The sequence below is a fragment of the Salvelinus namaycush genome, chromosome 5 (assembly GCF_016432855.1).
Source record: "Salvelinus namaycush isolate Seneca chromosome 5, SaNama_1.0, whole genome shotgun sequence".
Taxonomy (NCBI): Eukaryota; Metazoa; Chordata; class Actinopteri; order Salmoniformes; family Salmonidae; genus Salvelinus; species Salvelinus namaycush.
Window position 1 is genome coordinate 50,181,309 of NC_052311.1, and position 124,890 is coordinate 50,306,198.

Consider the following 124,890-nt stretch of genomic DNA (forward strand, 5'->3'; position numbering starts at 1 on the left):
TGGCATCTTCCTAATTAAGTTGCCTAATTTTGTTTGGCCCTAGGTCTAAGTAGCCAATCACTCGCAGCCCACCTCTTCCAATGCATTGTGGAAAAATGTGCATCGAATTCTACTAGATGAGCTGAAATGAGTAACATTCAAACCATACTTGATTTTTAAAAATTGCATACTATAAAACGTTGGTTTCCCATACTGAGAATGCGTCATGCACAATTGCATTGTTTCATGTTATTTGGTAATTTTGGTAGCACATCCCCATATCTGGTTGTCAAAGCTGAAATAAGGATGACATCTGGCTATTTAAAGAATACTTGATTTTCAAAATGTTGCATACTATAAAACTTATTTTTGCATACTCAAAATATTTAGGATGCAAGTATGGGTATTCGGACATGGCCAGAGTCAAATTACTAATATTTCATCACAGAATGTGGAAAGAAGTGAAGGGCACTCAACCAACTTGAGTCAAGGTGCAACCCTACACAATGCAACTGCTTTTTCATATTCATGTCTGGACAAAATTGCTTTAAGGGAGAGAATGTGCCCCTTTTGTCAAATTGTGTAAATGAATAAAGACTAGTATTTAGACTTCACCAGATGAATCCTTAGTTATTTTCCAAAGCCTGTTTCCAGTAGTCATTAATTGTTGCCATTGCTCATGAATTTCAGGGATTGACACATTCATCGCTGACACTCATATCGACCTGTAGTTTTGAAGGATTAGTCCAACGTAGCCAATGTATTTTACACAGCAGCAGTCATCCATGAAACCCCTGACCTGTTGCTCATTTTAAGCCGGCAAGCTCTAGACGTCTCAACCTTATCCACAAACCTAGTTTGTTGGTGCTATTCGATTTATTCAATCAGCTAGTTGCACCAACTACTCTGCATCAGTACATCTTGATCAACCACATTTTATACGAACAGTTGCCACATACCATTGGTCGTATCCTACTTGTGTCCATGACTCATGACCACAAATGTGCCATATAGACATTATCTTGATGTACCTCTAACTATTGAACCACAAAGAGTTTGCATTTTACAGTCTGCAGTAGTCATTGTTGCCATTGTTCATGGAAAGAAGTTTGTTACAGGGCGTGTTTAACACATGAGTGAAGCATCCTGACTTAGGTCACAGATGCCAGTTAAGTTGTCAGACTGCAGTGTTCTGTTGCTGCCAACGCATCGTCACACAGAATCTAAAGCAGTTTCTCTTTTGCAAGTTGGATTTTAGCAAGCCTCGCATGTCATTAAGATTGTCTGTCTGGCTGTCTGTGTCTGCATTCTAATCAGTTTCACCAGTCTGCATCGTGGGAACTTGGAAATTGGTTCAGAACTGTTTGGCTAAACAAACAGAAAGGGATAGTTCAGTGCAAATCCTTCACTATAATGTTGGGTGCAGTTTACCATGTTTTTGCATAGGTAGCAGACCAGGGGCCATATGAAGAGTCTCAGTACAAGTGCTCTTCTAGGAGCAAGTCCCTACTGTCCATGTAATCTTAATGTGATCTAAAAGGCAAAACGGATCCTAAATCATGCTCCTGAGAATTGATTCATACGGCCCCAGATTTCACATGCAAAAGACATGTACCGGTAATGTGCATTCAAGTCCACAATGAGCTGAGTAACATATTTAGACAGCAATCACCTTTATTGATCTGAGTAGAATGTTAACTACTAGTGCAATGAGAGTGATCGTACACCGAAACTGGTCAGTCCATTGCAGGATTCTCTACAGCGGCAATCATTTTACAACAGTCAAGAGCCTTTGTTAGAAATCACCATTATGTGACAACATTGAAACCTTTGCCGGTTTCTGTCAAAAAGTATAAAAAAATTCAAGCACACATGTTTGTTTTATTAACAAGGAATATTGAGTAGAACGCCAAGGTCACAGACTGTTTCCAAACTCATTCATTCAGGCTCTCTACAAAGAACTCGTTACAGGCCACGGTCAGCGCAGCAACCAAGATGACAAACTCCTGAAAGTCCACTTCGCCATCTTTGTTTTCATCCAGATCACTCATGATCTTCTCTACTACCATAGGGTCCTTACTTGCCTGAGGGAGAGTAGGAAAGGTTAATGAAATGTAGGTCCAGATCAGAAGCAGCCGCATGACTCTTGGAACAGTTGTAGATAGGAAACAATTGGAATAGGCAATATTCAGAAAATTGCACAAATACAATCAGATGGAAAGAGCTCTCATGCCATATTGTTATACCCATCAAATAATTTCAGATTTGAGAAATGTCTAGGTGATAAGCGTTGTTTCTAGGCAATGCCATAGTATTATTTAAATTATTCTAGTAGAATATGTCTTGAAGGTGATGGGTCCCACAACTGTTCAATAAATCAAGACTTCTCCAATACTTGTTTGTATGACTTGTTTTGGGACAGTTCATTTTGTTAATGTCCATAAAAATGTAATTGATCAGAATGTCATACTGAAACCACACATATCCCTCCCCTTGACAGCATTAGGAATCAAACTCACCGCCAGGAAGTCACTCAGTTCGCCCTGCAACAGATTCTTCAGCTCAACTTTGCTCAGCTTGTACTTGTCCCCTTCTTTTGAGGAGTATGAGTGGAACACTCGAATTAGCCCCTCCATTGCACTCTCGAGTTTGGAACCCATTTTACAGCGCTGTGAATACCTTAAAAAAAAGGGATAGGTCAATCCATGACAGTGTATAAGCTGTATGGACAATTATATTTTACATTAGAAGTCAATTTGCATGAAGTGAACCCCTTACTGGTTCCTGTTTATTTTAACACATTTGTCTGTGTAGACTATTGTAAACTGTATGCAAAACCTACTGGGGCAAGTTTTTTTCTTTGCATTTCATCCAGTTCCAAATGATCATGTGGGTTAAAATCTAGCCGCCTTTCAAATTTGCTCTTTGAAAAACAAAGTACACGCTAAATTATGATCTAGATACAGGCAGCCGATAACTAGCAACCCATGAATTGAAATATTTAAATAATATTGACTCCAGCAGCAACTAGAATTGAAAAATATTGATCCAAAGGAGAATGAGACATTGCTATTGGTTGCCCAGGTGAGCACACGTCACCAATACAGCCCTGGTGGGCCTACACAGAGGAAACCGTCAGACCTTGCTGTTCTCAGGGGTCCAGTATAAACCGCAAAACGATCAGGTATCTCAGTAACTTTATAGATGGTTGCCCAAGCTATTGATTGTTATCCCCAGAGATGCATAAATAATGTAGCCCAGTCTTGTGTGTGGTGGGGGAGTGATGAGTGCAGCTATCCTAGTAATTCAAGCGCTGAAGGGGGGCGGGGGGTAGGCCTAATTTGATTTTATCTTTACTTAACTAGGCAAGTCAGTTAAGAACACATTTTTATTGTCAATGACGGCCTAGGAACAGTGGGTTAACTGCCTTGTTCAGGGGCAGAACGACAGATTTTTACCTTGTCAGCTCGGGGATTCGATCTTGCAACCTTTCGGTTACTAGTCCAACACTAACCACTAGGCTACTTGCCACCCCTAATGTTTGATACCCCTGAATCAAGCAATATGATACATTTAGATTGTGTGGTTCTGTTCCTTACAAATGTGATATAGGCTGTGTGAAAACACCCTCAAGGACATGTGATTACATCAACTCCAAGGGCTGTTGAGGCAATTTGACTGAAAGTACACCGAGTGAACAAAACATAAGGAACACCTGCTCTTTCCATGACAGACTAACCAGGTGAAAGCTATGATCCCTTAATGATGTCACTTGTTAAATACAAGTCAGTGTAGATGAAGGGGAGGAGACAAGTTAAAATAAGAATTGAGACATGGATTGTGTATTTTTATTTAACTAGGGAAGTCAGTTAAGAAAAAAAATCTTATTTACAATGACAGCCTAGGAACAGTGGGTTAACTGCCTTGTTCAGGGGCAGAACGACAGATTAACCTTACGGTTACTGACCCAACACTAACTACTACCTGCCATTCAGAGGGTGAGTCGGTAGACAAAAGATTTGTGCCTTTGAACAGGGTATTGTAGTATGTGCCAGGGGCACCAGTTTGAGTGTGTCAAGAACTGCAACACTGCTGGGTTTTTCCACTCACAACAGTTTCCCGTTTGTATCAAGAATGGTCCACCACCCAAAGGGCATCAAGCCAACTTTACACAATTGTGGGAAGCATTGGCTTCAACATGGGCAAGCATCCCTGTGGAACACTTGACACCTTGCAGAGTCCATGCCCCAACAAATTGCCATAACAAATTGAGGCTATTCTTAGGGTAAAAAGTGTACCTAAAGTTTTGTACACTGTATAGTTAACATAAACCTAATTAAGCCAATTATAAAAAAAGATTGAAAAATGTGCAATAATAAAAAGAGAATCACTATAAAATAAACTCAATGTTACCCCCACCCACAAAAAAAAGAAATAAGATTTCTCTCACCATGTAGCCTATAGGCTGCATGGCACAGAAATGTACATATGCTCAACAAGAAATAGGAATGCAGGTTATGTTAAAAATCTATTGACCACAAACAAGTTCGCTACTCACCTCAACGCCGATGACAAACGAAGCAGAAGTGGCGTCGATCCTCATCTTACCTGTTTTATGCATCTCACCTGTGAGAAATTTAAAATCAGGCGCCTCCCACCGGTGAAACCTGCAACATCACGGATACAAATGGCACAGGTGGACCTAATTCATTTGACCATGTAAGGTTACATTTGGCGGTGCAACTACTAATTACAATTATTATACAGAATGTATTAGCCTACCGCATAAACAATAGAGTATCAGTATACTATCGTATAGGCTGTATTTAACAACGACGTCTTCAAATGATGGGGCCTATTGGTTTAAAGCAACTAAAATGACGGACTTCCATTCCGAGTTTTAGCAGGGTTGTATTCATTACGTCTTGAAGTTGCAACGGAAACCGTTTACGTTTAAAGAACCAAACTGATGGAAACAAAGGAAACGGGAATGGGACCTAACTGAATTTGTCCAATAGAAACTCTTGCCAAACGTTTTCCGTTTGAAGTAGGCTAAACAGGCAACAGACGAAACGTTTTGCAACATAATTAACGTAGTGAATGAATATACCCCATGTAACCCTTATTCTATTGCATTACATGAGCCATTGGACTTTCTCTTTAGTCTTCTGAGGGAAATGACATGACGCTTCCCAAATGCTCTGTCTAAACGCAAATAGGCTTATGCGTTGCACGAAGAGATACCGTTTTGGAAATATTTGGAATAACTTTCACGTCTGTGAGAAAGTATTTATAAAAAAAAATAAAGGTTAAATGACTACACACCTTTTAAGGATTAGAGTTCCCATGCCGGGCGGCTGGATTAGAGTTCCCATGCCGGGCGGACATATTTCCATGTTATAGCGCTTGTTTAGGCCCACGGAAGACAGGCGACCGTGAGAAGTGTGCAGGAGGGCATGAAACAAAGGAATATGTAGTATTGGTGGAAACAGTTGTGTGTTAACTGTGGGGGTACCCATGATGATGAGGGTCAGAAGTTTCCAGTGAGAGAAAGGCAGGCTGAAGTTGCCAGGATCAGAGTAGTACAGAAGGTGTGGTATGCTGAGAGTGAAGAGAGTAGGAGAGGAAGATGGGTACAGGGCTAGAGATCCTGAGAGGATCCCTGTGAGGAGGCTGAGGCCAACAGAGAGTGAGGCATAGCCATGGTTATCAACTGTACCACAGAAATGGAACGTAAATCACATAAAATATATGTTGTGGTGGCAGCTGCAGAGAAGTACTTGGGTGTACAAGATTTTACTGCAGAAGATTTACAAGGTGTGTTTAATGATAGTGTCTCGTCCTCCCAGGATGTCGTCCCTGGTGTAGGATTCAGATAGAGCCAAGTAGTGGAAAAGTGGTGAAGTTTTTAATGGGTGTAAGGTTAGTTGGTCCCTTTTCCCCGTCCCCTTCCCTTTTTGTGTCACAAAGTGTAATGAATTCACACTCCAGAATAGTAGGCGGAAACACAGGCCTAGATAAGAGAAATAGATGAATAGGGAGGCTGTGACCGGCCTCACACTCCAGTACACTAGGTAGCGGTGTATGTACCTTTCAGTTTATTGTGGTCCTCCAATACAAATTTGAAGAAGAAGAGAAGAAGATGTGATCACCTCTTCTAATTAGCTATCGAAGCATCTCCTAACACTCCTAATACTGTCGGCTGCAACTGTGTTAAAAGCGGTTAAAACAGTGTACAGTAAGTGTTTATTTAGCATTTGTGAGATTATTTTGATGTGAAAGTGAAAGGCTTTATGTTTCCAAAACCGTATCGCAAGGGAGGATTGTTAACGTTTCTAAATGTTAAAACAGAGCGTCAGGATTGTAATTCACATGGGGCCAGCTGTCTTCCATACCATCTGCTGAGAACCCAAGACAGGGACCGGCTGTAAGCAGAGAGGAAGAGGCGAAGCAAGAGGTTTTACTCTGCCCAAAATCTGTCCACGAAAAATAAGCCCCTGAATTTATGCACAAACTTACAGAAACCGTCTCAGGGAAGCTCATCTGCGTGCTCGTCGTCCTCACCTGGGTATTGACCTGACTGCAGTTGAGCGTTGTAACCGACTTCAGTGGGGAAATGCTCACCTTCGATGGCCACTAGCACACTGGAGAAGTGTGTTCTACAAGGAAGAATCCCAGTCTCAACTGTACGGGGCAGATGGCAGACGTTGTGTGGGCGAGCGGTTCGCTGACGTCAACGTTGTGAACAGTGCCCCATGGTGGCGGTTGGGTTATGGTATAGGCAGGCATAAGCTTTGGACAACTAACACAATTGCATTTTATCGATGGAAATTTGAATGCACAGAGATATCGTGACGAGATCCTGAGGCTCATTGTCGTGCCATTCATCCGCCGCCATCAGCTCAAGTTTCAGCATGATCATGCACAGCACCATGTCGCAATGATCTGTACGCAATTCCTGGAAGCTGGAAATGTCCCAGTTCTCCCATGGCCTGAATTCTCACCAGACATGTCACCCATTGAGCATGCTTTGGATGCTCTGGATAGACGTGTACGACAGCGTTTTCCAGTTCCTGCCAATTACCGCACAGCATCTTCGCACAGCCATTGAAGAGGAGTGGGACAACATTCCACAGGTCACAATCAACAGCCTGATCAACTCTATGCGAAGGAGATGTGCCGCACTTCATGAGGTAAATGGTGGTCACACCAGATATTGACTGGTTTTCCACGCCCCTACCTTTTAAAAAAAAATATCTATGATCAACAGATGCATACCTGTATTCACAGTCATGTGAAATCCATAGATTGGAACATAATTCATTTATTTAAATTGACTGACTTCCATAGATGAACTGTAACTTAGTAAAATCTTTGAAATTGTTGCATGTTGTGTTTATATTTTTAGTCAGTATAAATTGAATCCTAATTTAGGGGATAGGCGTACATTAGCCATGGGATATGACAGCAACAGGTCAGATACGTATAGGTCTACTACAGTATGTTCCATACATTCACTCTCTCTCTCACACCATTGTCCCTTGCTGGGCACCCAAAATGGTTTGCCAGCATTTATCACCTCAAATGACATCACATGGAAATAATCTCCCTCTGTATGCTTCTGCGCTCATATCAGACGCTAACTACCAAATTCAAATCAGCTGTAGCCGATGAATGAGCCATCTTTCATCACACATGCTATATTCTATGAGATTGTAATTCATTCATATGCTAATGTACACATTGACATACAGTGTCTGTCCTTCTGTCCTTTTTCAAGATTACACGCTCTTATGCTATGACTATGGTAGATTAGATAAACACACGCAATAAAACAAACACTACTTCTAAAGTATATTTGCAGAATACAAAACCAAGGGGTCAATTAAGTGATAATGCCTGAGAAGCCGTGGTTTATAGGATATCTTGGCAAAGGTGTTAGGCCTGATATGTGGTAACTGTCCATGTGGTCAGAATACAGACCTCTGTCATAAGTATTCACATGTCATATACTTTGCGTACTACTTTGTAGGCTATACTTTGCTTAACCTTCCAAGATTAGACAGCTCCAGGACAAATACTGTAAGTCTGGTGGAAGTCATTCATCGAGGCTTGGCCATATCAAGGCCACAAAGGCGGGCTGTGCGGAGTGCGTTTCCGAGGTGATCTCACTTAAGTAGATGTCAACCTGAGTGACCCGGAAAAGGAGCACTCACCTTTCCCTTCTGTGTGGGAAACTAAAGCCACCATCTCTCATTACTGTGCAGAGAAGCAGAACCAACTGTTAGAATCTCTTACAGCCTGTGCCATCTTCAACTTAATCGTACCTTCAATTATCTTGTTGATCAGCACAGTTCACACGTATTATTCCAGAATACTGAAAATACAGGTAGCAATGATCATGCACATGGGATTGAAAAATGCATAGAGTGATACCATGTTTTCTTCTTATGTTCTGTGCTCAGGTGGCAATTTCTGTAAATAGCCAGCACATAATACATTTTGATTTAGTCTGGGTAGCAATTTTCTCATTTAACAATTGGAAAAACACAAAAGGAGACGTACTAGAATAGGAACAGCCATATTTAATACTGTACATCAAATCAACTTTCAAATATTTAGATATTGAATCTGGAAGCATTGCAAGATATCAAAATTGTATAAAATAAAAATATATACCCAGATAGTAATATCCCATGCGAAAGGATCTCAGCATATTCTTACCAGAATCGTTATTAAAATCAATCTGAACTTCATGTGACCCCTGTCATGTGTCATGTTTGTTGTCTTGCTGGGCATATAACTACAGGCAGATGCTGTTTGTTATATCATGTCTGACATCTGCCAGTTTCTGTGATTTAAGTCGGATCTCTTCCTCAAAACACACAGACACACACACACCAACTAAATGTGACTTCCAGAAAATGTAAAAAGGTGTCATCTATTGGTCACTTGTAAATATTGCCAGGTTTCACAAAGCAGCCCTTCACACTGATATTGTAAAACAGAATTACACTGCATTTTAACACATCCCTATTTCTAAATACCCACTCAACAGTCAAGTATAAAACACACCATTGTTTTATTAGAGTTATTGGCTTAAATTAATTTGCATTAGGCAATATGTTATGATAAGCAATTAACTCATTTGTTATTTACTTAATTAGTAAATACCATTCACATTAACAATAACATTCACATGTACATTAAAACATGTAAAGAGTATAGAAAAGTAAAACATATTTAGGAAACTATATTTAATTATTATAATGTATTTATATTGTTTTAAATATTTGGATCACATTGTTTCTCAATATTACTGGACATGAACACATTGCATAAGCTACATTTTTCATTCTAAACAACTGTCATTTAACATGCAGTCCCCACTGGTTCCCTCTTTCATATGAGATTTGTGGCTTGCATACCCTTTGAAATGGCAGAGCAGATTCTACATGGCATGTGTATGTGCACGTGCACATAAAATGTCATTTGCTTTGGATTAAAGTGTCTGCTAAATGGCATCCATTTTGTGTTACAGTAATTGTGATCAGTGGCCGAGTGGTGTTGGGAGTGTAACCACGCTGCATGACACCTGTCACCACATCTCCCTGGCACCTTGCTTGTTATCTCAAGTGTGACACGGGAGATCCCATTTGAGCTGTTGAGTTTGTGGTCTTTCAACACCTGTCAGCAGGGCAATTGGCCTGGGTCGCTTAGAGAGCACATGGGACAGAGAGCTTACAGTGCCTATAGAAAATGTCTACACCCCCCTTGGATTTCTTCACTTTTTATTGTGTTACAAAGTGGAATTAAAAATGATTTAATGGTCTTTTTTTTGTCAATGATCTACACAAAATACTCAGTCAAAGTTTTTTTTAACATCATTGAAAAATTTAACATTCATACACCTTGATTAGATACGTTTTCACCCCCCCTGAGTCAATACATGTTAGAAACACCTTTGGCACTGATTACAGATGTGAGTCTTCTTGGGTAAGTCTTATACGAGCTTTGCACACCTGTATTGTGCAATATTTCCCCATTATTCTTTTCAAAATTCTTCAAGTTCTGGGAAGGTGTTGGGGATCATGGCTAGAAAGTCATTTTCAAGTCTTGCCCTAGATTTTCAAGCAGATTTAAGTAATTTGTAACTTGTCTTCTTGGTAAACAACTCCAGTGTAGATTTGGCCTTGTGTTTTAAGTTATTGTACTGCTTCAAGGTGAACTCCTCTCCCAGTGTCTGGTGTAAAGCAGACTAAAGCAGGTTTTCCTCTACGATTTTGCCTGTGCTTAGCCCCATCCGATTTATTTTTATCCTGAACAATTCACCAGTATTTGCCGATGTCAAGCATACCCATACCATGATACAGACACCACCGTGCTTGCAAATAAGGAGGCAGTTACTCAGTGATTTGTTGTGTTGGACTTTCCCCAAAGATAAGGCTTTGCATTTAGTCCAAAAACTGTATTCCTTTGCCGTGTTTCTTTTTCTTTCAGTATTACTTTAGTGCCTTGTTGCATACATATGCATGTTTTGGAAAAAATTATATTCTGTGTATTTGTATTATTCTTTATCTCTGTCATTTAGGTCATTATTGTGAAGTCACTACAATGTTGTTGATCCATCCTCCGTTTTCTCCCATCACAGCCATTGAACTCTGTAGCTGTTTTAAAATCAGCAATGTCCGCATGTTGACATCCCTAAGCAGTTTCCTTGTTATCCTGCAGCTCAGTTCAGAAGGACGACTGTTTCTTTGATGTGTCTGGGTTGTTTGATACATCCTCCACAGCATACTTATTAACTTGGCCATGCTTAAAGATATATTCAATGTCTGATTTGTTATTGTTACCCATCTACCAATCACTGCCCTTCTTTCAAAAAGATCCTTGGTCTTTGTAGTTGAATCTGTGCTTGAAATTCAATACTTGACTGAGGGACCTTACAGATGTGTGTGTGTGTGTGTGTATGCATGTATGTATGGGAGACAGAGGAAAGGGTAGTCCTTCAGAAATCACATCAACCCCTATTATTTCACACAGAATGAGTCCATATAACTTATTATGAGATTTGTTAAGCCGATTTTTACTTCTGAACTAAATGCAATGACCATATTTTAGTTATTTAATTTGTGTTCATTTGTAAACATTTGTAGAACTTTTTTTTCACTTTGACATTATGGAGTATTTTGTGTAGATCAATGACAATAAAATTACAATTAAATATATTTCAATCCCGCTTTGTATCGCAACAAAATGTAAAGAGTTCAAGGGGGAGTAAGCACTGTACATGTCAGAAGGGTGGGTGGCAGACGAATCATGTTATTCACTGTCATCATTATGAAACACTTGCTAATGCTACCAGCAGCTTGGAAAACACATTATCTGCCACAGCATGGCCAAGAAGTCACTCAAGCTCAGCACTTCAGAGAGAGATTGGTCTTGGGACACTTTACACATTAAAAGCTACATGCTTGGCTTATTTTGTCTCATGCCACGGCTACAGGGATCGGTCTTTGCCCATAAAACTCTGCACTTCTCGCTGAAAGATTTTTGATCTCCTGAGGAACTACTTTGTGGAGCTCTGCTTCTCTGTCTAAATTTGGCATAGCTATCGCTGGCTTCCCATCCTCTAGAGGAAGCTCTATCACAGGCACAGCGCCCACTGAGGATACACTGCTGCTCCTACCACTAAGAGCCTGCTCTCTAGTCACTGTGGGCTTGCCCAGGCAGCTCCTAAGTTGAGCCCAGAAGAAGGTCTGCTGCTTGGCTTGCTGGGGCCACTCTAGGTACGTTTTGGTGTTCAGCATCTTCTTGAGCTTACAATACTTGCTGGGCAGAGATTCAGGGTCGATGGGCTCTTTAACCACCAGAATAACATCGCTGAAGGTCTTGCCGATGGCTCTTTGCTGAGCAAAGTAGAGCTCGTAGTTGCACCAATCGCTGTTCACAAAGTGGTGTGACAACACAAATATGACCTGGATTTGGAAACAAAAAATTCAGAGGATAGGATGTATTCATTTAGGCAAATGTGCAGGAATCAGGATACAAACCTAAACAAAACATACATCTGACATTTTGTGTTGTTCAATTGACCTTTTATATTCAAAAGTCTGTTACTATTTATTTGTTAAAACACCTCTAACTTGTCTTGGTGGGTCCTCAACCTTACCTTTTCGCTGCTCTCCATATTTTCAATGATGTTGTCGATGATCCATTTTCCTGGCATGAAGTCTCTCTCATGGATACAGAGTCGGTAGGGGGGCTTGCTGTTCTCCAAGCAGGGCAACAACTGGTCCCTGACCCAGTCTGCATCTGGGTGGCTGTAGGAGATGAATGCATGGTAAGCATAGATCTGTGATTTTCCAGATGTTCCTTCCTGATGAGCCCTGTATTTGGCTCTGAGGATCTGATATGTGGCTTTGGTGTACCAGGGAACATTGAATATGTAGCATATAAGCATCAACACTAAAACCACAGCAGCAGTAGTAGCCACACAGATGATGATGACCAGTCTGATATCGCAGGCCACATGACCCGGGAAGAAATTTGCCACAGCGGTATTGAGCAGGGCCTCTGGATGGTAACACTTGTAGTTCTCTGGCCAGTCAGTGATGTTGACCTTCCCCTTGGAAATTGTGTCCTGGATGAAGGCGTGGAGGTCGCAGGTGCAGTGGAATGGGTTGTTCCCTGCTGTCAGTCGAGAAAGCTGGGGCATGTCCTGGAAGGAGCCCATGCTGATGAGCCCAAAGGAGTTCCCATCCAGAGCCAGTGACTGCAAGGAGCGACTTCTCCACCCAGAGGGGATGAACTTGATCTTGTTCCCATTGAGCAGGAGCTCCTTGAGGCTGATGGTTTGTTGGAAGTAGGCCATGTCCAGCTGGTCCAGGTCACAGTACGAGAGGTCCAGGAATTGTACTGTGGTGGGCAGACACTGGAGGGCACCACTTTCGAATCGGTTGTGGTGAGCGATCACATGGGTGATGTTCTGCATCCAGTTACAGTTGTGACTCTTCTCAGCAGAGCCCAGCATGTTGTGGCTAACATCCATGACCTTCAACTGTTTGAACTCCCTGGTCAGGGAGGCTAAGTCCTGAAGGCTGGTCAGTTGGTTGGTGCTGACATTGAAGGAACGAAGAGCCGGCATGTTGCCCCTGTAGTCACATCTCTGGTTGAAGAGGATGTTGTCCTGCAGGCGGTTGTTTGATATGTCCAAAACCTCCATGCCTTCCATATTAAGCCAGGCATCGCAAGGCACAGATTTGAAGTTGACATTCTGAATGGACAGCAGTCGGACTTTGTTGAACCATGTGAAGCGCCAGTCGAATCGCAAAATATCTGGATTGCTGATGTGCCTGAGGAGTAATGGAGAAAAAACATGTAAGCATGAAAAAAACGTGTGGTCAAGATGATAACATAATTGGTACTTTCACACTACATAGATATGGAGACAGATTTCAATTGATGAAAAAATACACTTGTGACTATGAACCTGTATTTGTTTTTGCATCTTCTGGGTAGAAATGTCTGCATAGTGCTTTTGTAATATAATAGTAGAATAAGATATGCTTACCACAGATTTAGTCTACTCAGAGCAAGGTCTTTGATACTGGAGCCCAAGCCATTATCCACAAAGTTGGGCGAGCGAGCAAAGTCAATGTATTGAAGTGTCAGACGTTTAAGGGGGGTGACCTGTAGATTAAACAGAGCCATCCTCATAAGCTTCTCATTGAATTTTCCACGGTGAAAGATGAGCGAATCTACTTTGATGTCTTGCAAGCCTCTGAAAATATCCTCATCTCCCAAGTAATACATGAACTCAAAGAGGTTCCTGAATTGGATGAGACTGAAAGTCTTGTTGGCCAAGTCTCGTAGAATCAAAGGTAGGAAATTCGGCTTCTGATCTATGGCCATGTCAAAACCCATTCTACCTGTCTGGATCACCTTCAGACTACCCGGTTCATAGTAACTGATATTTGATGAAGTTTTAATAGCAAAGTCCTGCAACTGAATGTTCCTCAATGCCTGGAAGTCCCCTTTCCTTAGACCCTTGACCAAGGGGCCGCCCATGGACAGGGCCTTGAGGTGGGTCAATCTGGAGAAAACGTCAGCTGACAATGTGGCCTGGGTGTAAAGGTTATTCGACATAAGGAGTTCCCTTAGATTAAAGAGGTCCCGCAAGGCGTTGGCAGGGATTTCCTCTAGGGAGTTGTTAAAGATGTTAAGATGCTCCAGGAGGGGGTTGTTGTGGAAGGCACGGTCCTCAATCACAGAGATGTTGTTGAACTGCAGCTCGAGGACACGAAGATGAGGTAGGCGAGAAAAGTAATTAACACGAATGGCATGAAGTTCATTGTAGGAGAGATCTATCCTTTCAAGCGTGGAAGGGAGGTGCTTCCATGGAACATGATCCAGTCGCTGACCAAGGCAGTTTGCAGAGCGACCAGAGTTGTAGACTTGACAGGGGCCTCTCTTATCATTCGAAGCAGGGGTTGGTGAGGCAAGGATCACAAGAAGTGGCGGACTAAACCACACAAAACCCAGTAGAATCATTGTGTGCGTGTACATTTTGGATCTGTAAAGGAATGTAAAAATCTGTCAAGATGAACAAATTACAAGATTGACAAGATTGTTAGCAAACATCTATTGCATTCTCTAGGTCTTTATCATTTGAAGTTTGACTATAGTCTCCTCTTTACGTCCTTCAATCCTCAATTGCAACTAGAGGAAATAGGGAGGGAGAAAATAGATTTCACTCTGATGTTACCCAGTATTTATGTGTCTGTGCCCAACTTTACCCACACATTTCTGTTTCAAAGCCAAGAGAAGGGATTTGTGAAATATCGCCATGACACTCTTATCTATGGATACATGTTTGGTTCTACAGCTGCACCATCGTGAGCATCCTGACTGGTTGCATCACTGCCTGGTATGGCAACTGCTCGGCCTCCGACAGCAAGGTACTACAGAGGGTAGTGTGAACGGCCCAGTACATCACTGGGGCCAAGTTTCCTGCTATCCAGGACCTCTATACCAAGCGGTGTCAGAGGAAGGCCCTAAAAATTGTCAAAGACTCCACCCACCCTAGTCATAGACTGTTTTCTCTGCTACCGCACAGCAAGCGTACCGGAGCGCCAAGTCTAGGTCCAAGAGGCTTCTAAACAGCTTCTACCCCCAAGCCATAAGACTCCTGAACATCTAGTCAAATGGCTACCCAGACTATTCACATTGCCCCCCCCCCCCCCCCCCCCCCCCCCTCCACACCACTGCCACTCTCTGTTGTCATCTATGCATAGTCACTTTAATTAACTCTACCTACATGTACATACTACCTCAACTAACCGGTGCCCCTGCACATTGACTCTGTACCGGCACCCCCCTGTATATATTGTTATTTTTTACTGCTCCTCTTTAATTACTTGTTACTTTTATCTCTTATTCTTATCCATATTTTTTTTAACTGCACTGTCGGTTAGGGGCTCGTAAGTAAGCATTTCACTGTAAGGTCTACCACCTGTTGTATTCGGTGCATGTGACAAATAAAATGTGATTTGATTTGATGTTTACATCCATGTTTACCATCACTGTCTTGATTATTACAGGTTGAATAGTAACATACTTGCAGTGAAGAATGGTCCAACAGTTAGGCTTTAGTGTAGAAGTCAGCAAAGTATTGATAATATAGGCAAAAAGCAACCAGATGAAGAATACCAACAACCAATCATTTCCTGCCCATTATGTATAGTTCTTGCTTTGTGGGCAATAAAATGAGGAAATGCCAATTGAACGTGAGATTTCTCAACATGTTAGTTCTGGCATGCACACCACCTGATCTATTGACTTAGTTCAGAAGTGAAATGCTCAAATTTCCATAGCAAAACTAAAAAAGGATATATGCAATTCTAGGGGGCTATTTCCAGGACCCAGATTTAAACCTATTGATGGGCTAAAATGCATGCTCAATGGAGAACCTTTAAAGTATATTTAAAGATACATCTTTTAAAAACATTTAACTGTGCCTGTTAGTGGAGGTGATGCTGTTATCTGTTCAAGACCAGCTGATGTGTTGGTATGCCTTACACAAGGGAGTGAACTGCTTCATCCTCCTTGACTGAGATGAAAATCCTCTTGCAGACTAATTCTCATGACTGAATGTTTCTACTAACCCTCATAAGACACAGTACTCTGCTCATGGCTGTTAGGTACAATCCCCCAAGTTCTCATAATCCTTTCCTTCATTTATACTACAAACCAACGGTAACTCACTGTTTTGGCATTACCTTCACGTGGGCAATATATCATGTTTTGTTACCATGTAGAACAAACAGTTTTAGTAAAATTGTATCCAGTGAGGGAGTAAACATTTATGTAATGAATAAATATTGACTGGCTTCAGAATTATTGCTTCATTATATTTACACCTGACTTATCGGCCAACACTTTCTTCACCAATATTTAAGAAAATAACTGATTGTCGTGGATGACATATTCTGACATCTCATCAAAGTGAACCAGTGAACCCTTTGACTGTTGTTCTATAGGCCAATGGTTCCCAAACTGTGGGGCGCAAACTAAGTCCGGCTTTAAACTTACTATTGAAAGTTGTAATAGTAGAATGCACAAGGTGCAATTTCAAAATTGGGTAGTGCATCATCACTTCCGCTTTTCATATTAGTCATAGCATACCTTAGAGAGCTATTTATAACTTGTCAGAAATGTCCAGATCAGCTAGCTCATGTCAGCTAATGTTTTTTATGTCGTTTTTTTAGCCCATAAATATTGTTGTAATTTTTGTCACTCAAATATCAGATGAATACACATTAGACATGGCAAAATGTATAGAATTGCAAGTAAATTAGCTTTAAAACTGCAAAATGTTATTTGCACCCCATGACAAAATGTGTAGAATTGCAGGAAATGAGCTTTAAACCTGCAAAATTCTATTCACCAACAAGAGGGCTGTGAACAGTTTGTGTCATGAACAGTGCTTGTGCCCATAGAAATAGACGTGGCGTGGGATGTTCCCCAATGCTGGAAGAGGGGCCCCGAGTGAAAAAGTTTGGGAACCCCTGCTATGGCCTACAGTAAGTTTGGTATTCTATCAATGTTTTATGATATTTTGAATAATTCCAACTGATGAAACATAAAACAAAAACATTTTATTTTCAGAAGCCGTTGCTTTTCTCAATAAAGATTCTGGATTTTTATTTTATTTTATCTGTGGCATATTGTATTTTCTGATAACAAAATGTCTAAGGTATTCAATTAGCCTCCACTTTGTTTACTGTATACATTGGATAGCATATACTTAGGCTATGGAATACTTCCTGGAGACCAGCAATTGCGACTAACCCTTTCAAACATCAGGTCAGAGTTCTGCTCTCAATATAGAGGTAAATATTTAGGTAATGAATGCCTTCTTTCTGCTGGAGGGGTCAATTTATGATGTTTATAATTCATTGGGCAGTCTGTTAGACTGTCTTCATCTTTATCTTGGCCTCTTTTTCTGAGGGGCATCGCCGTCACTGACATTCATATCTGGCAGGGTTCCTTGACTCGTAAATATTTCCTTACTATGTGGGGTTGTTTTGTAATTTAACATAGAGGAAATATGCCCTTCTATGTTTCTATGGGTGTAAAAAAAAAAACATAGCTTTATTTCACAATGATACCTACATATATCATATATATATCATATATCAGTTCTCTAGCCAACACTGATAGCTATTCCTACAAATTTATGAAAAAAAGATAAACCATGTCATTAATATTGATTCAGTAAAATGCCTTACATGAATATAACCCCATCACAAAATAATAACCCAGCATAATGACCAAAATAAAGCATAGGCCAATCATGAAATGGTTCAATGTAAGTATTTACTAATCTTATTGTTATTGTACCAGGAACTCAGGAAAGGTCTTCCTCCTTTAAAAACTGCTTAGATTAACACTAGACCTTGCAGAGTGATTAAATCAATACAAGCCAACTATAACTGAGTGATTGATTAATGTCCCAGGGACCAATGTCAGACCGCATGGTAACTCATAAATATGACGCAAAGAGTGGCTGATGAGAAGGGGAGGATTTTTTACTGGAAAGTAGGAGGAGCTTCCTTCTAAAGCCGGTCTCTATTTACTTAATGTTACTACTTACCACCAGGTCAGAGCAGTCAACCCTGAGCTATGTGCCTCTAACCTACATGTTTAGAGTATTAATAGGCTACATGAACTCTTAGTTAGCCTGGTTAGCCATTAACTCACTGGTTGTGTGCTTCTGAATGTCTAATACTGGGATCAGATGACTTGCCTGCCCAAATATGTGTGATTTACACTACAAATACAAAACTTAACTTTTGATAGGCTAATTATTATCTACAAATGAGTGACATACAGTACCAGTCAAAAGTTTGGACACACCTACTCATTCCAGGGTTTTTCTTAATTTTTTTACAATTTTCTACAATGTAGAATAATAGTGAAGACATCAAAACTATGAAATAACACATATGGAATCATGTAGTTACCAAAAAAGTGTTAAAACAAATCAAAATATATTTAATATTTGAGATTCTTCAAAGTAGCCACCCTTTGTGTTGATGACAGCTTTGCACATTGCTCCCAGGTAATGACTTGCCCCAAACTATTCTGTCATGGTACTGTCTGTTGTCTGATTGCCTGACACGCATACTGTTAAGTTATGACTTTGACTTGAGCTATAGTTTTTAGAATTATATTTCATATTTTTTCATACAGGTTAGTCTCATTGACAGAATCTGTTTTTTCAAGAGAACTGGTCAAAGGTCTTCAATATAAAGTTGTACCCTGACACATTAACATTAAATACATATGTGATAAAATGTCTCAATTGCACAGACTGCACGAAACCATGGCACTCACGTGAGTCCTTCAGTTAGTTAGCACAATATTAATGGAGTCAAACGCACCCTCATCCACCTGGCAGATCACTGTTCCTGAACTTGAGGGAAACATTTGACAGAGCAAAGCTCATGATGGTGACTCCTTCTATAATCGCAGTGTGGTTCTATAATTGTCTTATACAGCCTGTCTAGACATGCTTACTTTAACTTGTTTGATTTCTCAGTCACTTAAACAGTTCAAATTTGCATATCTAGATTTTTTTCCCTTGATGCCAAACTGTTTGGTATTTGTGAAAACATCCCTTAGCGCAAAAATAGTTATTGCTAAAATATTTGAGGTAATGTGAATCTCCAAAATATCTAAATTTGTGAAAATGGCTGGTGCTATCACCATCTCCCTACTGTGAATATCTTCATACTGTTAAAATGATCAACATTTTACATAAAGTAGTCAGACAAACTCTCAGAACTCACCTTAAGATGAAATATTAGTGAACCAATTCAGCCCTTCAGTTACTTGTTTTCAACAACACATTAACATGTGTTGTCAGTGACTGGTCATGAAGGAAGAAGACTAGCCCTTTAAGTCTTATTTTCCACATTGCTCTGTTTGTAAGCGCTCAGGAATGTGGAATGTGGGGGATAAAGCCATTCCCTTTCCTGCAGGCAGTGCTTGACTTGTTCAGGAGCCTACTGGAGCTGAGTACCGGCACCTCAAATGTTCTACCGCACCTCATAGAATATTAGCTCAAAAGTATTGCAGAGCTCCTGCACCTAAATATAAGAGGAACCTGCACCCAAAATGAGTACCGGCACCTATTTCCGTCCAAGTCAAGCACTACTGCCAGGGTTTGCAACCTTTAATTGCATTCATTGTCTTTTGAGGTGACTGTGGGGAAAATAAGATATGGGGCCATCTTGTGCAATAGTACATTGAAATAGTTTTGTCTCTGTTATTATTCCACCCTGGGTATTCTAACACATTGGAGAAAATGCTAAGTCAGATCCTTCAAAGTTCATAGTTAAAACCTCTCTGGCAATTACATTGATTTAGTGAGACGTGTCATTAGATATACTTGTATTGTGGTTGTCTTTGCACAGAGGAAAGCTTGAACCTTATAAAATGGATGATTAATACACTGTTATGTTTGTATGTAGCAGGTGTTTTGCTTTTGTTTCGTGTGGCTATCTCTGGCAGTCGATAAGTAAGCCTGTCTGTAATTGAATAAGATTAGTTGTTTCTCTTCTTCATTCCAAATAGGAAACTAACTTCATGGGAAAAGGATAGAAACGATCTTAATATAAAAAGAGAGGGGGATGGGGGTTTGTCGTGGGTTGTATTTTGGGAGAAATAAATATGTTCTTCATTATGGTTGCCTCAGTTTGTTGGTGGGTGTTAAAAAGTGAATGACAGCCCATAACAAATGCAAGCTGTCTTGTAAGATCTTGTTATTAATCATAAGTGATCCATCACCATGTCAAGCCAAGTATCCTTTGGGGGGAAAAGCAGGAAGTGATGGATAGAAAATGAGCTTACGGTGAGTTGGCAAAAATAAATAGTCTCTTTTGTGTTTAGCAATATCACTTCCCTGACAAGGGAGTATGTCCTAGAATAGGCATTCACCAGTATAAATAGGGTTCAACACCAGTATAAATATGGTTCACCTGTCTGTTTCATGGTTTAAGTGATATTTTTATTTTATTTTACTAATATGAAGATCACATGTGGAGCATTGACACTGAACTGTCATACAATTCTACACCAGTAGATGGTGCAACATTTAACATAATTTACTCAATGTAGAATTCAACCATTTTGTAGTTCTCCAGCATGAATTTAACACAATCTGCTACAATTTAAAGTAACCCAACTTTCCACTGTGCCGGAAACCGTGCCATGCTCATTGCTCATGTATTATACCATTAAGTATGAATATACATGTTGTGAAAATATACATATTTGGGCTACCCTGAATAAATAAAAGTTAATAAAAAAGGAAATACTGTAGTTGATTACTTTATTGATTTTCACTGTACATTTTCAGTAAAGGGAAACATATGGAGTTACAGATTTGTTACATGGATATGTATTAACACTTCATATAGACAGACATCTGTCCTTTAAAAAAAATATGGTTATGGTAATAAAATGTACTAAGACACAGAATGCAATCAACACTGTCCAAAGCACCAGAGAAAGGATTTAAAGACAATACGATTCACTTCACTCTATTTCTCTGCTGGCATTATTTATCGAACGGGTAAATTGAACACAACAAACCGGTTTAAATCTTTCTAGGATAATGATAATCACCTGCATGCGATATATCCACTGTTTATGTCCACGTCATAGCAGGGACTCCTGGCTATGAAGGTGGTCATTAAATAAAGTGCTCCAGAGAAACAAAACTCCCATATCACTGCTGCCCTTTTGAAATCCATGAAAGGCCAAATACAATCAACTCTGCACAGGCATGATTCATTGACCGTTTTTAACAATACCCAGTGACACTAGGCCATCTGTCTTGGTAAAATAGCTTGTATTTCTCTGCAGTTAGCGATACAGGTTCAGTTGCCTAATTAGTGTTGGCTAGCGTATGAGAGGCTTCTGTTCACTGTTTCCAGAGACACACCAGCTTCATGCTCAAAATACAATGAAACAGATAAGCAACAGTAAATACTAGAGTAAAGGGAATGAGATTGAAGTGGGTGATTGGTAAACAAGAGGTGTGTGTGTGTGTGTGCGTGTACCAATATGCCTGTGTGTATTTGTGACATATATAAGAATGTGTGTGAGTTTGAGAAAGCGATTTGGGAAACCAATTACTCAAAGTGCTAAGTGAGTGAGAAGCGGCAGGCGGCGGATGAGGCGGCTCAACACAGCTTATGTTTGGCACAGTCAATATCCCGCATCAGTGCAATGCAGCAAGCAGATCCTCCTGAGACCTCGAGACAACAAACGTACAGCCACCCCCAGAGAGAAAGATGGAACCTGCAGAACTATGGCTAAAACTGTTCTAAGAACAGCATTATGTAGCCTGTTTTCTACCAATATTTTCAGGCGACAGTGGTTTTTTGCCATTTCAAAATTTGCCACAAAGCTCAGTGGCACAGTTCAAAACACAGTAGTGGTTGTAAGATGGTGCTTCAGCACTGAGATACTACAATCAATAAATGGGAACAATAGACTTGCATTTTGTTGCAACTACATTCATATTACTATGTTACATTCAACATTTGCTCTGAGTAAACCACTCCCTCCCAGCAAACATTCTCTGCCTCCAACATACTATTGTTATTTGAGGTCAGGTGCTAAAATAAAAAACATCTATTGTTTAAAGAGGAATTTTGTTCCATATCTTCCAAATATGTAAATCATTCATTTCAGTCTTTCTCCCCAGAGTATGGTGGCTGCTCAAAGTGTTCTACTTCACAAAAGGAGCCTATCAAATTATGTAAAGCGTTTGTCACAGCATACAGATACAAGTATGAAAATAACCCCTTTGAGAATTATGCATTGGATTTTCCCATTGAGAATAGGTTAGTTAAAGCAGTCAAAGAGTAACATCATTGTATAACCACAGTATTACGGAAGCCCAGAGAGGACATATGAATTTTAAAAAAGTTCCCTCGTTATGTCGAGATCAAGACATATTTATCTCATAACAAAAGTTGTTTTGTCGAGATCACAAGATAATCAAAAGTACCACGCATCATCCATTCATTTCTTCAGATGCACGATAACCACTTCATCAAGGAGCCCTGTGGCTGAGTTGATTGCAAAATTAGGCATTTAAGCCCTGAACGATGCCTGACACATTTACAGTGGGTGAGCTGCATTCCTGACAGGCTGATCAGATTACATTTCAGCTTCAGAGGCATTTAAGCCCTGAACGATGCCTGACACATTTACAATGGGTGAGCTGCATTCCTGACAGGCTGATCAGATTACATTTCAGTTTCAGAGGCTGATAAATCAGGATGCTGCCTTGTAGGCTGTTTCATAGGTAAGGCTCCTTGCAGGCAGATTAGCTGTCAGCGCTGTATATACAATCCAAAGTGGGTGAGCTCTATTTCTGGCAAGTTGATCCAATTCAATAGAAGCCTCAGAGGCTGATAAATCAGCCTTGTAGGCTGTTTCATATGTAAGGCTCCTTGCAGACAGCCATCTGCAGGCAGCATCTGTCGCTGTTATTGAATCAAATCAGCCTGCCAGGAATCGAGCACACCCAGTCTTGATCATATACATAATGCTGCTAATCTGCCTGCAAGATTATTACCTATGAAACACCCTACAAGGTGGAATCTGAGATATAGCTAGCTAATAAGCTAGCTAGCTAGCTAATAAGACTACCTAGCTAACACACTCACAAGACTAGCCAAGTTAGCTGCATTGTTGCTTGCATGCAATTGGCATACAGCCTGGGAGACAAGCCAGCCTTTCAGGCATCGTTCAGGGCTCAAATGCCCCATTTGCCCCTCTTAGATGCCCCAAGAGATCTTTTTTATTATTTTTTTAACCCCCTTATTGGTATCCAATTGTTAGTAGTTACTGTCTTGTCTCATCACTACAACTCCCGTACAGGCTTGGGAGAGACAAAGGTCAAGACACAACCCAACCAAGCCGCACTGCTTCTTAACACAACCCGGAAGCCAGCCGCACCAATGTGTCGCAGGAAACACCGTACACCTAGCGACCTGGTCAGCGTGCACTGCGCCCAGCCCACCACAGGAGTCACTAGTGTGCAATGAGACAAGGATATCCCTACCGGCCAAACCCTCCCTAACCCAGACGACGCTAGCAGTCAAAGAGTAACATCATTGTATAACCACAGTATTACAAAAGCCCAATTGTGCGTCGCCCCATGGACCTCCCGGTCGGCTGCAACAGAGCCTGGGCTCAAAGCCAGAGTGTCTGGTGCCAGCGATGCAGTGCCTTAGACCACTGTGCCACCCGGGAAGCCCTTAGGTCTTTTATTTTTAACCTTTATTTAACTAGGCAAGTCAGTTAAGAACACATTCTTATTACAATGACAGAGGGTTAAACTGCCTTGTTCAGGGGCAGAACAACAGATTTTTATTTTGTCAGCTCAGGGATTCAATCTAGCAACCTTTCGGTTACTGGCCCAACACTCTAACCACTAGCTACCTGCCACTCTTAGCTCAAGGTAAAGGACATTTAGCTTGCTAACATTCTACTTTATAAACTGACAATGAGCGACATGTTAGCATGAAATGTACCATCCCTTAGTGTAGCAATCAATAAAAACATATGTGCTGATCCACCATGGGCTCTACCGCCTCAGCCATCCTGTCAATCTATCATCAATGCGTCTACTCCTATTTATAGAGTTCATCTCGTGATGTCGACAAAACAACTTTTGTTATGTCGTGATCATGAGATAAATAAGTTGTTATCTCGACATGACAAGGATTTCTTTATTGTCCTCTTTGGACTTCCGTACAGTAAAAAACCTTGAACCATCAAGAATAACTTTCATATACATAGGCAGCAATGGTGGAAATCAGCATTTGTGGAGCAATAAAATACTTAACACACAGTACTCATATAATCACAATCTTTTCCTCATATAGCAAACTACAAAATGCAACTAACACTACATGTCATCTACTCAATTCTAATTTGGCCTCACCTGCCACTGAATGATGTTTACTGTACTTATGTTTGTTGAAAATGAAGTAGCATAATATGAATGTCTGATACTATCCAATAAAATGATGCAAAAACTGCCTTTACTGCAGAGGACTTGCCGAGACACAGTGATGTTCGAGGATGAGCTCATGCTCTTCTACCTACTTCCTGTCAAAAAGATGACACTTCCTCCCAGCATCAAAGTAAGGCTTGGCCACCTCATTCACAGTTTCAAGTCAACATAATTGATCAGTTTTACTTCCACTGCAAATTGTGCTTAGGGGGTATGTCCCAGAATTGTTAAGGCATTTTTTTTTACTCAATACCAGACATTTTCTAAATACTAGCCTATACTTATGACATTCAACAGGATGTTTGGATGTTAGAGCAGTATTCAAGCTTCAAATATTCACAAAGTAGCACAATCAAGTTTCAAAATAAGTTGAGAAACCATAAAGAGAAATTGGCCTGGTATTGTATTTAACCCAACTCATGAGATGTCATCTCTTGGGTGGAACAGGCAAGGTTCGCAAAGCACATCTTGTGGTTTGAATCTGTATTTAAAATTCAGAATAAGACATGATAATATAGTTTGTCTTTCCATAAAACCCATATTGATGTTAATGTATTAAGTTTAAATGTTATGTATTATTAAGTTTGTTTTAGGTATTTTTTTGTTTAAACAGTACAGTATTGGTTAGTATGGTAAGCCCATATATAATTAAAAAATAAATGGCTTTGTTTATTTTCAGGCATTTCCTGAACAATGTAAATTAAATAAAAAAACACTTTTTTTCTGAAAACAGTCTCTGTGGGCAACACTGATCGCATTACCCGACCATTAATATCAATGCTCTGCGAACCTAACCTGGGTATGGTGGCCCCTCCTCTCTTGTCTGTCAGAGAGAGGGCCTTAGAGGCTAAGGGGTTAGCTTTAGCATTTGCAATGGTTACAGGAGCCAGAGGGTGGCTGAGGCAAGCAGGAGGCATGGCCCCAGGGTAGAGGCCAAGGAGGCAGGCAGAGGCCCACTGTTGATCACCAGCCTGTAGGAGACCACCTCCACCTTGTAGCCGTTCTCCGTGGCCATGCAGCGGAACACCCCCTGCTTAAGGGGCAGGTCAGGGGTGGGTTCCAGCACACAGGAGTCTCCAATGATGAAGCAGGGGTAGTGCTTGATACAGTTGTCCTTCTCCCAGCGGTAGGTGGCGTGAAAGGAGCGCACGGGGCAGGGGAGGTTAACGGGGCCGTCCGAGTCAATCACCACCTGTTTGGGGTTTGTCCTATGGGTCTTCGGTGCTGTGGGGGTTCAGAGGGCACAGCCTGGTTAACATTGATCTCACCCAAATGAAATACTTACTTATGGGCTCCCTAGACTAGAGAATAGGTTATGGTTTCATACCTATGGATTGTTTACGTATATACGGTAACAATCATAGGTGAGTTCAAAATGGGAATGGCAGGACAGGATTGGCAGGACTGCTTCATTATGTGAGAAATGTGTGGGTAAGAGGCCACCCTCATATTTGTGAAAAAATATACAGGTTATTGTAAATTATAACTTTGCTCTCAGTTAGTAGGACAATTGTGACTCAAAGCCCAGTAAACCTAAAACCCGACTAACGTGTACAAACGGACACAGAGATGCATCTATTTTATTCTGTGGTCTGATACTTACTCTCTCTGGAAAATATCAGCTAAAATAACAGATTCAAATATAATATCTTTATATATGATATTGCATCACCTTTCATCCTCATTCAATGTTCCAGGAATGGAAGAAAGGGAAACAGTCAACGGATATGCATGACAGCTGCACCGAGACTGCAACCAACAGAAGTCATGGAAAAAAGAGACTGCTAACTAAGACAGTACATATCTCATAATTTGTTTGGATTATTAGAGGTTAATATGGCTGAAGCTATTGGGCTTTGAAGTGAGGGCAAACTTTGATATTAAACCGCCCAATGGGTTTGAGCCTCCGCTCAATTATATGATATCATCTTCTGAGTTAGCCTCTGGTAAAAAAGTTCCTTATTTCAGTTAATAAAGATACAGAGAGTCAGAGAGGAGGTGGAGTGGCACTCACCAGCAGCTTCACCACAGATAGAGGCATTGGAATGGTCCAGACTCTGAGTGAGTGCCCTATGGTATGAAACAAATTATTGAAGGAACATCAAATTAGCATGTACCATTTTGAACAATCAACCATTTTATGTAAATGAAACAATTATCATAAAACCTAGAATAGTGGTTGGAACCTCGACACTCTTCTGTAAGAAATTATATGTTATGGCTGGTATTGATTGTTATTTTTTTGTTTTCCATAGGTATCTAAACTGTGTTCCAGGAGTGACATCATCACATCTCATACCCAGTGCTGATGTTGTATCCAGCTGGGATGGGTGTGCACCTCCTCCTGGCTGCGTCCCAACCACAATAGGGATCCCGAGACAGAATGCACTCCCGGCAACTGTCTCCATAGCGACCGCAGTCAGCCAATAGTATGCGCTGGACCTCCATTGCCGTGCCCACATAAAGGTGGCCCTGGGGGAGAAGGCAGGAAGACATACAGTGGTTATCACTAGAAGTGCATTGTTTAAATGGATTGGACTGCAGCTACGTCATAAACAAATTCTTCTACGGATATTAGTGTGAGCTGCTAAGGAGTGTTCGCTGATGGTCTCACAGTACCTTCTTAGAGTCGATGGCCATGCTTAGAACAGGACCCTCGTTGTGGAAGAGGGAGTACTGGGATATGATAAAGGCCTCCTCGATAGTGTGCAGAACCTTGAGCACTTTCCCCTGTTCTATCACCAGAAAGAGAGAGAGAACATTATCAGAGGAGAGAGACACCATTGTCGAGACCTGTTCTTTTTTATGTATCCCGGGAAACCCAGTGACTATTTCTGATTAAATATGGCCGCAGGCTTATAATAGCACATGCTGCCTTTTTCCTCTACTGGTCAATTCATCAGTGGGTGACTTACGGAGAGGAGCAGGCCTGTCCTACAGCTTGTCCTCTCTTATCTCCTCCCCACATTGAGAGGCTATTACTTCCCACAGAAGACTATCTGCTCCAGTTTGTTATTAGGCCACCTCAGAGACCCATGGCTTTGTTCACAGCTCTATCACTACTTTCCCTGTGGTAGCGACTGACTTCTTTATCAGAGCATGTCGATTAGGCTGTAGCTACTTTGTTTTTAAATTCAGTCAATTTATCTGGGATTCATGCCAAAAATGCACTCTTATAATAAGTCCCAACTCATGCCTGCATTGAGAAAACAACTTTTTTATTTACTTTGTCAAGGAGACTACGTCTTCTAAAAGATCACTTTTAAATAGGTTACACCAAACGCCTGTACATGAGATACAGCTTGACAGCAAACACACACACACACACACACACACACACACACACACACACACACACACACACACACACACACACACACACACACACACACACACACACACACACGCACACACACACACACACGCACACACACACACACCTGTTCCCAGGTACAGCACACTATAGTGCTCGTCGTTTACTGCAAGCACAATGGCAGCGACAGTGTGTGTGAAGTGATCGTCGGTGGGCAGGTTCAGCGGAGCACCCCCGACCGGACGAATCACGTCCTCAATCTCCGGGTGGTCCCTGATCACCACTAGGGTCTTAGGGTTGTGGGCTGCCGTGGAGTTCTTGAAGGCACACTGGGACAGGAAGTGATGTAATGAAAGTGATGTAATCAGGAAGGGAGACAGACTTAGGCTGTGGCTTTGCCTTGAACAATAATTTCACAACCAGTGTCTGTCATCTGTTCCAAAATAGAAACACAAGTCTTCCACTTTCCCAAAATTGACGGACTCACATGCATGAGCTTATGCAATTGGCCTTTGCAAAATGACTTTGATTGGCACTACAAAATGTTAATTTAAAGAAAGTTAATTTAACTGATTCAGTGGGTGTCTTACTGTGCCAGGGCGATGTCCAATCAGAGGACTGCTGTAACCCTTCAGTTTGGATGTGGCGAAGGCCTGGTCAATGTCCTCGATGGAGTAAGCACATATCACTGTTGTGTCCCTGGTCAACCAAACAATACAACACTTAAAAGCCTTCCTTCCTTCTTCTTACTTTATTCAAACTTAATGTGAATCGGAATGTCATTAGCAACTCAATCACAGACTGATAGCTGAGTAGAATCATATTACTATGACTCTCTAAAAGGACTTAGAAGATTTAAGGCTACTCAAATATGCTAATAAAAGCACTCAAGCTCAAAAGTAATTGGCCGCCTCCACAGAGCAGAGCCCACTTCTGATTCAGAGGGGTTGGGTTAAATGCGGAAGACACATTTCAGTTGAGTGCATTCAGTTGTACAACTGACTAGGTATCCCCGTGTCCCTTTCTCTTTCAAATACAATCAAGTATTTTCCTCACTGAAACGTTTTGCTGCTCGCAAGTTTTCATTGCTGTACATGCCTATCCAGCTCCTGTACCCCATTTGGATGTGCTGTGCATAATTCCTCCTTTCCTCTGATTATGTTGTTTGTGCAGCTCATTCCTCTCCTGCATTTTAAGCATGACACAGTCTTAAGCTGCCATATGGGTTGGAGGGTGTTGAAGGTGTAAGGTCTACTCACCAGGCGTTGGCAAACAGGCCGTAAATGACCCCGGTCCTCTTCTCGTGGGCCACGTCAGACAGCACAAAAGCCTGTCTGATGTTGTTGTACTGCTGGGGGGTGCTACCCGCACCACACATCACCCTGGCCTTCAGGAAGGTAGTCCACGAGTCCGCCAACAGGTTCTTTATGCCCCCCTCGTCCACCTGGAGACGGACACACAGTATACAACAGTACACCATAACATTAAAGCTGGAATCCTTAGCGGTGAAACTGCCAGGTTCGTTCGCGATATTACAGCAACAAAGATGTTACTTCAAACAAACCCAGTTTTTTCCCCCCTCTGACATCATTGCACGGGCGATAGAACATCAGAGTATGTGCTACGTTTTCTTTTCACCACGAGGCTGGATGCTCATCTCTTCTGTTTAAAATAACTAAACAATAACAAATGTGCATGGGGTGACCAGTGGTGCTGTTTCTCCTTTCGCGGAGCTCAGCTTTAATACGCAATAGCGTTGCAATACAGCTGATATAGTGATGTTGTTGTGGTTACCATGCAGATTCGGCCAATGCGCGACCTGTAGGGCTCCTCGTCCACCATGGCCGTCTTGTTGATCTCACTGAAGAAGAAGTAGATCTCCTCCTTGTGTTTCTGAGAGGCTGGCATTACTGCTGCTCCACCAAACTGGGGGCCTGCAGCAGGAGAGAGAAAGGACTTCCACCAGTGCTTGAAGTGGACTGAAATAAGTGCCGGTACTCATTTCTGGTGCCGTTACTCTTTATATTTAGGTGCTGGTACTCATCACTATTTAACAGGCACTATTTTATTAGCGCTAATACTCAATCAGGTAGTAAAACATTTGAAGCCAGTGAGCACCAGGCCAACTCAGTCACTGGTGTCGTGGCTGAATCAGAATTAGTTAGGTAACATAGATAAGATGTTATTTTCATCATATGCTTGTGAGATACTTGTCATTAGAATGGTTCCCTTTGGACTATAGGGTTGGCAGTTGCATCTTCCCTTTAATCAGCTAGGGCTTAGTCACTTGGGGCCCAGAGAGGGGAGAGGTCAGGCTTGTCTTCATATGTCAATGTATCTGTTAAACCATGTGGTGCTATGTAAAATATCAGAAGGGGAGGAGGACAGAATGGAACATTGTCTTCTTATGGGAATGTGTCTGTAACTATTCCTAAACCATGTGAAGGGATGGCGTTATTAATGGGGAACCAGTTAGTAATCTCATACAATGTCTGTACGCCAGTCACTCCCTACTGTTCTCATTGAGGGAAGGAGTATGGCAGTGTCTGGAACCATTGTATGTCCCCTCTGAGGTTGCCCTTATCTTCACCTAGTATATGACCTAAGAGGCTCACTGTCTTCAGTGAGTTTGTCCAGGTTTGGGTGTATTTGAGATGGGAGTATCTGGAATTGACAATTGATATATGCCATAGGATGAGGTAATGTTTTGGTACCAAGCACGAGATTGAAATCTCGTCTTAGGAGACCAAACTGAACGATAATTTATAGATAATGCTATCTAGCTATGGGATACTCCTCTTTCAAGTAAAAGGTTCTTTGTAAATTGAGAGGGGTGTATCTTGGCTATAAATGATACTAAGAATTGTTTTGTGGGGACTCTCAGAGAATTCATTTATAGACACTGAATTGATCTGAGAGTCAAAAAGGGCTATGTTGAAGCTCATATATTATTAAAGATGGACTTTATAATATAACTCTGACTTGTGTGTGGTTGGCTCTCTCATTATTGAGTAATACAGGAAATTACCACGACACTGGTTGTAACTATCTGGGCCCATTTCAAACTAATGCATTTCATTCTAGCAGGGCCATCTAGTGTGTACAGAGATAAAGGTGTATTTAAAAAATGTATTTTGATAAAAGTGTTTGCTTGGAAGTTTTATAGGCTAATAAAGACGTCCAGTACATAATACAGGGAGTTAAAACCTTGTATGACTATCACAACTGTGAACTTAACTTATGATCTTTAAAATGGAAGAATTCATAGGGATTACGTTTCTGCATGCAGCATGTTACAAGATATTAGATAATATAGACTTGCTATTTCCATGCTCATCCACTCCAGTGCCTCATGCAGCTCTCCTACACCAATATAGTCCCATGTTGCCCTCATCCCACTCACTCTGCAGCCACTTGGTCTCAGTCTTCAGAAGCTTCTGAGTGCCGTAGGTCCGGCGGATAGAGCCAGGGTGACGCCCTACTGCTGACAGAGCAGAGTATAGATTCCCATCTGAGAGCGAGAGAGGGGGGGGTAAAGATAAAGAGAGAGATAAAGAGGAGAGAGGGAGAGAGAGAGAAACAGAAGTTAGAGGGAGAGATAAAAAATAAATCTACAGAAGACAGCTGACTGCGCCAACATCCTCCCATAACCGTATTACAATTACCCCACTTGGGGCACTGTCTCCATAGCAATAAGGGAGGTAATTTGGATCATGACATTAATGGTTCAATGAGAACTGAACGTTATCAGAACACTGCCCCACTCTAGCAAATGGCTCATTGGTTCATCACTACAGTCCAGCCTGGTCTGCGCTATCACAGAAACTGCTATACAAAGTAACCTTGCCATGATTCCGATAATACTGTGAGTTACAGCTTCGCTACATGTCGTGAACAATCTGTAGTACTATTGCACCATTTTAAACAGATCTCCTATCCCATACCAAAGTCAATGTTGAGGATCTGATTAGTCTGTATACTTATGAACATAATGGCTGGATGGAGCTCTCCACCAAAATGCTGATACTTATCCTATCCTTTCAGATCCACAGAGAGGAGTTAACAAGGATGTAGAAATAGGGGTGAGGGATGGGTTTGGTATTGTGCCAATAGCAGAGTTTCTATGGATGTTTGGCTGGAGTGTCTGTCTGTCCTCTCATCGTACCTGCGGACAGACTGACGGACCTCTGGGAGGGGTAGGGAGGGGAGATGTCAGAGGCTGGTGCCATCTGTCCATTGGTGGGGGCGTCAGTCAGCACAGTGTCATTTACCTATATAGAGGAAATTACATCACAACCTCACAAGCCATATCCTGAATGCTCTTACCTCCTTGTATACAGTACAAATAGAGATATAAGTTAAAGTTTTTTATTGAACACTATTACCAACTTTTATAAAAGTGATACAGGAGTTAAGTAAGATGAAAGTGTGAACACTAAACACATGTTGAAGACAATAGCTATTCTATTCATCATCATGTCATCTTACCAGCAGCCAGCATTTGGGGGTTCCTGCATTTGTCCCGCATACCACAAAAGTGTCATTGACTTTCTGAATGACTGTGATGAAATTGTCACACTCCAACTGTAGCAGAAAGAGAGGGGGATGAGAGAGAGAGAGAGAGAGAATATTGGAACTGATCCATTTTCCCTAATTTGGCAGATAGCGCAAGAATGAGCTCTGCAGTACTGAGGGAATGCATTGTCTGCATAACTTCATATGCATTGCATCACTTATTCATTAAGTACAGTGGCAGGACTTTTATCTCAAGAGAAACTTCCAGATGGAATTTGTGCCTGAATACCAAATACAGCATTGTACCCGCTTTCCCCTGTCCCAACCTTTAACCTTTGGGACAGTTTCTACTGGTGTTGATATCATGTTGATATTATGTCTCTGTTTCATTCATATTCTTACAGTAGCAACAAACTTTCCTCACTGTAATGATGGTGATAATGATGACGAAGATTGATGATGAGGATGATGATGATAGTGGGGACCACCTACCTTTGGTGGGTCTGATTTGGCGATGCAAGCTGCCTTTGCGTTTTCATCGGTTACCACAGGGATCTGTAATAATATAAGATACATTCCAGTATGTCATACAATTTATCCATAACTTGTATGCAAATTAGGCCTTTTCAAATACTCAATTAACTGCAATCAAATTCAGTGCTGATTGAAAATGACAAAAGTCTGGTCCTGTGCCATAAACTAACAAAGGGAGGATTACTTTACTGTCTCTAATATTTGATCAACTAAGCGTAACTATAGGGCACACACAATCAGAATCAGAGAGAACGGAGAGAGACTGACACCGAGCAAAATCAGAGAAGAAGGACCAAGCCAAACCTAAGTGAATTTTCTTTGTTATGTTAATTTTCTGTCTTAGTAAAGTTGTTTTTGTGGACTAAAACCTCCCTGTCTCTGTGTCAATCTCTGCACGCTCAACCCAACACCCCACGGTTTACCACAGTATGTTGACCTCATAAGCCCACACTATATAATCACTTCTTTCCGATTGGACAGAGATGAGATCTGCTCTATAAATGTATGCATGAACCATCTCGTGCTACGGAGGCTGTTGAACTAGGTCGACAGCTGCTGCCTCCTCTTTAAGCCAGTCTCCTGTGCCTGCATTGGGTTACTGTGTCACCACCACCGAGTATCTCTGTTCATCTCTATGGTTACCAGCAACTCACCTTCAGGTCGTGGACCCCCCTGTCAGTGAACGTCAGCACGTAGATCACTGTCTGGCCCCCCACGTACAGCACATTGGTGCCCTCTTGGTGGTACACTGACATGTAGTTCTCCGGTTTCGAGAAGTGGTACCTGGCCGGCTCTGTGGGCCATATCAAAGTAGATTAGGAGAAGGTGTTGTTACAGTGTCGTTATATGATATACCAGTAGATCAGTGTTGTTGGGGGTTTCAAGTTGAGTCAATTGAACATGTAATTGCCCATCATTTTCAGTTCATTAATTTGATTTAACAAGAATGTATTAATTGAGCTCTGTGGTGTGGTCATGTAACTTCTAAAATAAAATTCAAAAAGCCGCCAGTCTACCTTTTGGCCCAAGTCATTTTAGTTTTACATGATATGAGGCTAAAGCTGTACAGATCAGAGAGAGAGTCTGTACTGAAATTGAATTGGTTGCCATGGTTAAGGTCAATTTACCCTCGGGACTCCTATTCCTACAGGCAAATGCAAATCCGACACTAGTGTGTCTACCAATTCAGTGACTGACGTTCTCGACGCTTCATGAAAGTAGACCACAAGTTCCTCAATTGGCCGACAAAAGAGCGGCAAATGGTGCTGTCCAAGGTGTTGACCTAGGCTTCAGTCATTTAAACCTCCTCTATATAGGTGAGAGGAATGTAATGCTTCATCGATTTAATCTTTCTGTTTTGACATGTCTCTGTCTCTATCGGTACACTAAGACTGAATGTCGTTAACATGACATCCCTTTATAGGTTTGTATAACATACGTTTGATATGTCAAACAAATACGCCATGTTGTTCTGTATTTTACTGCTGATCTGCCAAGAGGAATACTGTCCTTTACACCTGTAATGAATACTGTCCTTTACACCTGTAATGAATACTGTCCTTTACACCTGTAATATAGCATCCGTGCATCTTAACTTGATAGCCCTATTTCTATTGATTGTGAATATATTAGACCACTGTGCAAGGTGTGAGGCATGAGTTTGAAAATATAATTGTTAGTTTGCTGCGCGGAATTCTCATAAATATTAATTGGGTTGTGTGGATGTGTGTGTGTGCGCGTGTTTGCGCGCGCTTGTGTTCGCGTGTGTTAATGAGGTCCTGGAGCTAATGCTGCTGCTCTATCCTCAACAAGCCTCAGCTACTGCAGTACCTACCATTAACGCGTCAGCTCGTGCACCTGCATTGCAGTTCTGCAGCGCGGACTAAGTATTCACCATAATGCTGGGTTTTAACTGTAATGTAGTGGTTTTGTAATACGTTCACTGACATTGTGTGTTTGAGTAAACTTAATGACATTACATGCAGGCTCCTCAGCACTCTTTTCAATTAGCACGTATCATTTAGCCTTATATTGTGTCTTGAAGAGTAAAGGAGGTTCAGATCAGAAGAAATATCCGGGCATTGATCACAAATAACAGCTGTCTGATTGGTAAACAACACCAGGACTGCGTTTCCATGACAACTGGCAAACGTCTACCCACTACGTTAGGTTGAACCTCACACATGGATTATTAATGACCGACACGCCAAAACGTGCAAAACCGCGAGCCTGTCAAAACACTTAAAGGACCAATGCAGCCGAATTTACCGCCTGGTGATTTCACCAGGCAGGCTAAAATTCCCTCCCACCAAAACAGGCAGAAATTTCAGGCGCCCTTCTTAAACCGGTCTTACACTAAAGGGGCATTATCAACCTGTTTTACAATTTCACAGTATTATTCCAACCTCATAGTGTGGAAATATATATAAAACACAGGCAAAACATATTTGACTGCACTGGGCCTTTAACATACTGCATTGACATGCTGAGGTGCGCTCTGAATTCAAGATTAGATGTCTTCGTAGGAGTGGGTCACTATTGTATAGGACAGGCTACCCGAATAATCAACGCCTAAATAACAATAATAGGCTATCTTAATTAAGCCAGTTTCTTGTAAAACACAATTGGTTCTGAATAATTCCACCGTTCCCGCTGCCATAAACCTGTTCCATACGTATGAACACTTCTGTCCCTTACATTTCATTACAATGGAATAGGAAACTGGGCCTAAATTAGCCCACACGAAGATTAATATAATCTAATACACACTGCTTAATTTCTTCCATTTAATCTAATACAAATAGCTTATTTTATTTCCTTTAGTTGAGAACTGGGTCACATGAACAATTTGACAAATCGGCTATTCAAATTAGTCCAACATGTTTTCTCTCTCATCACATTATTTGCGTTTCTCTGAGATCCGTTCTCATTGACACAATGCCAATCATTCTGTCAATTTAATATAGCCTACTATCATTATTAGGCTACATTTCTATTTTGTTGGTATAGCCTGTTTTGTGGAACATTTGACATGATTGTCTACCTTGAATCATGCATGATGTCATGCATGTATAAACGCGTGATGAAGAAAGTGATCCACTACTTTGATTTTCAAGTAGACTACAGTCTATTGTTCGTTGTTAATCTAACTATTTCCATGGAGGAAAAAACAAGGTTCACGCATATAGCCTAATACACAGACAGGGCGTATCTGACCACCCTAAACGCAAATAGCTAAATTAGCACATACCTTTTACAATGAATTTCAGCCGAGGTGACTTTTCGGCAAAAACCATGGAAAAAACGGTCGCCAATATGATATAATTCATCATTCCACGTCCTCAATGTGCCCGAACCCTTTCATGCGTGAGTTCCAAAACTCTCTAATAGGTTGACCACACCGCTCGCGTCGCGTGCACGAGCGTTGCAAAATAAATTTAGAAATCTATGTTATTCAATTATTGCACCCACACTGCTCGGCGTGTCAACGAGCGTCTGCGTTGCCAAGGGCTAAAATAGAAGTCCTTTCTATTTCTGACTGCAGCGTGCCATCTCCTCATTGGTTATACCCACAGGTGATTGAAAGAAGAACTGTGTTGCCGGTCAGTATAGTAATACTATGAAAGTTTAGATGCCAATCACCATATAAGTTCAAAGATGAAAAAGCCTGGAAGGAGGAGAGATGACTAGAAATGATTCGGTTGACCGTTTTATGTGTGGATTTATGTGTGGATTAATTGTCGGAGTAGAGGACCTTGTACATTTCAGGTAAAATAACAACTCAATGTTTATATCCCAGGACAAATTAGCTAGCAACAGCAAGCTAGCTAAATAGGACAAATTAGCTAGCAAGTGCAAGCTAGCTAGCTAAATTTCCATAAAGGTTTAATGCTTTTCGACCTGTTCCCCAATTAATGCAATGGGTTCAGAGTTTGTTTTGATATTTTAACCTGCGTGTCGTGATCGCGTTTGGGGGACAAAATACATTTATGCACGATGGTGCACGCGCGCAGCCGGTTTGGGTTCCGTGTAATGGTCACCCCAGCGTGAGTTTTTTTATGCACGTGATGTTAGAACGTTCTCTCCATTCCAGAATGTGATTGTTACGTAACAGTTAATTTAATCTGCGCTGCGCTGCCCTCAAATCAATGCACGCAGCCTGTTTTTATTTCTAGGCTATTTTCAATTTGTCAATTTCAAATTATTTTCTAACAAGTTTTTTATTTTCTAAGAACAGTTTGAATTGAGGTGTGTTTCGCCTCATTCATTCACATAAAAGTAGTCATTTTTACTTTTGCAGACATTTCTGACCCGGACAAAATTCCCCAAACACTTCCCAATTGTTTGTGCAGTTCAAGTCTGCAGACATTTGCTCATCTCCCGTCCTGCACACACGTGTTCACATTTTCCATCTGTTGCCTGCATCGCAGTCATAGTTGTTTTCGTTACCAATAATAACTTTGGAAATGTGTGTGTTTCTATCAAAGTAAGTGCCTTGTTACATTATAATAGTTTCTGCATGTCGTTTCTACTGTAGCATAATATTTTAGTGTATATTCCTTATAACAGTGGATACACGAGGTAACATTACTCATTTCATAACCTTTATGGTGTTATACTCAATGCTTAGGTAGCTAGCTACATTCTTCTATTAGCTCTGGAAAACAATGCTAATTGCATCAGAGAAGTATTAGCATGTGTTGTATTTTGAAGCTACCCTGGCCTTATGAATCCCAAGTGGCGCAGCTGTCTAACACCATCGTGCATACATTTATTTTGTCCCCCCACACCAAACGCGATCACGACACGCAGGTTAAAATATCAAAACAATCTCTGAACCAATTATATTAATTGGGGGACAGGTCAAAAAGCATTAAACCTTTATCGCAATTTAGCTAGTTAGCTTGCACTTGCTAATTTGTCCTGGGATATAAACATTGAGTTGTTATTTTACCTGAAATGTACAAGGTTCTCTACTCCGACAATTAATCCACACATAAAACGGTCAACCGAATCGTTTCTAGTCATCTCTCTTCCTTCCAGGCCTTTTCTTCTCTTGACTTGATATTGCGATTGGCAACTTTCATAAATTAGGTGCATTACCGCCACTGACCTCGTTCGTCTTTCAGTCACCCACGTGGGTATAACCAATGAGGAGAGGGCACGTGGGTACCTGCTTCTATAAACCAATGAGGAGATGGGAGAGGCAGGACTTTCAGCGTGATCTGCGTCAGAAATAGAACTGATTTCTATTTTAGCCCTTGGCAACGCAGACGCTCGTTGGTGCACACGAGCAGTGTGGGTGCAATAATTGAATAACATAGATTTCTACATTTATTTTGCAACGCGAGCACTGTGGTCAGCCTGTTAGGCACAGTGTCTCAGTGCTAGAGGCGTCACTACAGACACCCATGTTCAAATCCAGACTGCGTTTCTATCAAAGTAAGTGCCTTATTACGTTATAATAGTTTATGTATGTCGTGTTATACCGTTTCTACTGTAGCTCACTGTGTTTATGGAGCATAATATATGTGCATAATCCTTATAACCGCGGACACGCGAGATAAGGTTACTAATTTCATAACCTTTATGGTGTTATATTCAATCGTGCTTATGTAGCTAGTTACATTCTTCTATTAGCTCTGTAAAACAATGCTAATTGCGTCAGAGAAGTATTGGCTTGTTGTATTTTGAAGCTACCCTGGAAAAATTGAAAAATATCTTATATCACTTGGCCGTTTTCTGAGTGCATTCCACAAAGCTGTTTATCATGTCCGCCTTATCCACTGCCCCCATTTTGAGGTTATAGTCAAGCACGCAGTCTGGTTTGATTTTTCTCTCCCGTCAGGTGGTCCCCCTTCACTGTGGCTGACATGGTTGCTGTATGGACAGTGGAGAGGACATGGATGTCTCATTTGACATGACACTTTACTGCCAGCTGTTGACATTTCTTATTTTGTATAACGGGTCATTTAGGATGGCAGTAGCATTGTTGAGGAAATGCAGTCATCGCAGCAGAACTAGGAAGCAGTCTTGGGAAAAGAGGGTGGCAAAGAAGGGAGTTGCAAACATAGGATCTGTGCTCCAGTATTCTCTTAGGGAGTTATTCTTTACTATCCCCATGAGGACTGTCACCAGGAAGGTATACATTTCACTAATTGTGGTTGTCCCCCTCACTCCTGGCTCTCTCTTCTCCTGTAGCTCCAAGGCATAGCAATTGGTCTCTGCTATGTCTCCCACCAGCTCCTCTGTCAGAAACAACTTGAAGCACTCTGCCTCAGATGGAAATGGCAAGGGGTGTTGCTCTCCAGACTGGGACTCATCAAGGCAAACAGCAGGTCAAGGAGGGGTGAAATGGCTGGCAGCCTTCCAGCTACCACAGAACTCCTGTACTTCATCCACTGTCGGTCTGCCTCCATCACCACCAGCATCTTCAAAGGGAACTAGGACTTTGTCAGTGGACAAGGGGTCCTCAGATTCAGGGTTCTTAATGGCTGGGGGGCAGCTCCTCACTGTCACTGTCAGAATCTGATTCCTGACTTTCAGACTCATTGTCAGAATTTTTTTAAATCTCCAGAATTTCCGCATTTGTGAGTTGTCTCCTTTTGAAAGACATTGCTAATGCTACAACTTAACTCACTAGCTACATACATAAAACAACAACACTGAATGGCTCAGAGTGGGAGTGAGAGGTTACATGATTGACTGCCTGCGCTCGCCATTTGTATAAATAAATCACTATCGGAAAATGTTTTGTGTGGTAATTATTGATATATTTACTGTTTTATTCACGTTTTTCAATTACCGGTGATAAATCATGCATTCCGATCTGTCGCACCAAAGATGCTATAACAAAATGATGTGAGTAAGGGTACACAAATTTTTGGAGAACTTCAGGAAGTGAATGGTGGGAATTGAACGATGGTAGACGACACACCCCTTCAACATGCATACTATAAACAGACCAAACTCATCTTGTCTTCTCTTATTATCTTAGGTGTCTGTGAGGAAAAAAATGCATGGCTGCGCTCTGAAACTAATCTTGTCGGATTACTTTCGATTTCTAGAAAGTGTTTTACTCAATTATTTCTATCAATGTTGAGCTCACCCGTGATGTGATTAATTATACATAGTAATTGCTATTAGCTAATTCATATTGTAGTTTATGTCTGCCGAGAGTTAGAAAATATGACCGCTTGTGTTGTGTCAATCTTTCCTCAATTAGCGCTAGGACAAATGTAGCCTACGTTTTCACACGTTCCAACACATGATCGTTTGACAGTGGTCCCTGAAGAGTACGATCACACGCGTGTGATTAGAACGCTCATTTAGAATGCTTATTTAGAACGGCCACTTTCGAATGACGCAACAATCAGCATTTGAGCTGGCCACACTTTTTTAAGAAACTATTTACACAAACACAGTCCTAACAAAGTCATGTCCAGAATGTGAGCAGTTTATTTTTGGATGCAATGTTCAGATATTCACAGAAGTATCTATAGCATAACACAATCATCCAAACCGGAAAAAATGTAGGCTACATTTACCATTTATCTACCATCTTAATGGTAGTGTCAGTGTATGCCATGGTGGTTACCATGTCAAATAAAATCAAATTTGATTTGTCACATACACATGGTTAGCAGATGTTAATGCGAGTGTAGCGAAATGCTTGTGCTTCTAGTTCCGACCATGCAGTAATATCTAACAAGTAATCTAACCTAACAATTTCACAACAACTACCTTATACACACACAAGTGTAAAGGAATGAATAAGAATCTGTACATAAAAATATATGAATGAGCAATGGCCGAACGGCATAGGCAAGATGCAGTAGATGGTATAGAGTACAGTATATACATATGAGATGAGTAATGTAGGGTATGTAAACGATATATAAAGTGGCATTGTTTAAAGTGGCTAGTGATACATTTATTACATCAATGTTTTCATTATTAAAGTGGCTAGAGATGAGTCAGTATGTTGGCAGCAGCCACTCAATGTTAGTGATGGCTGTTTAACAGTCTGATGGCCTTGAGATAGAAGCTGTTTTTCAGTCTCTCTGTCCCAGCTTTGATGCACCTGTATTGACCTCGCCTTGTCCTTGATGATCTTTTTGGCCTTCCTGTGACATCGGGTGGTGTAGGTGTCCTGGAGGGCAGGTAGTTTGCCCCCGATGATGCGTTGTGCAGACCTCACTACCCTCTGGAGAGCCTTACGGTTGTGGGCGGAGCAGTTGCCGTACCAGGCGGTGATACAGCCCGACAGGATCCTCTCGATTGTGCATCTGTAAAAGTTTGTGAGTGCTTTTGGTGACAAGCCAAATTTCACTTGAAGAAGGCGCTGCGGCGCCTTCTTCACCACGCTGTCTGTGTGGGTGGACCATTTCAGTTTGTCCGTGATGTGTAAGCCAAGGAACTTAAAACTTTCAACCTTCTCCACTACTCTCCCGTCGATGTGGATAGGGGGGTGCTCCCACTGCTGTTTCCTGAAGTCCACGATCATCTCCTTTGTTTTGTTGACATTGAGTGTGAGGATATTTTCCTGACACCACACCCCGAGGGCCCTCACCTCCTCCCTGTAGGCCGTCTCGTCGTTGTTGGTAATCAAGCCTACCACTGTAGTGTCGTCTGCAAACTTGATGATTGAGTTGGAGGCGTGCATGGCCATGCAGTCATGGGTGAACAGGGAGTACAAGAGAGGGCTGAGAATGCACCCTTGTGGGGCCCCAGTGTTGAGGATCAGCGGGGTGGAGATGTTGTTACCTACCCTCACCACCTGGGGGCGGCCCGTCAGGAAGTCCAGGACCCAGTTGCACAGGGTGGGGTCGAGACCCAGGGTCTCGAGCTTAATGACGAGTTTGGAGGGTACTATGGTGTTAAATGCTGAGCTGTAGTCGATGAACAGCATTCTTACATAGGTATTCCTCTTGTCCAGATGGGTTAGGACAGTGTGCAGTGTGATTGCGATTGCGTCGTCTGTGGCTCTATTGGGGCGGTAAGCAAATTGGAGTGGGTCTAGGGTGTCAGGTAGGGTGGAGGTGATATGGTCCTTGACTAGTCTCTCAAAGCACTTCATGATGATGGAAGTGAGTGCTACGGGGCGATAGTCATTTAGCTCAGTTACCTTCGCTTTCTTGGGAACAGGAACAATGGTGGCCCTCTTGAAGCATGTGGGAACAGCAGACTGGGATAAGGATTGACTGAATATGTCCGTTAACACACCAGCTGGTCTGAGACACCAAAGAAGAGCATTCACAGCAACTCCGGAGTAATAGATATTTAGACACTTTTAGCAAAATACTATATTTACATAATACAGAGATCATTTGGCATCTGTTATTTTAGATATAGGCTACTGTATCTGCAGCATATGCCATACTTCAACCCATCGCCTAGATTAATTAGTCATTGTCACCTATAACTACATTTTATTTCCCTTCTTAAAATCCAATCAGTAGGAGTTCCACAAAATGATTTCCCAAGAAACGGTGACCCAGCACCTTTGTATAATTAATACAAAATAAAATATGTTTGGTAAGTGTAATGGATGAGACTTGAGAGTCTTTAACCATGGCGTTTTAGCACCACTCAGTGGCCAGCATCAGGCCAGATAAGGGGAACACAAAGCATCATGGTTATTTTATCACCTGGAATTCAGACAAAAGGGCCCCAATTCAATCAACTATAGGTAAAGAAAAACCGCACTGTGGGTTCATTAAAGGTGAACATGTTAGAACTGACACACCTGACACGTTCTTTCTCTTGTGGGCATATCTGTGTAGAGGTGCAATAATACTGTAGACCTGTACTGTAAACCATGAGACCTACTTGAGAGTATATATTTCTTTGGCAGCCTGTTGTAAACCTAAATAGATTTATACCTACAAAAATAATGATTTCCTGTCCTCGCTGTCTTTAACATAGGGAGCATTGGCTTATGACGCTACAGTAAAACCTTTGGATTCCATTCCATGAGAGGAAATAGTTGCATTAAAACAGATAATATGACAGGCCAGGCCTTGGGTTAGCAGCCACCAGACAGACCTATATAACAGATTGAGACATGCAGAGGTAATCCAAAAGGGTTTAAATCTCTGCTCATGCACGTGATTATCATTTTTTCTAGATTATTCTGGGCAAGGGCAAGAGAGAGAAAATGTTTCTTGAATGGCGAGTGAGATTACTCAGGCACATATTTTCAATACCCTGTGATCGATAAACATTCAGGAAAAATAAACAGTGTGAGGTTACATGAATGTTAAACAGTTATATTATCATTGAAGCATTGTTGCTGATTACAATATCTTACCAAATGATACAGTAAGAAATTCCACTGATATAAAAAGGAAATGACTTGCAAAAAATAATTTGATGTGTGCAAACTATCTTACTTTGTTATAAAAAAGAAAATGGAAATATGATTTAAAGCTTAAAAGATTGTTTATAATATGACATGGAATTGGATACATTCTCATGTACAGATTAGAATTTCATCACCCGCTGGACACTGTCATATTCCGATAACTAAATAATACTCCTGTCCCCAAAACATGAATTTTCGTTAACTAGAGGCTAGTCAAAAAGTGAGCCATGATATGTTACTGTACAGTGAAACTGATTTATCTACCGTATTTGAATATAGCCTAGTACAATATTCTATACATCTATTATAACTATATAACTACAGTCATGTGTTTGCATATTATTATAGTTTCATAGAGCCTTAAGCAAATGATGAGTATGCAGTCTCTGAATGGATCCTCTGTGTATAAGCATAAATAGTTATCCTCAGGTCAGAGGGCAATTCTTGCTTGACCTGTATTGGCAAGTTGACACATGATATCCACACTTACTATATATCTGTATATCAGATCCACCAAGCACATCTGATATGAGTGAAATGAACCTTGACACTTTAAGAGCATTCCTTATACACATGAACATGTATAATATTTCATATCATCATGTTCGATTTGTAGCACTGTAATTGTAATGTTGAATAAATACTGACACCATTTAACAAAAATTGACAACAGAGTTTAAATAAACCGGCTTCTAGACAACCACTGTTCATTATTTTCTTCTCCAATATATTTAGGATGATATGTCATCAGATATGTATAATTTCCGTATGTTAAGGGTGCACTGAGGATCTAGCTTTCTGAAGGCAGGCAGTGTCCCTGTAGAGCCTTCACCCTCAGGGAGTGACACAGTCAATGTGTCCCAAGTCCTCTCCCACATAACCTTAGATAAGCTTCATGGTGAACTTGCCAGCGTCACCTCCACCCCCTCCTCCTCCTCCTACCCCCATTGAGGTACGGGGCACATAGTCGATGGTGGCTGTGTGTTTGATTTGCCCCTTGCTCTGGCTCCAGAAGAACATGAAGACGAAGCAGATAGCCACTGAGCTGAGGAAGGACAGGAAGCCCATGGTGGTGGCGATGATCAGTGTCTTGGCATCAAATGGGTACTGATTGGCCACCTGGGCAGAGGAGTTGGCAGTAGGGGCGTGTGAGGACTCTATCCACCCTTCGTTGGTGAAAAAGGGCGTGGTGCGGTTACGTGGGAAACCCTTCACATAGAGGCTGACGTACAGGCTGTCGTTGCCAGCTGCATTGCCCGCTGTGCACCGGTATGTGCCGCTGTCCTGAACCTGGGCATAGCGTACCTCTAGAGTTCCATTGGACAACACCCTGATGCGCCCCGTAGTGGAGAGCGGAATCCGCTGGGCTGACAACCAGGTAAAGGAGGGCATTGGGTCACCGTCCGCCTTGCAGGAGAAGAGCACTGTAGTGCCCTCCTCCACCCTAACCTCCTGGGACCTGCGGTCTACAATTCGGGCCTGCCGGCAGGTGAATAGTCTCGGGAGCTCTTTCTCTGAGAAGTCCCGGAATTCCCGCTCTCGCACCATGTCCGGGGTGGAGCAGGTGGGTTGGCGGCCGTCAAAGTTTAGGCGCTGTCGCCGGCGGACCACCCAGAGCAGTCGGCAGTCGCAGGCCAGGGGGTTCCCATCTAGCCGCAGGACCTGCAGATTCCCCACCGAGTGGAAGGCACTCTCCTCCAGTGTGCTGAGCTGGTTGGATGTCACGTTGAGCAGACGGAAGTAAGCCAGCCCCCTGAAGGCCCCTGGCTCGATGCGGAGCAAGTTGCCCCCAGCTAGGTGCAGTTCCTGCAGCCGCAACAAGTCCCCCAGCAGGTTACCCTGGATGGCTGTGATGGGGTTGTAGGACAGGTCCAGGTAGCCAAGGTAGACCAGGTGGCGCAGCACCTGGTATGGGACAGCACTGAGATTGCAGCTGCTGATGACCAGCGAGGTGAGGTTGAGGCCAATCAGGCTGTTGCTGGCCAGGGTGTCCAGCAAGGGCCAGTGGGAGATGACGAGGCTACGCAGCCGATGCAGGCGGCGGAAGGCATTGTTGGGCAGCGCCGAGATGGTGAGGCGGATCATGCGCAGCCGAGTCAGGCTCTGGAGCTGGGACAGTGCCTCGGTGGGGATGGAGGTCAGGTTGCTGCGGTCCAGATTGAGCTCCTGCAGGTTCTGCAGGCCGGTAAAGGCCTGCTGGGAGATGAACACCAGGTCATTCTCCCCAGCCTCCAGCTGGTGCAGGCTCACCAACTCACGGAAGGTGTAGTCCAGAAAGACTAGGATCTCGTTCTCACTCAGGTCCAGGAAGCGCAGGCTGGGCAGTCCGGAGAAGACCCCCACAGAGATGATCTTGAGGCGGTTGCTCCTAATGCACAGGGTCTTGAGGTTCTGCAGGCCCTGGAAAGCCTCCACATCAATCATGGCGATGACATTGTCACTAATGTCCAGATCCTCTAGCTGGGTCAATCCAAAGAACTGCCGACGACCCAGTGTCTTCAGCTTGTTACGAGATAAGTTAATGTGCTGGGTGCCACTAGCGAAGCCCTGAGACACAGAAGTCAGCTGTTTGTCAGAGCAGTTCACTTCTAAAGTCTCAAGCCGACACACACACCTGGCAGGGCAAGGCCAGGGGAAGTCCCCTGCTGACACACCCAATAATCCACACTGGAGCAAGATGCTCCATGCCCCCCATCGGACAACAGACTCCACAAACATCTTGCCTCCTGCCTAAAAAGGGAAACAAAAAGGACACAAGTTATGAACCGATAGCTAAAGAACAGTCATGCTTACTTGCAATGCCATAACAAATTAAAACAAAGGTATGAATATATTTTAGTATTTGTTAAGGAACTTACCGATTTACTATGAGGATGCAGGTTTTCATTACCAGTGGTGGTCAAGTTGGGATCAGACTTGAGTTAAGTCTTCCATAAGAGATGATGTTCTGTAAAAAACATGTCCTTGCAAATGGCCTAGAGAGACAAGAGACAGGAATAAATCTTCCCCCTCCCAAAAAAAACATAAGCAAGGATTCTTTGTAGCATTTGTAAATCATGGATTGCAAATGCTATATTTATGGACAAAGCATGAGTTTCCAACATTTTGAGATAAACCTAACAAAGTGGTGAATTTGAGCGTGGAATCAAGATAATAAAAATAATAAAAAATAAAAAAATGTATTAACGTCAGAGCATAATTAGGGTACTATTTAGAGCAGATTTCATAGTTACTATCGACCTACATCTCTGTTTAATACAGATAGCATCTCTACTAATTGATTACCAAATAATACATCCTTTACCACTTGTACTCTGCACCTTATATCCTCAGTCTAAGCTGCAGGCTAAAAGGTAGTGGTACGGTAATGAAACATACGCCCATGACTGTGCCCCATCTTGATCTGCACAAAAAAAATCCTCATTAGTGCATCCAGACCTATGCTTACTGATTCTAAAAACCCTGATGAAGGCCAGTTCGGATGGGAGCTGTGCCCCCTGGCCAGACATCTGGATTAGGCAGGCTATCTGGGGAAGGGCCAGTGACACGTGACATGTGACGGCAGATGTGCACACGTAAGCTATACAGGACCAAGTTGAGAAGGTCGAGTAGGGAATAGTCAAACATTCCCATGGAGGCACATCATACATACCCCAAGAAACAAAAAGGTTTTGTCGTACTGTGCAGCCTCGTTTTCAATTAATTAAGCAGGACAAGAAATTAGGGAACATTTTCCACTACACTGTATTAAAAGGGATAGTTCAAGATTTTAGTAATTAAGCCGTTTCTTCTATTTACCCAGAGTCAGATGAACTCATGAATACAATGCTAGCAGCTACTGTAGACTTCCAGTCATTGCACTAACGCTAGTAAGCAATAGCTCCAGAAACTACCTTTGACTTCCTTTAAACTGCACACAGACACATACATTTTTTCATTTGACTCTGGGTAAGTAGAAAAAAAAGGCTTAATTGACAAAATCTCGAACTATCCTTTTAAGTACAAATATATAAAATATAATATGACATACATTTCAGCAACATCTGTGATTCAACTACGGTACAATCAGATTTTGGGAATGCTTTTAAAAAGTTTTAATCCTGATGACGACTAAAGCACTTACTCTTATACCGACAAAAATGGCAAAAACATTAGTCGTAACTGCAACTACATGTAGATCTACAGTAGCCCTCATAAACACCAAAGGGCAAAATCGAAATCGACAACATTAAAAGCAGTGGTGTAAAGTACTTAAGTAAAAAATAAAGTGCTACTTGAGTAGTTTTTGGGGGTATCTGTACTTTACTTTTTATATTTTTGACTACTTATACTTTTACTTCACTACATTCCTTAAGAAAATATTGTACTTTTTACTCCATACATTTTCCCTGACACCCAAAAAACTACGAAATAACACATGTGGAATCATGTAGTAAGTATAAAAAGTGTTGAACAAATCAAAATCTATTTATATTTGAGATAATTCAAAGTAGCCACCCTATGCCTTGATGACAGCTTTGCACACTCTTGGCATTCTCTCAACCAGTGTCATGGAGGTAGCCACCTGGAATGCATTTCATTTAACAAGTGTGCCTTGTTAAAAGGTAATTTGTGGAATTTCTTTCCTTTTTAATGCGTTTGAGCCAATTAGTTATGTTGTGACAAGCTAGGGGTAGTATACAGAAGATAGCCCTATTTGGTAAAAGACCAAGTCCATATTATGGCAAGAACAGCTCAAATAAGCAAAGAGAAACGACAGTCCATCATTACTTGAGGACATGGTCAGTCAATGCAGAACATTTATTCAAGTGCAGTTGCAAAAACCATCAAGCGCTATGATAAAACTGGCTCTCATAAGGACCGCCACAGGAAAGGAAAACCCAGAGTTACCTCTGCTGCAGAGGATAAGATCATTAGTTTCCAGCCTCAGAAATTGAAGCCCAAATAAATGCTTCACAGAGTTCAAGTAACACATCCCAACATCAACTGTTCAAAGGAGACTGCGTGAATCAGGCCGTCATGGTTGAATTGCTGCAAAGAAACCACTACTAAAAAGGACACCAATAATAAGAAGAGACTTACTTGGGCCAAGAAACACGAGTAATGGACATTAGACCAGTGGAAATCTGTCCTTTGGTCTGAGTCCAAATGAGATTTTTGGTTCCAACCACTAATTGATTACCAAATAATACATCCTTTACCACTTTTACTCTGCACCTTATATCCTCAGTCTAAGTTGCAGGCTAAAAGGGATTGGTACGGTAATGAAACATACGCCCATGACTGTGCCCCATCTTGATCTAAACAAAAAAATCTGCAGTGTCTTTGTGAGACAAAGAGTAGGTGAATGGATGATCTCTGCATGTGTGGTTCCCACCATGAAGCATGGAGAAGGTGTGGGGTTGCTTTGCTGGTGACATTGTCTGTGATTTATTCAGATTAAGGCACACTTAACCAGCATGGCTACCACAGCATTCTGCAGTGATACGCCATCCCATCTAGTTTGCTCTTAGTGGGACTATCATTTGTTTTTCAACAGGACAATGGCCCAACACACCTCCAGGCTGTGTAAGGGCTATTTGACCAAGAAGGCGAGTGATTGAACAGTGCATCAGATGATCTGGCCTCCACAATCACCCAACCTCAACCCAATTGAGATGGTTTGGGATGAGTTGGACTGCAGAATGAAGGAAAAGCAGGCAACAAGTGCTCAGCATATGTGGGAACTCCTTCAAGACTGCTGGAAAAGCATTCCATGTGAAGCTGGTTGAGAGAATGCCAAGAGTGTGCAAAGCTGTCATCAAGGCAAAGGGTGTCTACTTTGAAGAATCTAAAATACATAATATATTTTGATTTGTTTTTGGTTAGTACATGATTTCATACAGTATGTGTTATTTCATAGTTTTGATGTCTTCACTATTATTCTACAATGTAGTAAATAGTACAAATAAAGAAAAACCCTTGAATGAGTAGGTGTGTCTAAACTTTTGACTGGTACTGTATGTCCATGCATACACTATGAAGTTAGATTGCAGTCAATGGTCATGACCTAGGGGTCACAAAGAGACCTAGAAGAGATCTAGATTCCACAGTTACACTGTATCATATTCCTCTGTATTTATTCTAAGTACATTCTAACAAGTAAAAATAGTATTCAATTTCAACTATTGTTCCGATTGAAATAGTTGTTGTTGAGGAAGCTGCTGAATGAAGTCTGTCCTGGGTGGTAAGGGTATTGGGTTTGTTTTGTTTTCAGCTGGACAGTTGATGGCAAAATGCCTGATTGGCCAATATGATGCTGCCGTTAACCTTTTGCATAACACAAAAACCCAGCTGTCCAAACCTGTGCAGCGGCCAGCTCTTATCTAACAGACAACCACAACGCTAAATGCAAACAATATCAAAGCCAACCTGATGTAACATCCACTCAGACAATCCCATGGCAGATCCAGAAACCAAGTTTGGAGTTTGGGTTGGTCCCCACTGTTGCTTAATTCTTTCAAACATTTGGACTTTCCCACTCAGCTCTCCCCCATCATCACACAAAACTCATCAAGTCCGCTCAGCTGTCATCGTGTTACATCAAACTGTGGACAGATGTCAGAACATTCTGGGTGTCAAAACAGTGACCTTGCAGTGCGTGCCTAGCTACAAAATCCCCATTACTGACTCCATGGAATCACTTTAGGTAACCAACACACTCAGCACTGTGGCTCATAAGCCGCCTCCTCATTTTGACATGACCCACAGCAGAAACGGAGCAAAACAACAACCCCAAACTAAGTTTGATCTGTTTTTTATGTGATTCATTGTTTTTAAGGGATATCTGCTCTGCAGCCTGCCTAGTATTTCCCAAAGCCTTTGGTCTTTCCTACTTCAAGACATATTTTTCCCAATCAGTACTGGCAGGAACACTTAGAGATTATAGGCAAAAAGACCCAATTGAACCGGTGCATGATGTCTAGCTGGGGGCTGCTTTGGATGGGCCACGAGAACAGTCTTATGTTCATTCATTGTATTGAAGTCTGTCCTCAAAACAGACACCCTGGGAGACTTTTCCTCCCCTCCCCACATTGGTCACTCTCTAAATCGCCATGGGGTTAGAAAGAGAATGCACAGTGTAAGCCAGGCTACACTTTGACACTTGCCTAAGTGCTATTCTTAGACCAATTAAGATGGCTGAAATGAAACAACAGCCCGGACCTGGGGGCCCGGGTGTGTGTTACACTCTGTTGAAAGTGTCTCTGTGTGTATGTCTGTATGTTTTTATATGCTGGAAAGACATTGTTTATTGCTCCTGGCACCTGCCACAGTGTACCAGCCCCTGTGATATGCACCAGAGTTCTACAAGCGTGTATTAAAAGGTTTGTGAGCAGAACAGCTGCTAGGCTGAGGGGGAGAGAATAGCAGTGCTCTTCAGAATGCCAGATTCTTTTTCCATTGGGTCTGCCAGGAAAAGGAGAAAGGGCTCGTAAACAACCTCAAGTCAAGCGAGCCATTTCTGATTCAATCACTTTAAAACATTTTGTAAAGACATTGTATACCTCAATAATATTGCGGTGTGTGTGTGTGTGCGCGCGTGTGTGCAGACCTACGTTAGATAGATTGTGTATTTGCATTACAGTAAGCATGTAGGGAAGCCATAAAGAAGAGTATGTTTGTCTGGCTGTAAGCTTGCAACTGTGACAAATATGATTATATTAAATGTGTGACACTGTGCCCACATTTGCAATTGCATTTGTTTCATATGGATTAAATGTGTTTTATACAAATGCTTTTTGTGTGTATTTGCAACTTAAATGTCTGTGGGTTTGGGGGAGTTTTTGGTCTTTGTATGGTGGAATGTGTGTTTATGCGTCGGTATGCTTAGGGTTAGGCGTTATGCATTTTGTGTGTGTGTGTGTGTGTGTATATATATATATATACACACGGATGTGTGTGTGCTCTGATTATGTTTGTATTTACACTCTCACTCTGTCTCCCAGCCAGAGGCAGAAGTGGGTCACTGTGACAGCCCACTTAAATAAATCTGGTTCCAGAGACAGTGTTCTGTCGTGTTGCAGGGTGCACTATATTATAATTCTTTATCAAGGGAGTCAGTTAAGTCATTGCTCGCACAAAATGTACTGTCTGCAAAATTAATAATAGCACAAATAAATTAGAAAAGTTAATTGGTTTCAGTGTAGCACAGATGTGACATGCCAAATGAGGTCGTTTTAGTTAATAGCATTGACGGATTGAATCCATCGAGGTACAATGAGAGAAAGAACCATGTCTGACAGGAGGAGATGGATGGTAAACAAGGATTCCAGCAAGCACGCTTCATCAAAAGGTGCTTGATTCTTCAGGTGGACTTCAGCGGTCAGGAAACGTTCTGCCTATGGGGAATATACCAAGAATAAATAACAGCAGCCAATTTGACCATTCGTGGATTACATTGGGCCTCTGTTACAAGGTATCCTTTAGGCTACACTTTCATTAGAAAGTCCTTCCATTTTCAGCATACCCGCTCTGCTTTCACTATTCCAAAACAGCTTTGAGAGGACAAAGAGATCAACCTCTTGAAAGAGAGCCACAACAGTTTGTTACGTGTTGCATTTTTCACAGAAAAGCAACTACACTACATAATCCTCCACACACCACTGGACAGGTGGAGCTTTTTCCCTTTGGCACACTTACCAGGCTGCTTGCTAATCTGATCAGAGCCATCCACAATCCTAACTTAATACCAATAAAGGTAACCTGCTATGGTGGTGCTAAAGCTATAGTGTGGGTCAAATCATGTGGCATGGTAATAAAACGCACATACTGTACTCTCTGGGTACAGCACATACTGGGGTTGTTCTCTCATCTAATAAAGGTGATAACCGCGGTTGAGTCTGAAAGAATACATCATCAAATAAAGGCTCCAGAAACACAGAGTCCATTTCCTTGTGACCTCAGAGTAAGTATGCAGGTTTTTGTTCCAACCATGCTTCATTTTGCTCAAATAGATTGGTTGGCAAATTAACAATGAGGTTTTATTATTATGCTGTGACGTTGTGTTTACATCATTGATTAGTTTAGTAAGTCCTCTGATATGCAGAAACACTACAGAATTTAGTTCAACATAATCAAATTTAAAGGTGGAATGAAAACATGCGTAAACATTAGTCCTAGTCCTTTAGCACCTCTCTCATAACCACTGCAATGATGAAAATAAGTAATTTGTTGGTTTGACATGAGCCCGAGTGTATTGCCATTTAAATAGTCATATTGTGACTTTATGTATGCATAATGTTTATGAACAATCGTTCCAAATGGGTATTGTTTGAGGCTAATGATATGGCATAAAAAAAAGAGAACGACAGAAACAATCCTTTGAAACGGTCAACCCAGGACAGAGTTGGTGTGAACAGAATACATTATCCTCCATCAACCATTTTCCATCCTAGAAATTAGGAATAAGCTCTGGCTTTGATTTCTGGTCAAACAGATGGAAAAGGGGTCTTAGAAAACAACTAGCAGAAAGTCTTAAAAGGTATTAGAAATACATTTTTTTTAAAGGATTTGCCTTGTGTAAGTTTAAGAAATATTGCCTAGTGTCTTGTCATTCTGTTACCAAAAACCACATATCTTTAAGATATTTTCAAATGTCTCTCCCTCATGAAGAGGGAGGATTATGAAAGTTCACAGAAGTAACAAGTAAAGGTAGACCAACCAGTTAGTTCATGTTTTTACTGATAACAATTTGGTTCATGATTTATTAAGTGATTATTCTGTTACCAAATCGGGGAAAAAATAATAACCAAAAAAATCTGTAACAGACTGACTGCAACTGAATGGCTACAATGGGAATTCATAGTAGTCAGAAACCACAGTTGGGTTACCTGCTCCTGTCCTCCCTTCCACTGGCATACTGTTATGTTCAGCTCATAACTGTTTTCTTTCTGTCACGTGGTGGTCAAAGCAAGAGTTTGAAAACAGTCTGGATAACCCACCTCTTACTGACATCTACCCATGTGCCCCCTCTCTTTCCATTTAGTGTAACCAACCCCCCCCCCACTGAGCACTGACCTACACCGGACGTCCATGGATGTTGAAAAGTAGTTGAAATTTGGTCAGCCCAAATCTGAACCAATCATAGACGTCTGTTTCACAAGTTTGGACAGCACAGTACAGTACAGCCCACCACAGTATAGTACAGAAAAGTAGAGGTCAGTGCAATACTGTACTGAAATGTACTGAACTGTACTGTGCTTTACTCTAATGTCGTGTGCTGCACTGTGATGTCTAAACTTGTGACATCTATGATTGGTACAGATTTGGTCTGGTTCATAGTGATGTATTGTGGGTATAAGCCCAGCTAGCACATAATGTTCTGAAAACAATATGTTTCTTAGAGCTTGGTGAGAGTGTGGTTGTCCATTGTGAATGTTCTCAAATTGTTCTTTCCATAAAAACCACAAGAAAACATTAGTAACGTTAGAGAATGTTATTTAAAAACATACACATTCCGTTCTCAGCATCAACAAAATTCTGTCTATCCTCTATCTTGTTAAGTGTGTTCAGGTGTATTGGCCATGCCCATTTATTGGCCAGATCTTTGTGAGTGCATCTTGGAGTGCTTGTTTCCTTTGAAATGGAGTCTGTTTGAATAGACTAAAATGAACAGTTTTGAGTGCATAAAAAAACATGTCATGCTACCTCCATCCTGGTGGCGCAGTGGACTAATTCTATGAAAAAATAACAGAAGATTATAGGCTCAATGTGTTCTATCTGTGCTTGGAGTTCAAAAATGTAACCCAAAATAAGATAGCAGTTTATTAAAAGTCTTATTGAAAAATTCAGTGAAAGTTTTAAAGAAGTTATTCAAGAACCTCCAAATTAACTATAATCTCCATTCACAGAGCTTTAGTAAAACCTCCCAGGAAAGCTTACAGGGTACCAGAGTAAAACATTCTCAGAACCTCCCTGTAACCTAAAATACATTTTTGGGTTACAGGGAGGCCGAAATGTTCACGTCTGTTCGCAGAACGTTAAAAAAAAAGTTACGTTTTACCGGTCAGGAAAAACATGGCTTCATTCTAACAACCAATGTGAAACCAAAAACTTCCAAGGAACCAAATGTGCTAGCTGGGAAGGCCCCAAATATTTGAGGGTCATATGGATGCATTGACTGGCGAGAATGCAGGAGTTGTTTATTGATAGCACTGAAATCATATTTGTCATTTTTTTTAACTTTAGTTTATTTTATTAACTTTATTTCTTGTCACGGCATTGTTGGTTAACAACTTGTAAGTAAGCATTTCACAGTAAGGTCTACTTTACCTGTTGTATTCGGCGCATGTGACAAATAAAATTTGATTTGAAATAAAAGTTCCCAGAAATGTTTCATACGCACAAAATCTTATTTCTCTGAAATTTTGTGCACAAATTTGTTTACATCCCTGTTAGTGAGAGTTTCTCCTTTGCCAACTTAATCCATCCACCTGACCGGTGTGGCAAATCAAGAAGCTAATTAAATAGCATTGTCCAGAGCACAGGTGCACATTGTGCTGGGGACAATAAAAGGCAACTTTAAATGTGCGGTTTTGTCACAGTACATGTCACAGATGTCACAGATGTCTCAGGTTTTGAGGGAGCGTGCAATTGGCATGCTGACAGCAGGAATGTCCACCAAAGCTGTTGCCAGAGAATTGAATGTTAATTTCTCTACCAAAAGCCGCCTCTAACATAATTTTTGAGAATTTGGAAGTACGTTCAACCAACCTGACAACCGTAGACCACGTGTATGACGTCGTGTGGGCGAGCAGTTTGCTGATGTCAACGTTGTGAATAGAGTGCCCCATGGTGGCGATGGGGTTATGGTATGGGCAGGCATAAGCTACGGACAATGAAAACGATTGCATTTCATCAATGGCAATTTCAATCCTGACGCCAAATGTCATGCCATTCATCCACAGCCATCACCTCATGTTTCAGCATGATAATGCACTGTCCCATGTCGCAAGGATCTGTACACAATTCCTGAAAGCTGAAAATGTCCCAGTTCTTCCATGGCCTGCATACTCAGCAGACATGTCACCCATTGAGCATGTTTGGGATGCTCTGGATTGACATTTACAACAGCGTGTTCCAGTTTCCGCCAATAACCAGCAACTTCGCACAGCCATTGAAGAGGAGTGGAACAACAGGCCACAATCAACAACCTGATCAACTCTGTGAAGGCGATGTTGCGCTGCATGAGGCAAATGGTGGTCACACCAGATACTAACTGGTTTTCTGATCCACACCCCTATCTTTTTTTTTAAGGTATCTGTGACCAACAAATGCATATCTGTATTCCAAGTCATGTGAAATCCATAGATTAGGGCCCAATTAATTTATTTCAATTGACTGATTTCCTTAAATTCCTTGAAATAGTTGCATATTGTGTTTATATTTTTGTTCATACGTATATATTTAATCTCTGATGTTTTATTGAAAACAAATACATTTGCAGAATGAGAACTTGTCCTTCAAATACGTTACAGTGGTTGGTTAGCTAGCTAGCACATTTTTGCCATATTAGCATTGACATGAAATCAGTCAAAACACCTCAAAACAAGACATGGTATCAAGAACAACATAAAACTAGCTGAAACAACTCCCCACATGGCAGTTTCTTATCATTATTGCTAGCTATCTAGCCATCCAGAATCACAACAACACACTGCCTTCTGCCCCATTAAAGCGTTTGCATTGTTTTTGTGACGTCTGCTAACCCGTCTATAGTACAGATCAGGGACCCATGATGTCATTCTGTTACCATCCTTCTGTTACCATGTGTTAATCCACTTCACTGTAGTTCAATAACCAAAATATATATTTTTTTTCCCAAACTCAAGGACGGTTCTGACTTAGGTATTTGTAGTTGTCCACATATTCTAGGTGTCTGGTTAGACTGTAAACTCTCCTTCCAGACTCACATCAAACATCTCCAATCCAAAGTTAAATCTAGAATTGGCTTCCTATTTCGCAACGAAGCATCCTTCACTCATGCTGCCAAACATACCCTCGTAAAACTGACCATCCTACCGATCCTCGACTTCGGCAATGTCATTTTCAAAATAGCCTCCAATAGACTGCATCCAATTTATTGAGTAGGGTATCACAGCGCCATCCGTTTTGTCACCAAAGCCCCATATACTACCCACCACTGCGACCTGTACGCTCTCGTTGGCTGGCCCTCGCTTCATACTAGTCTCCAATCCCACTGGCTCCAGGTCATCTACAAGACCCTGCTAGGCAAAGCCCCCCCTTATCTCAGCTCGCTGGTCACCATAGCAGCACCCACCTGTAGCACGCGCTCCAGCAGGTATATCTCTCTGGTCACCCCCAAAACCAATTCCTCCATTGGCCGCCTCTCCTTCCAGTTCTCTGCTGCCAATGACTGGAACGAACTACAAAAATCTCTGAAACACTTATCTCCCTCACTAGCTTTAAGCACCAGCTGTCAGAGCAGCTCACAGATTACTGCACCTGTACATAGCCCATCTATAATTTAGCCCAAACTACTTCTTCCCCTACTGTCTTTATTTAGCTCCTTTGCACCCCATTATTTCTACTTTGCACATTCTTCCACTGCAAATCTACCATTCCAGTGTTTTACTTGCTATAGTGTGTTTACTTCGCCACCATGGCCTTTTTTTGCCTTTACCTCCCTTATCTCACCTCATTTGCTCACATTGTATATAGACTGTGTGTTTGTTTTACTCCATGTGTAACTCTGTGTTGATGTATGTGTCGAACTGCTTTACTTTATCTTGGCCAGGTCGCAATTGTAAATGAGAACTTGTTCTCAACTTGCCTACCTGGTTAAATAAAGGGGAAATAAAAAAAATCGAAATAAAATAAAATACACTACATGACCAAAAGTACGTGGACACCTGCTCGTCGAACATCTCTTTCCAAAATCATGGGCATTAATATGGAGTTGGTCCCCCCTTTGCTGCTATAACAGCCTCCACTCTTCTGGGAAGGCTTTCCACTAGATGCTTCGGGGACATGCTTCCATTCAGCCACAACAGCATTAATGAGGTCGGGAACTGATGTTGGCCGATTAGGCCTGGCTCACAATCGGTGTTCCAATTCATCCCAAAGGTGTTCGATGGGGTTGATGTCACGGCTCTGTGCAGGCCAGTCAAGTTCTTCAAAACCGATCTCGACAAACCATTTCTGTATGGACCTCGCTTTGTGCACAGGGGCATTGTCATGCTGAAACAGGAAAGGGCCTTCCCCAAACTGTTGCCACAAAGTTGGAAGCACAGAAGCATCTAGAATGTAATTGTATGCTGTAGCGTTAAGAGTTCCCTTCACTAGAACTAAGGGGCCTAGCCCGAAACATGAAAAACAGCCCCAGACCATTATTCCTCCTCCACCAAACTTTACAGTTGGAACTATGCATTGGGGCAGGTAGCGTTCTCTTGGCATCTGCCAAACCCAGATTCATCCGTCGGACTGGCTGGTGAAGCGCGATTCATCACTCCAGAGAACGCGTTTCCACTGCTCCAGAGTGAAATGGCGGCAAGCTTTACACCACTCCAGGCAACGCTTGACATTGCGCATGGTGATCTTAAGCTTGTGTGCAGCTGCTCGCCCATAGAAACCCATTTCATGAAGCTTCCGGCAAACAGTTATTGTGCTAACGTTGCTTTCAGGGGCAGTTTGAAACTCGGTAGTGGGTGTTGCGGCTGAGGACAGGCGACTTTTACTCACTACGCGCTTCAGCACTTAACGGTCCCGTTTTTAGAGCTTGTGTGCCCTACCACTTTGCGGCTGAACCATTGTTGATCCTAGACGTTTCTACTTCCCAAAACAAGCACTTACATTTGACCGGGGTAGCTCTAGCAGGGCAGAAATTTGACAAACTGACTTGTTGTAAAGGTGGCATCCTATGACGGTGCCACGTTGAAAGTCACTGAGCTCTTCAGTAAGGCCATTCTACTGCCAATGTTTGTCTATGGAGATTGCACGGCTGTGTGCTCGATGTTATACATCTGTCAGCAACGGGTGTGGCTGAAATAGCCAAATCCAACAAATTTGAAGGGGTGTCTACATACTTTTGTATATACACAGCATATCATAGCTGACACCCCATTATTTCTGCAGACATCTTTGAAACTTAATTCAGAGTCCTTTTTGGACAACGTGGTGACATAAAACACTGGGGATTTCACTGTCATTCTGTTACCAAACTTTACATCTGCACTGTTCTTCGAGTAAATATATTTTTGTAAAATGTTCTGGGGGAAAATAGACAGTGCAATATATGGTTTGTTTATATGGTTTGTTTAACTTTGAAATCAATGTTTTTTGTTTGGCATACTATTAAAGTGTCGTCTCACCACCATTATTTCACTGTGGAATTGCCTTGATGTTAATCCCCTGGACTATCAGAGTCAAATTGGAGCAGAATGGATGAAAGTGTGCAGGGATCTGTGGCGCATTCTTCCAGGTTCAAAGGGCAAGGCCATGCGGGTAGAGGGATCACACTCCCACTATAAAAATGGGCATATCTTTTTTTATAAATTGGGGCCAGATCTTAAAGGTGCTATATGCAGAAATCGTTCTGCCATTTCCTGGTTGCTAAAATTCTAATAATTTTAGTTTATGTGACAAAACAAGCAATGTATAGAGAATTATTGTACCATCTAAACCTCTGTGAAATATCTTTCCAGTAACCAAAAATATTGTGTTTTCAGCTTTTTGAAGCTGGTATACAAAACCGAAAGTAAAAGACGGCAAAAACTAAACTTAATGACTGGGAAACATAGAAATAACCCACATAGAACATATCTACCGCTTCTTAGACTTCCTTTCAATGAGAATAATAGATCTATAACCCACATTTCCATGTGAATTTGGTCAGGTCGCCCAAAATGTTACATATTGCATCTTTAACGATTATATTTATAAATATGTATTTTTTAGTGCCGTACTAGTTAGTGCAATACTAACAAGTAATTGTTCAAATATATATTTAACGCAAAATAATGATTAATGCTTGATGGAGTCACAGCTGCCCAGCAACAAAATAATGCATCTTAATTGTATGCATTTAATGACTCCCATATGGCTCCATGACACATCTTAAAAGATATGGCCATTTTTATAGTGGGAGTGTGACTCCGTTACCGCGTGACCTTGCCCCAATCCTTTTAGCTAAGCCTACTATTAAGGGCTGCAGATGAAGCTAAAAGCTGCAGCTGAGCAACCCGTCAAAATATATTCTCATTCCTGGATTGTTGGGACTGTATAAGCAGCCCTGCCTCACAGAACTTTGAAATGAAGAACAAGTACATTCGAAATATTGGCTTTACACTTCGGTAACGATGACCAAGCAAAACAAAGAAGGCACTGATGAAAAATACTTTCTTGCTTGACCCAGATCAGGTCTTGTTAATAATTAAAAGTCATGATAAATCAGTCCCCTAACAAGGAGACTGAAATACTTCCTGTGCATAAAGCACCTCCTGATTAAAGTGCCTATTTGGCCAGTCACCAAAACGTACTCTTTGGCACTCAGCTTTGCCAGTTGCACTTCATTGTTGTGATATTCACCTTCTCTCTGGCTGGGGGGGGGGGGGGGGGGGGAAGCATTTTTTCCCCTACAGGCTGGATAACATTTTTGTATCTTTCTCTCTCCCTTGATGAATTATAATTTAAATGTTCATTTTAGTTTATCAGGCTGCAGATGAAAATCAATTATGAAATTGAAATTATATCATAAACATCTAGTTATCTAATTATACGTTTTAAAGGATATTTATATGATTGGCTCATCCAACTTATTCTAAATGATAAGAACATTTACCATGCTCAATCAGGATTGCTTTAAATGTTTTTAAAAAATGGTCACCACCGGAAAAACTTAGCATCATGCATACACTTACATCTGAAGATAAATCAAGTAGTCTAGCCTTTCCTTCTTTGACAATATAGCCTAGCCAACCCAGGTACTGTATTTATGTATATTTATTTATATTCTGTTTGTGTTTTTGTTCCTTCCATATTAGGTTGTGGACCTGTTCAAATGTTGAGTCAAAGGAACAAAATGGAAATGACAGTCACCATTTTGGCACTTATTGTGGGATTAAAGTGGAAAGCCATGTCAAGAACTCGTTTGAGGAGGTCTCTGTCCAGAAGCCCACGTTGACCATAAAACTATTACATGGGGTCTGAATTAGGCTGACCCATAAATCAATCGACGCCAAAGGGCGACAACACAAGTCCGCTCCTAGTCGACTGTCGTGCTTGAGTTTCCAGAAACAAACAAGTAACGTTATGATGTAATTCACAATATGTACAAAATATTGTTGCCCACAGGTGCTTAGTTCATATTATTGACAAGTAGCCTACAATGCAGATTGGTAAATCAGTAGCCTAGTTTATGAACTGTCTAATATAAAAACACAATTGCAAAATTAATTAGGGTTAGGGTTACACAATTTAAAATGTACAATGAAAATTGTATACAATGAACGAAAACTCACCAACTAATGACTTCAATGAAACGTTGATAGTAAAACATTTCCATATTTTACGCACAACTCCAAACGTTCGGGTTCCTTCTCGCCTAAGCTTTTCGTTCGGTTGCTGGTTGATTTATCATGTTTTACAAGACTTTAAAACATATGCCTTGAGACCTCGCACAAATTAATTCGTCCTCCTTCATTAATTTCTTCTGACTACTGCACCACCCTCAGGGAGTAGTAGGATAATTACGCTACGGAAAATAATTTAGGTCGACTACTTTATTCTCTTCTGACGCTATCGAAAGCCCGCCTTCTTGCCCCTGCTCGTGCTCTTCTGCGTGGTAGTGATGCTAGAGTCGCAATCGCATCCCACAGAAACATTTCATAATTACCTCAAGCGAACTGGAGGAAAGTAGCCTATAGGTGTGAATCAACGAACGAGTAAACTACATGAATGAAACACTTGTCCATGAGGACAGAGAGCAACGGCCAAGTGTGCAATAACGGGTTCATAGTAGGCTACCATAGATGTGCGAATATGGTGGCGAAATCCCTGAGCTCTCAGCATTCTGACAGGATTTGTGATTTTATCCACTAGACTGATTGAGTTCTGGAAATGATCCAGGACAGTACATTACTATCGTGCTGTGTAGGCCAATATTTGGGAATGATGGGCAAATGTGCACTCTGGTCAGCCAAATCTTTTGACTTGGGCAAGAAATATAGAGAAATAAAAAACTATAGGGCAATCACAGACTAAATTCATCCCCTTCGGGGTTAGTGTAACGGATGTGAAATGGCTAGCTAGTTAGCGGGTACGCGCTAGTAGCGTTTCAATCAGTTACGTCACTTGCTCTGAAACCTAGATGTAGGGTTTCCCCTTGCTCTGCAAGGACCGCGGCCTTTGTGGAGCGATGGGTAACGACGCTTCGTGGGTGTCAGTTGTTGATGTGTGCAGAGGGTCCCTGGTTCGCGCCCGTGTCGGGGCGAGGGGACTTACTAAAGTTATACTGTTGCATTAGGTTGGAGAGTCCATGCCTCAAAGTGTGCATACATATGCATGCAATCATTTGTGGATTTGCCCCAATAATCCTCACAAAACATGATTTGATATTTTAATTGGTACAAAAACATGTTGGTATGGTTGATTCTAACCTGACATTGAGCATTCCCTTTAGGTTATACAAGAGATTTGTGTTCAAGAAGAATTCTGTCGAGCACCTTATCAAGTGTGGCCAACCTGACAATACCCTGTGAACTCCCCATCAGTGGGATTCGGGCAAACTACTCTGGGTTTTGTTTTAATCTAACACTGTGACTGTTTCTCAGAAAGATGCCAGATGGGCTAGATGTTGGGCCTTGGCTCCCGCTAGTAAATGGTAGATTTGGGCTCAACCTCACGTTCCATTTTAAAGAATCCCCACGTTCCATTTTAAAGAATCCCCATCAGTTTGCCTGGTGTTCTCTGATTGGAGCAGGGCAGCCTTGCGGTTCCTCTCTATGGAGCATAACATGGAGCATCTGCCAGCCGGTATGTTCCTGATGAGGAGCAAGAGGAAAAGTGCGTCTGAAACTGAGGCAGGTGCAGAAGGTTATTGCGTTTAACAACACTCAACACATGGCCATGTTAATTTGGAGAAACTGCCCGAGGCCTTGTCAAAGTTCGTTTTGAACAGATGATATCCCTACAAGCTCTCACATTCTCACGTCAGAATTAGACATTCATCCATGTTTCTCAAATGTGTTTAAGGTTAAGTTTATGCATCTGTAGTATCTGGGATCTACATCTGTTTATATTAGTTACTATGCTGTTACTAAGCAGTGATGTATTACGACAGTGTTACGTTACTACAACTAATAGGAAATGCACATGCGCACTAGTGTGCCCGGGAACTGTAGAGCACGAGAGGTTTTGACTAAACGAAAACTAACTGTACTCCCGTCTCCTGCCTGGTCATTTCTCCACAACACAAATATTACAGCATCAACTCCACATTTTTAAGGTCATGTTTAAGGTCAGGCATGAACTCCGATAGGTTAAGGTAAGGGTTAAGGTTTGGGATAGGCTTAAAACAAAAATATAGAAAACTTTCTATCACTGGATTCAAACATGCAACTTTTGGAATTAGAGGCAGATGCTTGAACTTAACATCGCTCAATGTTGCCCCTAGTGGCTGGTTTCCGCGTCATCTCCTGACATCCTCGGACATGGATGGACGTCAGAACACTGACTTGTATCACAGGTGACCTGCCTGCGATATCCAGCATTCAGATAGAATGGGATTGATATAAACAAATGTATTAGAGGTACATTATGTCTTGATTGTACAGGAGTCTCACACTCTCCACATGACATTCTGTTACAGTGTTGTTCACTCAGGTGCATTAATTGGCATTGGTTGCTTTGCCGACATAATGTAGCTGACAGTCACTTAATTCATTTTAATGACCAGTATGGTACATTTGCTGTAGTGATCGTGAGTAGCCTTTTATTTCTCTGTATCTGAAACTGGTGCGCCATCCATTAGTGATTTGGGAGGACAGTGGCACTCTTGGCAAAGCCCAAAGGACTTTAATTACGTTTGGCCACTGGGGGGAGAATGTCTAAAATGAACAAAGGGAGATGGAGCCGGTTCTCTATAATTAGCCAGGTTCACCTTTACCACCAAATGGAGTTCACTTACTTTAATCTGAATTAAAGTAGTACAACAAAACAAGCTAGTGGACTACATTAGTGTCACATACTCCATTTCACATATATCAGACCTGATCGAAATCTGAGAAAACACAACGAGGACTGATTTGCATCATTGTCAAAATCTTGACAAAAAAATCAACGCTGTTGATTAATGTAGATATTTCTAGCCAAAAACAAAACATGTACAGAATAACAGAAAGATAATGTTGTGTTTCATCAGAATGATACCGTAAAGGATCATAATCTGTATAATATGAATAATCTTCATGTTTTTCTCTGCACGGGAAATTAAGAATGAGCTCTTTCTTGAGGGTTTTTCTTTTTGTGGCGGCTGCCACAGACAGCTGGTCAAAGACCTGCTAACAGGCTCTGCTTGGTTAGCGGCCAGCACTTCGTTTTGTAACCAAGAAGATTACATTGGGATTATTTGTTTTGGGTGGCTCTGATCCATCCTTAAATATTTTTATATAATGAAAACAAGGGAAAAACAAAACCAAAACACACTCCCTTCTCCAAAGCAAGACTCAAGAAATGAATTAAATGTAAATGCTAATCTCAGACAAACATGTAATTAGTAAAACATTTTTGTGATGAATTCGTTAAATGTTTTTGCAAAACAGAATCATGTGTTGGTAATGTTACTTGGTTGATGCAGATAATAGATTCTGGGATACTGGGAATTTGTGAAACTGGCTTTCATCTGTTATAATAGTTTGACCACCATTTCAATTTGAGATTTGAGTTTAAAATCTATAACAGACCGAAACAACCAACCAACCAACCAAGTAAACAAACACACACATACCCACACACAAAATAGTAACTGTGGTGCATGGAATTTCAGATGATGTCAAAGGTCATCCTAACACTATTCCGTGGTCAAAACATGGAACTCCAAATAGACCTATCAGCTTTTAAACCCACAGTGAAGCCTCAGCTGTTTTCTCTTGTGGCTCTGCTTGGCTCTTCTAATGAGCAGGCCCATAATGCAGAGCGCTCAAGTATTCTTTAAAATATTGGCACCGCTATAAAGTGAACGTCACTTAGCTACAGTCTCCCAGCTCATTTCACTTTCTCTTCTGCACAGTGAGTGTTTGACCCTGGTCTAAAAATATGCGTTGAAGACCGAAGCATGAGGCACGCACCACTTTAACTAAATCTTGTCTCGGACTACTAATCCCTAAAGAGCAAACTTGGAGATGGAGCAGCACGTGGCAGATGAGATCTACCAATTTTGAAATAAAATAGTGAATGAGCTGGCAGTCTGCGGAATTGAAATGGGCTTTTCATTCTGTCTGTGTGATGTGGAGGTTAGCCATTGCTGCGGTGCATGAACTTTAATCCCATAAACAGTAAAGGGAACGAAAATAACAGACGTCTGCACAACGATCCCAGCTATTATGATTAGATATTAGGAATCATGAATGGCTTTGTTCCATTGCCAGATATGATGGTATCCCTTGATAATTTACACATCAGCACATGTCAAATCAAATCAATTTGCATTTGTCACGTGCTTCGTAAACAACAGATGTGGACTAACATTGAAATGTTTACTGACGGGCCCTTCTCAACAATGCAGAGAGAAAGAAAATAGAGAAATAGTAGAAAAGTTAAACACGTAATAATTAAAGTAATAATAAACTGTATACACAATGAGTAAGAATAACTTTTCTACATATAAGGGGTACCAGTACCGAGTCAATTTTATTTATTTTTTCCTTTATTTAACTAGGCAAGTCAGTTAAGAACAAATTCTTATTTTCAATGACGGCCCTTGTTGAGGGGCAAAACGACAGATTTTTACCTTGTCGGCTCGGGGATTCAATCTTGCGACCTTTTGGTTACTAGTCCAACGCTCTAACCACTAGGCTGCCTGCCACCCCAATGTGCAGGGGTACGAGGTAATTTAGGTAGATATGTATATATAACTAGGAATAAAGTGACATATAGTAAACAGTAGCAGCAGCGTATGTGATGAGTACAAAAAGGGGTCAATGAACATAGTCCGGGTAGCTATTTGGTTAACTATTTAACTAACTATTTAGCAGCCTTGTGGTTTGGGGCTAGAAGCTGTTCATGTCCTGTTGGCTCCAGACTTGGTGCAACGGTACTGCTTGCCGTGTGGTAGCAAAGAGAACAGTTTATGACTTGGGTGGCTGGAGTCTTTGACATTTTTCGGGCCTTCGTCTGACATTGCCTGGTATAGAGGTCCTGGATGGCAGGGAGCTTGACCCCAGTGATGTGCTGGGCCGCACACACTACCCTCTGTAGCGCCTTGCGGTCGGAAGCCAAGCAGTTGCCATACCATGCAGCCAGTCAAGATGCTCTCAATGGTGCAGCTGTAGAACTTTTTGAAGATCTGAGAGCCCATGAAAAATCATTTCAGTCTCCGGAGTTGGAAGAGGCGTTGTCATGCCCTCTTCCCAACAGTGTTGGTGTGTTTGGACCATGATATGGACACTGAAGAACTTGAAGTTCTCGACCCGCTCCACCCAGCCCGTCGATGTGATTGGGGGCGTGCTCAGCCCTCCGTTTCCTCTAGTCCACGATTATCTCCTATGTTTTGCTGACGTTGAGGGAAAGGTTGTTGTCCTGGCAACACACTGCCAGGTCTCTGACCTCCTCCCTACAGACTGTCTCATCGTCATCAGTGATGATGCCTACTACCGTCATGTCGTCGGCAACCTTAATGATGGTATTGGAGTCATGTGCAGCCACAAAGTCATGGGTGAACAGAGAGTACAGGAGGGGACTAAGCACGCACCACTGAGGGGGGTGTTGTTGCCTACCCTCCCAACCTAGGGGGGGTCCCATCAGGAAGTCTAGGATCCAGTTGCAGAGAGAGGTGTTCAGTCCCTGGGTCTTTAGCTTAGTGATGAGCTTGGAGAGCACTATGGTGTTGAACGCTGAGCTGTAGTCAATGCACAGCATTCTCACATAGGTGTTCCTTTTGTCCATGTGGGAAAGGACAGTGTGGAGTGCAATAGAAATTGCGTCATCTGTGGATCTATTGGGGCGGTATGCGAATTGGAGTGTGTCTGAGATGATGGTGTTGATGTGATCCTTGAACAGCCTTTTAAAACATTTCATGGCTACCGATGTGAGTGCTACGGGGTGCTACAAGATTACCTAGGCGTTCTTGGGCACAGGGACTATGGTGGTCAGCTTGAAACATGTAGGTAATACAGACTGGGTCAGGGAGAGGTTAAAAATGTCAGTGAAGACACTTTCCAGCTGGTCAGTGCATGCTCTGAGTACGCATCCAGGTAATCCATCTGGCCCTGCGGCCTTGTGAATGTTAACTTATTTAAAGGTCTTACTCACAACGGCTACGGAGAGCGTGATCACACAGTCATCCAGAACAGCTGGAGCTCTCACGCATGATTCAGTGTTGCTTGCCTCGAAGCGAGCATAGAATGCATTTAGCTTGTCTGATAGGCACGCATCACTGGGAAGCTCGCGACTGGGTTTCCCTTTGTAATCCATGACAGTTTGCAAACCCTGCCACATCTGTCGAACGTCAGAGCCGGTGTAATAGGATTCGATATTAGTCCTGTATTGACGCTTTGCCTGTTTAATGGTTCGTCAGGATTTCTTACAAACGTCCGTGTTAGTGTCCTGCTCCTTGAAAGCAGCAGCTCTAGCCTTTAGCTCAGTGCGGATGTTGTCTGTAATCCATTGTACGGTCACTGGGGGGGACAATGTCATCGAGGAACTTATTAATGAAGCTGGTGACTGATGTGGTAAAATCCTCGATGCCCTCGGATTAATCCCAGAACATATTCCAGTCTGTGCTAGAGAAACAGGCCTGTAGCTTAGCATCCACTTCATCGGACCACTTCCATATTGAGGGCATCACTTCCTGTTTGAGTTTTTGCTTGGTCAGATTTGCCAAATGGAGGGAGAGGGAGAGCTTTGTATGCGTCCCTGTGTGTGGAGTAAAGGTGATCCAGAGTTTTTTCACCTCTAGTTGCACAGGTGACATGCAGTTTTCCTGCATTAAAATCACCAGCCACTAGGAGTGCCGCCTCTGGATGAACATTTTCTTGTTTGCTTATGACCCTATACAGCTATACAGCTCGTGTGGTCTTAGTGCCAGCATTGGTTTGTGGTGGTAAATAGACAACCACGAAAAATACAGATAAAAACTATTTTGGTAAATAGTATGGTCTACAGCTTATAATGAAGTATTCTAACTCAGGCGAGCAGAACTTTGATACTTTCTTAATATTAGAGATCACGAACCAGCTGTTGTTGACAAAGAGACACACACCCCTTGAGCTTACCTGACACTGAAATTGTGTTCTGTCGATGCATAGAAAAAACAGCTAGATGTATATTATCCATGTCCTTCTTCAGCCACAACTACGAGAAGCATAGAATATTACAGTTCTTCAGGTCTCATTGATAGGATAGTCTCGAATGGCGCTCGTCCAGTTTGTTCTCCAGTGATTGTACATTCGCCATTAGAACAGAGGGTAGAGGCGGTTTATTTACTTGACGTCATAGTTTCATCAGGGTGCCTGCATGTTGGCCTGTTTATCACCATCTCTTTCTCTTCCGAGTGTCTGGGATTAGGGCCTGGTCCGGGTTGAGCAGTATGCCCAGCGCCGCCAACTCGTTGAAATAGAAATCCATCTCCAAATCAAGGTTAGTTATCGCTGTTCTAATGTCCAAAAGCTCTTTCCGGTCATAGGAAACGATATCACAAACATTATGTACAAAAAAAGTTAAGATCAGCGAGAAAAAAAAACCACACAAAATTATACATTCCAGCGCCATTCCTCCCCATGTGCAAAGCCAAAGGAGGAAGCCCCTAAGTGACATTACATCCCAAGCCTTACGGTTTAACTAGTTACTCCAAAACTAACAGCTGTCACGTGGATTTTGTGCCAATGTCACTGATGGTATTTCAGTACATACTAAGGTCTACCAACACTAAGATCAGAATGTGGTTGGATGCATTCTATGCAATGATAGATTTCCCATCCAGGGCCTCAAGTCTTTGTTGTAATACAATCTGTTGCTAATTCTCTGAACACTGATTGACTGATTCAGGACAGGCTCAGCCATTCACCAGATGCTTTTATCTCGAGCGACTTCAAGTCAACACATACAGTAGGCCTATTGGTACATGTAACCCGTGTGGGAACCTACAACCCCATGCTCCATCTGAATGAACAATCTACAAAACTGCAGTTATTCATTATCTAGTCTGATTCTCTAACCCTTTCAAACGGTGAAAGAATGCCCAGCTATAATGAGACAAGTGGTTATTTTCAACACATATGGATGTTCCAGAGTTGCGGGACATTCAAATCACACAATCCTGCCTACCCCCTGGTTTATCATGGATTTATTGCATTGAGAGATGATACAGAATATATTTAACAGTCAATTTAAAAATCAATGTACTGGAATTAAAATCCAGCTTCTCCTTTTATTAACTATCTCTGCCGAGAATGAAATAAAGACTATACTTGAATCTGTTGTCAAAACACATTTTAAAACCCTCTAGTTTAAATGCATTTCTCTGAATTGGTCAGTGACAAGTGCACACAGTTCACATCTGAATTCAAACCCAGGCATACACATATTTCAGTAGATTGGAAAAAATCTGAATGAATGTTACTCCATATACAGATACTGGACAGCGAATAAACAAAAGAGATGTATAATTCTTCTAACAAAATATATGGATTGGATGTAAATTCCAAAGCTTCTACTGTGGAATTGCTGTATGGATCTTATGAATCTTGGTGTGTATATATAAACATGCTGTATATATGGTTGTTTATGATTACTTTGTTGCTCTCATAGAACAACACAACGATGTCAGATTACTTATTATTATAGTACCAGACCAGCTTAGTCAAACTGGAGATCCCATCCCATGACTCAGTCACGGGATTGGTCATATGATCAGAGCAGAGGATCCTGGGAGGTGATCTGCTTCCAGTTTTGTGGTGGGCTCAATGGTATGCACAAAAACAGGAAACAGATGTGGCCTCCCCTCCAACAGCTCTGTCAGGTCTCACTGAATATTGAACGGAAATTCAAGTAAATAGGAAATCAAATATGTTTAATGTAATGTTACCAGGATTTTGGACAGAACATAAAGCTCTGTAGTAACACAATGACCATACCATTTAAGGAACTGTAGGTGAGAGTGGGGTAAGTTGTGCCAAAAGGTTAGTTTAGCCACCCCTTGTTTCTAGGATACCGTACACAAAATGAACCATGTAACCAAATATTTGGGAAGAGGTCATCTTTTCATGGAGTCTGTGAAGGAAGAAACCACATGGAAAAAGTGGTAAGCAAGTTAGGTCCAAAAAAATTATTTTTACTAAGTCAAATTAATTTATTGTGTTTAAAGTTTCATGATGCTTGTATCTAAACCAAGTAGATCGTTTTAAGACTGTTTTATACATTAGTTGGGGTCTCTATAAACTACAATATGAGGTCCTAAACCTAGCATGAAAGCTCATCCTCAGCTGTGTGGGCTAATATAGTCAAATCAAATCAAATGTATTTATATAGCCCTTCTTACATCAGCTGATATCTCAAAGTGCTGTACAGAAACCCAGCCTAAAACCCCAAACAGCAAGCAATGCAGGTGTAGAAGCACGGTGGCTAGGAAAAACTCCCTAGAAAGGCCAAAACCTAGGAAGAAACCTAGAGAGGAAACAGGCTATGAGGGGTGGCCAGTCCTCTTCTGGCTGTGCCGGGTGGAGATTATAACAGAACATGGCCAAGATGTTCAAATGTTCATAAATGACCAGCATGATCAAATAATAATAATCACAGTAGTTGTCGAGGGTGCAGCAAGTCAGCACCTCAGGAGTAAATGTCAGTTGGCTTTTCATAGCCGATCATTAAGAGTATCTCTACCGCTCCTGCTGTCTCTAGAGAGTTGAAAACAGCAGGTCTGGGACAGGTAGCACGTCCGGTGAACAGGTCAGGGTTCCATAGCCGCAGGCAGAACAGTTGAAACTGGAGCAGCAGCACGGCCAGGTGGACTGGGGACAGCAAGGAGTCATCATGCCAGGTAGTCCTGAGGCATGGTCTTCGGGCTCAGGTCCTCCGAGAGAGAGAAAGAAAGAGAGAAAGAGAGAATTAGAGAGAGCATACTTAAATTCACACAGGACACCGGATAAGACAGGAGAAGTACTCCAGATATAACAAACTGACCCTAGCCCCCCGACACATAAACTACTGCAGCATAAATACTGGAGGCTGAGACAGGAGGGGTCAGGAGACACTGTGGCCGCCTCCGATGATACCCCCGGACAGGGCCAAACAGGAAGGATATAACCCCACCCACTTTGCCAAAGCACAGCCCCCACACCACTAGAGGGATATCTTCAACCACCAACTTACCATCCTGAGACAAGGCCGAGTATAGCCCACAAAGATTTCCGCCACGGCACAACCCAAGGGGGGGCGCCAACCCAGACAGGACCTAGTCAACCTAGTCAAAATGGTTTCTTTGAGGTAAATTGCGCTATTTGGTTTTATGCATATATTATGCATATCCCATGTATACAAACGAAAAACAAGCAAGGGTCTAGCCCCTTGAGGTTCTTGAAAGAGCAGCCAAGGAAGTGAGAGAAAGGAAGAAGTCCATTCGAGCAGCAGCAAGGGATGAACAAATGGACCAAATTACACTTAAGAGGTACAGAGGCAAAAAAGAAAATGAAGATGCACCTGTACGAAAGAGAGGCTATGATAGAGTAGCAGAGGCACACAAGCTCTTGTCTGACATGAGTCTGAGCTTGCTAAACAAATCAAGAATCTTGCAGACCAGTTTCATGGGCTTAGTAGCCTCAGATGCAGAGAACCTCGCATTTGTGTGATTAGTCAAGTTCAAACTATGAAAAATTCCTTCCTCAGTTGAGTTTGTATTTGTATTTATTATGGATCCCCATTAGCCTCTGCCAAGGCAGCAGGTACTCTTCTTGGGGTCCAGCAAAATTAAGGCAGTTACACCATTTTAAAAACATTAAAATACATTCACAACAGATTTCACTACACATTGTGTGCCCTCAGGCCACTACTCTATTACCACATATCTACAGCATAAAATCCATGTGTACGTGTGTGTATAGTGCGTATGTTATCGTGTGTGTATGCATGTGTCTGTGCCTGTGTTTGTGTTTCGTCACAGTCCCCACTGTTCAATAAGGTGTATTTTTATCTGTTTTGTAAATCTGATTTTACTGCTTGCATCAGTTACTTAATGTGGAATTCAGTTCCATGTCTCATGTCTCTATATGGTACTGTGCGCCTCCCATGGTCTGTTCTGGACTTGGGGACTGTGAAGAAACCTCTGGTGGCATGTTTTGTGGGGTATGCATGTGTGTCCGAGCTGTGTGCCAGTAGTTGAAACAGACACCTCGGTGCATTCAACATACCTCTCACAAATACAAGTAGTGATGAAGTCAATCTCTCCTCCACTTTGAGCCAGGAGAGATTGACATGCATATTATTAATGTTAGCTCTCTGTGTACATCCAAGGGCCAGCCGATTTCAGTTTTCCTAAATCCCTCTTTGTGACACCTGACCACACAACTGAACAGTAGTCCAGGTGCGACAAAACTAGGGCATGTAGGACCTGGCTTGTTGATAGTGCTGTTAAGATGGCAGATCAGGGCTTTATTATGGACAGAATCATCTTAGCTACTGTTGTATCCATATGTTTTGACCATGACAGTTTACAATCCAGGGTTACTCCAAGCAGTTTAGTCACCTCAACTTGCTCAATTTCCACATTATTCATTACAATATTTAGTTGAGGTTTAGGGTGTAGTGAATGATTTGTCCCAAATACAATGCTTTTAGCTTTAGAAATATTTAGGACTAACTTATTGCTTGCCTCCCATTCTGAAACTAACTGCAGCTCCTTGTTAAGTATTGCAGTCATTTCAGTTGCTGTAGTAGCTGACGTAGACACACTGGCTTTACTCAAAGCCAGTAGCATGTCGTTAGTAAAGATTGAAAAAAGTAAGGGGCCAAGACTGCTGCCCTGAGGAATTCCTGATTCTACCTGGATTATGTTGGAGAGACTTCCATTAAAGAACACCCTCTGTGTTCTATTAGACAGGTAACTCTTTTTCCAATATAGCAGGGGATGTAAGGCCATAACACATAGTGTACGTTTTTTCAGCAGCCGACTATGATCGATAATGTCAAAAGCCGCACTGAAGTCTAACAAAACAGCCCTCACAATCTTTTTATCATCGATTTCTCTCAACCAATCATCAGTCATTTGTGTAAGTGCTGTGCTTGTTGAATGTTCTTCCCTATAAGCGTGCTGAAAGTCTGTTGTCAATTTTCACTGTAGAAAATCATTGCATCTGTTTAAACACAATTTTTCCCAAAAGTTTACTACGGGTTGGTAACAGGCTGATTGGTCGGCTATTTGAGACAGTAAATGGGGTCTTTACTATTCTTAGGTAGCGGAATGACTTTTGCTTCCCTCCAGCCCCGAGGGCACACACTTTCTAGTCGGCTTAATTTGAAGATATGGCAAATAGGAGTGGCAATATCGTCCGCTATTCTCCTAAGCAATTTTCCATCCAAGTTGTCAGACCCCACTGGCTTGTCATTGTTGATAGACAAAAATAACTTTTTCACCTCTTCCACACTTACTTTATGGGATTCAAAATTACAATGCTTGACTTTCATAATTTGGTCAGAAATACTTGGATGGGTTGTGTCAGTGTTTGTTGCTGGCATGCCTACATTTTTAAATCTTGCCAATGAAAAAAATCATTAAAGTAGTTGGCAATATCAATGGGTTTTGTGATGAATGAGCCATCTGATTCAATGAATGATGGAGCCCCCCTCTAGGCCACATCTGAAGTGTTTTCTTCCAAGGTGTAATGAAAGGTATTATCACTGGGATATGAGGTTACCAGGGCCTGAGCCTATGTTAAAAGTATTTTTTTTAAGTACAAAGTGTTAGAAATGTGTTTGTTTCGTGTTAAGCCTATGTTAAGCCTATGTTAAGTGTTAAACCTGTGTTAAAAGATGCTTACATTTATTAAAAGAGAAAAAATAAAGCATAATGATAATTGTGTTGAATTGTTTGTGAAATAAAGATAGACATGGTTTTAAAAATATGATGGTAATATTTAATTTAGTACAGAAATGTGTAGATGAGTAGATCTTACACCAAGGCGGCTTAACTTACCCTGGTGCCAAAAAGGTGCCAAAAAACTAATTTTATTGGACAAGCTATGTTTTCAAAACTGTTATGTTTACATGAACTACATGAATTACATGAATTCTGATTATTTCCAGCGATACACAACATCCTGAAATACAGTACCAGTCAAAAGTTTGGACACGCCTACTGATTCAAGGGTTTTTCTTTATTTTTACTGTTTTCTACATTGTCGAATAATGGTGAAGACATCAAAACTATGAAATAACACATATGGAATCATGTAGTAACCTAAAAAGTGTTAAACACTTAAACACTTAAACAAATACATTTTATATTTGAGATTTTTCAAAGTAGCCACCCTATGCCTTGATGACAGCTTTGCACACTCTTGGCATTCTCTCAACCAGCTTCATGAGGTAGTCACCTGGAATCCATTTAAATTAACAGGTGTGCCTTGTTAAAAGGTAATTTGTGGAATTTCTTTCCTTCTTAATGCGTTTGAGACAATCAGTTACGTTGTGACAAAGTAGGGCTAGTATACAGAAGATAGCCCTATTTGGTAAAAGATCAAGTCCATATTATGGCAAGAACAGCTCAAATAAGCAAAGAGAAATGACAGTCCTTCTTTACCATAAGACATGAATGGCAGTCAATGAGTAACATTTCAAGGTAGGGATGCAGTCGCAAAAACCATCAAGTGCTATGATGAAACTGGCTCTCATGAGGACCGCCACAGGAAAGGAAGACCCAGAGTTACCTCTGCTGCAGAGGATAAGTTCATTAGAGTTACCAGCCTCAGAAATTTCAGCCCAAATAAATGCTTCACAGAGTTCATGTAACAGACACATCTCAACATCATCTGTTCAGAGGAGACTGTGTGAATCTGGCCATCATGGTCGAATTGCTCCAAAGAAACGACTACTAATGGACACCAATAATAAGAAGAGACTTGCTTGGGCCAAGAAACACGAGCAATGGACATTAGACTGGCGGAAAATTGGTCTTTTGGTCTGATGAGTCCAAATTTTAGATTTTTGGTTCCAAACACAGTGTCTTTGTGAGACGTAGAGTATGTGAACGGATGATTTCTGCATGTGTGGTTCCCACCGTGAAGCATGGAGGAGGAGGTGTGATGGTGTGGGGGTGCTTTGCTGGTGACATTGTCTGTGATTTATTTAGAATTCAAGGCACGCTTAACCAGCATGGCTATCATTTGTTTTTCAACAGGACAATGACCCAAAACACACCTCCAGGCTGTGTAAGGGCTATTTGACAAAGAAGGAAAGTGATGGAGTGCTGCATCAGATGACCTGGCCTCCACAATCACCCAAACTCAACACAATTTAGATGGTTTGGAATGAGTTGAGTGAAGCTGAGTTATGCTCAGCATATGTGGGAACTCCTTAAAGACTGTTGGAAAAGCATTCCTCGTGAAGCTGGTTGAGTGAATGCCAAGAGTGTGCAAAGCTGGGTGGTTACTTTGAAGAATCTCAAATATAAAAAATATTTTGATTTGTTTAACACTTTTTTGGGTACTACATGATTCCATGTGGGTTATTTCATAGTTTTGACGTCTTCACTATTATTCTGCAATGTAGAAAATAGTAAAAATAAAGAGAAACCCTGGAATGAGTAGGTGTGTCCAAACTTTGACTGGTACTGTATATGTAGATATCTTTGTTAGAACGAATACTATATTTCTCACAATTCATTTGTTTGCTTAGCAATTTCAAAGTGAACACTCCATTGGAATTCAAGTTAATTCAAGTATTGGCACTGTCACATAAACATGGTCAATCAGAAAATACCTAGTAAAATACCAACGCCCCCACTCCACAAACACACCAACATGCACATGCACGCACACACACACACACACAAACACATCACCACATCACCATGACATGTTCTCGACCTAAGAGGGGGACTGCTGGTTGATCGATGCAGACAGTCCTGGTCTCATTATCTAGAGTGTCTGGCCCAATCAAACAGTGCCTGAAAGAGTCTTATAGGAGCTTAAGTCTCATTCTGCTGCCCAGTGAGCTCCGGAGGACCAAGGGCATATGCTTCAGGTGCCCAAGTCTATACCAGAGATCAGACAAATTACAAATGGTTATTGACGAATGCCAGGCTAGCTCCCTTGCACATGAATGACTCTCATACTCGAGACTCCACATGGCTTGACCTTAAACATCAAACTTCTACTTTTGAAACAGAGAGAGCTAACCATCTTTATTCTGTTATCTAGTGTTTTATGTTGAAATAATGATAATGTCTTATCAAAAATGGTAACTGGATTTGGCGGATAAGACCAAGAAACATGTCCTTGCGATGCAAAAATATGAGAAAATCCACTTAAACATGCATTCATTCAGCACAGGAGAATAGTTTGGGTTGAATAGGGCCCCATTTTACATGAAAAAAGTGTGAGTAATCAACATGCAGTTTAGTGGGTTGTTCTCATTGTTGAGTGTATGTCACGAGATGCATTCTTTTTTAAGGGGTGATTTAAGCATGTAGAGTCATGTCTGACTGCATGTACCTAACATCATGAGACAGTCTTCATATACACACAGCCCTGACACATTGGCTCAGGACCACAGGGGGTTGACTAACACACGGAAGTACCCGCTCGAACAACAGAGCAATGGTGATCATATGCAGAAGGGGGGACCATAGCATAGAATTGTTGGGATTTGCTACAGACAGTATGTCATATTCTATATAGAGAGGCCACCTTGAAACTTGTATATATATTATACTTAACCCTGATTTGAGTCACATGGAAAAATTCTACTTTGCTTCAGCTATCAAAAGTGAAGGTCCAAAGTTATCCAAATGGCCTATCCCCCCACCACCAGACAACACCACCCCACTCACCGCTCATACCCTCAATTTTACCAACATGCCTAGTTTTGTTTTGCATTACACCATTATGTAACTTACATCGTAGGCTCATTCTGAAATAATAAATACTATACAAATATTTAGTTGTTTGATATATATTCACAATCATTCACTTTCTTTATTTTCTGAATCTTCTAAATAAACAGTTAGAGGCTACTGCTTGCCTACATCTTTTAATTCAAATAATCGTTATACACTTGTTATAAACCTATGCAACTGAGATAAATGTGCACAACGAATATAGGCCTATTGCAATGTTAAATATTGACTTTGAAGTTAGAGACGCCCCTGCAATTTGACACCTGACATCATCTGGTTGGCTCCTTTAGATGAGCGAATCCAGATGTAATTCCCCTTTGCGGAAACTTTTTCCCCTCCTAAATTCAGAGCTCCCTATGCACTTCCTCAAACTGCAGACTATATAACTGCTTACACAGTGACCTACTTCATCGCAGGGAAACAACTGGTCAAAGGAATTCATCCGACACCTTCTCCTCAAGTCTACGACGAAGGTAGAATTTGCCAAATCACAATTTTTTCAATTTCTTAAATCTGGAAACTTTTGATGTTGCCTTTATTTCTACATAATTTTTTCAAGCAGTCATTTTGTAGAATTATGTTCATTAGAACTTTCAGTTTCACCTGGAATTTTATGTTTCCATAAAACAATTTACCACATCGAATTAGTTGTTAAAAATAACATTGGTAATCACTGCGTTTCGACAAATAGTAGGCTTCGTTTGTTTTATAGTTGAATCATTGCAGAGCAGTGATGTGTTTAACGTTATACGTGTACTATATTCTGTTTGCAACAAAGAATGCACTTTGGTCATGGTGTAGCCAAACATTTATCATAGAAATGAAACAGTTCTAAAGTTAACTATGAAACCTTTATAGCCTGTATAGCCTACATTCATTTATAGCACCATGAAACAATGGGAATATTAGACATTAAGTAAACCATAAGTTGCAAGCATTATCACTGTGCAGCAAAGGTTTATACAGTAGCATGAAGTTCCCTATGAATGATCTGAGGAATTTCCCATAGAACATAGAGATACTTACTGTCTTTTGTTATGACACCTTTTAATAATGAGGCAGAGCCAGAAAAATATGAACTGAAGCCCAATGTACTTCAGCTCTCTTATGGATGTTACGTTGTCAGTATGAAAGTCAACAACCATTTCTGTATTTGTACTGTAATTAGTGCCCTTTTTTGGGTTTGTCTAGACTCTTAGGTGCTGCCACAATATATACATTTAGAAATATAATGCATAATGCAATTATCACATTTTATTTATCAATGTAATATGTATACATCAATGACTAAAGTAGCCCTTTTGTCTTTTCCCAGAATGCTGCTGTGTGGTTGTGTACTGCTGCTCTTGGGCTCAGTCCTAGCCCATCCCTTGAACGAGATGTCACTGGAGGCACAGTGGGACTCGTGGAAGACCACCCACCTGAGAGAGTATAACGGCCTGGTAAGTGTCTGTCTTTCTGGCTGCCTGGCTACCTACTCCTCACATTTATGCAGTGGTTTTTGTTTCAATTCTGCCCATTCCTCCTAAGATTGGCAATTACAGAACGATTACCTCAGCCTTGGATAACAAATACTCATGATGTTTCTTATTTGCTTTGACAGTGAAAAATGCTTTTGAATATCAAAGCCATTCATCATCATGAAATTAGTTATAATATAGTGTGTCACTTATACGTATGAGAACACTGTTATCTTTAAGTCAATAGTTTACGAACTATTGTGGAAAACTTCTGTATGTGTTGTTCTCACTTGAAATGTTTTGTTATTATACCTTGCAAGCAAGAAAAGCAGGAAACATGGGAACTAATCCTCCGTTCATCATTTCAACTTCCTTGTTTTTACAGTAAAGAGTTATCAGCCAAGCTGTTAGGAACACAAGTATTTCAGTGCTATAAGCTAACTTGACCTTACAAGACAATGTTTGGGCCTCACTGCTTCAGGATGTGTGTCCCCCACAATCTGCGGTCAGCACATTCCTCAGCAGTCAGCAGAAAACACAGAACAGCACTTTTTCCCCAACTACATCCAGCTTTGAAGCATCATTCCTCACACACTGTAATGAGTGATCGAAGGCACTGTAAAGAGTTGACAATAAATATTTTCCTAACTACCTTTCACCTCCACCATTTTGTGTCTCTATGAACCAGTTCAGTTGCACTGTAGAGACTTTGAGCACAGGGACCAAAGAACACATGAAAGGCCAGTGTATGATTGATACTCGTGTTTTGTTGATGTTTTAATGGTAGGGGGAGGAGGCAATCCGTAGAACCATCTGGGAGAAGAACATGCGTCTGATCGAAGCCCACAATGAGGAGGCCGCTCTGGGCATTCACTCGTACGAGCTGGGCATGAACCACCTGGGAGACATGGTGAGTTAGTGAGCCACATCCTCTATGGGCGTTTTTTGTTGATGTTGCATACATGGAGAAAAAGCACAAAAAAAAGGGAGGGTCTAAAAAGGGTCTATGTATCTCCGTGTGAAAGCATACATCTGGAATGATATGTCAGAGGGAAACTATTTTGTGTTTGCTGTCCTCAGTTATCCTTTCTATGCCACTCATTAATGTTTTGCCCATTTATTATCCATCGGAGCACACAGAGATCAGTTCATCTGAATGTCAGTTTCACTTCTGTGTTGAGATGTTCTGTAAATAAAACAATGATGTATAGTACTTCCAGTTTCACAGAGACTAGCGGTAACCTAACATGTTTTAGCACTCGTACTCGTATCAGGGCATGATGGGTTTAAAATTATGTAAATTGTGTCCGTTTTTTTATTTCATTTTTTATTTCATGATCTCCAATGGGATTAATAAGCCATTGATTTTTTAATATGATAACTGCTGGACTATAAACATGGAAACACCTGTCCCTACCCATAGTGGGTAAATGGTTCATAGTCTATTGCTGTGCATGCATAATTCCCTCATCCTCATCCCTCTCCTCTCCCCAGACGTCAGAGGAGATAGTTGAGAAGCTTACTGGCCTCCAGGTGCCCATGAACAGGGACCGTAGCAACACCTGGATCCCTGACAACAATGTGGTGAAGCTCCCCAGGTCCATCGACTACCGCAAGAAGGGCATGGTGACCCCAGTCAAGAACCAGGTTAGAGGATGCGAACAACAAAGAGCTGTCACTCAAGTCCACTGTTTCCCCTCAGTGTATTTCTTATTTCCTAGATTTATTGCACCAAAATGTTCAAACAAGCTTAATTGAGGCCAAAATAATGGTTTTAGGTCGAGAGCAACAGTCTAGGTGGGGTGCCATCTGAAAATGTTTAGGGGAAACACTGGGTTATAAAGAACTGATTTCATATTCGTCCTTGCTTTCAGTCAGTTAAGTCAGGCCTCTTTGTTTTCTTGAGGTAGCAAATGATCACAGTTACAGTACAGTCACGTAACCTGTCTAGGACAATAAAAACCCATGGTTTGTCTAATTAACTTAGACAAGTAAAGAATGTTTGATTATGAAAGGTAATTACTCATTATGATCTAATTGAACACTAAGGCATTATTTATTATTCATGTCAACATGGTATTTATTTAAGTGGTACATTAAGTACCCAGGCTGAAATATGGAGTACATCTTTGCTACCTGGGAACACTAGGAGATTAGCCCTAGATTTATACCATTCATCTAATGAACATTAGGTCACTTTACATGAGCACTAATAGTCTGTGGTATCAACAAAGAGCTGTCAGGTTCAGGGGGGATGTGATAGTGAGGTGTGAGTGCAGTATGTCTACCCTCTAGTGGTGAATATGATAACTACAGACGTTCTGAGGGCAGACAAAAAAAACATTATTTGCTGAAACCCTCTGAAAGCTTTTTTTCAATCAGAGCCTTTGACTCTGTCAAAGTGCACCACCTGATGGACAAATTGGGGAAGGCAACTCTGACCCGAATGTAAATGTTTATGTCCTCTCTTTCTCAGCTCTCCTGTGGCTCCTGCTGGGCCTTCAGCTCTGCTGGGGCCCTGGAGGGCCAGCTGGCAAAGACCACAGGCAAACTGATAGACCTCAGCCCCCAGAACCTGGTGGACTGTGTCACTGAGAACAATGGCTGTGGTGGAGGCTACATGACCAACGCCTTCGAATACGTTGAGGAAAACGGAGGCATCGACACAGATGAGGCTTACCCTTACCTTGGCCAGGTAGGGGCATGGTTTGGCTGACATTGAAACAGAATGTGAATGTCGTTTTAGTTTGTTCGCCAAACAGCTGTTTTAGTTTGTTGAAATTACATTTTCAGTCAGCGTTTTCTTACAACACGCCAGGTAAGTTGGAATGTGCTGGATGACATTTGCAGTTTCTGATTTAGCTATCACATCAAATGCTCTTTAACTAAAACAAGCTAATAATTACATGCTGTTAACCAAAAAGTCCTAAAATGTATTTCTGTGGCCAATTCCAGGAAGTGGTGACATCCATGGTCTTATGTATTCTCCAATTGCCTAACTACAAACAACACAAATACTTTGCTCACTTCCATATTGTTTAGTACTTTGCTTGCATGTAAAAAACATACCACACTGGCAATTCTTTCTTTACCACATCTGTAGTTGTCCACATTTTCCTATGATATACAGAACACACCACTACCAAGGTGATATGAAAGTTATTTGTAATTTTCTAGAAATGTACAGTAGCAACATAGTACCAAGACCAGCTATAGTGGAAAGTCAGTAGGCCTGATCACCAACAACAACGAGACAGCCTACAGGGAGGATATAGGCACTATGACGGCGTGGTGCCAGGTAAACAACCTCTCCCTCAACGTTAGCAAAACAAAGGAGCTGATTGTGGACTTCAGGAGGAACCAGGCTGGACACGCCCCCATCCCCATCAACGGGGCCGCCGTGGAGACGGTCTGCTGTGGAGACGGTCGTCTCAGAGATACTGAAATGGTCTAACCACACGGACACCGTAGTGAAGAAGACAGCGACTCTTCAACCTCAGGATGCTGAAGAAATTTGGCATGTCCCCGAGGGCCCTCACAGTGTTCTACAGAAGCACCGTCGAGAGCGTACTGTCGGGTTGCATCACAGCCTGGTACGGCAACTACGTGCAGCCGAACGCACCATTGGGTGCACACTGCCTGCCCTACAGGACACCTAGAACACCAGGTGTCACAGGAAAGCCAAGAAGATCATTGGGGATCCGAGCCATTCAATCCATGCCCTGTTCTCCCCGCTTCAATCACTCAGACGCGAGCAGTACAGGAGCATCATGGCAAAAACTGAAAGACTGGCCTATAATTTTTACCCTCAGTCCATCAGGTTGCTGAATAGCCACCACTAGTCAGCTATCTGCTCCCCCCTCCCCCCTGCTACTCCCCCTATGTACATTCCCCCGCTACTCCCCGCAAATGGACATCCCCCCACATCCTCAACTCTCACACTTATCTTACCTGCTACTCCCCCTATGGACATTCTTTCTCCTGCTGCCCCCCCCCCCCCAACGGATTTTACTCTGCCCCCACCCCAAAATTCATCACATTTGCAGTTGTTAATATGTTTATTATTACTTTTTGGTTTTGATTCCACTCAATGATCATGTTGCTGCTCCCCCTATGATTATTCCACCCCACCCCCCCAACAGTCTTTACTCTGCCTCCACCCCAATGAACATGTATTTATTCATCACTGCCACAGTTGTTATTATGTATATTGTGCTATTTCTATTTCTATTGTTTTTATTACCATTTTCATTATTTTATTTCACTTAGTCCTGCATGTTGGAGCTCGAAGCCTAAGATTTTCACTGTACCCTGCAATCACACCTGCAACCCTGTACATGTGACCATTAAGCAATCAGAATCTGAATCATAAATAAACCAATCCATGTCTACCACTCTGTCTACAGGATGAGCAGTGTGCCTACAACGCGTCTGGCATGGGTGCTCAGTGTCGCGGGTTCAAGGAGATCCCTGAGGGAGACGAGTGGGCACTGACCAAGGCTGTAGTCAAAGTGGGGCCTGTGGCTGTGGGCATTGATGCCACCCTCTCCACCTTCCAATTCTACCAGAGAGGTGAGTGACATTCTGCCTCCAAGTACCATGGATAGAAGAATCAACCACTTGAAGTGGTCTAACACACGACACATGCCAGTAGACTCCTAAAGCGCTTCTCTTAAAGCTTATTGAAGCTCATTCCTTTACACTGTCATTTACTCAGGTGTGTACTACGACCCCAACTGCAACAAGGATGACATCAACCACGCCGTGCTTGCAGTGGGCTATGGACAAACTGCCAAGGGCATGAAATTCTGGATCGTCAAGAACAGGTGGGTCACAATGCACTGGGCTTATTCAATGGCATCAGGTAATACGTTTCACACTGTTGACCTTAAATGTATTTTTTCAAAATCACAATTCATCCTCTTTATTCTCTCTCTCTCTCTCTCTCTGTCTCTCTCTCTCTCTCTCTCTCTCTCCCTCTCTCCCTCTCTCTCTCTCCCGCCCTCTCTCTCTGTCTCTCTCTCTGTCTCTCTCTCTCTCTCTCTCCCCCCCTCTCTCTCTCTCTCTCTCTCCCCCCCCTCTCTCTCTCTCTCTGTCTCTCTCTCCCTCTCTCTCTCTCTCTCTCCCCCCTCTCTAACAGCTGGAGCGAGAGCTGGGGCAAACAGGGCTACATCATGATGGCACGTAACCGTGGGAATGCGTGTGGCATTGCCAACCTGGCCAGTTACCCCATCATGTGAACACCAAGCGGCAGAGGGCACCATGGAGGCAGGGAAGCCAAACCACATATCAATGACTACACCCAATACAGAAAATAACACTATGTTTCTGGAATAGCACATTCATATAGTCTGGAAGTTTGGAGTTTTTTTGCAACCTACTCAAGTCTTACTGTTATATCTTCAAACTGCCAGACTCAATTGTAGTCTGATCTACAGTGGAACAACTATGATTGTGATGAGGAATGTGTGTAGTGCACAGCACTTTACATAGGTTGTATTCAGTGTGTCAGGTCAGGTAACATTGCTGTGCAATGGGAGTTTTGTCTCACTTTCCTGTCAATGCAAAAAGGTCTTGAACTTAGTAAATGTAAGTGTGTGTCGATCAAGATTACTCCTGGTGGGTTTTTTAATGATGTTGACTTTTATTTTATTGTTCAGCACTTTTACACCAAATTCTGATGATTGAATTGTAACATTGTTTCCTATTAAATGGAATAAAAGTTGATTCATTTGAAATGTGAGTGTATGTGCCTGTAAATTTCCCCATTGAAGGGAAGAGATGTGAAAGAAAGACCAACAGAAAAAGGAAGATTAAGGTTCCTGAGGTTTTTCAGCGATGTTAAGTATCTCAAATCAACAATCATTCAGTGTACTTTATTGCAGTGCTGTATGTATACATACACAACAATATGAAGGAAGTATACATGTATTTGTGTTGACTGTTAGATCTGATGAGGATGAATGCAGTACTGATTAGAAGCCTTCTTGAGGTCATGAGATAGAGAGACAATGAGAGAATAAATAGGTGAAAATGTCACATACCAGTTTCATACCAGTAACACCGCTTCCTGCCTCAGACTCACCCCCTCAAACAACAGACTTCCTGTGATCTAGTCTTAAAATCCGATGAAAGCTCTTGTATAGTTAATGTAGTTTGGATTGAATGTAATGTTTATAAATACACTGATGGCAATGTTTAAAAAAAGAGATTGGTAGGTAGCCTACTGTTAAGAGCAATGGGCCAGTAAAATGAACCCTAATTGTTTATATATTTTAACAAATATTTAAGAACAGTGGGCTGGCTAATAGTCAGTATGATATCTGCCTATATATTTTTATATTTCCACCCTAGAAGTCATAGAAGTCATACACATTATAATTAAGGGGTCTATAATATTGTTTTTAAATGCAATGAGAAATAGTATTTTAGCATGGTCAACATAGACATTTATAGACGACACATTAGAAATGGTCAATGAGGAAGTTCTACCACATGACTTTCACAAATATATATCAAGCAGGAAAACAGATCCCACTGAAATCAATTGACGCGCCTTGCTCTCCTCTGAAGTCATCATCAGGTGCAACCGAGTTTTACAAGGTAAACGTTTCTCCGTTTTCAGTCGAGGCAGATAAGACTATTTCAAGTTCATAATGTAGTTAGCTAGACTCGTTTTAATTAGGAATTTGGTTTTAACTTTACCTTATTTAAAAACATTTTCATAAAGCATTCGTTTTACTTTCGTTTTTAATTTGTCAGTGTAACATTATTTGCTTATAACCATTCATGCATTTATGTTTTCTTCCTTTTGTGAAATTGTGAAATTCCTCTTTTCATTACAACCTTTTCTGTAACTTGGACAACATCAACATTAATGAGTTGTACAGTTTCATAAACTAGATGATTTCTACTGATAGCCTAGTGGCAAACCTACTGAGATACTTATTTAACTAAATAATAAGCTTACCCAACGACACAATATTCTTATTTTTTATGAAATTAGATAATTTTACCCGTTTTGGGGCTTTCTTTTACGCAGTAGAGATGGGTTAACAACCCCGGCACGTCAGATAGCCTAATCTTGAGCACTGAAGCTTCCTATTGAATAGGCCATAAACATTTTTCTATATGCAACGTTTTTGTAGAATCTGAGTGATGGAGTTATTTATTTGATCAGCGTTAAAGACTCTTGATAAACAGTCTGCTAGCGCAACAGTTTCATTAACCGCTGATGGTTGGTCTTGTCACATGCAGAATCATTGTGTATAGGCTACAGTAGTTCCCGTCGCAGTAAATTGTTATTGAAATGTGTTGAGCTTATTTGCGCAACTTAAACGTAATTGAGCCACACACACACTATTACTTCCTTATCTGGATACAAAATGAAATACTACAATATAATTGCCTCCTGGTTGTATAACACTTGTCTATCTTCTGTGCAGGCATGATGTTGTGGAGCCTGCTGCTCGCGGTGCTATGTGGCACAGCAGTTGCCCTGTTTGACCCAATGCTGGAACAGCACTGGCAGATGTGGAAGAAGACACATGGCAAGGACTACCAGACTGAGGTGAGATGAACCAGCATCACTGTAAGATGTTTTGGCTAGGATAAGGCCAAGCTGCTACAATAGTGGCATTTAGACAGGTTCTGTTTGCTGTATAGGTTGGAAGTACCACCACCCTTCCCACATACATTTCTTACATATAACTAGCTATCACTGAATGCATTGTGATTCAACCTGTGTGGTTTACATATTTGAAAGTGTATTGTTTTATAAGTCATAGACTGAGATTTTTCTACCCCTGTGTGTGTGGATACCGTGTAGGTTGAGGAGCTGGGCCGAAGGGAGGTCTGGGAGAGGAATCTTCAGCTGATCAGCCTCCACAACCTTGAGGCGTCCATGGACATGCACACCTATGACCTGGGCATGAATCACATGGGGGACATGGTGAGGGCCTCAGGTCACTGACAATGCCAAGGGACAATTTGGAACTCTGATATCTGAAGTTGTTAGTAAACTTAGCACCAACCTTGGCCTGATTCCATAAAATGTTGATAGTGCGTGTATGGAATAGGATTCCAAAAAACGTATGCAGAATATGTGATGCTTTCAGTAGGTAATGCAGTCAGCCTGGTTTACATGAAGGAAGAGTCAAACATTTAGATTTTGACCTACATGACTATTTATTTTGCTGAGTTCCTTTGTCATTGTTTTCCGGTGTTTGATTTTCTTGGCTAATAGCTGTTGAACTGTTGCTTAAACTGCTTTCCTGAAGACAAGACAGTGCATGCATTCATTCCTAATCTTAGTGATTAATGAGCATGACTGCAAATATACTTACTTATTCCTCTAGTATGTATAACAAGTGGATGTACCCTTTCATGAGTACGCATCTGATTTGCTTTCTATAAATGCACAAGTAAAAGTATCATCCCATTGCACTACAGTATGTGCCTTTAAATGTATTTGTTATCCTGTTTCAACGTGCATCTTCCTCCAGTTGATGTAGTCTTGGGTTCATGGGATGGATTTATTATACTGATTAAAGTAAGTGCTCCTTAAATGCTCAGTCTGGTCAAGGTGTTGCCTCTCTTGTCAACCATTTTCAGACCCAGGAGGAGATTGCCCAGTCTTTTGCCTCATTGCGTGTTCCTGCTGACCTCAAGAGGGAGCCCTCTGCATTTGTAGGATCCTCCGGTATTGCACCTGATACCTTTGACTGGAGAGAGAAGGGCTACGTCACTGGAGTCAAAACGCAGGTAATGATGAACAGCTATCAGTGCAGTTTTTGCCTGCTCCTTTATATACTGACTTGTATGTGTAACTGATAGATGCGCGCGCACACACACACACACACACACACACACACACACACACACACACACACACACACACACACACACACACACACACACACACACACACACACACACACACACACACACACACACACACACACACACACACAAACTACATGTTAATGTTTTTAAATTGTATATTGTGATGTCTTTTGGCTATAATGTCTTTTTCGCTATGTGTCGGGCCCCAGTATGACTACCTGTCGCCAATGGCGTCAGCTGTCGTAGAAATATTGTTTCAATAATATCTCTCAGATACCGGAACATATGAATTCAAATAGACATTATTACAAAGTAACCAGCCGAGCTGGTCCATGGAGCAACTGCCTTCCCCAGTCTCAGCAAATTCCTTTATACATTTTTAAGTTTACATATATCTTATAGTTCTTCCCCTTTATGTTAATAATCAGCTCATTTTGGCTTCACGCCACTTTGGTTTCCCACTCTAAATTCCTTATCGCGGGCGGCCTTTCCCTGCCCCTCCAAATCCTTGGATTGAATATATTGGTGGCGCAATTGTGACTGTTTGGTTAAAAAATCATTTCAACCCCCACCAAGCTGCAGTCATAAGTACATTCATTATATTGATTATATCATCACCCACCAGGCTATAGTCATAAGTACATTCATTATATTGATTATGACACTTCTTATCCAGGCATACATCTGGATTACAATGTGTGTCTATTTCTTTGGTATATTGACTTTTCTCATGCTATATAGGTGTAATTATAGGTTTCTTTTAAGCTTTTAATGATTCTGTTTTGCTATATTATTATTTCACAATGTGCTACTGGAAAATCACCCATACGGCTAATGGGGATCCTAATAAATAAAATACATTGTGTACATTGTACTGTTGTATGTATATCATACATTATATGTATTATCTTTTTTAAACTAATGGTAAATATCCTTGGGATGAATTAAAGTTGTTGTTACGGTATAATAACTGATATCAGGATGTTAAAACACAGAGCTGTCTCTTTTCAGGTCTTACTTCCTCTGTTTGTTTACTGTAGGCCTCTTCCTTGTTCTCAGTCATTTAATTAGTTCCTTTTTTGTGAGGAAGTCGTCGGCTTAAGTGCTAGGGTGTGCAAGTTTAAAACCACTGAATGACAAGCACTGCATGTCTGCACAACATCAACATTTCCGTTACACTTTATTGTGCCAGTAAAATGTTTCTGTATTACATAGTAATACCGCTAAGCACTATTTGAAACCAACTTGTGAATTATATTGCACTTTTTTTCCCCTTTTTGTTTTATTGCATGTTTCAGAAACCATTGCCACCACATAATTTATTGTAGATGTAATGGTAATGAAACAGTACTGTAAAATAAGGTAAACTAATAGGACTCTCAAATCAACTTTATCCAGGTATTAGATGTGGATTGCTTCCCTAACAATGTTGTTGTCCATAGGGCTCCTGTGGCTCCTGCTGGGCATTCAGCTCTGTTGGGGCCCTGGAGGGCCAGCTGATGAAGACCACAGGTAAACTGATAGACCTCAGCCCCCAGAACCTGGTGGACTGCTCCTCCAAATACGGCAATAAGGGCTGCCACGGTGGCTTCATGACCAAGGCCTTCCAGTATGTCATCGACAACCAGGGCATTGACTCTGACCAATCCTACCCTTACAAGGGAGTGGTGAGTATAAACTAGTATTAACAGTATTAATAGTGTGTAGCTGGGGTCAGCTGCCCTTGGTAAGTAGCTGCAGTAACTAGCTGGTTGTAGCTTATTTCCCACGCCACATTAGCCTTGTGGAGTAGTATCTGACCCCTTTGTTGTCTTGTCTCCCCTGTTAGCATCAACAGTGTAGCTACAACCCTGCTCAGCGTGCTGCAAACTGTTCCAGGTACAGCTTTCTGCCTGAGGGGGATGAGGGGGTTCTGAAAGAAGCGCTGGCCACCATCGGACCTATCTCTGTCGGCATTGATGCCACCCGACCTAATTTTGCCTTCTACCGCAGCGGTATGGAAAAACTTAATTTCAACTTCTTGGGTCATGTTTTTACATTTTAAGGACAGTATGGTCTTGACGTTGGTAATGTATATCTCAATCTGAAACGATGTGGATTTTATTGTGTAATTGGTCAACCTATTGACTTTGACTTGTGGAGAAATGCATATATATTGAGGATTGACTTGTCATTGTCCAACCCATGTATAATTGCAGGAGTTTACAATGATCCAACTTGCACAAAGAAGACAAACCATGCTGTCCTTGCTGTAGGATACGGTACCCTGGTCGGGCAGGATTACTGGCTGGTGAAGAACAGGTAAGGGGATTTAGAACTTCACTCAGAGTTTCCATCTTAAAAGCTCCATCTGCTCTTCTGCTGTTCTGTATCTAGTTATTTAGTCAAACAGGGCTACTGTTCAGAGCTGAGATGAAAAGATCCTCCAAGTGGACTTGTATTCAACTAGATGACCCTTTTCAAACCTCCGTCTGCTCCTTTGTTTTATTCCGACAAACAGGACCATGGTGAAGGGTAAAAATGGAAGTCAAAAGAGAAAGTGAAACTCAAATTGGGCTTTAGACAAATGAACCTTGGTAGTTTGGGATTTAATGCTATTGTTTATTGTGGGGTTATTCAGCTGGGGATCTGCGGCCCCTTAGGGGTACTGCAGGGGGTCTGCCAAAATAATAATAATTGTAATATAATTTTTTCCCCCCAATGTTTTTAGGAATATCTCTAGCAACAACAGAATAAACAACATACCTACTGTAGAAAACAGGAGAATATCTTCTTTCTACACTAAAAACATCTATAAAAACAACATGCTAAAATGTCAAAGATTTTACTGCATTACAGTTCATATAAGGAAATCAGTCAATTTAAATAAATTCATTAGGCCCTGATCTATGAATGTCACATGACTGGGAATACAGATAGGCTTATGTTGATCACAGATACCTTAAAAAAAAAGGTAAGGGCGTGGATCAGAAAACCAGTCAGTATCTGGTGTGACCACCATTTGTCTTATATTTTTGTTCGGTATAATAATGTAAATGTTATCTCTTAACTCCAAATTACACTGATTGGAGCCAATTACACTCACTGGAGTATCTAACATAGGCTTTGAAAAAGCGTCAGCGAATAGGCTACCAGTACGGCACGTGTCGCTGGCTGCTGGTTAGCTGACTAAACTCAACTCCACGGTGAAGGAGGTTTCTGATCAACTCCACCAACGGAGTTGAGCAGAGACCAGGCTTTGTGGAATTTAAGCTCTGACTACATTGATTTGCCCAAGGTCAATACTTTAAAAAAATATATATTATGAAATGTTTACCTTGTACTGTTTGTCCTCTGTAGTTGCGTGTCTTTCTTTGTTTGATGAAATCCATATTTTTTAAATAAATGTTATCAAATACAACCACTGACTGTTTGCTCGATGATGGTAACTCAGTGCGACTGTGCATGTGCCAATTGAATCTCAGATGAAGTAGGCCTAGGTCTCCAAATGCTCATGTCCGATCAAATCGCACAATCTTGGCCTACATCATCGGAAATTCAATTAGCACATTTGGCACGACTTGCCCTCTCCGAGAAACAGAAACGAGCAAACAGTCGGTGGTTGTACTTGATTAACATTCATTGAAAAAGAAAGTCACGCAACTACAGAGGACAAACATAGGTACAAGGTAAGCGTTTCAGAATTTACTTATTTTTAAGTATTGACCTTGAGCGAATCAATGTAGTCGGAGCTGAATTTCACAAAGCCTGGTCTCTGCTCAACTCCGTTGGTGGAGTTTATCAGAAACTTCCTTCACGATGGAGTTGAGTTTAGTCAGCTAGCTGCTGGTAAACTTTCTTGATTTGGACATACATGGCTGGCTAACCTTTGTTTAACAGTTAAATAGCTGCTCTTAGCGGAAATGTGTTTGGAGTTACCTCTCTAGCTAATTGGCAGTGTTGGGTAGGTTACTTTCTAAAAGTAATCCATTACAGTTATTAGTGACCTGTGCAAAATTGTAATCAGTAACCAGTAACATAACTTTTGGATTACCCAAACTGAGTAATGTAATCTGATTACATTTAGTTACTTTTAGATTACTTTCCCCTTAAGAGGCATTAGAAGAAGACTAAAATGTAGGCTACCAATTGAACCACATCTATTGCAGGATAAATCAATGTTAAAGTTTACATAGCTGGCCATATATGAATGTTACATTTTACTCTATGGGTTGGCTATGTAGGCTTCTTGAAGACCTCAGGTTTATTGAGTATTGATGTTCATTGGAAATATGTTTCAATCTTCCTCACCCTCTGTCTAGCTGGGGCTTATCGTGGGGAGACCAGGGATATATACGGATGTCACGCAACAAGGACAACCAGTGTGGCATCGCCTTGTACGGGTGCTACCCTGTCATGTAACTCCTGCTAATCAAAGTTGCCTAACTGGAAAAACGGAGCCCTTTTATTCATTGAATGTAATTCATTTTTACTAGCTCCATTGTTTTAGTCTTGTTTTTACCATTTCACTTTCTGTCACTTTCTGTCTATATAGACAGTACTTCTTTAAAAGAGTTTTTAGAAATCATGTATAAGGCAAATGTGATTATCTACATTATTACTGTATCTAGCGTTCTGTCCAGGGGGTGTAGTTGTACATCAAGTTGCCTCACGCTACAGAAACAGGAGCTCTTGCTCGTATGAGCCGTTTTAGCTCGCACATGCCAAGGCTCGTGCAAAGCTACTTACTTGCTTAAATTAAAGTATATTTTGTCATCGAATAAATATAACTTTTAAAGAACTGATTTGAATTGAATTAATATTTCTACCTCCAAACTGTAGTGACTGTAAATTGCAATGTGTGTTTATTTCCATTTCCTCAGTCACAGTCAAAATGACAAGTATGTAGACCTACATCATGTGGGTTGCCATGCAGCGTGAATGAAGTCAGCAAACTAAATTGGGTTACAAATGAGTCATTTTAATTTTTTGGTGCAACATCACAACAAACAATTTCACATGAGGTATTCAAAGGGATTCTCTTTAGTTGTTACAAAATGTCCCACAATGATTGACATTTAAAGTGTTATGTTTTAAGCCTTTGGTTGGTTAGCCACATTCATTAGTTAGTCTAACACATGGACGAGAATGGCACGATAAGTATGGTGGGTGAGTCCTAGTTTAGGAACCCAGACACAAACCCATGTCAAATACAATATTTCCCTCAATTTGGCCTCGTTAAAGCTTTTGAATGGAGTCATTTATTCCTGCTTCCAACAGTGGGATCAAACAGTATTTCAAATACACTAACATATTGGAAAAGGGGTAATGGTTTTACAAATGTGAAAAAATAGCTTTAGTCTCCTCTTGACCTTTTGTTTTTGGTTGAACTCTTGATTCTTGGGCTTTCATAACTGTTACAGTAAGTCACATGATTCTAGTTTGGTACAAGGAATAGGCAACGTTGATTACAGCAAGATCCTCCTTGCTTGGATTGTCACCTACTTTTTTGGTCTTGAAAATGATTATATACAGATTATTGGTAAATATGACTTCTGTAATGCACTGGACTACGCTTTGGTTGGATGGGGCTTGGTTGCTCCTGTAACAGATTGATTCCAGCACATTTGGTTTTCAAAAAGCATGAGAGACAGATGGACAGACAGATAGACAGAAAGGATGGAATCTTTGGTTAAGAAACTTATTTGCCACACAACATCTCAAACAGTTGAGGTAGATGGGTAAGTATTCATGTACACGGGGACAAAGGGAACACTGGGGTTACAGAGTCAAAATACTTCCTCTACAGTCACAACTTCATGTCAATCTCTCAGTTCCAACTACAAATGCTGAACCTAAAAATACTGTGCTACTTAACACATCTCACTGGACTTCACTATCTTTGGATTTCTGGTGTACTAATTAAGATGGAATGATAACCCCACTTATAGTACAAAAACAATATCAGAGGGTATCCATGTATATTCAGTTATACTTTGGTATATAATGTACCTGTGTTTTTAAGCCCCAGAAGAGCTTGAAAACATTGTCGACTAAGATGTCCTTTAATCTAGAGAGACATTTCTTTACGATCCACTAGGGGGTGCAACAGGCTAAATTGATGACAGACCATCTGCAATAGTCTTATCAACTCTCCATTCAAAGGAGAGTTCTCTCCTCAGTTAATTAAGACAGAGCCGACAATGACTGAGAAGTCTCTCTCCCATTTGAAGGCAGACTCTATTCTAAAATATGGGCAGCGGGAAAAAAATAAAGGTGTCATGGGGACCTATCCTATTGTCTTTGATAGAACACCATATGACAAGCTAGAAAACAAGGAACATCAAAAGTGGTAGGGGTTTTCATGTTCCCTGCACCAGACTGGCCCCCTCCCTCGGTCCCAGCATGCTTACAATTGTTGCTCATTAAACTTTAATTCTACTCTATTGTGCCCTTCCACCCCCTCTCCCAAAACATTGCACCCTGTTCAGGGATGATTCAGCCACTTCTCTGATCTCCCCGCCCCCTTTGAATACCCCTAAACCCACGGGTCTGGCCAGGAGCAGACCCTTAGACCAGATACGCAGAGAGGAGACGGATGAAAAAGGCTCCCTTTGAAGTCTGCAAAAGTCGATGGCCTCTTTCATGACCGCCCATCTTTCAAGTGCACGCTGTGAGGGGGCCCCGACAACACGCCCCTCCCAAGGTTAAAGACAGGAGAGGCGCACGCTAGCTGGTGGACAAGCTATCCCTCCCCACTACCTGACAAAGCAAAACCGAGAACACGCTAGAGGAGCCTGTGGAACTGAGAAGACTGGCAGAAGGGATGAGTCTGGAGGATGGTGAAATCAAATTGAGCAGGACATAGACAGGAGTGTGTGCACTGCAGCAAGGGGAGTCACTGCTATGCAAACCCCAGGAAGATGCACAGCATGCATGTTTCCATGGGGTCTCAAAGGATTCACACTTAAGAGCCTGAAATGCTCCGTAAGTGCATCCCTGGACTCTCCAGACACTCCGCTGAATGATGTTTGAACACAATTTTACAAGCAACCTGTGAACCTATGAGATGTCACATTACCACAACATTCAAACAAGCTTAGCCTTGGCATAAGACCTGACCACAGAGACATTTGCCAATAGTAAAGAAATCCCCATTATTCTACAAAACAAAGGCCTTAAAGAGAGAGATACGTAACATCACTGGGAGTCGGGGGAGAGGAAAGGGGTTTAGGCCATACATTCAGGGAGGACAATCTTAATCTTTGGTATTACGATGGGATTCTACAACTAAAAGTACCCATCAGAAAAAAAATCTGTTTCACACAGACATACAAAGCATTATTAAATAAATACTTACAGTATATAGATAGCATAAATAAACAACCAAATAAATAGAGAGAAACAAAAGAAAAACAATAAATACAGAAATGCAGTAATAAATACATTGATCAGTTCAGCAATGGCATTTTAAATTCTTGCTCCAATGAAACTGGTTAAAAGGAGGCATGTTAAAACCGTCCCTTGAGGAACTAAAATTACCTTGGTGTACGCAGCAAGACTGGAACAACAACTCATACTTCCATTGGATTTCTATAAATAGAGCAATGTGCTTGAAATCTGTACAAAAGGGCTGAAAGAATCACATTCCTCCATTTTCTAGGCGTCTGTAAAAAAAGATTTGCAATGGAGCCGAGGTTTGTTCAGTTAAGTGTTTTGAAACATGAGTGGAAAAAATACTACACCATTACTATACATTGTGTTACAAGTACTTCTTTCCTTTGCGTCCGTCGTGTTCAAAGTGTTTTGTTTGAGTCAAAATGGCTACAGAGCTTTTGTTTGGTAGGTCAGTCAATGTCTTAAAGCTGGAGGGTTGCATCAAAAAGTCTCTGACTTGGCATCCCTTGAAATTCTGCCCTTATTTACTGATTCTGTCCCGATTTAAAATGAGACACACCAAGGTTGCTCCTTGAAAACTGTGATTCATTCAAGCTGGAACCGTTGTCAAGAAGTGTAAAATAAAAGTCAAGGTTCTCGTGACAGGTAATGATTGAAAACTGAGAATCGTAGAGAGAGAAATAACCTCCTGATCATCCAAAGAGTTCTGCAGTCCTGCGAACCGTGTTATATGGGAACACATGCCGCATTCTTTCGAAAACGTGATGGAGCTATGATTTTGTCACAATCCCCATGTTATTCTCTGTGACCTTTGTCTTGACTTAGAGAAACAAAGGACATAAGATGGAGATCTGTCAATGTAATGGGTGGTGAAAATTTGAATTAGGGGTGTTATGCAATGCAGCGATGCCTCTTGATTTCTCTTTCTAGTAAGGGAGATGAAATTAGCCCTGAGGGCAAAAAAAAGTCCTGATTATTAATAGCGTCATAACCATATTATTCCTTGTGTCATAATAAAAAATAAAAAAGTTTAATCTTTAACTCTGGATTGTTGGAAAAGGACCCGTAAGTAAGCATTTCACTGTTAGTTTACACCGGTTGTTAACGAAGCATGTGGCAAATTAAATTTGATATGATTTCATAACCTACTATATTCAAATTGAATGTTATGAAATGATAGAAATCAAGGGTGCTCACTGTTACCCTCTTAAAATTTGAATAAACTATTCACCCACGACCATTCCAATTATAGGAACTTGTCTCATACAAGTTCTCATATTATTCTGGGTATCACCCCTTCAATATCAAGGAGTGATCAACTTTGGTTTGAAATGCTCTGTGATAATTCTTCATAAAAATGAAACTACGCCAACTCCATCACTCCCTCTAATAACGAGGAGTACATTATTACGCCTGATCTCTACCTAGACCAGTCTATGTGCCCTCTGCTGCCACGACGCCCACCTAGCCCACCTCTATCCCATCAGGCCGTGCTGCAGGACACGGCGGAGGAGGACACGCTGGAGCCCGAGGAGCCTGTGGAGGAGGGGCGGCCCTCTTCTGCCCACTTGTTGACGTTGCGGCGCCGGGCGTTCATGAAGAAGTTACTGACGGTGGAGAGCTCCAGGCCCAGCTGCTGGGAGATGGTGACCTGGAGGTCCTTGGCTGGCCGGTGGTTCTCCCGGAAGATGGCCAATAGGGTACGTCTCTGGAGGTCCGTGAACACCAGCCTGGTGCGCTTGGGGCCCTGGTTGCGCTCCAGTTTACTCTGCTCCTGCTCCTTCCGCTTGCAAGCTGTAGGCAGAAGAAGTAGAAAAATGGGTTAGCTAAAACAGACTGGCTAGCTAACTAGGACAAATGGATTAGCTGAGAGAAAGGGGATTTCTTGAAGGAAAACAGATTAGCTAAGCAAGTTTTATTCGCTAAAAGAGATGAATCAGCAACTTGTTTCACTGCACAGTTGGTAAAGTAAACCTAATCCACCAGAAATCTAGACATTAGGCTGTCACACTATTACATGCAAGTAGGCCACTTAACTTGGATAAATGCTTACTAGACAACTAGACTAGGTCTAAAAATAATTGTTGTCATGGACATTATCCCCCACCAGCAAAGAAAAAACATAAAGTAGGCTACAGATAAATAACAAATTAACAAGTTCTTCTAGGCACACATTTCATTTTTTACTGAATAGGTCAACATTGACATTTTAGTCATTTAGCAGACACTCTTATCCAGATTAGTTAGTGCATTCATATTAAGATAGCTAGGTGGGACAACCACATATCTCAGTCATAGCAAGTATATTTTTCCTCAATAAAGTGGCTAACAGCAAAGTCAGTGCTAGTGGGAGGGAGTCAAGTGCGAGTGTTAGTTCACAAAAGGCAAATGCAGTGTACACGTCACTGGGCTAGGCTACTCTGTTTTCTGTTGGCATGTGCAGACCTGTGACAGGTCAGTGCGCCTGTGTGACACCTGACCTGTGTGTGGTGGGAAAATTAGGTTAACACAGCTCATGTACATTAGCAAACGGGGAGTTTTCAGAATTAGCCTACGCTAGACTAGAGCATGAAATAAAATGTCAATTTTACCTTCTGCACAACAACACTGGCTTCTTCAATCGACCTACCTGCAGTTCTGGCTTATGTTGTTGCTATTACTGACTATCAAAGGTTTGTTTAATAATTACTGTTACAGTTTTACCTAAACATTTTCACACATTTACTGGTAAGACTCGGCTACAATTTCGCTTCGCTTTCATTTCGAATTTCAGTTTGACTAAATTCCAAGTCGTTGTTTTCCATTTACACTTATCCAGGACAGAGGACGGAGATGTAGCAATGGGGGCAGAGGCTACCATTCTACAGGAATAACAGACGTTTTCCAAGGCAAAAAAGAGAAGCCAACTTGAGGTAGGCAAAATTGGCCATGCCAACCTAATAGCATCCAAATGTAGACTATAACAAGCAATTTTTGCAGTAAAGTCCCTAAAGTCTTTTTGCATTAGGATGGTAAATGACTGTCTATGTGCAAGTCTGTGCATCATTCACAGGAGGGTGAAAAGTGTTTATGCTATTCACACACAATTGCAGTCCGGGATCATAGTATACAGCATCCCGTGCAGTCCTCATAAGGAAAAAGAGCATCATGTCTGAGAGAAAATTCAGTAATTGGTATATATATTGTTCAATGTTTACATGTAGCCTAATTAGAGTGTTGAGAGAAAACGGTATAGGCTATGGCCTGTGTCTGCAGTGCATCCATATGAGGATTAGACAATACAAAGTGTATGGGCTACTCTGCCCACAACTAAACATTTGACCACATATACAAGGAGGCCTACAATAGATACTGTATTTACTGGAAACACTACACCCACCGTTGTCTTTGTAAATGAAGACAGCCCCCCCCCCCCCTTCCTTCTTCCTCCTTTTCCCTCCTCTTCCCCGCTGACTTGTCTTAGTGGACACTCCAACATCATTCGTTTCTCATAAAAGTCATTTACATGAGGCGGAGAGAGTGAGTGATAATCACTGTAGGAAGAAGTCATTTATTTTCTATTAAATAGGTTACGTCAGAGAGGATTGAAACAAGCAGAGTCTGCACTGCTCCGAGTGTTCAGAAGCCCTAAGTGGACTAAAACATATTTGGGTGACTCTTGTAATTACCTAAATGCACACTTTTAAGACGTCTCAATCAGCAGTGTGTGGTTGTATTGCTTTTTTGCTGATGGTGAAGGGCTTTTTAAAGCGTAAGCAGTGACACACCACACACACACACACACGCACAGCGAGGCTGCCCCCAGTCTCAAAAAAAGGCGCTGAGATGTTCAATAGATAGATTGGCTTACTGTATATATCCCCATTGAAAATCATCTCACACACTGAGGGTTGATAGGCCTAATATTTGCTGTAAACCCACAGTAGTGCAAATGATAACCGGCAATTCAAAGACAATTTATACATATTTTATCATTAGGACATTTATTAGCAGTGCCATAATAACGACGACATTTCAAATTCAGTAGCCTATAGCTGAGGTCTAGTTTAGCAAATGTGAATGTTGTGCCTTAATACACTGTGCTGTAATTCCCACTGTATATTTACTCTGAATCATTATCTGAAGGAAATGTTAGACTCGGAGATGTCTAACCTCTTGTCAATTTGAGATTACAGGGCCTGTTAGCTTTCAGGCATCTACAGCTCATTTACATTTCTGAGAATTATCGAACCATGTCTCATTAAAATCTGAACGGACTGAAATTTCAGAAACATGTCAATATTACCACAACTAAAATAAATAGGTTTTCCCAACTGCTACATGTTTTACTGGCATTATACATTCCTACCATGTCAATACGAAGACTGCAGCTATAGAACCCATACTGTCCTGTGCTCAGAAACACATTGTAATGAAAGCAATGACATGAAAGTTGTGGTTAGTTTGCTTGTACTGTGGAATTATGGGTTGTTGGAGGAGTCAGGGTGTCCTACACCTCCTTTTTTCCTCTGCCCCTCCATCCTATCCTTTTCTCCCGCCCTCACTGGCGATCATAACGCCGACCATTAAGTAAATGCTTCCTTATGCTGTAATCATGTGTAAAAGGCTTGCAATTACCATGCTATAAATCCCTGGCACTGGGGCTACTCCTGGAGACATAAATATTCCCCTATAGGCTTCTTATGATCGTGGGAACAGCCCCTGATCATGATGTATGCCCTTGTCTCGTGTTGCTGAAACGTGATCGAAAGCCCTTTCCCTACCCCCCGGCGTCTGAACCTCCACCCCCTCCTAGCCGATCCCCTCCCTGTCTCCCCCCTCCAGCCCCAGCCCACCCCCTGCTGATTTCTTGGGCCAGGGGCTGATAGAAATTATTGATTAAATCTGTGCAGCTCAGACTCCTCGACCCATAGAGGCTGGTTAACCCCTTCCGTGCCAGAATGGGGAGCTGCAACAACCCGATAAAAACAACATTGTTTGTTTGGGAGACTGGGCTGTTAAAACCATACTGGAATGTTTAAAAAAAATGTATATGCAAATGTTTCCCTTGTGACCTTTGAGCTAGGATAACTGAACTGAATATAGCAGCGTATATACAGTGGATTGGCTTCATAGCTTTCATTACTGGGGGATGGCGCAGCCACTGGACCTGAGACATAAACCGCATTGACCTTTCTTATTCATTTAGACCTTCAGTCAAGGGCTTCAGCCATCATCTTTAAAGTTAGGTTTCCTGATCCCTCACGACTTAAAGTGTTCAAGCACCACTGTGTGGTCTTTAGCTGCTCCCTGCCTTCTTCTCTGACTAACGCCTGATTGCCTCCTCCACAGCCTGAGGTCGGCCTGAAGATGCATCTAATATACCGTGCCAGAGAGCATAACCACTAAACAGGAGAAAGAAAAAATAACCTTCTCCATGTAAGCTCTTCAGAATGTCTCCACATAAAGAGGAATATTAAAAGACGATGGCATTACATAATCAGGTCCACCATTTATCCTATAGCTTTGCATAATAAAACATTTTCTCGAGGGAAGATAACTGGCATGATAAAAATAAACATGGAGAGCTGGCTGAGACACTGACATGCTGAAGGAGCTGATGGGTATTTAAGGAAGTGCTGCATTAAGGTAGATCATCTTAAAACTTGAGGCGTGACGGAAAGAACACTTGAGCTATCTTCAGACTAGGGAGCACAGGGCACTGTGCATTCTAATTCCTGTCTCGATCTGCCGATGCGGTCGAGGTATGTGTGGGCATGGCGTGCTGCTCTTTCCCATGGAAATCAATAGAGACTTGTAATTAAACAAAAGGGGGTTGGCTGGGAAGAGAAAAACAACCCCCTCAGAAAGTAGGTTATTTAGAAAAGTGCAGAGCTGTCCAAATTGTGCCTTTGCTAATAACTAAATATGCAAGTTTAGACTGTGTGGAGGAGAAACATTGTCAAATGTTAGTACGCTTGCAATACATCCCCCATGTAAGCTCCTTAATTTTTTATGACTAGGATTGATCTGCTCCTTGAATTTTGAGCAGTGAGTCGTGAAAAAAAAATCTATGACCGTTGAGGTAAAATAACAAGAATACCGCAAGATAATCCAAATTGTTGGGTCATCTATCATAAAAAGGTGGTGTTTCCACAAAATGAAAAAAAGTATATTGTTTACAGATGGCACAACACCTCAGTGGCAGGGGGAAAACATGTCCTCCTTGCACAATAACACTGCTTCAAGTAAAGATTGGATGCATTGAAGATATACTGTAGACAACAAAGCTGTCACATAACAGAAACTCTGCAAATCTAAACAAGATAATTCATCACTTTTAACTGGGTTGAGTATGATTAGTGTAAAATTTTGTCAAACTAAGGATGTACACATGTGTTCAGAGAGCTAAACAATCAAAGATCAATAATTGTAAGAGGATTGCAAGAGTGCACAATCATTACTTATGAGCCCTATTGTGCTTTTGGGCTTAATCAGTTAGGCTGCTGACAGATAGTGAAAAGCTGTGATCAACTGTGCTTGCTTACACAGCTCACAGACCCCTGCCGACATATGCACACTCCTCTCAGCCCATATCATATTACTGTGTTCACTTGGATCTCTTTCTGTGCTTCGTGTATCAGATGGGTTCTCAGTCTCTATGGAGTGACAACACTGTAACACAGCGCTGTATATTGTGTTATCTTCTTCAGTGCATATCCGCAAAGAATATCAAATGCCAACCAAATCATGTCCTGCCTTTTAAAAATACATATTTTTTTTCATAATGTTGTTTTATCTTGTACTCCCATTTCACAAATATGGGGATTTCATATGAAGTGTGGGTGAAAGCACAGGTGTATGTTTCCACAACAGAAACAACATTTCCTAACTATCTCCCCAACTCTTAACTTCAGGCATGCACAAACAAATAGTATATTATGGCGGTTTTATGGCAGGTTTCACCAACAATAATCCTTGTAATTATGATCTCCATGGTTCATTTAAGAAGGGAAAATGTCCATTCTGAAGGTTTAACTAGATCACAATACATTGTCTACCCTGCTCCTTGAATGCTTTGTAACATGTATTTTGTGAGAGGCCTAAAATGTGAAAGGCATGACCGTACAAACTATGGACCTATCATTCAAATCTATCCTTTAGGAACATAGGAAAGGCACAACTAGTTTTTCATTCCTCTGAGCAGCATACAGATCGTGTTGGATTTTTGGAGAAAAACATGGAGAGGTGGAGAGAAATGGAAAACGATCTTACCCTCCAGCCGCAGTGAGGCCATCCTTTGAAACTCGGGCTCCTGCAGCCAGCGGGACATCCTCTTGAAGGTCTCGCGGCCAGACTTGAGCTTGCCCCAGGGCTTGGGGTTCCTTAGGAGGTCAGACAGAGTGCCCTGTGACCTACACAGCACCCTCTCTGCAAAGATGGCCTGGGGGATGCTGTACCTCTTCAGCTCAGTGATGATCCTCTGGGCCACGTCCCTGGTGTCGATCTCCTCTCCAGCCCCTCCACCTCCACCTCCACCGCCCTGGGAGCTGGGCAGCATGCCCTCACTGCTGGGCGAAGAGGACGAGGAGTGGGGGAGCTCCCCGGCCTTTGAGGACTGTTGGCTGGGGTGGTGGTGTTGATAGTGCTGGCTGTAGATGTGAGGATGGTGGCTGGGCGCGTGTTGGTGAGCCTCCATCTTGTTCAGCTGATGGCTGACCGACGAGTCGCCGCCCAGCCCTGGAGGGGACATCTCCCTGCCGAAGTCTGCCGTCCTGCAGAAGATGTTGCCCCCGTGGACCTCGTAACCACTTGGAAGCATCTGGCCACCATTGCCGTTGGGGCTGTTTCCCAGGCTCCCGTAACCGTGCATGGGTGTCCCCAAGCCAGAGCCTGTAGAAGGTGGCGAAAGGCTCTGTGTCATCCCCAGATCTTTGCCGTAAGGGTTGTAGAAGTTGCCACCCAAGCCTCTGTCCTCACGCATGAGAGTAAAGCTCCCGATGACATTGCTGACCGGCAGGCAGGGATGGTGGTGGTGATGGTGGTGGTGAAATTTGTCATCGAAGGGCTGCAGGGGGGTTAGTGTGGTGTACGTGCTGCCACAGCTAGATGGAGCATCTCCTCCATAGCCCAGGGCTGACATGGAGTGGTCGAAACCTGGAGGTCGGTGCTCAGGCTCCAGGGACATGGAGTGCCCCCCAAGGGAGGGCCTGGGGAAAGCAGCTGAAAGGTCCCGTGAATGCAGCATCGCTCTGCCATCCTGACTGTGGAGCTCAGAGTGGATTTGGACAGACATCTCCCCTAGGCTTCCATCCATTTTGAATTCAGTTAATTGACCTTTTTTTCTATCTTGATGGTGTTTTTTCAGTAGCCTAGTTGTTGTTTAACAGTAGCCTAACAGTCTGGATGGCCCTTCTCCTGTTGCACAATACTATGGATTTATTGATTTCTGAATGGATTGATTTATGAGCTTCTATACTGTCTAATTAATTATCTGATAACAACTTAAGTAGTCTCTTTAAACTCCTTCAAACTCCAGGAAATCAAGTGTGAAGCAGTTTCAGTAAGATTAACTATCACATTATTTGGATTTGTGCTACAACACTCTTCTCATCCTTTCTTTGGGGCTCAACTGTGTTCCTCCGCAGATTCGTCGCTCTTTTGCCTGCGGGAGATCAAATGTTTACTCGTCTGTATTTGAGTTATAGCCTGCTCATGCAAGTGCTTAGTGACGTCTAAGCTATTGTAGACTATAACCAAAGTCACAAGCATTTCAAACATTAAGAGTATTTTTTCATTCCTACGAGAGCCGATTAATGCATATGTAACACAAAAAAGGCAAATCCACTCTTACAAATCACATTATTGCCTCTCATGCAAAGTTCTGAATACTCGATGAGCGCGCACACGATTATTTGGCCATTAACGTGCGTCATGCTTGTATATTTCTCAACACAACACGGACAACGAATGGTGGTTATATGTTCTATTTAGGAAATGTCTGAGCATTTAAGTTGTTTTGAGATATAACGACACCAAAAATAAACAGATATGTGGCCTCTTAATTTTATTCATCCTACCTTATTCCGTTATATGAGCGCATCCGCGTCTGTTGTCGGTCCTCTGCATCTCTCCGATTGTGTCGCTTGTCTCTTGTCTTCCAGCCTGTCGGCGCAGATTCACACAATTGGTCAGATGCATGGAGGGATGCTTCACACAATAAAACAAGAGGCCAAACAATTGGCGGTTAGGTATACGTCGTCCTTTCCCTGTCCTTTCGTATTTTTTTTAAGTCAAACGTCCAACTGTAGCCTCGCTCTTCTCTACCTAGCAGCTCTCCTCTTTTTCTTTCATTATCTCGTGAGATTTTCCTCCTCCTCTTCCCTCAGCCTGCTACTTCATCGATTTCAGCCCCACCAACTCTTTCGCTTCTCTTCCTCCCCCCGCTCACACTCGCTCCTTTCAGTAAGCTACGTCACAGTCTTAAAAATCGGACAGATGTGCAATGAAATTCCAACTCCAATTAACCCTTTCGCTTCGGCCAACGTCTCCAGGGAGGGGGCAGGGTTTGACCAACTAGGTGAAGACGAACCCTTTCTCACAGCCCCAAAGTTAAGCCTTTTTATCTAATAGCATGCAGAGCTTATGAATTTTGCGAACATCCTGACCATGGCTCAGCTATTTAATTCACCTGATCCTGGACTGCAACGGTTAGGCTACTGTAGCTCATTGAGATAGCTTACTGTGTTGTGCTTTTGTGTCCATCCATGCTACACAAACCTATTATTACCTTTAGCCTGATGACGGACTGCAGATTTAACTGTAAACAATTGTGTCCATATTTTCCTTTATTATTATTATTATTACTAGTAGTGGTAGTAGTAGTAATAGCAGTAGTAGTAGTAGTGGTTGAATTCTTCTTATTATTGTGTGATTATTATAATAGTACCCTGTTACTATTATTATTAGGCATAGTGGCCTATTAGTAATAACAAAAGTTATTAGTCATGAATATGCAATTATAAGAATCGCATTACAGTCTTATTGACTATTGAAAATATATTTATATTGACTACATGGTGTAGACTCTCACCACCCATTTTGGAATACCTAAATCTGCATCTCTCCATAGGGCTCATCTGAATTATATTATAATGTCCTCCTGCTTTAAAGCTTTTTTTCTTTTTTTCTTATTTTGGAGATTTGAGGGAAATGTAAATCCAACCTCTTACACATAAACGTTGTCAAGTGACACGCTTGTAACTGATTAAATTAGGGAACCTCTTAATCAGCACTCAAACCACGGTTGAGCAGGCCCATTGACACCAGACTGCGTACTTCAATCTGTAGTTCTAAACAAGATCAATGAGGCCATTCGTTTCAATGCGACCTTTTTACATAAGATACTCGACCTATAGCAGATATTGCTCTGGCTTTTCATTTAACACAGCACATAGTTGGTGAGTCCACTGTGTGTGTGTGTGTGTGTGTGTGTGTGTGTGTGTGTGTGTGTGTGTGTGTGTGTGTGTGTGTGTGTGTGCGCGCGTGCGTGCGTGCGTGTGTGTGTGTGTGTCAGATAGAGAGATTTGGGAGTTGAGAGAAGGAGATGTGGTTGATACTAGGCATACTAATCATATCTAACTGTCAGTTTAATTTTCAGAGATGAGCAATTCTGGGGTTTGAAAAAATTCCGTGTGCGGTGGGACCGATGCCTTCCCGGAGCAGATGCTGCCCTATCGATCCGCGCCGAGAAAACCTGGATGGTGAGATACATGTATGGATAGCAAGTAGCTGGAGGTAAAATGGTCAGCAGCTACAGAGCGAAAATAAAAAGGTCTTTTAGGAGGTCGAGGTGAAAGTTCACCTTCTGTGGCTGGAAAACTCGAGAAGGCATGCTGACACCCGAGCTTCAGCACTCAGACGCTGGCCTGGAGTATGTGGTCCTCAAATTCGCGTCAAATCCGTATTAACAATATATGTAATTGACAGAAAGACAAACAGTAGGCTACTGTTTTTATTTTTGTCAAATCAGTACATTGATTAAGATTATACAAAAACAACACCAGGCTATTCTCGACGAAATCAAAAAGAGACTGTCCGGGTTATTTATCTCTGCCAAAAAGCAAATCAATAGCCTATATATCGTCATATGGACATTGTTTTGTTTTTGACCTATGCTGCTATCGTGCCAAAACGCAACCCTACTGTCATCTTTAATGATTTTGTAAAGGCTACTGCTCACATAAAATGCTTAATTCATAGATTTTTCTCAAAATCTATCCACTTCCCTTACCTACATTTTATTAGCATAATAATTACATTGCCTATAGGTTTCACAGACGGAGCTCTTGCTTTGAAGGCCTACCAAACTGGATGCCACTTTCACCTCAAATAGCACACAATAATACAACATTTAGCCATTTATCTAAGACAATATATTATGTTATAGGCCGATTGTAGGCTACACAGGCCTATTGCCGGCTACATATGGCTATTGCCATTATAATACCAACAATGACAAGCATCATGATGACAAGAATAAACGCGAGGATTAAAAAGATGTCACTGTATTATATTTGTTGAACATTAAAATATCAAATATCGTACCTGACGCAAAGATCTGATGAGTTTAATCAGGCTATGTTGAGGCACAGATACATATTAAAAAAACAAATGTTTACTCTTATCATAAGCCTATACATTGTCATTGTATCAGAGATTTCAAGTTGACCTTTTTCAGCCCTACTAAAGGAGAACAGTTCCTCAATGGACGCATGAAATCTGCGAGTAAGGAAAAGTAGGCCACAACTCCCGTTGTCATCTACATCTGTAAATTCATTTTCAATCTTAGCACTAGCTTCAAATCGCTCTAGACCTTCATACAAATCAGTTTTTGCTTTGCATTTTTTTTTATTTTTTAGAAAGGACTATGTGATGCATAGCCTACAGGAAAAGACATAGTCCTACCCATGAAGAGTTTCCGTTATCTTTAGGATATATTTATATTTCCTAATGTAGGCTAGTCAACATATCTGGCAAATGTTTTCAAATAATTGTTTGAAGCATAGGCCTATATGCTTCTATATTACACAATAGCCTACTGAGTTTGATATGAGTCTTGGGGATTGTAGCATTATGATCTTATTTGAGGGTGCTTTCATCTTGAGAACCCTCATGCATTATTAAATCCGGCATGATTTCACTTGAAAACAGAGGAATTTTTCTGCGCAAATGATGGAACGCATGAAACCTGAAAGCGAAACCGTGTCCAGTGCCTTGGTTGTTTTCCTTCTAGCCCATAAGGGACAGGGCTTTGAGACCATGTCTGTTTCCTCTGCTTTAACCATTAAGCAAAGACTCCTTACCAGACTAACTTTTCCTCGAATCCATTGAAGATTAGGATAGAAAAGTAAGCTATAGGCCAAGTGCATGAAGATGAAATATCACACACAGAAACACACACACATGTACACACACGTACGGCTTACATTTCCATATTTACTTTTAAGCTAACCTCAAGTTTCGTACACGCACAGTGAAGATGTTATGTGTGAAAATATTAAGGCTGAACATGTGATCTGTAGGCATATTGTCTCCGAGTTATCAGATTCCCTTTTTTTATTGAGGAAACATCATTTACAATATGTATGTACTGAATAGACTAGTTGAGTCGAGTACCTAATCGGCAAACCATAAAACAAGAATAAAACACAAGGCCTTGCACTATACTTCTGCCGATCACTAAACATTCGGTTAGGCCTATTCTGCAAGAGAAACACAGAGGAACACATTCGAGGTTATTACATTTATTAACGTTTTACTCTGTATTATGAACTTTGATTTATTTCATCATTATTTATGCATGCCTTCTTTATGTTTATTCGTAAATGCAGCCAAACCATACAAACGTTACATGCTCTCCTGTAACAGCTTGTGATTGTTCAACAAAACCTTGCATCCAAAAGTTACTTTCCAATTTCGTTGTGTCAGTATAGGCTTATGTAGGCCTATCTCACTATGTGCATGGAACAGACTAACTTCTATTTTAACGAGTTAACAAACCATACGCTAATAAACTGAAAGATCTGGACATTTTTACATCGTAAAAACTATTCCAAACGTTCATTGTGCAGTCCATTGGATATATATTTTGATAGACACAAAAAATATATGTTTCCTGTTGTCTATTCTCTTACTAAATTATCACTTTCATTACACCAATCCCAGTTACACGTACTTCAGCATTTCCACTTTATATACGGTCATTAACATGTCTGTTACTTGAAATAGGCCAGAGCATGTCAAAAGTTGAAATAGTTTCAATAGTTTCAATCAAGAAAATGTCGCCAGTTTGTTGGTCTGTTTAGGCATTGTGCGGTGACGTAGAGGTGTATGGATGGCATTTGGAGTTGAGTTTGGGATTTGCATAATAAATTGTAAGCTTCCTTTTACATTATGTTTATTCCAAGTATATCATAAATGTTCGTATATTTGGTCACATATGGGAGTGCATTTGGCCTATAAATGGTAGACTATAGGCCTATTGGAAAAATATAAACTGCTAATGCCATAAACAGACAAAAGTTAGGCTATAAAGGTGATAGGCCAACTTGTAAATTGTAAATATCTATCTATTTATTTGTATTGTTGTGCAATTTGTTTGTCAGTTTCAACATAAAATGTAAATAAAGATAGCTGAATAAAAAGGTATTACGAAATAGCCTTCATTGTAACCACAGTGCTGAGTGTTTTTAAACCGCAGAATTATTTTAAAGCAATTATCTAATCTAATTATTTCTCAAACGATTAGGACTACCCCATGCAACATTTTTTAAAGTAAGAAAATACTAATTTGTCTCTAAAATATATATATTTTCGTGGTCTTTTTCTCCCCCCGAAACTGTATGACTCTTAATTTTATTGTTTTTATTTCATTGGGCCTATATATTAATTCCTTAAAGGAAAACACACCCATCAACCAATCAATAAATAAATTACTACCATGATGCTTGATGCAAGAGAATAATCAATAATTGAATTAATTTGACTTGATTAGATTTCTAACTTCAGAAAATAAAATTCTAGGCTTTTGATCTATTCATCAATGAAAAGTCTGCATCATATTCGTGTAACTTATAACATAAGACTACAGGTGTTTTTAGTGAGTCAAAAAATCCGATAGACATATAACTTGATAATCAATTGTGGATGTACTTTTAGTTGTGGATAACGCATACTTTAGAATTAAATCAAACGCATTGTGTTTGAAACGTCTTAAACCGCGCATTGGGCCGTTTGCTGAAGCCGTGTCAATAAAATCCATACTTCCCTTAAAAATGTGTCATCTTGGAAAGCAAACTCATATTTGCTATCCAATTATGATCCAATATTTTGATGAGATCCAAAAGACATATCAACTGCGTTGAATGACAGGTTGACATCAACAGAGGCCCAACATGTAGCCCAGGGGTTCACTTAGGTGCCAAAAGATCGCGAATATAGGATACTTACCCATTTAGAAATGAATATTTTTGTGTTCTAAGATTTTTTATTTTATTCTAAAAGTATAGCAGCATATCTTACGTTAACTGTATTCAGTCATTCGCCTACCAATGTCAGTAATGATATCCTAAATGTCAGGGTCAGAACTACTTTGGTTTTATGCCTTACACTATTTTCTCTATGAACAGATCTTTAGTTTTGACTTTTTTTACAGTTTAATATTGAACTTAGACGTCCTATAGGCAATAGAATATGTTACACGTAGGCTATTTGTAACCTGTCAAACAATTAAAAAACATTTTGATTCAAACGCCCAATAAGATAAACAATTAGCCTAAATGACTGTACTTTTGTTTACACTGGTCTCAATTAAATTAAAATAATAGATTATAATACATCGCAGATAGTTTTTGCCCTAGCCTAGGCTAATAATTGAGGAGTATCGACTTTTCGATGCATCGACTTTTCAGATTAAGACACGTGTGTGCAGCCAGGTGCAGCTGTTGGCTAAAATGATGGCATAAATGTTATCAACATGAGGGTCTTCGATAAAACCACATTTTGAGTTGTTTTAGCTTAGTTCAGTTAATAACTTAGTTCAGTGTAGGCTACGTGTTCAGTGTGTGCGTGTGTGCATATTTGTTGATGTTTAGCCTAATCAATATAGGCATCTTGCATATTTACAAATGTAGACCTAAAAATCACATCGCTGTTATAATTAGAATAATTACAGGAATCCGTTCTTTATGTTAATGACATTATCGTATTGCTAATGTTTGCTTCCCGAAAGAGGGAAAAACGATTTTATATGCAACCTTCTGCTCGACGGGTTAGAAGGGTCGATATAGTTGCGCTTTGTTTTACTCCCTGGATCTGGTACACATCTTACATTAACTTTGTAGGAGTTCTGTAAAGTTTGAACATTAGCATTAGGCCACTCAACAACTGACTTTCCTTGTGCAGTTTCTGCAGATGGCAACATAGGCCTACAGGAACATATGAGTGCATAGCATTAAACACAGTCAAATTGGTCTTGTGTAACTAAAACCCCCAAATTGTATGAAGAAAATTGCCTCTTGTCAAAGTTAATGTGAAATAAATATTGCCTTTAGGTCATGGTTACAATCTCACCTTATTCCTCTTGGTCAATAAAATATTTAGAGCCATCTTTAAAGCCACAGTCTGGGAATTGGGAAGCTGTTCACCAGTCATTTAATGAGCTTAAAGGCCCAATGCAGCCGTTTTTGTATCAATCTCAAACCATTTCTGGGTAACAATATTAGTGCCTTACTGTAATATATTAGAATGAGCAAATCTTTTTAGCAAAAAACTATTTCTCAAGCAAGAATTTAGCTAGAACTGTCTGGGAGTGGTCTGAGTGGGGAGGGGGAAACTGAAAAGTATCTGTTATTGGCAGGGAGGTTTGGAACTCTCTTTCTTATTTGTCTATTATCTATTATTATTTGTCTGTAAACCAATTTATGATGTCACTATGGAAAGCCCATACTCCCACCCTGTCACAGTTCTTGCCTCTCGAGCTCTGTGTGAATTTGAGAGGGGTTACATTTCCCTAGTCCCATCCCTCAGCTGTATACCAAAACAACTGTCAGGGACCCCATTTTGTTTGTTTTTCAAATGCCAGAATATAGTTTTATAGAATCTATGCATAGTACCTACTGAAATTATTTAAAAAATACCTATTTAGGATTCTTCTACAATAAATCTAATAGAATATCAGAAAATATTCTGATTGCGCAACACCACATGTTTCACTGCAACCTATTGCGGCTAATGCCTTTTGATTGTCTTGTGATACCTATGACTATGTTGATGCAATATGTTTTGGTTCTTGCATATTGTATTTGATTTTTTATTCTACCTATAGTTCAACAGATTTGATTCCAAAGCAAGCTAACATGAACACCCCCTCTCCCCCTCTTTCTTCCTGACCCCCCTCCTTCTCTCGCTTCTCTTCTCTCTCTATCCCTCTCTCTTCTCTCTCTATCTCTCTCTCTCTCTCTCTGACTATCTCTCTCTCTCTCTCTCTCTCTCTCTCTCTCTCTCTCTCTCTCTCTCTCTCTCTCTCTCTCTCTCTCTCTCTCTCTCTCTCAATTCAAATCTCTCTCTGTCTCTAATGCTCTCTCTCTCCCCCCGCACACACACACACACACACACACACTCACACAAACAAACCCTGCCGTTCTATCATCTCCCTCCTTGCATGCCCTCCACACCTTTCAGTCCCGCTTGGAATAAAAACCCATTTCTCAGAAATATCCATAACCATCTTATGAATTCCCTAATCATAACTGCTTAACGATGTATGACCATTTGCCACTGTGCATTAGAGATACCACTTATGAAACATTTACAAATAGATTAACATCATACATACTGTTCTATTTTCTATCATGATAATGCTTGCCTTGGCCTGTCAGCATGAGAGTGTGTGTCTCTTACAGCCAAGAGTGTATGAGTCTTTGCGGGTTAGCGCAGTGTTGTCCAATCGGTGCTGTTTAGGGTTTGAAGCCGTCAGCGTTGCTCTGTCAGGTCAGCACCTGCATCCATTTTCCCCTCCTCTCCCATCCTCCGTTCCGCAGCCGCAGCCTGCTCCGGAGCTCTCCTCTCCTCAAATGATCCCCTGCTTTCCGTTCCTTGTCCTGTTTTTTTAATCCGTTCTGCATCCTCTGCCTGAGCTCTGTCTCCCTGCTTGCGGCAGGGCTCTTCTGTGTCCCAGCTGCATATGTGCGTCTCTCTCCTGCCTACCGGTTCTCTCCCTTCTCTCTTTAATCAGCATGTTAATAAGAAAGGTAACTAATCAATACATTCAATGGCCTGGCCTGGCGATTGATACTATCTCAAACACCCCCCCCCCCCCCCCCACTCTCCCCAGCCAAACACACACACACACAAACACACAGAGTTCAAGCACTCTTGCGACAGGGGCTCTCTGTGGTAATTGTAATAAATTATAATTTTCCAAATGTTTGGGGCAAATTTGTCACATCAATCTAATTACACAGAGTGAAGGGCTGACTTTTCTTTCTCACTCTTTCTTTTTTCTCTTCCCTATCAGTGAACTTCACATTTGGATGTTCATACTGTGGCTTTTAACCTATATTCTTCCTTTTTTGTAGGCTAGTACTGTAGTGTTGTTTCAGTTATTCGGGCTGGGAGGCCTACAGAATCCTCAGGGCAGAAAAAGGTTGGTCTCAGAAGGGATACAAATGTTTAAGGGAAAATATACTCATACAGCTCAGGGCTTTTAAAAAAGAGGAAAGAACATCCTGCCTTCTACCAAAGCAAATGCATAAACACATTCCCACCCCCCAATATTATTAATAGAAAGAAAAACTTCCAAACCGTCCTCAGGATATGGACTCAAACACAGAAATAAAACATGTCTCTGCAACTACTGAGGCTCACATGAGAGACATGGCAGAAGATAAAGGGAAAGGCTTCATGTAGGGAGGAGGCAATGCTACATTGGCAACTCTACAGTACAAGGTGGCCTTTTATGGCTGACAGTATGGGCTTATCCCCGTGACCTTAACCCAATGTGGTTTTGCCTTCTGGTAACTTCACTGCCAAGGCCAGAATGGTGTAGATCCATTTACATCTGTCTGTGAGTTGAAATGTTTCCGTTGTTTCCCCTCCGTATCATTTTACCCTCTCACGATGTGCAATCAATAAGAAAAAAGCTGCAATGCTACCTATTGTATGAATTATTACTGACAATGTGTTCTGAATCTATTGTAAATATTTTATTATGATTGAGTCAAGATAATAACTATATTATTAGTCGGGGTAACATGTATTTATACCGTACAATGTATTTTAGAGCTTAGAGTTTTTAATTATTAAATTACCTGCCAAAATGGTCTCATCTTATTTATTTTTTTACCATTTTGGAACAGAATTTAGGTATTGTAAAATCCCACTTCAGATTGTTGTGTTATGTGGGTGGAGGGTGATTGTTATTACATTGGTTTAGAAACACCACAAAGGAAATTGAAGCCTAATATTGTCCCCATAATGTTTATACATTTTGTGTGCATTTCTAACAAACAGTGGCCACTGTTTAGTCTGGATAGAAATGCACTTACATTGTATTTGAAACATGCATGTTTGAAACCTTAAAAGGCTGAAGAGAACATATCTAAATGTTCAGTAAATACCTTCTGGTTGCTTGTACATTTGGAAAATTCTTCTTATATGAACAGTTTCCAGGTAAATGGCTGAACAACACAATCCAGGCAATGGATAGGTATCAAGCCTGCCTCAGCCATGTTTATGCAATATCCTTGTTTACAAACAACCTGCACATTCATGTCTGATCCAGAAAACTGGAAGCATCTACTTGAGAGGGGGGAGTCCATGTTGTATTGATGTACCCTAACCCATTCTGCAAATGCATTAGACCAGGGTGGCAAACCTATGCTGCATAAACACTGCAATGCGTATTCAATTGATTTGAGCCTAATGTACAGAAAGCTGTGAATATCACTGGGAGATTCCACATCTAAGGCATTCGACACCTTATATCACAAATCCATGCTTTGCAGGATACCTCTATAGCCCATATAGCCTATATCCTGTTTCATTGCATTATCTGCATGTCCGAAGCCTCCCACAGGGGCTCAGAATGACCACTGGCCCCAGTGACCCTCAGCTCTGCTGTCACCCTTCATCATCCCGTGCTCCATCTTGGATGGTGTGGTCACCTAGCAACGGAGGCCAGGGTTCGCGGCTCATGGACCAGAGGCTATTGGGATATTAATCGATACTCCTCGGCCAAACTCGGCTCATCCCCTTCCCCCCCTTATTATGGCCAAATGAGACGAGGCATTTCTCACTTTTCTACACCTCTGTTTGTGAGGATATCCTGTTACAGGACAAAAAATGTCTCTGCTTGCCAGCAGCCTTCAACGAGGATGCTTATCTATGTATCTGTCCCTTCATCCACCATCCATTTCACCAATGAATGATGGAAGGGACAAATAAAGCAAATTTGTAAGGATTTTAGTATCTTTGAATTGAGTATGGCTTTCAGTCATATAATGCTGACCGGAGATTGTTTTGGTGCAAGATCCTCTGCTATGTACAGTATGGTCAGCACAATGTTTCTGATGGCATTTAGTGCCTGCACTCCATTTTAGAGCTTTTGGATTTTCAGTTAGATTCATGAAATCGTATTAAACAACTCTCTGAAATGAACACAACGATCATTTCCAATAAAGCAGAATTAATAAATGCTAATAGGATATTGGATTCGGAAATAAAGGTGAAGCTGAGGTTTAGGCATATAGCTAGTGCTATCTAGCAATCCAGATCTGTTTAGCAGGATCCCTGTTTATTATGAAGGTCCCCAACCTTTATAATCAGGCAAGGGTCAGTCACCTTTGATCCCCTCCGACCATACTGGGAGGATGGGCAAAATTCGATCACCTTAAACAGTTTAAGACAGAAGGGCAGAGAAGGGGAGGACGATGAAAGGTTGGGGGGAGGGAGTAGGAGGAGGAGAGGGAGGTGGTGTAACAAACCAGTGCTAATCTGTTCCCTGATCAGAGCCATCAGACTGAATGGGGAGACTAAAGTAGATCTGGTAGTCCATCTGTGCTGATTTACCTCCATTGTCTTCCACACTAAAAGGAGGAGCACCATTTTTTGCCATTCCTGTACAAATGATTTCCCAAGGATTCAGAGATTTCACCCTAAAATCACTGCAGCCGATTTTGAACATTTTGATATGGTTCTGATCATATTTATGTCTTACATGTGGGATACATGTGTGACAGAACATAAACTATCTTCGCATAGTAATAGTTGTAGTACTGAAAGCACCAAAGCATTTTATTAGACTGCAGAGGCACACACCGAGGCAGCTGTGGCGGTAGCCATCTTTTGGAGATTCTCTACAGATCAGGCAAACAGCTTTCGTAACTTTTGTTGGTCATCCCGATAAGAGGATGCCGCGTACACACAGATGGCTGTCCAGCGCGTGGCTGGAGGTGGGCCGTGAAATGACCCCCCCCAGCTGGACACTGTGGACAGGTCACTGATCTCCAATCCCTTCCTTTTGAGCCAGCTGCCAGCAGGCCATGCTAATGGTGAACCCCTCCCCCTCAGAGGCCAGGCCACAGGGAGTGTCCAGCTGCACCCCACTCCCCGGCCTTTCACTGGACACCATAGAGCCTGGGGGGGGGGTGGGGGCAGGGGTGGAGGCCCACAGGAGAGGCAGATGAGTGCAACAGCCACAAGGATGAAGCATGGAGGCATGACAAGAGAAGAGAAAATAACATTTTAACCATAAAACTGAGTCGCCCCCTCTGGAAACTGGTGAGACAGTATGTGTTTGTGTGAGAGTGCGACTCCCATTGTCCCTGTTCAATGTCCAGTTGAGGATAGAATGGTGGATGATACAGAATGGATGGAGGAGCTCTGGAGAAGGCATTGGCTCAGCAACACATTACATTTGGATGTGTCTGATGCTAATGTGATGCTCTTACGGACAGTACTGTTTCCAGTTCGATGACTTGGCATGGGCCCATCCTGCACAGGGGGTGGTAGCTCTACTGAGCTGGAGCCTGGCTGCCTACTGAGAGAAGGCTTTTGGGTTTGGTTGCCTGGAGTAATGTCGATAAATCAATAGGACACACGTCACTGCGGGCCTGAGAAGCCACATGAAACTGCCATTGATCGGCATAAAGTGTAGCGGTGGGGAGGAGGGTTGGGGGGGCTAAACCAAGGTGTTGGGATGGGAGGTACGAGGAGTCGAGAACCCGACCTCCACATTGAAGGCCCGGGTCAAATGTCAGGGCAGTGGCCAGTAGCCCTTGAACAACACTGGAGAGCCACGTGCCCATCAACACCACTATGTCACAGCTTACAAAACAGGAACAGCCTCCATCTCAGCAATACACTGCAATGGTGCACTCTGACACATTACTTGACTGACTGGCCCTGTACAATACAAATATAGCTTATAATGTCACATTGTAGCTGTTTTCACTGAAATAGATCATGTAATAGTGTTAGGAAATACTTAATCATGTAGGAATTTTCATGTGATTTAATTGTGTTTAATTTTAGTGAATGGAAAGCTTCATCAACTTAAACCAAACTAGATTGAAGGAAAATCTTAAAAAAGGCACTCAATATACAGAACATGGTTTTCCATAACCACTGTTTCCTACGACTCAATGTCCATGACCGCAGCATTGTACACCAGATCCACTGTAGCAAGTCCCCACAACCAATTCCCTTCTCCTCCTGCATTTTCAGCAGTAGTTTCGATTGCCGATCAATACAACAACACATGATCAACACAGGCCAGATCATGATATCCATCCCCCTCACTTAGGGAGGACCAGTGGAGCACCAGGAGCCAATGAGTCCCTTGTTTAAAGTGTGATAAGTTCAATGCACACTGCAGACAGACAAGAGTATGTCTGGTGTCAAGTTCTCTTGACATTCTGTCTGGCTCTGGTGCAGCGTTGTGATCTTCAGTGCTGACCAAGAGGAAAGCGTAGGCAATCCCTCAACCACTCCCTCCCTCTCTCATCCAATTTCTCTTTGCTCTCTGGCCTTGCCCCTACATTTGCTCATGGTGAGCTAATGGCCAGCACATTGATCATGCTTGTTCGACCTCCAAATTGAGGTCAACCACGAAAGAAGCCCTCTCCAATGTCAGGAAACAACTGCTGATTTCAACAGTAATATGTGCATTATTGGCTTTTCTGAAATAATTTAATGTATTTTCTTTTTTTTCTATTGCCACATGAAACGCCTATTGTTAAATATCTGTATCATGAATATTTTTTTATTTAGGCCTACTCAAAGTTATTACACATTGTATAATGTCTTTAAAAGTGGAATATATATATCCAACATCGTTGCATTCATTTCCCGGGCACTTTCATTATCACCATAGGTACATGAAATAGGCAGGTGTAAATAAATACATGGCAGCCTCTGTCCTTGCTCTACGAGTTTCCATGGAAACGGCTGATAGAGTATCTTATCGATCGCGGTGTCCAGTCTGAATTGTGTAGCCTCCTGAACCGACTTTTTTTCTGCAGTGATGGGCGTGGATCAATATCCCGATATTGTATGCTTTTTCGCCTTCCGTCCTCCATAATAGCAAAAGATAGAACAAATAATTGGAAAATGTCAGAGATACTATTTCTAGAAAAGTCTAATGATCAACTGAAATGCTTTAATTGACATTAAAACGAGCATTTAAATGTATTTTATCCAAAAATGTGACGGATGCTCTTGTATGGCGCGCGCATGTTTTGGGGGCAGAATAATGGTCGCGCAGCCCTCAACATTCTGTCACAGCCACTCCATAATCACCCATTTCCTTTAGTCTCAATATTTACGCATAGCCTACAGTCAGGGTGCATTCACCCAAATTTGTATCCATTTACCCAAATCGTCTCTCTATAGTCGAATGAGTATATTTAACCAACTGCTAAATAAAAGTCTATTCATCTCTTCTAAACGTAATGGCGTGAGAGGAGCCGCAGCGGACCTGGGGGAGCTCGTTTAAATCTCGCCTGAGGGATCCCCCCAGCCAGGGGTCATGGTTGAAGTCATGGAGCATCGGATTTAAAGGTGGGCGCTCCTCAAGGTGTCTCTGTCGCCCCGAGGCACGGTCATCACAATTCCTAGATAGGTGGAAATGGAAGTGCAGAGTGGACAAAGGCTTTTGAACACTTCTGGAAATGTTAGCCAATGAGCTTGGTGATGGTCAACCACCTTCAATAAAAACACCTTGCCCTTACCAATACACTATAGCCTTGTACTGTTTCACAATTCATCTTGTCTCCAAACCAACATTCTTCCAGGACCTATTGATATGGGGGGCAAATTATTATTGTAGTGTCGATTTCATTCAGTGCGAGGCTACTAATTATTAACAGACAGATATAATATTAGACTTTGAAAAAGAGCGTAAAATAATATGGCCTAATTTACTTCCAGCATGTCATGTAGTCAGTGAGAGTGTGTTATGGATGTCCATGTTTACAAAAAAAGGGAACATGGAATGCATAGAAGCAGACTGAAGGGGGTTTGTAAGTGGACTGGTGTCATGCTGCTTATTTTTTGTAGTCCAGCACCAACCTGATATATATACAGTCTTTCCCCACACAGAGATGTCAATATGTTTGGTCTTCACTGGGTGGAATGCGCCCTCAGGCTCCCATATGAAATTAGCTGACCATTCCCATGTTGGTTCCTTTCATGCCCCCTCTTAATGCTGTGTATACTATTGTATCAATAATTCAGCCACAATCTAGTTGTAGTTGTGCCACATGTTTCAGGTCAATTGTAATGGTTAGATTGCACTGTATGCCTGATATACTCTATATAGAACTTTTGTGACCAAGCCATATCTTAGAAAAAAGGAGCTAAGTAGAACCATACAGGGTTCTTCGGTTTGTCCCCATAGGGGAACCCTTTTTGGTCCTACTTATAACCTTCTATGTAGGGTACTTCATAGAACCCTCTATGAATGGTTCCACCTTTCTTAGTAGCCTTTAAAATGAAACAGTTTCTGACAATACCTTACATATATCATAAGGCCTTTCATTGAGGGACTAGGTAAACCCTAACACAGTGGTGTTATGAAACTCATGGTTTACAGGCCACATCTGGACTGCAAGTCACATCACTACATTTTTTACATTTGAGTAATTTAGCAGACACTCTTATCCAGAGAGACTCACCGTAGCGAGTGCATACATTTTCATACTTAAAAAAAAGATTTAATGCTGGTTACCCAAAGGGTATTGAAGCCACAACCCTGTTTTTTCAAGCACCATGCTCTAACAACTGAGCCACACAGGACCATTGTGCTGGCTTGCAAAGTGATGTCTAATTCGTATTGGAATCCAGCCAGTGAGGATATCCAACAACTTGAACATTTAATCACCCGCAACCTGCATTCAGAATGACTGCCAAGGTAGGGAAGATTGATAAAAGAGACTAATTAAACCATCTCAACTGGAACAACCATCTCAGTAATGGGTGCATTCAATTCAATTACTAACAGATTTGATTAGTTTAGAAAAGTGTATCTTATTTATCTTTGTGTAGCATAAGATCAATCAATCAATCAATGTACATGCAAAAACACAGATATTGAAACAAACAATTCTAAAAATCAACCTGCTATAGAGCATGCTGGGAACAGAGTAAAAATGACCCAATCACTCTCACCTTTGGTTGTTAACACCAACACTCAGGATATTTAAAACGGAAATATCTTATTCACATAAGTATTCAGACCCTTTACCATGAGACTCGAAATTGAGCTCTGGTGCATCCTGTTTCCATTGATCATCCTTGATATGTTTCTACAACTTGATTGGAGTCCACCTGTGGTAAATTCAATTGATTGGACATGATTTGGAAAGGCACACAACTGTCTATATACAGTCCGACAGTTGACAGTGCATGTCAGAGCAAAAACCAAGCCATGAGGTCGAAGGAATTGTCTGTAGAGCTTTGAAACATGATTGTGTCGAGACACAGATCTGGGCAGGGGTACCAACAAATGTCTGCAGCATTGAAGATCCCCAAGAAATTGAAGATCCCCAAGAACACAGTGGCCTCCATCTTAAATGGAAGAAGTTTGGAATCACAAAGACTCTTCCTAGAGCTGGCCAAACTGAGCAATCGGGGGAGAAGGGCCTTGGTCAGGGAGGTGACCAAGAACCTGATCGTCACTCTGTCAGAGATCTAGAGTTCCTATTTGCAGATTGGACAACCATCTCTGCAGCACTCCACCAATCAGGCCTTTACGGTAGAGTGGCCATACTGAAGCCACTCCTCAGTATAAGGTACATGACAGCCCGCTTGGAGATTGCCAAAAGGCACCTAAAGACTCTCAGACCATGAGAAACAAGATTCTCTGGTCTGATGAAACCAAGATTGAACACTTTGGCCTGAATGCCAAGCGTCACATCTGGAGGAAACCTGGCACCATCCCTACGGTGAAGCATGGCGGTGGCAGCATCATGCTGTGGGGATGTTTTTTAGGGACTGGAAGACTAGTCAGGATCGAGGCAAAGATGAACGGAGCAAAGTACAGCGAGATCCTTGAAGAAAACCTGCTCCAGAGTACTCAGGACCTCAGACTGGGGCAAAAGTTCACCTTCCAACAGGAGACCAACTCTAAGCACACAGCCAAGACAATGCAGGAAGGGCTTCGGGACAAGTCTCTGAATGTTCTTGAGTGGCCCAGCCAGACTCCCCATCTAGCCTGACAGAGCTTGAGAGGATCTGCATAGAAGAATGGGAGAAACTCCCCAAATATAGGTGTGCTAAGCTTGTAGCGTCATACCCAAGAAGACTCGAGGCTGTAATCGCTGCCGAAGGTGCTTCAACAAAGTTCTGAGTAAAGGGTCTGAAAACGTATATATAAATGTGACATTTTTTAAAATATAAAAAAAAAAAAAAAATTGCAAACATTTCTAAAAACCTGTTTTTGCTTTGTCATTATGTGGTATTGTGTGTAGATTGATGAGAATAAAAAAATAACAATTTAATAAATTTTAGAATAGAGCTGAAACATAACAAAATGTGGAAAAATTCAAAGGGTCTGAAAACTTTCCGAAGGCACTGTAGGTACAGTTTAAAACATTCTCATACCTATCCTTTTCATAAACTTTAAAGCGTTAAAGTTTAAACATTGAGATAAACACTAATGCTTAGGCACAATTTAAAATTTAAAATTAAAGAATACATGAAAACGTATTCAGATTCAAAAGGGTTCTAGGTGGAACCCTTCTTGCCTTCCAAAGAATCCTTCTTCCAAAGGCGGTTCTTAGGATGAGAAAGGTTCTAGGTTGAACCCTTTGCCTTACAAAGAACCATCCAAAAAGGGTTCTTCAGATGAAAAGGGATCTTGGTAGAACCCTATCCCTCTGCAAATAACCCTTTACAAAACCTTTTTTATAAGTGTATAAGCTTCACGCTAAAGTGGCTTGTCAAATTCATCATATTGTAGGCCTTCTGTGCTTTGTGACACGGTTCTGACACCAAGTAGCTGAGCCTGAGGTCCATGCTCCACCAAGGAACAAAAGTAGGAGTGTGTGTCATATGAACACACTTAACTGGGGATGTATCCACTATCCACAGGACTGGTGGGTCCAGACAGGTCTCAGGGGTTCTTCCTATGCCGTCTCCATTGCTGTGTTGGATACTTGCCGTTATCTGGGTGGCTAGCTCAGCCCCGGGTGGTTACTGTTAGCACCACACACTACAACAGAAATGGAAATCACTGTAGTGTTTGTGCGTGCTGGATGGGAGGAGGGAGCAAGAGGAGGAAAGTGTCTGCCCTCACATCCCGCTGAGATGAAAACCCTTCAGCCTGGAGAGGAGGAAACACTACCAGGGCAGAAGTCAGCCTCCCCGGGCCCCGGCATGTGGGAGAGAAGGAGAATCAAGGAGTCAAACTTTTCTCTCCCTCCAGCAGATTGTGTGTGAGAGCTGTCAAAGTGAGAACCTGGTGCTAAACTTCAGCTGCTCAACTTCATTTGTACATGTAAACGGAACTTCCTGAACATATTACAGTTTACTATAGAATACTACAGTACTTACTAAAGAATTCTGTATTAAACTGTAGTATACTGTACAATACTATACTACACACTACTATCCCTCGATCATGTATAGTACTTAGTATAGAATTTGTAGTATACTGTAGAATACTATAGTAAACACTACAGTATTATCCACAAAAAAACACTGTAATAAATACTGCAGAAATGTCAGCAAAAACACTACAGTCCTCAAAAACGTTTTTTTTTAAACTATAGTAAATACTACAGTATTTCATTTGCATATACCCTGCCCATTCCCCTCGCCCATAACCCAATTTTCACCACCCATATATTGTGTTCCCTACAGGTTATAGAAAAGAGCAGAATCTCTGAACTACCCTTTCAGAACCCAGTCCTACCTACTTACAGGTTATGGAATTTTTCTCCAGTAGGTTTCCTCAAGGAGAAAGCCTCCACTTCTATATCAAAGATAATAAAAAGCAAAAATAGTTTTACAGTAATGTCCCCCAAAACACTACAGTAAATACTACAGTATACCGTACGGAAGTCCACAAAAACACTATAGAAAATACTACTGTATACTACAGTCCGCAAAAGCACTACAGTCGTTACTTAAGCAATCAGGCCTGAGGGTGTGTGGTATATGGCCAATATAGCACCGCTAAGGGCTGTTCTTAAGCACGACGCAACGTGGAGAGCCTGGACACAGCCCTTAACTGTAGTATATTGGCCATATATCACAAACCCTTGAGGTGCCTTATTGCTATTATAAACTGTTTACCAATGTAATTCGAGCAGTAAAAATTACTGTTTTGTCATACCTGTGGTATAAGGTCTGATATACCACAGCTGACAGCCAATCAGCATTCAGGATCGAACCACTCAGTTTATAATATAGTATATACAACTATTTTTTTCACGATAGTGTTTATACTATAGTAAACTGTAAATACTACAGTATACTACAATAAATACAAAAAAAAGTCAGCAAAAACATTCCTACTATAGCATACAATATAGTTTTTTTTCATGTGGGATGTACTGTAGGTCCAGTTTTCTACTGTTATGCATAAAAGAAGACGTAGCCTACACCTTCAAGGGCCTTACTGTGTGTTAGATCTGTGCTGGCCCTGTTGTCGTGGCTCTATAAAACTTGTATAAGGGATGTCGTCCAAGTCATCTGACCATCAGCATGCGTTCTCCTGCCTAGCCTTGGGTACTGTAGGTACGGCAGTCAGTAGTTATTCATCATCCGTAATGTTAACGATTACAGCATGTCGATAGCAAACCCAGGAGTTAAATGAGTTTGTGCACTCAGCTACGCCTGAGCTTGCAGTTCAAGGTCATTCCCTTGATCCTGACAGAGGGATGATTCTCGGCTATGTTAGAAGCACACACATCTCGCCCAAGGTCAAGTGTGCCACTATTTAGAACAAATAGATACATAAAACACTCAATCTTGTGAGTGGGTAAAGAGTGGGCTCAGACCTTGACCAGGGTGAAGTCACCAGCCCATCATATATTTTGTCCGTTGCTTGTATTTCAAGTTGAAGTTGGTCTCATCAGTTAGCCTTTTAGATTTCCAAGTCGGGTTGAATGTAATTCAATGGAAAAGTTTGCATAGATTTTTGTCACGTTTAAGGACATGCTAGATTGCAATGTGCAGAGAGATCTCAAAGGCTCCAGGTGACATATAGAGAATTTTTCATGCACCTGCTGACCAAATATACATCCGATTTCCTTAAAGCTTTTCAGCAAAACGTACCATGACCAAGACTGCTTTTTCATAAGGCTTAAAGCATTGTGTTTGACCAAGTTGGACAGGCAGTTCACGTGGCGAGAGGATACACTTGATTTGGAGTTAGTTAGCAGCTCATGCCTATCGTAATGGACAATGGTGAGGGCAAGTGTCTCTCCCTCCCTCCCCTTTCTCTCCTGGCGTGTTCCCCCCAGAGACACGAGCCTGGCCGGGCGCTCTGATGACCAAGCGTGACATTTAAACCCCTGCCCTCCGGTGGCTTTGGGGGAGGGTGAGGTCCATCTGAGCACAGAGAAAAGGGGTACAAGGCAGAAGCTCTCCCTTCAATCTGCCCTCCTCCTCCCTCCCACTCCCTCAGAAATCCTCAGTGTCAGAACTCAGCCATTGTAAGTGTCCTGAACTGAAGAAAGGGCCTTTGGTAAACAATTCAGCTGTCTACTCGGATCACAATGGAAGCACATCCCATTGCTTTGAGCATCTGTTTCAAGTAGGTAACACTACTGCTCAACACTGACCATATACACATACTAAATCTCAGAATCTGTTCTCCCTGGAAACACCTGCTCACATGGAATCTTATTTAACTTATTTTATGCAAATCAAATAGGAATAGGCTATCACTCTGCATACAGTGCTTTCTATAGTACTACAAAGCAAATCATTTTAGAGTTTTATTTGTGATTAAAATGTAGTGCAGTTGGAAGTGAATACAGTAGAGAAAGAAAGAAACCTGTTTATTGGTGCAAGTACATGGAAGTATTTGTCAAGTCACATAGGTCTACAGATACTGCATCCTTTATCATCTAGGCCTGAATCTCATCACATTCTGCAGCAACCTATCGCCCCCTTGTGGTCGTTTTCAAAACTACCAAATTGCAAATTACGGTATAGTATGTTTTTTATATACTTGTGTAATACATATTATTTATACTAGTTCAGAGGTATTCAGTGTGTTTTCCTCTAATTTAGTTTACGGCTCCCCTATTGTTTATTTTTTGCAGACTTTAATCAATATATATCAGGTGTTCCCTCAAATTGTTGTTATTGTTCATAGTCATGCTTAGATACCATGTCATCTATATTCCGAGGAGACTCCCCCAGATTCCTTTTACCTTACAGCAAAGGGTTAACATCAGCCACGATGCTCTGCTGAAGAACCGCTAATCAGCTAGGAAACATTTGCTGCCCTTCTGGCAAGGTCAAAGGGGTCACAGTCCCTGGCTGAATGTCCAGTCCTCTCCCCCGCTTGCCTCTAAACCCTAACCACCTCTGGAGCCCACAGGCCCTGCAGGCATAATCACAGCACCCCCTACATGCAGCCTGAGTGTCTTTCTAATCTAAGGCTCAGGGATGGGCCAGTCCATCCGTCTATCAGTCTGTCTGTTTGTCTGACAGGGCTTCCCTCCTCATCACACGAACCGCCTCGGCCGGCTCATATTGACTCAGAGACCTGGGCCTTGGCTCCACATAGGGGGTGAGACGGCCTCTGAAACCAGCCTCATGTTTGACCAGCTGATTGATTTGTTAACACTTGCCATTCGATGTGTGTCCCTGAATTTAATTTCAGAATTCATTTCTTGAGACGTGTGTAGTACAGGCATAATGTTTGAGGGATAGCGGGTGGAGGTAAGTAGCATTGCAATTCAGATGTTGTCTGCTGATGTTGGCGTGTCGTTTTTGATTAATTTGTGCACTTTACCTCATTGGAGTAGGCTAGAAGAGCTTCAATCATACTGTATTTTCTCTGATGTATTACACACCTGA

The 124,890-nt window shown here is 41.5% G+C and overlaps 8 protein-coding genes across 8 annotated transcripts in view; 3 read left to right on the plus strand and 5 right to left on the minus strand.

The window, feature by feature from the left end:
• The window catches only part of LOC120048412 (protein RRNAD1-like), a 6,074-nt gene extending 5,489 nt beyond the window's left edge, over positions 1 to 585 (plus strand). The window contains exon 8 of the mRNA XM_038994365.1: positions 1 to 585. This exon is cut by the window's left edge and continues 805 nt beyond it. The gene's annotated coding sequence lies outside the window, so the exon portion shown is untranslated.
• Positions 586 to 1,689: 1,104 nt separating this feature from the next.
• LOC120047626 (protein S100-A1) lies at positions 1,690 to 4,687 on the minus strand. The gene is made up of 3 exons (XM_038993169.1): positions 4,538 to 4,687; positions 2,499 to 2,658; positions 1,690 to 2,063 (listed from the first exon to the last, which is right to left on the minus strand). The coding sequence occupies exons 2-3, from the start codon at positions 2,637 to 2,639 to the stop codon at positions 1,914 to 1,916; spliced, it is 291 nt and encodes a 96-aa protein (XP_038849097.1). The 5' UTR covers positions 2,640 to 2,658; positions 4,538 to 4,687; the 3' UTR covers positions 1,690 to 1,913.
• A 5,571-nt stretch (positions 4,688 to 10,258) lies between these two features.
• LOC120048414 (toll-like receptor 2 type-2) lies at positions 10,259 to 19,445 on the minus strand. The gene is made up of 4 exons (XM_038994369.1): positions 19,335 to 19,445; positions 13,553 to 14,554; positions 12,152 to 13,334; positions 10,259 to 11,957 (listed from the first exon to the last, which is right to left on the minus strand). The coding sequence occupies exons 2-4, from the start codon at positions 14,545 to 14,547 to the stop codon at positions 11,469 to 11,471; spliced, it is 2,667 nt and encodes an 888-aa protein (XP_038850297.1). The 5' UTR covers positions 14,548 to 14,554; positions 19,335 to 19,445; the 3' UTR covers positions 10,259 to 11,468.
• Positions 19,446 to 25,463: 6,018 nt separating this feature from the next.
• LOC120047166 (semaphorin-7A-like) lies at positions 25,464 to 33,703 on the minus strand. The gene is made up of 12 exons (XM_038992697.1): positions 33,602 to 33,703; positions 32,907 to 32,969; positions 32,388 to 32,483; positions 32,065 to 32,170; positions 31,303 to 31,410; positions 29,694 to 29,833; positions 29,159 to 29,343; positions 28,490 to 28,598; positions 28,027 to 28,228; positions 27,206 to 27,321; positions 26,913 to 27,058; positions 25,464 to 25,818 (listed from the first exon to the last, which is right to left on the minus strand). The coding sequence occupies exons 1-12, from the start codon at positions 33,701 to 33,703 to the stop codon at positions 25,464 to 25,466; spliced, it is 1,728 nt and encodes a 575-aa protein (XP_038848625.1).
• An 8,603-nt stretch (positions 33,704 to 42,306) lies between these two features.
• Positions 42,307 to 61,028, minus strand: lingo4b (leucine rich repeat and Ig domain containing 4b). The gene is made up of 3 exons (XM_038994370.1): positions 60,831 to 61,028; positions 46,173 to 46,289; positions 42,307 to 46,044 (listed from the first exon to the last, which is right to left on the minus strand). The coding sequence occupies exon 3, from the start codon at positions 46,030 to 46,032 to the stop codon at positions 44,197 to 44,199; it is 1,836 nt and encodes a 611-aa protein (XP_038850298.1). The 5' UTR covers positions 46,033 to 46,044; positions 46,173 to 46,289; positions 60,831 to 61,028; the 3' UTR covers positions 42,307 to 44,196.
• Positions 61,029 to 76,970: 15,942 nt separating this feature from the next.
• Positions 76,971 to 83,828, plus strand: ctsk (cathepsin K). Its single transcript, XM_038994371.1, has 8 exons — positions 76,971 to 77,103; positions 77,946 to 78,072; positions 78,878 to 79,000; positions 79,585 to 79,737; positions 80,567 to 80,785; positions 82,497 to 82,662; positions 82,808 to 82,916; positions 83,231 to 83,828. Exons 2-8 carry the CDS (start codon positions 77,947 to 77,949, stop codon positions 83,328 to 83,330), a joined length of 996 nt encoding a protein of 331 aa, XP_038850299.1. The 5' UTR covers positions 76,971 to 77,103; position 77,946; the 3' UTR covers positions 83,331 to 83,828.
• Positions 83,829 to 84,587: 759 nt separating this feature from the next.
• LOC120048417 (cathepsin S-like) lies at positions 84,588 to 91,714 on the plus strand. The gene is made up of 8 exons (XM_038994372.1): positions 84,588 to 84,693; positions 85,536 to 85,660; positions 85,919 to 86,041; positions 86,704 to 86,853; positions 88,377 to 88,601; positions 88,763 to 88,928; positions 89,133 to 89,235; positions 91,236 to 91,714. The coding sequence occupies exons 2-8, from the start codon at positions 85,538 to 85,540 to the stop codon at positions 91,333 to 91,335; spliced, it is 990 nt and encodes a 329-aa protein (XP_038850300.1). The 5' UTR covers positions 84,588 to 84,693; positions 85,536 to 85,537; the 3' UTR covers positions 91,336 to 91,714.
• Positions 91,715 to 95,794: 4,080 nt separating this feature from the next.
• Positions 95,795 to 102,607, minus strand: onecutl (one cut domain, family member, like). Its single transcript, XM_038992700.1, has 2 exons — positions 101,566 to 102,607; positions 95,795 to 96,105 (listed from the first exon to the last, which is right to left on the minus strand). Exons 1-2 carry the CDS (start codon positions 102,605 to 102,607, stop codon positions 95,795 to 95,797), a joined length of 1,353 nt encoding a protein of 450 aa, XP_038848628.1.
• Between the last annotated feature and the right edge of the window lie 22,283 nt (positions 102,608 to 124,890).

Excerpts from the sequence above, each read along its gene's own strand:
- LOC120047626 (XM_038993169.1), bottom strand. The coding sequence starts at position 2,639 with ATGGGTTCCAAACTCGAGAGTGCAATGGAGGGGCTAATTCGAGTGTTC. Across the intron at positions 2,064-2,498 it reads AACTGAGTGACTTCCTGGCG|GCAAGTAAGGACCCTATGGT; the intron begins GTGAGTTTGATT and ends ACTCTCCCTCAG.
- LOC120048414 (XM_038994369.1), bottom strand. The coding sequence starts at position 14,547 with ATGTACACGCACACAATGATTCTACTGGGTTTTGTGTGGTTTAGTCCG. Across the intron at positions 13,335-13,552 it reads CTGAGTAGACTAAATCTGTG|GCACATCAGCAATCCAGATA; the intron begins GTAAGCATATCT and ends ATTACTCCTCAG. Across the intron at positions 11,958-12,151 it reads ATATGGAGAGCAGCGAAAAG|GTCATATTTGTGTTGTCACA; the intron begins GTAAGGTTGAGG and ends TTCCAAATCCAG.
- LOC120047166 (XM_038992697.1), bottom strand. The coding sequence starts at position 33,703 with ATGTCAGTGTACCACCAAGAGGGCACCAATGTGCTGTACGTGGGGGGC. Across the intron at positions 32,171-32,387 it reads CCCCCAAATGCTGGCTGCTG|GTAAATGACACTGTGCTGAC; the intron begins GTAAGATGACAT and ends TCCTCTATATAG. Across the intron at positions 29,344-29,693 it reads GCATTGGCCGAATCTGCATG|GTGGACGAGGGGGGCATAAA; the intron begins GTAACCACAACA and ends GTCCGTCTCCAG.
- lingo4b (XM_038994370.1), bottom strand. The coding sequence starts at position 46,032 with ATGTTTGTGGAGTCTGTTGTCCGATGGGGGGCATGGAGCATCTTGCTC.
- ctsk (XM_038994371.1), top strand. The coding sequence starts at position 77,947 with ATGCTGCTGTGTGGTTGTGTACTGCTGCTCTTGGGCTCAGTCCTAGCC. Across the intron at positions 79,001-79,584 it reads TGAACCACCTGGGAGACATG|ACGTCAGAGGAGATAGTTGA; the intron begins GTGAGTTAGTGA and ends TCCTCTCCCCAG. Across the intron at positions 79,738-80,566 it reads TGACCCCAGTCAAGAACCAG|CTCTCCTGTGGCTCCTGCTG; the intron begins GTTAGAGGATGC and ends TCTCTTTCTCAG.
- LOC120048417 (XM_038994372.1), top strand. The coding sequence starts at position 85,538 with ATGATGTTGTGGAGCCTGCTGCTCGCGGTGCTATGTGGCACAGCAGTT. Across the intron at positions 86,854-88,376 it reads TCACTGGAGTCAAAACGCAG|GGCTCCTGTGGCTCCTGCTG; the intron begins GTAATGATGAAC and ends TGTTGTCCATAG. Across the intron at positions 88,929-89,132 it reads TTTTGCCTTCTACCGCAGCG|GAGTTTACAATGATCCAACT; the intron begins GTATGGAAAAAC and ends GTATAATTGCAG.
- onecutl (XM_038992700.1), bottom strand. The coding sequence starts at position 102,607 with ATGGATGGAAGCCTAGGGGAGATGTCTGTCCAAATCCACTCTGAGCTC. Across the intron at positions 96,106-101,565 it reads GGCCTCACTGCGGCTGGAGG|CTTGCAAGCGGAAGGAGCAG; the intron begins GTAAGATCGTTT and ends TTCTGCCTACAG.